The sequence below is a fragment of the Ctenopharyngodon idella genome, chromosome 20 (assembly GCF_019924925.1).
Source record: "Ctenopharyngodon idella isolate HZGC_01 chromosome 20, HZGC01, whole genome shotgun sequence".
NCBI lineage: Eukaryota > Metazoa > Chordata > Actinopteri > Cypriniformes > Xenocyprididae > Ctenopharyngodon > Ctenopharyngodon idella.
The window spans coordinates 24,407,504-24,524,613 of record NC_067239.1 but is presented as its reverse complement, the minus strand read 5'-3'; the positions used below and the strand labels follow the sequence as shown (position 1 = coordinate 24,524,613).

The window sequence follows — 117,110 nt, the reverse complement described above, 5'->3', positions numbered from 1 at the left end:
TCTGTACGGGCAAGGCCCCACGGTTCGGCAAGCATGAGATTTGCAGATTAATTGCTAAGCTTCACTATCAATTCAGCACACCCGAAGTGCGCGTTTCATATAGCGCATGAACAGCTAATTGACTCCTCTTTCACATCGTGCACTTGAATAGACACATACACAAAATTGTGTCAAAATACCAGTCTCGGCAAGTATTCTTGGAAACACAGTCAGTTATGTCTGTAAACATAAACAGTTGAAAAAAAAATCAGATGTGGATCAGTAAATTGGATATATAAACTTAAGGCCTGGTGCTATCACACCATACTTTACCAAAGGTTAATGTGGCTGCTCAAGCTGTGCGAGATCCCATTATTATTGGATGGAAAAGCCAACTCGTTCAATATTAATATTATAAAGCGACGAGAATATTTTTGGTGCGCCAAAAAAAACAAAATAACGACTTACCCTTTAAAAGATTATTCACCCTCAAGCCACCCTAGGTGTAGATGACTTTCTTCTTTCAGACGAATACAATCGGAGTTATATTAATAACCAGGCCAGAAAAGCGTCACTGACGTCGCATAAGTTACGCTTGTTTCGTACGTTTAATACGGAAGGTGGTCTGGTGGAAGCTAGTTATTTTACTTTATAATGTGTTAAATACAGATATTTTTTTTACACAATTGCATCGCTTTGCTTCAGAAGGCCTTTACTAACCCCCCAGAGCCGCGTGGAGTATGTTTATGATGGATGTATGTCCTTTTTTTGAGCTTCAAACAGGTGGTTTCCGTGCACTGTCATTATAAAGTTTGGGAGCATCAGGGTGATTATTAATATAACTCCAATTGTATTCATCAGAAAAAAGTCATATACACCTAGGATGGCTTGAGGGTGTACATCTGTACCTGAATACACTACAGTTAGACCTTACTTTATTTGTAATTTTGTAATATTGTATTTATCTATGCTTGTAATTAGTGTTTTTGATCTTTTTTTTTTTTTTTTACTGACTGTTCAATTGCCTTTAATGTTTGAACTTTATTAGTTAGGCTAGTAGTTTTTGCTGTGGTATCAAAGTACTTAAAGTGTGCTTTAAGTATTAAAGGGAAAGCAAAGTTACAAATTTCAATTGCTAACATAGAACAGTAATAATGTTGGCTTTCCAAAATAAAAAAGATCCATGAATTAAAAACCGCGATATGATCCGAACTGTGAGTTTTGTGAACCGTTGAACCACTACTGTTATGTAACTCCATACACGGAAAGCATATGAATATTTTCACCATCTATGATCACCAATTTCAAAATGGTGAATAAAGTGTGGCAGTCTCCTGACAAATAAAGTTAAAAAAGGATAATACAAACATCAGCAAGAAGGACGAGACAGATGAGAGCTTTCTAGTCAGAGGAGTTTAAACTGTGATCACCCCTGCCACCTTTAAAAGTGATTCATTTGGAAACACTCGGGGAAAGAACAACATCAGTTTTGCTTTGGTGGCTTGTGGAAAAGCTGGAGGCGTGCAGGTACATACAGAGAGGTTACTTTCCATCCATAGACTAAGGCCAAGGAGACAGAGCAGGAGTCTGGCCAAGAGCAGGAGAACCTTTCCATTAATGCAGAACTCTAAATCACTCCACCTACAGCCTCAAAGGCGTCATGTTTTCGCAGGACAGGAGCCAGGAGAGGATGTTTAGCTGTGCTTAATCTTCTCCTGGAAGTTTGACTTTGATCGTATCTTGTACATTATGGACATACGATTCCACACCCGAGCGGAATAGAGACGTATAATGTACAGTGGCAGGGAGGAAGTGATCAGGCAGGCAGGCAGACAAGCAGGCGGGCAGTAGAATAGAAGGGCTAGATGCAAGCCCAGCAAGACCTGCATGGCATATGGTGAAAAATCTGTTCTTCACTGTTATTAAGTGGCTCTCAGGCTGCCTTTAGCCAAGGCATACCCAGTAAGCCATGGCAGACATACTGCTCTTGTGGAGCTGACGCATTTTGAACCAGTTGAGCACTGTAGGGCTGCCCACCCTCTGATAGTCTATTATATTTAGATCGCTTTGTCGTCATCTTGCCGTACACCGATGGTCTCATAAATAGCAAACTGCCAATTGCACTCAGAGTACACACAGTACTAAATATTTAGCATGTTGTTTACATATTTAGTACTGTGTGTTCTTACAGCATATACAAACTGTGCAAACGCACATTAGATGCTTCACAACAACATTTGTTTTAATAGGGTTATCTATGCCAGTAGGAAAAATTCAAACATAATTTCAAATATTCCTTTTACAAATATTGTAATTGAGATTTTTTTGCATCTAATGATTTTAGCACAGTACTGTATGTATAAAATTAGTGGTAAAAAAAAAAAGCAACACACACACACACACACACACACACAAATCTACAGAGGTAAGTCATCAGAAAAAAATGTGCATTTGTAACCATTACTTTCAATGTTTGCCAGAAATTGCCCAATAACTCTTAAAGACCTTTGCCTGAGCCCAATTATCTAAATATAGCCTCAAAATCTTTTCGGTATTTCAAGTCGCACTTGACCAACGTGTGTTTTTCTGGTTGTGTAATTACTGTGTTTTGGCACAAAAATAACATAATTATCATTTGCTTAACCTTTAATTAGTTTTGTTGTCTTATCTAATTCATATGCTCCATAAGTGGTTCTTGGATATATCAGAACAATTAAAATGCTGATGTACAGACAAATAAAAGCATCCATAAACTCTTTAGCAGCATTAGTGCCAGCGGGTATATTAGTATTACTGCACATCATTTTGCAATACACAAAAAAAAATTGGTGTAGAATTTACTTTTCTGAAATTGCTCGTACATTTCATAAATAATTACAAAGAAACAGCAAGTAACACATTGAATTAAATACAAAATTTTGTAGTAGACAGACTGAAATAGTATTTTCTTGTAAAACGTACTCCAGTAATCTTTGTTTTATTTATAACTTCTAAATTTTTTTTATGTCATCATTTACGACCGTCACATCGTTGTAAATGTTTATGACTTAATTTCTTTGTTTAGTTCCCCACACAAAGTTATTGAATGACTTTAAAAGACTTATATATATTGCACAACTATTATGGACTACTGTTATGGTGTTGTTTGCCATTCTTGGAGCTTAACATCCTCTGATAATCATCCACTTTCATTGTACAAAAAAGAAGTGTAACTAAAATCTCTTTTTGTGATCTATGAAAGAAAGTCAGTCATATCTATCCATCCATTCTCTAAACTGCTTTTCTTCTGTAGGGTCACAGGCAGCCGAAGCCTATTCCAGCGTCTCGGGCCAAAGGCAAGTCAGTCTTTTGGTTGAGTAAATTATTAAAGAATCTTCTTCTTCTTCTTTTCTTCTTTTTTTTTTTTAAATAAGAAATGATTAACTTTTAATTACTGAAAGCAAGAGGTTTGGTTAAAACGTAAAACAAAATATTGGCCCCAGGGCTGTAGGGAAATTTACAGAAAAGTTCTAGCAGTTCTTAGTGTAAAGCAGAGGACAAAATCTGTACCTGACAAGCTCTCATGCTACCTGAGATCAAATTGATGGCTGACAGCCTCTCAGCAGCAATAAAAGTCACCTCTGCTCCATTAGCTGTCTGGAACAGTCACCCAACAGGCCCGTGGGGAACAGTCAGCATTCATTCTGTAATCAAAGGTAAAAAGTACGGTTTATAGTAAGAAAGTGTCTCAGATTGATGCATCCGGCTCCCTGGTTTCCTGCTGGGATAATCGGTTATAAGTCACATTTAATTTCCTTGCGTATGTGTGTCTAAGCCCAGCACTTGAATATGAGACAGGATGTGGTGGACCTGTGTTAGCAGGATTTTTTATAATATTACCATGCGCTCGTACATTATGCTTCACTCTGGAAAGAAGAAAGCATTAGCACTTCCTGACCTTTTACAATCTGAGGTATTTTTGTAAATATAACATGGTTTGTGCTGGCAAAAAAAAAAAAAAAAAACCACCTTATCTTAACTTACTTTAAAATCATATTATAAATCATAACTTCTTTCAAAACAGATGTAATGATTCAGAAGAAGTTTTGCTGTGATCTTTTTTAATTAACTCTATACTTTAAAACTGGATAAAACTGAAATTCAAAAATCCAGCACAAAAAAATCAGGATTTATTTTGTAATGCAATAATGGCATTGGCTACTGCTTACTGCCTATTTTTCCAAAATCAATATGCTTTATAAAGTTAATATAAAGCATAACGTAGGCTAATGTTAGCCAGTCATCATCAGAACTTTTTAGGCCTACTTTTCAAAATATGTAGCAACACATTTGCTGTATATGTACACAAATTCAATCAAGAATTAGAAAAATTTAAATAGAAATCGAATTGTGAGGTGCCCACAAATTCTAAGCATTCTAAACAATGCGGACATGAGGGACATTAACCAGTCCTGCTGAGCTTTCCAGCTGATTCATGTAAAACACTGAAGCTCTGACTGACTCTGAAGTGCTGCTTTGAGCGGGAATCTCTCACCTTATTTCGACACACAGGGGGAAAAAGCGCGCCGCAACCATTTCTTATCCACTGTGTGGGCCAATGGGTGAGACATGATTGTCGAGTTAGGAAAGAAGGCTAATTTACTCATCTTCATTTGATTAACGTGTTACCTACCTTTAAAATTGCCTAGAAATGAGATTGTAGTTGAACACTTTGTTTAATTCCCACATCTGAGCACTAGGTGGAGTTATAGCGCACTTTTTTCTGTCGATGATATCACCTTCATTATCCATGCCTGGAATTGATTATGCTAAAACGTAGCCTATATGTAATTTTATAATTTAATTATTATCCACACACACACACACACACACACACACACACACACAGTGGGTTTCCATGTTTTATGGGAACTTTCCATAGACAAAGCCTAATGATTTTTTATACTGTACAAACCATATATTCTATCCGGTAACCCTAACCAAACTCCTAAACAAACAAAAAAAATTGTATGATTTTAAGCTGTTTTCCTCATGGGGACCAAAAAAAAAAAAATTCCCCATAACATAGGGTTTACCAAGACTACACACAAACACACACACACACACACACACACACACACACACACACACACACTCTCCTGAAATGAGTAATTGTTGATTGTTGATTTTAGGAAAAAAAGGACCATCACGACAATCTCAGATACTGCAAATATCACCTCCATCATATAGAAAGCATTTCTTGAGACATCTGGGACATCTCAAGAAATGACAGTGAAGCAGGCAGCCTATTTAATATCTTTTTTTGCATATATTATTAGAGGCTTAAAGGGGGAAGTGCAGCTGGGGGTCAGTGAGAGTAGGGGAGTGTGTAAAAAGCACCTGCACATGAAGCAGATGAAGGGGGCAGGAAACTCCTTTTCAGGAGAAAGAGATAGTCTAGCTTTAAAATTGTCTTCTCTCAATAATCTTTTAATTTTCATTTTAATGTATTTGCTGGTTCCAGGATGGATAATCATGAACAGATTGTATCATTTTAGGCTAGCTTGGCGAGCTAACAATAATTCCGTTGAAAAGCTTACGAAGCTTTCTTTTCGTATAGAGGTCAGTGTTCTGTGAAAACAGAAAAGTTATTGATTTACTGATTGATTTCTTGAGCGATTCCGCTTGCCTTTGTATTTTCATTTGATACTTGGAGCAGTTAGCCATACTATTTATTACTTTAATAAACACTTGTTCAGCACATATACATAGCTACGAAAGACAAAACTATCTTTTATCAAATAAAAATAAAAAGAACTGACATAATGTGATATGAAATGCCATACAAAAGACTGGCACAAAGATTAACTTTTCCTGTCCTTTTCCACCCTGTCATTCTCTTCCAAATACCAAGACTGCAAGTCTTCAATAAAAGAACAAAGAAAGTTAGAATCACATAAAAAAATCTGTTTAACTTATACATAGTGGCACGGTGTCCCATAGTTCACAGTTCAATTCAGGAGCATGAGCATTTTTTCAGACAGTCAGTCAAACTGTTCATTAAGTCTCTCCCACAGCTGAAGGAAGAAGCCGTTTGGAGCTCTGAAGTTCTCCTTCCTTCTCCACAGCACCTCACCTCACAGATCTAATTGCTGTAGCCAGGGGCTCTGTGACCAAATATGTTGTTTTGTGTTGTGCCCAGCCTTTAATTATCTCTCTTGAATGCAAAACTAAGCCTAATCTGGACTAATGAGAAGTCAAAAAGTGAGCTAAATAGAACTAAGGGTGGGAAAAAATAACCCCTGTGGCACTGCATAGAATACATCAGTTTGCCCCCACTGTGATTAAATAACAGGCCCCATTGAGGACCATTCTCAACAACTTTCACGCCACATTTCATATCTCTTCGCTTGTTTGGATGGTGGAGCTCTTGTTTTATAAATTTTCACAAAGTTTGAGATGATTAAAATGAGAGCAAGAACTGTTTTGAACTGAACTGCAGAAAATGTTTAACCAGTTACAGGAACCCTCCACAGTTAATAGAGTCTGGCATGCAGATGCTTATATTGAGATGTTTCAATTGGCTTTTTATTGTTTTAATTAAGATGGAGGTTTACCACAATGGGCTTCCCTTGGTTTGGGGGAAAAAAACATGTCTGTCTAGGTCTAGGCTGTCCACTTTGAAAAATTTGGGTTTCCTCTCCAGGCTGTAGTTTTGACTTTGTTCTTCTAACCTCCATTAGCAGCATCAGGAAGGCAAAAACAAAGAGTGCAAAAAAATTCCCATGAGATGCCAGCTCCCCCAATTTGTCCATACCTCTGACCATGCTGGAAGCACTTGATGAAAACAGACAAAGTTGAGAAACCTTCATTCACAAGTGCTTTCATAGGAGTTAGAGCATCTCCAAAGAAAGAGAACAAGCTCTCCCTTTCTCTCTCTCCCACTGACACTCACATACAATGCATCTTGTCAAACACCTGTCCCCAGCATTGTGAAGAACAACTTGGCAGGCTGATCCAAAGACGGAGATGGGGGGAGGAGGGTGTGGTAGGCTGGAGGTGTCGAGAGAGTGGCAGGAGTTCCTGAGAAACTCCACAACCTGCTCTCTCTCCACACAGCTTTGCTCTCTGAGTGTGGATAGACATCCAGGAGACAGGCTTGCTAATTAAAGTACTGTGCATCATGGATTTTTCCCTCGTATTTGTAATAAGTGCGGTTGTTTTCATATTGGAACAACAAGGTAAATGGCTATCATCTTTCTTATATATATAGTTCTGGCTTTCTGTTCAAATCTTGAACAACTATGTGAATATTTTCCTATCTGAAAAATGTTAATTTAAAGTGCTAATTCAGTTTACATGAGATTTTATCTTCTGCTGTAAAAACATTATCAGATTCTCTCTGGTTTGTTCTTTGCACTTGGAGTGTATTTTCACATCAAATTTTAGAAAAAAAGATTTGTTTAGCAAATTTCTTGTAATTTGAAGAGGTGAACTAATTGCTGTTGTGTATAGAAAAAAGGTTAAAACGATAGTTCACCCAAAAATGAAAATTCTATCATCATATACTAATCTTCATGTCGAGGCATTTTGAGAAATGGTTTGGTTACCAACATTCTTCAAAATATCTACTAAAATATAAGACAAAGTCATACAGGTTTGGAAAAACATGAGTAAATGATGATAGAATTTTTTCTTTTTTGCCCCTGTAATTAACTCACATTGTATAACAGTCAACCACCAATGTAGATTTCCGATATCAAATGTCTTTGCTTTTATAACATGTCACAATATGCAGTTAGTCATGCAAAAGTAGATTGAACTGGTGAATTAGGGTTAAATGTGGCGTAAAATGCTTCTTAATCTGTCTGGTTTGAGCATGTAAGGGTGTAAACTCCCCATGTGTAGGCCATCTCCTACCACTTCTATGGACCACAGAACATGTAACTTCCCTCATGGTGGAGCAAAAGCAGAGACAGTTGCCTCAGAATGGTCTAGCTGGAGGAAATAAGGCTTTTGCACTGTGGGTAGGCTTCGTTTTAATAGCCTGCAGAGTTCATAGCCAGTGCAAGTTATCTCTGTAAACATTAGTTTAAGCAATGATACATTTCAGTCATAATTTTTTGTTTTACAAGGGACAAATCGATTAACATGGTTGTATGTTGGCTCACATTTTTGTCCATAACCAGGTTTGTTGTTGAGCTCTTTAGTTTCAGCATTGGATGTATGTAGTACAAAATTCTAGGATAGACTAGGATAATATACTAGCACTAGCAATGAATATTATTGCGGTTAATTGCTGGAACTACAGTACCATGCTCCTCCGAAGTTTTGAGTTTCAAGGCCAGTCTCCCACAGGACGGAAATTATCGCAGCTTTTCATTTTAATAACAGCAGTCAAACTATTTGGGATTAGTAAGGATTTATTGCTTACATCTTAATGCTAACAACAGAAAACCTTTTGCTTCATCATAGGTGAGATGGTCTGGTTTAACGTTGGTGGTTATGGATTTATGTAATCCCTTGCCTGTCCTTTACAATTCTACGCTGATCCACCTTGGCAGTCCTCTCTCTCTTCAGGGCATGGGTCACAAAATTAAATTTTTCTTGGGAAAACAAACTGTGCTGAGGAGTACAGAGCATGCCATAGGTTTCATACAGTCTCATGCCAGTATCGAGTTAGAAATGTCTAGTCTGATAAAATATTACAGGGATAAAGAAAACGTTTCCTGATTGTCTTTCTCATGATTTAGGGTACAAAGTTAGTTGTATGTGAATTATGTGAGGCATTTTAAGTAGACATTCCAATGGATTTGTAATAAATTCCAAGCTCTAAATCTGAGCTACTTGTTGTGATTCATTATCCTTGCCTGATATATGAAAACTAGACCCGGGAAACCTCAACCGACGCCTTGAGGACATGGATGACAACTGATTTCCACCATCAAAACAAAAGTCAGACCATTTGTTGTGTATTCCACATCAAACTTATATAGTTAGACCCCCACAGCTTTGTGATAATGATGGATTACTGTGATCACTCCCAGATCACTTTCCACAGGACCAGGGCATGCAATTTCATCCGTTTCTATAAGGCCTTAAAGCCTCAGGCTCTGTTCGCTTGATTGAGCACCTTAGAAGTCATTCCGGTTGCTGGGGGTCCAACTTAAACCCCTCTTCCAAGTATCCTGAACAAAACTCGGACAAGACTCACCACTGCTGATCCTTCAAGAGAGCAAGACCTCCTGCAGCCTTAGTTCCTACTTTATCAATCTTACCTCATTAAAGAATTTACTTTTCCAACAATCAAATGTACCATGGCATTCTTTAAAGTACCTTGGTGTGTAATGTAAATACCATCATATTTGTTCTTTTGTATTTACTCTGTTTTTCTGTTAAAGAGTTGCCATGTTGCAGATGAGCAAGAGATCTGTCTTTGATTCAACTTTTAAAACCCCAACCATCGGAAGCTGTAGTGGTGGTTTGCTTTGTACCATCTACATGCGCTGCTGGAATCCTAGAGGCATAAAATGTGGTTGGCCACAGATTCGAATTTTCTGTCTTCTTTAAACATGGTCCACATGGCTTTTCATTTCCCTCAACCTTAATGAAGCTCATGCAACCTAAGCCATTTTGTTTTTAGATTTCCTTCATATGGCCTATGATTTTATTATTTTTGCTGTGGTTGAATTGCAACTCACTTTCTGAACTGATAACCTATTAGATCATAGTTACATGAAAACTTGGTCTGTATGAGAATCCTCAGGATTAATGGTCTAAAACAAAGAGGACTTCGCAGACACAACATTGCTGAAATGTTTAGACAGCAGCAAGAGCTTAGACAAGTTTTGTCTTACATCGTCAAGTGAAGATCCCACACTGACTAATATTTTGACAACTTTTGAGGTTTTGTCTCAGGTGTAACACATCAAAGCAAAAAGTCTTAGGTTTGGGGAAATAGGAAAATATATGCTAGAAATCATCAGATTCAGCATTTTGAAGGCTGTATTTGATAGTTTTACCACATTTGTTTTTTTACTGCAACTATCAAGATTATTATTTCATAAAAGTACAGTAAAACCAGTGATATTGTAAATATATATATTTGATATGAATATATTTTAAAATGTAATTTATTTCTGCGATGTCTTCGGTGCCCTTCAGAAATCATTCTAATATGCTGATTTGCTGCTCAAGAAATATTTCTTATTATTATCAATGTTAAAAACAGTTAATATTTTTGTGGAAACCGAATAGAAAGTTCAAAACAACAGAATTTATTTGAAATAGAAGTATTTTATAACATTTCTGATTTTGATAGTTTCTTTTGTTACCTGTTGTTTAAACTTCTTTTCTTTGTATTTTTTCAGTCCCAGGGTCCCATGCAAACAGAAGTCCATCTGTGAATGCTACTCCAGAAATTCACCACCGCGAGAGACGCTGCTCCTGTGAAAACTTGAAGGACAAAGAATGTGTGTACTTTTGCCACATAGGAATCGTCTGGGTCGATACACCCAGGTACATCATCCAAACATTTGTCTGTTTTCCTACAGAGATCTCTTTGAGCAATACAAAAAAGAGAGAGAAGTGGAGGTTGAGATCTGTGGGGGACTGATGCTGGTAACCTGTAACCACGCTGAAAGCACGTGTCTGGTTGTATTTAAGTGTGTGGTCTCATTAATGTGGCCCACGCATGGAGACCTGAGGACAGGCAGACTGCCTTTGGTGAAAAACAACCTAGAAACCAAAGATTGAGGGTCTGGCTCTCGGGAAGTGAAACAAGAGTGAAGTCTTTTATATCCAGAAACAAACAGGAATCTGAACACCTGGTCAAATTGAAAATTCAAAGAAGCACAAGGCTTTCAGTTCAGTGTATGAATTTGAAAATAGTTCTACATTGTGCACAAAAACAAAATATGTATCAAAAAATCATATTTTTAAATATGTTCAAATGATCAAAACCAAGCATTTATAAATGTTAAAAACAAAGCTAATTACAAACAAGGAGTAAACGCACTGAACAGGATAAAATTAACGGTTACACTTTATTTTGATGGTCCCCTTTAGACATTATGTTGACTAAGTAGTGATGCACCTACATTAGAGTATTAGTAGAGTAGTAGTAGAAGTAGTAGCAGTTAGGGGTAGGGTAAGGGTTAGTAGAATAAGTTGACATGTATTTGCAGAATTACTTGTAGTAAAGGGTTAGTTCACTTCAGAATGAAAATTTCCTGATTATTTACTCACCCCCATGTCATCCAAGATGGTAATGTCTTTCTTACTTCATTTGAAAAAAAATTAAGGTTTTTGAGGAAAACATTCCAGGATTTTTCCAATAGCTACCAACGGGTTGAAGGTCCAAATTGCAGTTTAAATGCAGCTTTCAAGGGTTCTACACGATCCCAGCCGAGGAATAAGAGTCTTATCTAGCAAAATGATCTGCCATTTTCTTAAAAAAAAAAAAAAAAAAAAAAATGTATATACTTTTTAAACCACAAATGCTCATCTTGCACTAGCTCTGCAATGTGATGCGATCACGTTGAAAATTTTTAGAAAATGCCCGATAGTTTCGCTAGATATGACCCTTATTCCTCATCTGGGATTGTGTAGAGCCCGTTGAAGTGGCATTTAAATTGCAATTTGGACCTTCAACCCATCGAAGTCCACTATATGGAGAAAAATCCTGGAATGTTTTCCTCAAAAACCTTAATTTCTTTTCAACTGAAGAAAGAAAGACATAAACATCTTGGATGACATGAGGGTGAGTAAATTACCAGAAAATTTTAATTCTGAAGTGAACTAATCCTTTAATAGAATGTCTGTTAGGGGACCATCAAAATAAAGTGTTACCAAATTAACCAATGAATCAGTTTACTGTATACGAGTGCAGCTCCACCTTTCAACATTGAAAGATAGCATCAAAATTTCTATTCAGCCATTTCAGATTTTAATTATTTCTATGCTCCCAATTAGTGGCAAATTTATGTTTGAAATGTTTATATTGCTATTATATGTTTATTATTCAATGATTTATTACATTTGATTTAAAAAATCATATGTTAAATATTGATATGTTTGAAATGCACTTTAAAATATCAGCTGTTCTCTTTCAGTCAGGTCATTCCCTATGGTGTAGGTTCACTCCAAATGCGTCTAAGACGAGATGTGGAACGATGCCATTGCGCACACAGGAGAGACACAAAATGTGTTCGGTTTTGCTCTTACTTGGATCTCCAGCAAGAGTGAGTGTCATTATTAGATTCACACATTGTGTCAGTTGCATTGTATTTTACTGATGCCCAACTTGGTATCTTTTTCAGAGATAAAAACGCCTCAGTCAAAAGTTACCATCCCAGAAACTACAAAGAACGATACAAGTCTAGATTCCCCCAGAGACAGAGGAGGCACAATCCAATACAAACCTGAGAGGGATGGAAAAAAGCTACATAGTAATTTACTGTATATTATTACTATTTGGGCAGCAAGCCTGGCCATGTGTCTGAATATGTGTGCTGTGAATGGTTTACAAAGTACAGTATTAGACATCATTTCTATTGGGCTTGTCATGAAATGCTAGCATCTCAATAGTGACAGTATATGAAGCAAATAGGAGTGATATATTATCTAACTGTCAGTATTTTGTGGAATACTGTAAAACCGTATTGCTTCTAATTGATGTGTAATATATATATCATTTGATGTTTCCAATTTTGTTTCCTTATAGTGAATACATTTGACTATTTATTAAGGACAATAGTGGTTTGTGGGCACTTTATGTTTGACATTAAACATATTAGTTGGCCTCGGGTAAAGATCATTCTGGCATCCAGTTTATTCTTAGAGTTAAGACATTGTCAATGAATGATACAAATAATAATAAATGCCTGCACAAAACTAGAACAAGCAGTTTACATTTATCAATATACAGTAGTTTGATTTTTCAGACAGTTGAAACTTGCAATCAATTTCTAATCTAATGAACGAACTGAATATTTATTGTTATGTAAAAAGGCAAATAATAAAAACCTACATTTTCCACATAGACCATCTTTCTTGAGGGAATATGGCTGGTTTTTGTCACTACTTTCTGGTTTTTAAACTTGCAATGACAGAAAAATTGCTTACAAGCTTACTGTACCTACAATGAAAGTGAGGTTAAATTTGTACAGAAAAAGTGGAAGACAGGTACAGTTAAGCAGAAAATAACTTCAGAGACGAATAGTGTGAGAGAATCCGATAAAACTGTCACCGTGCCCGGAGATCAAACAGGAGTCTCATCATGGAGAGGGTAATGGCAAAGCTAAATGTTTCCACAGTGCTAGAGGCTAGCAATTTTCTGAATAACTGCACTCGCTCTTTCTTTTGCTGTTGTTGTTGTTTTCCATGAGGTGATGTGTAAAGCCTTTCTGGTTTAAACCAATATTGTTGGTTGCTCTGATCGCTGAGTGTTCACATATTGAAGGATCGACCATGTAGTTAAGGTGAATGGCCTAGTAGTGCCTTAATCTTTATATAAGGCTGGCTATTTACCTCCATTCATTTTTGGCATCATCAGGAATGCTGGTTTACCTCACAGGAAGGCTTTCACAAGAAACTTCTGGAAGGAATTTGTGGTGCTCTCATTTACTACCGGGACAAAGGAACAAACACTCTCTATTCCTGTCCCCCTGTTACAGTCAAACGCATTGAGCCAGCCACTAACCACATTGTTAGGTTCTGGGAAACACCCTGACAAAACCCAACAAATGATTAAAAGTGAGCTAAAAACAGATGATTAACAGCATTTATAAGACAGTTAATGACAGATTTTGTTGCTGATTTGAAATATGTTATCTAATTTTGAGTTCAGCAAGCAGTTTTTGAGGATTCCCCCATTCAAGTAAATAGGACTTGGTCTTGGATGCCCGAAATAGCTGCCTGGAGGTGTTGCAAATATGGCCGCCAAGCCTAAGTGAACATACTTTCATTGAAAAGGACTTTGGATGTAGGCCTATCACATAAAGCTGAAACAATGTTAAATCAATGTCTTTACTAATTAACCTTAATTTGTGCATAAATGTGAAGAAAAAAAAAAAAAGTCCTATTCTTTTTGCATATATGTTCTGTATATACTATTTGTAAAATACATTTAAACAGCTTTTTAGCAACCAACTGCGCTAAACACATGCTCTCAAAGTCGCGTTTACCAGGGAGGTTAGCAACAGTAAAGCTGCTTTGTTGTACAACCTACGGTCATTACTTAGCTCTTTATTTTAGATTTAGACATCACAAACATAACAAAAACATATTGTTTAAATTGGCTTTAAAATACTCGACTGTTAGGGTTAGGGGTTAGGGTTAGGTTATGTGTTAGGCATTTAAAAAATACACTAGTGTACAGAGCCGCACGCATGACATGCTTTGAAATGTAAGGTGGGACAAGTTACATTCCTGGTGGGCCAGAGTTTTAACTTTTTTTCCCCCCCTAACAGATTTTGTAATTTTATTTTATAACAAAATGGGCAGGTCTTAAAATGGACTCTATTTATAAACAGGGCTCAACACTAAGGAGTTTACTGGTTACTTGCCCTGCCAAAATTTTCACTGGCCCCACCACAAACAAAAATGATAATAATAAATATAAATAAAAAATAGTATTTTAATAAAAAAGGTTAAATAAGGACAAGTAAACAGCAATCAAATAAGAAGGAATGAACAAATTAAAAGCAATAAATACAATAGAACAAAAATACAAATGAAATAAACAGATTTCAGGTAGTATGCAGGTACAAAATACTAGAATGTATTAATTAAATATATATATTAAAGCTAAAGAAGTTAGTCAAGAGCAGCTTTGAGCTTCATAAATGACACAAAACAGCAGCAGGTATTTATGCTACTGTCACTTTAAGACCAACTGCACAGGTCTTACACACATCAGATTTTTTTCCCCAACTGTTTACATTCATTGACTCAGTTTAAAACTGTGCTTACAAGGATACTCACCAAAACGGGCATGTCATTTTTTGTGTATTCTTCCATTTAAGTGCGATAAGACACAAAAGAGAACTCAGTTCGGTAATAGAGCGTTTTCTGAGACACAGCTTTCTGTGTGCGCGCTTTGTGTGTATGAGCACAGAAAACAGCGTGCGGGTACAGAGTTTCTTTCACGTCTTCTTGAGCTTGAACGGTTTAAAATTGTTTGAATATTTATGAAGACTGCGGACATGTTCTAATACTACTTTCTAGTTTCTAAATACCATGCAGGGTTTTGATACCAAGCAGCTGAAAGGCATGATCTCCCCCAAAATCTGGAGCTGAATTGAACATCGCACCAATTTTGCAGTTGGTCGTTATTTTGTGTATGGCCAGGGTGGGCCAAGCTCCTCATTAATTTGTTCCTTGGTTTAGGTCAATTATGTCACGTTGGAGTAATTTTAAACGAAGAAATGTATTACTACTGCGCCACAATTGACCTAAAATGAAAGAAAGAATTAAACAAATGTGGCCAGGAATTAATAATTTGTGTAAACAAATTCTTAATTTGTGGCCACAATACAGTATATTTTTCTGCATGTCATTTGCGGTGATCCGTACAATTGCATACCTAAAAGTACAGACAGAAAAATTTGACCAACCAGAAAGTCAATGAATTCAATTAATCCCCATGAAAAACATTAACCAGGCTTTTTAAGGCATCTCTAATATAAGCAGAAAATTGTTACTGTTCAAACAAATAAGACAGACAAGATCTGGTTTAAGTGCATTTAATATGCAAGATGTCACATTTTCACAAAGCATCCATAACCGCTATACTAATGATGATCTACACTGATGACCAGAGCAAACTGAACAGCCCTTGGTAAGCGTTTCCTGCTGCTGACATTTTCTTCACTGAAGCATAGAAATCTCTTAAAAGCGTTTAAAATAAATACCAAGTCAAAACAACAATGTCATTAAACTACAGCAATAGGAAGATCTGAACATGTTAGATTTGGTGTATAGCTGTTGTTTTCCATTCCGTTATCAAACAGCAGAAGACTGATCTCGGTGTCCTGCCCTTCTGTTAGAGCAGTTTTATGAAACTGTATGCACTGAAACAACTGAACAATGTTCACACTGTAAAAAAACAACATTTTCTGTAACATGTTAATCAGTAGTAGATCATGTAAAGACTGAAATAGAGAGCATTTAAATAATGACAAAACAAAGGTATTAAAGCTTCACTAATTTACAGTGAAAATTTACTTTATCTGCTTACGGTAACGAAAGCTAAACCAAGGCAAAATTCACAAGTGTGAAAATTCAAGCTCCAACCATTCGTGTTCTTTCAGTCCCGAACAGAGGAACTAACTACTCCTCATGTTCGTCAGTCTTTGGTTGTGAAATGGTCCCATTTTTCTGCTGTAGCAAGCATTGATGTATTTATATATACAAAATACTTGAACAAAAAAACAAAGTAATGTGCAAAAAAAGAAAATATGCAAAACAGAAATTAGAAAAAGCACAAATAGTAAAATATATTATGATTATTTACAGATCACATAGTCAGTATAAGCTGAATATCACAGTATGTAAAATCCACACTTTCATAGCTTGCCCTCTCTACAGGGTTATGTGTTTCTCTACTCCAGTCGGGGAGGGTTAACTCAATATGTACTGTAGCGTATAAACATGGTCCCGCCTTTCCGCACAAGGTAAGTCTGGGACACAGGAAGGCTCCATCTCAGCCTCCTCTCCCTAGAATTTAGTGCTATTGCTAAAGCTGTCTGACATGATGATGTTTTTGTAGAAGTTGTCCGAGCGCACGGAGCAGTAGCCCTTTACCTTGTCCAAGACCTGGTGCACGGGGAGGATGGACGAGGAAGCCTCTCCGTCGGAAGGGCTGCATTTGGGACTGCTCTGATTGGAGAAACTTTTACCTGCAAATATGCCACAATGGTTGACTGAAGGACTGCGTGAATATATTTTTATAATAGCTGCAATTAGTGAGCCATCGAGTATTGATGCCAAAGTATCCATACATACAATATGAAGATGACAACTGGCACCCAATGTAAAGTATGTTCAAACATGTTGGCTGCTTCAAAAGAAGGCAGAACTGGGTGTTGTCAATACTTCGACAGTTTGATCATATTAGTTTCCAATTCATTCAACTAATGGTCATTAAAAGGGGTGAGTCGTTAATTGTCCATGCCATTCTGTTGATATTCCATGCCTTTGTGCATTCTTGGGCAAAAACATTCCAATACACACATGCATCTTCAGTCCCCTTCTGTAGTACTTTTGCCAGAACAATATTGCTCAAGTTTTCCTGTTCAATGATTCCTTTTTAATGTGCAACAAATTGAACAGCTTCTGTCCTATTATGAGGGAAATTGGGGCTCCAGGAAGTTATTGACCTACAGGTCTAAATACAGAATAGCAAAAACTGGAGCACAGTTTTGGCATCTCAGCCAGAGTATATTATGCTCCTATGTACTATGCTAGAAAAGTCATTTATAATATTCAATATAATAGCAAAGATTATTTCACAATTCACATATTGAGTCATACTGGCAAAACAAACAAGCAAAACAACAACAAAAAATCAGTCAAATAAATCTGTATTCAAATTAACACAGTGTCACAATTTGTGTTGTAATTGGTCTTCACAACTAGAACTAGAACTAGTCCTTCCTTCGCTTAATGGGATTTTTACTTTGCTAGAAGCTGCAAAAATATAATAGCAAAAAATGAAAATTAGAAATTTGGAAAATTGGAAATAAAAATGTTATTCTTTAATATATTTTAAAGGTACACTATGTAACTTTTTTTTGTTCAAAATTAATACAATTTAAATACATCATCAATCCTTTTTCCAAAACGTGTTTTTGTTTTACCATGATTCACTATTGTAAGCCTTTTATAAGTGTTTATATTTTAGACATGACGGGATGGTTTTCACGAGAAAACTGCACACACGCCCTAGAGACTGTGGTCTTTAGCCTCCTTGTTAGAGTGCCCGACTCCCATGCCGGCAGACCCGGGTTCGAGTCCCGCTTAGAGCGGGCGGTTCGAACAGGAGGGGTTACACATAGCCAACATTGGCTTGGCTTTTCGGAGATAGTGAGAACTGAGGGATTTGAAATGTTTTTGTTAGTCAACAGGTGAGTAAGATATTTGAATGAACCGATAAATTGCCATATGTAGCTCTATAACAGAGTTCATTGTAAAGCATTATCTATTGTGAAAGGTCATTTCATTATGGTTGTTGTAACGTTGTGCTGGAATTTATTTTTAAGGAAGTACCGTGTCTATTAATGGGTATAGCTACAGTAATGTCTTCAGCTAGTCGTCTTGAGATCCTTTCCACTTTCCATCTAAACTGGTTATATCCTACTTAAGCCTAGTAGTGAATGTTTTATGAGCAGTAGGATAACCATATTCATCCGCACAGTCACGCAGAGCCAAAGCACAACCAAAACAATGTTCTTCCACAAAATACGTGCAGTTTTGTTTTTGAACCACTAGAGGGCCAAAAGTTACATAGTGTACCTTTAATTAAATAGAAAGAAAGAATGGTCAATTATAAATATTGTTGATTAAGGAAAAATCTATACAGTGTACATTACAATAACTTAAAATACATAATTACACAGTGAGCTTTACTAGGTGAACTTTTGATGCAATTGCAGTGACAACCAGCACAGCATTCCTTTCATCTTAGCATATATGCAAACATAGCAAGTCTACACCGTCTAAATCCTAAATGTCTCAATATTTTACAATGACATAAACTCTACTGTGCATAACAGTACAATTACTTGAGCCAAAGTAACGTTCACAAAGTAAAAATTGTATCTATAGTGTTGAAATCTCTGATGTTAAGCGCATTATTAGTGCTATACAGCAAGTGCATATAATCTATCCTCTGCATGGCCAGCATGTAGAGTGATCCTGCTGTGGGGATGGTGTTTTACTGTGTATAATTTTTGTAAATTTTAGCATCAGCAGTCAGTGCAAGCTGGGTGTTTTCTCCTGTGGGGACATTAACACTGCCAAACGAAAAGAAAATAACAAAACAATGGAGATAAATAAAAACAGCCCACAGTGAGAAAAATTAGTGTCAAACAGAGTGCAAATGACATTCAGAACTCCTAAAAGACACTAAAGCTTGTCAATGTCTACCGAAAGGCTCGGTCTATAACCTCTTTATAATTATTTTTTCAGCACTGAGGTGTTTCCTTGTATTGCACTACTGTGCTAGCAACTTTATTTGCTATACTAATGACAATAACAACCAGCAGCAGTGTGCTTTCTAGTTCTTGAATGTCACTCCACAACTTGGATTCAATCCAACAGGCAATTGTTCCACCATAAAACATCACAGCAGATGCCTAAAGTTTTTAAAAATGTAATGTCTTATGAAGGACTATTTTGGAGGGTCAAAAAGAAGCATTTATGTGTTAGGAGTGAGTTAGACTAGGTATTATGTCTAGGGCCGCTGGATTGAATTCAGTCTATCCCAACAGGGGAAGCTGATCACATGAACAGAGAGAAGCAGTGTGAACTCAAGCTGGCTTGCGTGGTTTTACCTCAGGAAGTCTCTCCATGGCATTATTGCAGGGTACTATCTATACCACAAACATAAATACAGACACACAGCACCACTGAGTCCAGGCATACAGTCACACAAAAAGTAACACAGTAAAGCACAAAGTAACACAAGGCATGTAGGGGAAATAGTCAACCATTACACATCTTAGCAATATATTACTGAGAGCATGCTTACAAAACGTTTTCAAGTCCTATCTTTGGAATTAAATGCCAGTTTTATTCCATCTTAATGCAACACCAACTGTGGCCTAAGCAATCCACATCATTATTTTTTATGCTCACCTGCATTACTGTGCCTGGCAAAGGGGTTTAGTGTAGCTTTGGCTTTAGACGTCCAGTTGGCTGTAGTGGAGCCAAAAGAACTGGAGGAGAGGGACTTTCCCAGGTTATCAGAGCTCACTTTCTTGGTATTATTAGTGGCAGTCTTGCTCCAGTCTGCAAAGTATGGTTAAATGTTATCTATAACTACCAAGTTAACTTTCGCCAGACAGGTGCATCCCATGCATAAAGATACAGCACAAGAAAACGCAGTTAATTCAGATAATATACTGCAATTCCATCATCATAAATGCAGGACAGACAACTTTCTAAAGGAAAGTTGTGTGGGACTGGCATCTATATATAAAAAAAACACTCTTTAACTTCCCATCTAATTTTATCAGATTTAACTGGAAGTAAAGCCCAGCTAAGTTCTCTCTGGTCCTAAATTTTTTATTAACAATATATCTGCGAAAGAAAGTCTTAGAAGCTGGGCTTTACTGAAACACACATTCTAAGTGCAACAAAAGTCTCAGGAATTCAGCACCTAAAGATGTAATCACAGCACAGGTTATATCCAATACGCCTATGAAAAACAAAATATAAGTTACTGGCCAATAATGCATGCTTTTAAAAAGAAAAAGAAAAAAGTATAAGCACAAATGCAATGTGCTGTGATGCATAAGGAGAGCTACACAATGTTAAACTAACCAATAGAGCATCATGTAATCTCCCTCGGTATTGGATTCTGGCATATGGTAAATGGGAAAATCCTCTGAAAAAAAAAACTATTAATTTTAAATATCATAGTAGCCTACTAACTAAATTTACCTGAATTATCTGCCAAGCGGAACTTTCCACAGCACAAATATCTTCTCCATTGCTTCTGTACATTTTCTTTCAGGGCACAGTGGAACACAAATATGAATAATCCTGTTGAAAAAAATAATGAACAATCTTCTTAATCTTTACAAACCTACAAGCTATTTTCAAATTTGTCGCATTTCACATTTAATAGCGACCTCTAGCGGATCACATAGATTTTTATAGACAGCAACGCCTATAGGCCGAAATAGCTCAGTTGGGAGAGCGTTAGACTGAAGATCTAAAGGTCCCTGGTTCGATCCCGGGTTTCGGCAGAACATTTGTTTGGAATAGCCTTTTAATGCCAATAACATCAAGAGCGAAATTTGGGATAATTTTAACTCCATTAGCATTTAAAAAAGTAAATAATACACAAAAACACAATTTTTTTTATATTTTCAGAAATCTCAAAAATATGTTTAAGAAAAAGGTAAGGAGCCCATGAAATCAAAGAGTTTTGGGGTTCTAAATGTTTTAAAAGGTTATAGAAATCGACACAATTCACTTTTGACAGATCATATGCATTAAAAAATGATCTTGGGTAAATGACTCATGTTGCATTACACAGATTTTTGTCATTTAAAAAAGTAGCAAACCATGGTTCATGGCTGTGGTGTAACTAAAGCCTATCAGATTAAGGGGAAAAGGGTAAAAATCATATGGTATGTATAAATAGAAAACATGTCAACACATGAAAGATTTCAAGCCCAGCATCAAGCGATTCCATGGGGTTTTTTATACAGGATAGTGAAAATGGTATAAGTATAAACCAACCCTGTAAGGAGTTGAAAATGGAGAAGAGGTACATGAAGGCCAGGCTGACCGGACCCCAGGCGAAAAAAGCAAAGCCCCAGGTCATGCCCAGCAAGAAAGTCAGGCTGACCACACTTCGCAGGTTACGTAAGATCTCCTCTCGGAGTGTTCGGTTGCTGCGCTTGCCGTTACGCCCGCAGATCTGGATCATGACCACGATGAACATGGCAACATTCATCAGGAAGATCATGGAAAAGTAGCCCACGCACGTCACGTAGAATACCACCGGACTATTAATCCAACAACTACAGAAAGAAAGACCGGGAAAACCAAAGGAATAAGGAAGTAAAAGACCATTCTAAAAGAAATTCATTCTTTATTCAAGAATGTGAACTACACAGATCTGTAGCATTCAACTTTCACAGAAGACATCAAACATAAATAAATTGTCAGTTTAAATTTCTTGGGCCAAACTTACAATTCTGATGTGCCCTGTCCATTCTCTGCTTTTCCATAATATTTTTTTCCATAAGAATTTTTGCTCACAGCCAACACAATTCCAACAATTGCAGCAGGGACACCTGAAAACACAGTCAGATCTTCTCACTGCTTAATATGTTCAATGCTCCTTCATACAATATCGAACATTAGCAAACAAAGCAAAAGTTTATGAAGGAGAAAATCCTTGCTGCAGAACTTACCCCATCCCACGATGCAAAACTTGAGGATGTATCGCCGGATGTAGGTGTTGAAGACCTTGACCAGGGCAATGTACATGTGGATGGACTCCAAGCCCATCCAGGTGAAGGAAGTGAGAAGAAAAAAGTGCAGAAAAACAGCAACTGTCACACACAATCCCTCAATGTCGTACGAAGCCAACCAGCCATCCAGAAGAAACACCATGTTGAGGAAGAGCAGTGACGTGCTGAGATTCATCAGGATCTTGGAAGGATAGTCTCGCCGCAACTTCCTACAGATTTAATTCAAAGAAAACAATGAGTCTTTGCAAATCCATTGCACCTTTAGCCATTTACACTACCATCTCAAAGTTTGGGGTCTAGAAGATTTGTTTAAGTCTCTTATGCTCACCAAGGCTACATTTAATTGATCAAAAATACAGTAAAAACAGCAATATTCTGAAATATTTTTATGATTTAAAATAACTGTTATCTATTTTAAAATATTTTAAAATGTAATTTATACTTTTAATGACAAAGCTGAATTTTCAGCATCATTACTCCAGTCTTCAATGTGACATGACCCTTCAGAAATCATTCTAATGCTGATTTGCTGCTTAAGAAACATTTCTTATTATTATCAATGTTGAAAACAGTTGAGCTGCTTAATATTTTTTTGGAAATTGTGATACCTTTTTTCAGGAATCTTTGATGAATAGCACAGCATTTATTTGAAATAGAAATTTTTGTAACAATGTAAAAGTTTTTACTGTTACTTATGATTAATTTAATACTTCCTTACTGAATAAATGAATGTGTTTCTTTCTAATTGATTTTAAATATCAGCAACATTAAATACTAGCAACAAGCAGTCTAATTTTATGGTATATAATTAGGGCTTGAAGAGGAGGGTGTAGCCTAAACTGGGTAAAACACAATCCTGGATATTGTGCAGAGCTGATGAAGACATTCTTTGAGAAAACATCAGAATTTGAATAGCTGTTACTGGAAAGCAAAATGTAAGATTTCACAATATGTTTACATAGATGAGTCATTATAAACGCAGTGTTTAAAAGTCAAACGCTGTCAGGACACTCACTCAAAAGCGATGTATGTGAGCAGTGTTGCTGCTGAAAAAATGGCTGAGATGCCACAGCCGATGTAGGTAATGAAGGTAAGAACCCTGTTGTTCTTCTCATCTATCTGCGCAGAAGCTCCAGAGATGTCCTAAAAGACAAAAGCGAGGCAAAATTAATAATGACATTCATCGAAGATGTGTCTCATTAGTGTTTAATTATCAGTGACAGTTGCTGGTCACGAATTAGAAGTCTAAAACAAGAAGTTTTAAAGAAAAATGTCGGATGAGTTCGATATAAGAGAAGAGGTTACGTCATTCGCTACGTCATTCGTCGGGTCAGAGGTCACCCTTCTGCCGCAACTTGACTCTCTCGTGAACATACGTACAGACGTTGCCGGAAGCCAATGATTACTGTTTATAAAGTTTTAAATATGGATATTTTTCTTACAAAAACCCATCACCTTGCTTCAGAAGGCATTTATTAACCCACTGGAGCCATATGAAGCACTTTTATGATCGATGGATGCGCTTTTTGGAGCTTCAAAAAACTCTGGGAAAAGCTGGGATATTATTTAATATAAGTCAGTTTGTGTTTGGCTGAAAGAAGAAAGCCTTAGGAAGGCTTGAGGGTGAGTAAATTATGGGATAATTTTCATTTTTGGGTGAACTATTCCTTTAATAGTACAAAAAAGCTTTTTTTTTTTTCCTTCCACTTAACTTTTGCTCATGAAATAAATAAATCATGACAACTTGTGAATAATGAATTTTTTACAATGCCATTGGTAACGTTTACATAATCCTACATTAACACGACTGCCATATACTGTATACCAGCCTAATATAAAGTGCACCTTTAATATTACATGCGTATAGTGCCAAACTACATCAAGTTCCCTGATTAGCTGTTTGCCAAGTATTTGGCCCTGTCTGTTTCAGGCGTGGTTAGCCACTCTGGATGACACATAAGACACATCGACGTTGGCTCAGTTTGTCATACTGGCTTAATACAAGAAACCACTGTATTGGGTCATTTTGTTGCCAATCCCACAAATCTCACCATTAGAATGCCAAAGTGTGTGAGGTGATTACACAAGCAGACGGTCCTGTTGCTGTTGGACTCCGGACTGACCAGACAGCCTTCACTATTCCAGCCCCCTGTGCGATCTAATGGAGACAAATGGATATTATACAATTACTGTAAGTCTATATGTACAGCTTCCTATGGGACTGTTTTAATGCTTAAAAAGCGGCCAAATAAATCATTTATTTTACCCTCACTTTTAAGGTTGAAATCCCAAAACACACAAAGAGGCTTTGGATCTCTCTGGAGGAAAGATAGACACATTAAGAGTGTTAGACACAATTGTTCTAGTTGGCTTGGACAAATAATTATTTTGGAAGAAAATGACTGCTTTGAAATTTCATTGATGGGAAGGTTAAACTAATCAAATGAATAGTTACTGTAATTACCCATAGAAAAATGTATCACCAAAATCCTAGTTTATGCAAAAACGGCAGTTACCAAAACTAGTATTACAATAAACTTTGGTGTTAGCCACCCCTGCTGAGTACCTTGTACTCCAAATGTGCAATCTCTATCTTGACGGGATCCTGCAGGTTTTTGATTGTGAAGTTGCCAACACTGCTAGCCACCACATAGCTGTTCAAGGACTTGCCATTACTTTGCTGATCCTGAAAAGAAATGAAATGTACTGTCAGGACAAAACTGCTCGGCTTAGTTTTAGGGCGAGTCAGGCACAAAAAATTACACCCAATTTTTGTCTATATAAATATATATTAGTTTTGTAAGTATGGACAGAGATTATCACTTCTGTTAGCTATTAGTAAGTGATAAACGTTGCATTCAGATAAGAAACATATCATTAGATATACAGTATATGTTAATCAAATTAATGACAAAAGTAAGTTTTTCTCATAAGTGACTTCAGTAAGTCTCTTATGCTCACCAAGGTTGCATTTATTTGATCAAAAATACAGTAAAACAGTAATACTTCGAAATATTATTGCAAATTAATATACCAGTTTTCAATTTTAATATATTTTAAAATGTAATTTATTTCTGTGACGGCAAAGCTGAAATTTTAGCAGCTATTACTCCATTCTTCAAGGGATAGTTTACCTCAAAATACAATTCTGCCATTATTTACTCACACTCATGTTGTTCCAAACCTTTATGAGTTTCTTTCTTCAGTTGAACACAGAAGAAGATATTTTGAAGAATGCTGGCAACCAGACGGTAGCCACTGACTTCCATATTAGGAAAAAAATGCTATGGAAATCAATGGCTACCGTCAACTGTCTGGTTGCCAACATTCTTCAAAATATCTTCTTTTTGTGTTTTGGCAGAATTTTATTTTGGGGCGAACTATCCCTTTAAGTGTTCATTTTTTTTCAGGATGCTTTTGATGAACAGAAAGTTCAAAACAACAGCATTTATTTAAAATAGACTTTACTGTCACTTTCGATCAATTTAATGCATCCTTGCTGAATAAACCCTAAACAAGTTTTAAAGGTAGTGTATGTTACACAATTTAATGCAGAGTTTATTCTGAGTTAGTTCACTCAGAACTGAGAGAAAATGTTCAGAGATTCATTACCGTACCATTAATGATCCAAATTGCTATTGACAGAAATATCAATGGGAATTGTCAATATTACATTGTTCTTCAGCTCTTTAAATCAAGCCTTACTTTAATATGTGAATGGACTATAGAATACCAGAATACTTTTTTATAGAAAAATGTACAGTACAACGAAGGAAAAAAAGCTAATTTGGTTCATGCTAACCTGAAAGAGCCCTGTCTTGGTGAAGAACATAAAGTTTATTCTGGACACTCTCTCCATTAGTGAATTACTCAGGTTGTGCAGCAGTGTTGGAGGTAGAGTGACCACAGCCAAAGCGTTCTGGGCCTCAGACTCAAAATCGATCTGTGGAGAAAAAGTTACTCATCGCAGGTCTGCATGATAATATTAGTCAAAATATTTAATAAATGGATACGCAAGGAACGGGGGATCTGCTCATGAGCACCCAGATGTCTTGTGTTACTGTACCAAAGATCAAATTCTCCATGTTGTGTGATCCCAAATTAGTATTCTTAAATTATAAAAGCTACAATGTATGTAATAAGGGTGAGAGGGAGTCAAATGCGTTTAAAGAGTTTACTACACCATCTGCCAGAATAAAGCAGTAATTAATTCATTACAGGATCTCAAGTAAAAATAGACTGAACAGACATCTGGTTGTAAAACCTATTATGTAGTATAAATGGGGCCTTCAGGCGATAATATAAACTTTTGTTTGGCTAATTTGTATTTTTAATTCATTAAAATCCCTTAAATAGTTTCAGTGAACCTCAACTATATACATACTGTACAAAATGGCACAAAAACAACAATTTAAAGCTGTGAGCATACTAAAAATACAGAAAATCCACTTAAATACTTGCAAAAATATACATTCTGACACTCATGCACTGAAAAGAGAGAAAATGTGTCATTTTCTGAGTCAGACTCTACAATGTTGCTTTTTCCTCCCACAACTTTCCAGGAACCGTTGGCTCCTAATCAATGGGTGCAACCTCTGGGCATGGTCCATACACGTCACCTCTCATTACACTGCTTTAATTGCTAAAGATTACTTTAAAACTTTACTGCTAAAGTGTTTGGGCAGCACAAAATACAGCTTAAATGTTTGGACATCCCACTGTAGGAAGCCTTAAGCAAATTTTATGTGCAGTACATATTCAAATATACATGCATAACCAGATATAAACCACATCAAGCAGAAACACACTCACATACTTATATAAAGACTTTTCAAATGTCACATCAAACGACATTTAACACCTGAAGCAGAGATGTGCCGTGACATTTACCTGAGGGTCTGTCGTGTTTGTGGCTATAAACGCACTGAAAGTGGTCCCATTAAAATTGCTGGTGTTGAGGGCAGAAACTCCCACAGCCAGATATTTGGATGTGATGGTCAGTGAGGGTCCATCAAATTCAATCTTATGCACCATGTCATCCACTGCTTTGAGAGCTCTGAACCAAGACACATGATACAACAATAAGAAGGCATAGATGAGAAGATTAAAAACTTCTGGACTGAAGATTCAAGAAGACCCCCTCCACACACTTGAAACTAGAAGCATTGGGATGAATAAGACCAGACATTTCTGAGAGATTCAGAAAACAGTGTAACAAATATATTCTTAAATCCAGTAAATAATGCTGAAAAATAACCAAAGAATCACACAAATAAGCCCTAACAACTTATAACTTTCAAAAAAGCAAGTAATGAATCTCTGTACCAATTTTCTATTACAACATACACCAATGTTTTAAGTTGCACCAACAACAATAGCAAGTCATTCAAATTAAACAGCGAGTGCTGCTCTCAAATGACATGTATTGAGACGAAGAATGTAATATTGAACAATATACAACCATTTAAAACCATAAAACAGTAAACAAACGAAATCATTTGCATAGTTCATACAGCATAAGAAATCTAAAACTTGCTTAATCTACATAGACAGTTATTACAATGATGCCAGATTTTAAGTCATGACAACTAGAAAATCGATGTTTAGTGAAGACATTTAAAGGGTTAGTTCACCCAAAAATGAAATTTCTGTCATTAGGTATTCACCCTCATGTCGTCCCACACCCATAAGACCTTCGTTCATCTCCGGAACACAAATTAAGATATTTTTGATGAAATCCGAGGGTTAAATAAATAAAATTGTTAAATAAAGTCTTTTTTTTTTTCTGCACAAAAAGTATTCTCGTCACTTCATAACATTAAGGTTGTAGTCACATGGACTATTTTAACAATGTCTTCAATACCTTTCTGGACCTCAAAAGGTGCAATGACGTTGCTGCCTATACAATATGTGTGGTTCAGAAACCTTCAGATTTCATCAAAAATATCTTAATCTGTGTTCCGAAATGAACAAAGGTCTTACGAGTTTGGGACGACATGAGGGTGAGTACCTAATGATAGAAATTACATTTTTGGGTGAACTAACCCTCTAATCAAATGTGTTTAACTCCAAAAAAATCATGCAATTTGTTGCCTTCATTTTTAAGTTCAACAAACTTAAATTTTCTACAGTGTATGTAAGAACACATACGTCTCTGAGGCGTCCTTTTGAGCGTCATCTGAGCTGACCATGACGTTGGAGATGATAGTGACCACAGTGCTGGCCAGGGTGGCGTTGATTTTGGCTATGTTCACAAGCTCTTTCAACTTGGAGACAATCTGTGCCACCTCCTCCTTAGAGAGCTCATTATTAGTGATGTCAGCAAGCTGCACGGCCACTTCCATTGCATTCTCTGTTGAATTGACAGTAAGAGTTATTAAAGCTAGTTTTGATTTCACAGTAATGTGTGCAGTGTGGATCAGAACCTACCTTGTGAAACTGAAATGCTTGTTATATTAGTGCAGTTTCCACGGTCAGGGAGAGCCCAAAATGATGTGTAATTATACTGGCTAATCATGCTGAAGAGCAGAAAAAACAAATGCACATTTTTTAATTGACTTGCTAAAACATGATTACTGCTTCAATTAGTAGTTTATTCCTATTTGCATCTAGAGCAGAAGGTATAAGTGTCTACTCACCAAGTCCTGGATGCGTTTTGCTCTTTGTAAGGGAAGCAGGGGATATACTGGGTGACTGTGGGTCTGCTCTCTGGCCATCTGTAGTGGAATGGGAACTCCTCTGGCTGGCAGTTTTCTGAGGCAAAGCAACCAAACAGGGACAGGATTAAAAGGATTCAATTACAAACCTTTCTTTAAAGAGGAGCCACATATTCTGAAATTTTCCAGACTATGTGCTTCCTTAAAGGTGCACTCAGTACTTTTTTCTCATTAAAAGGATTTACTCCTAAGACATGAAAATGTTTAAAATGATATTATGGCTTTGATAACTACAAACTTTTGCTGTGGCGTGATGCTACTTCCACGTCGCTAGCTAACGTGTAAGTTCAAGATGAATACTATATCAGCCATATTTTAGGAGGAGATCTTAATAATAATGTTTTTTTAAACAATATGCAAATGCAAAGGCTACTGAATTATTGAACACTATGGATCATGCCATACCCATTAAATTCACGAACACACTGTCCAATATTAAGCCATTTCCAATTACAGGGGCATTTCTCAGCCTGTTCTCAATCTCTGCCTCGGTCAGACTTGCATCAGTGGTATTCTTATACACCAGCAGGGCCATGTAGGTTTGTCTAAGTAGAATGCAACACCACAACATTTTTTTTAGACATCAAAACACTGAAAACAAAATATTGTAAAACATGGTTACCATTACATTAGTAAAACTAGATAAAAAAAATAGATATGAACTGCTGAATTGTTTTACCGAATCGTTGCGGCCCTTGAGAGAACAGTGTCAGGTTGGAGACTGAAAAGGGGATGAGAGCAAGATTGCTAACAGTCATCATTAGATAAAAGAAAGAGATGTTCATTTTCAATTAAAAAAGAACCCTACCTGACACTATTAACATAAACTCTGTAGATCCAGTTCTGAAACGTTTGATTAAGCTGTAAAAATCACAGAAATGGATTAGTAAGCAGCAACATGTTCAGAAAGAGATATAATTGAGAACTAATGCAGAAGAAGAAAACGTGTTATATCGGTGCAATTTCAGAATTCATAAAATTATCAGTTATCATAATATCCATTAATCGAGACTTAAAATGTATTTGAAAGTGAAACAAAACAAATATATAGATATACCCATTGAGATATCATCATCTTAACATCGCTGGGGGTGTTTGCTTGTTCATCAATAACCACAAGGGATATTCTGTAGAAAATTTCCTCTGTAAAAGGAGAATACAGTATTTTTTATCAATCAAAACACAATTTATTAATTCACTTTTCTCCTGTGTTGCATAGCAGTAGTCCAAAAAATATTGGTAATTAACAATTTTGAAACAAATGTGGTCTCTTTGACTTTTTAAATCAAATCTATCCAAAGTGTTGTAAAAAAAAAAAATTCAGTATAGATGATTTGACAGTAAAAGAAAATCCTGGTTCATCATGCCAAGTTTTTTTTGAGATCTACTGCTATGCTTCACTTCTATCACAAGATGGCTCTCATGTATCTTGAGTTGTTAGTGCTGGACTACTTTATAATGCATAACTACACCATGCCAAAACTTTCTTAGGAGACTCCAGATATAATAAAAATTAAATAAATAATTATTTCCACAAATTGAAAATGTGAGAGAGCTTTCTAAGATAGCACACTTCTCTCGTAAAATCATTCTTCTTGAAAGTAAAGCTGAACTGTTCAATGTAAAAAAAAAACAACAAAAAAACAAAACAAAAAAACTTCAGGTAGTCTCCTAAGAAGGAAGAATGATACAAATCTGGATAATTACAAGAGACCTATGCACTCAATTTGAGTGAGCGAGTAACAGCCAGTACATGAAGAGAACTGAAACTCAATGATTCTCAGAACTGGCTATGGTTAATATCTTACTACTTCTAGTAAATCACATGGAATCAAAAATGAAAATTTGCACACCGAGAAGACAGAGTGATTTTCCCCCCTCAATTGAACAACCCATCATTCTACGATCACTTGCTCAGAAAGTCAGGATTCAGTAATAAAAGAAGCTATCTTTCTTTCTAAGTTCTAGATTGTTATTGGAAAACATACTGTTCCCGGTTGAAAGTCCACACAGACATGTAATATGAAAGGGAGCTTTACATGGACATGGGGCCAGTTCTGTAGTAGTTCCATTGGTGGCACCAGTGTGCACAGAGCCAAAACCTGCGCTGACTCCTTTGGTCGGGGTGTCGACTGTGCCATTTGAGGGGACAAAAGACTGGTCGTCAATAGCTGGAGACGGATGCGTCTCGCTATCTGTGGTGGCGGGCTGAACAACGAGCACATTGTGGTTGTGGCTGGAGGGGTTTGCTGATTCATTCTTGGCCCAAAATGGCTGCTTTGTTGTTGAGGAGTGGACATGTTTAGTGTCCAGCAGGTCTTGACTGTAACTGCTTGAGATGTCTATTGATTTGGAGGGTTGAAGGACTGGAATGGAAGCACTCCTTTCAAGTTCTGATTGCATGCTGCTTATAAAGGTGGAGAATTGATGAAAAGCAGGGTTTGGTCGGGTACGAGATGACAGATCTGCATAAGTCATAGTCATTTGCAAAGGAGGAGGAGTGTGTGGCAAGTTCACTGACAATGATTCAAATGTGTGTATATCTGTTCTAAACAATTCAAAAGCTAAAATGGTGTTTGAATGGCTCACAATCTGCTCAGTGGTCATGTTTGTGAAGTTACTATGTTGATCAATAGAGTCATGTGTGCTGTTTTGGTTAAATGACTTAGAGACTTCTGATATATTTAGAGAAGAAGTTGTATTGAGAGACCATGTGGTAGTGGTGGCTTCAGCATATGTGTGGGTTGGACTGCTTATTCGACTATATGCACCAGAAATAACAAATCCATCCTGATAAATCTCTCCTTCAGACTGAGAAGGAAGGACATCAGCAGGCTTTACGAAGTTAGAAATGTCCATTGTCTCTGAATGATGTCTGAATTTGGTTTCATAAGGTGAGGCCTCATCTGGTCCATTCTTACTTATCAAATTGAACAAAAGGGAGGGAAATATTTCAGATGATGAAATTTGGGAGCTCTCCCCGGAATAGCCCAACCACGTCGTAGTGACCATGCCATGTTCTGAGCCAGAGTCCAAAATGTTTTGGGAGGGCAAATTGAATGTGGGTGATACATCTATCCTTTCCACTTTCATTTGAGAGTCTGAATTAAGGGGTGAAGACTGAGAACCTCTCCATTCGTCTGTCAGGGCCACCACAGAACCGTATGGTAATTCTGAACTAGTGCTGACAGAAATATGAGGCATATGCGACAAGTCCCTCAGATCAGCCTCTGAAGGATTAACATCGCCTTGCCTGCTTAAGCCTCTGAAAAGGGTCTCTGGCAATCTGTTTACACGCGACGGCTCCAGCACCAGAGGTGAATCTAAATTGGACCCGCTGCTCACTATTGATGTAGAAATGCCGCTTTCGATGCCCGAAAACAAAGTGAGAACTCTGGAAGTTGGGAATTGGCTGGAGTCAACAGCTTGTGGGTTTTCAGAGAGGATAAACTGATTGTTCATTGAGGGTAAAACCAGGTCAGTGTTGTTTTTGGCATCAGAGATAAAGAGACTTTGGTTTGAGCCAGGTGTCAGAGATGGGAACACATCAGCGTGCGGCGAAGAAGACAACAGACTCGGTCTGATGGCCTCTGTCATTAAAGAGTCACTTTGAACCCCTGCAGTAGGCAATGAACTCAGAGGCTCAATAAGAGTGGCAGCACTGCGGTTTGAATCCATAAGCAGTCCAGTCACCGGCTCGACACTAAAAGAGGGAGAGAGAGAGGAGATAACAAGTGTCTCTGTTGTGAGAGGATAGCTGCCTTGAGGAGCGAGAGGGCTCACTGCCAAAGGCGCTACGAGTAAAATAGTTTGATCAGGGAGATAGTCGAAAGAGCTCAATTGGGAGGTTGATGAAGAAAAATAAGGGGTGGTATCGGTAAGACTATACTCATGTTCTGTCAGGCTTGTCCTGGCATAACCCTCTGCTAAAGTTTCTATCTGGTCATGTGTAACTGTTGTGGGCACGATGGTGGACTTTTTCTGACCGTGTTGAACATCTTTAAAAGTGTCCTTGGTGGCAGTTGCCTCAGAGAGGCCCCAGGGCACAGTGCTTGTTAGCTTTATATCCACAAGGTGTGTGGGCGACCACTCTGGCCATGCTGCTGTTTGGCCAGAGAGACTCTTGAGCTCAGGCTGGATCATTTGCACACCTGTTCCTCCCGGACTCATGACGGGAGAAGGGATAAGTGTCCAGTTGCTGTCTGTCTCGAGCTGCTCTGAGACCTGTGCCAACTCTGACATAGCCCAGGGTAAACTAAGGTCTGACTGACTGTGTAAGTGTTCGTGTTTGCTAACAGCCTGTCTCACAGGTCCAAAAGTCGTGGTGTTGACAGTAGGTACACTTTCTACTTCTAAGAAAGACATGTTATGGGGGATGGCAGTGGCCGAGCTTTCATCCAGGGAGTAGGTGGAATCAAAGTCAAACAGGCTGAAGACATCATCATCCAAGTCAATGTCGTAAAAAAATGCCTCTGGGCCAAAACCAGATGGGTAATCAAGTATCTCTGTGCTGTTCTTGTCACTATCACTCAGGACCAGTTGGGGAGCTAGCGGCTTATTCTTACGATTACTGAGTGACGCCACCTGGAAAGACTCAAAGTCTTCACTCTGATTGTGAGCATCTGGTTGCCATGGAGGCTTCACCTGGGAATAGGCTGGCCTCATGCTTGTAGAGTCTGTTTTCTTGGCAACAGAGGCCATAGTGGATGTTTTCAGCCAGTGGGATTCATTCGTCATGCTTATTGTCGGTTGGGCAGGCGGCTTGGTCAGATGGATGACGGGACGTTTGTGTGGCCGAGTGACGGCAGTCTCAACTTTCTTCCTCACGGGCCAGATGAGGGGTGTGGAGATGAAGCCGAGTGATGTTTTGGGGCCCCGGGGAGCAGGAGCAACAAGAGGCCTAGCAGGGGGAGAGCTAGTGGACAGAGTCTCAGCGCGAGGAGTAAACCGCAGTAGTGACCACAAAAATGCAGCCCTCTCTTTTTCTGCTCCAATTATTTAGCAGAGGATCCAGGATTTGGTAAAAATGAAGAGGTCAGAGCAGACTATTATTTATCTTTGCAGATATACAGTACACCATATAACAGAACAAAACAATATACTAGAAAACATTCTGAAAAAAATCCCATTCAAAAAACAATATAGAGGTTAGCATAAGGACTGTTTGAAACAAATAAAGCACATAATCCAGGGGTCAATACCTAAATGAGGACTGTAAAGAAAGCAAAAATGAAGTTATACAGCAGAAACACAGCTCAAGGATTTCAGGAAAACTGTCAGGAAGGCAATGCTAATGTTAGCACAGAAGGAATGCTAGAAAGATAGTATTAGCATCATAAATAAGCCAATAATTAGTTCTAAATGACTTGACAGTTAATATAAGGGACTAACAAATATAAAATAGATTATATTAAAGTACACAGGGTGCTGAAAGAATAGTAGTTGAAATGTATTTTGAATATGTAACTTTGCTAAAGAGTAAGAGAACAGTAGAGAACTGTAATAGCTGCCAGGAAAGGTTTTAGCTGAACACATTTAGGGAATTTAAAAATATGCAATGAAAGAGAAGAGGGAAGATAAGTGTTTAAAGACTGCTATGACCTGAAAAAAAAAAAAAAAAAAAATACAAAAAGCTTTCAAGATTTTGATAGATCCATACAGGAATTAGAAGACTAAAAAAAACCCCCAAAAAACAAATTCACATATTTAAGCTAAGCTAAACACAGCAGACACTTGACAAAATGGAGTTAAAAAGGTGTTTATTAATCCAAATATATATTAATTAAGGTAATATTAGATAAATATATAAAAAAGAAGAGGTATGAAGCCTTTAATCTGCACCCAGACAATTTTCAGAGCAATAAACCAATCTTTTATTTCCCGTTTCTATTTAGACAAGCTAGCCGCTCCCATTTTGCCCATACAAATGAAAGTTTAGCAGTGACATCCCCTGGTAAGCACAAGCAAGCCATGTATGATGTGAGATAACAGGTTTGGCTTACCATTGGTTTTGCTGTTGACAGAGGTGAGTTAGTAGCAGCAGCTGCAGATGAAGGAATGGATTAAGTGACTGATGAATGCTTTAGGTAAATGAACAAATAGCTATGCATGAGGACATGAGACAAGGGTCCTTATACTGACATGCATTTTCTTTATACTGATTGGTCATTTTTGTTTATTTTTCATTTTTTACAGTTAAAGGTATTTGCCAAAACTTGTGCCATTATTTTATCCAATTAAAAACACATTAATTGTTGAAATGCTAATTTTATTTTTTACATATATCTAGTCTTACAGTATATTAAATAAAGGTAAATCCTGTTAAACTAATCAGGAATACTTAGAAACACTGGCAAATACAATCAAATAGATCCAAAAGCAGAGTCTAGGCAATATTAAACATTTGGGGTAATATAATTGGTATTTGATCATATATCTTTTGCAGAAGTAATATCTTACCAGGGTTGATGAGTGGTGGGTTAGATTGGATTAAAGGTGATGTAGTTGGTACTAATGATGGCACACATAGACACGACAATGTTAAAAGTTTGGTTAGTATGGCAATATGAAACAGCATAAATGTATATTAATGGCTGAAAAGGTGAATGAAAATGAAAAGAAATCGGTTATTCAGTAACTGTTAGCTTACCAGTAGTTGTAGTTGTTGTTTTAGCACTAGTGGTGGGTATGAGTAGAACTAGTGTTGGTATAAAGAGGCAGAGCCACGCACATGTATTAGTGAGGGTATTTATCATACCTCATTAAACAGAATATAAAACAATAGGAAACCTAGATATTTGCTTACCAGAAGTTGTGGTTAGAGGCATGCTAGAAGTAGTTGTGTATGAAAGAGTAGTAGTAATAGCTAAAGAAGAAAATAGAGAGATAATGAGCTCTACTGACATGCATCCATATTTAAAGTTCAATAACGAATAAATCTACTGGGTCATTCGCTTCAGTACATTAATTTAAAAATGCAGATATATATTTAACTTGGAATATGCGGTTAAAAAAATTATGAATTATTTGACAGATGCCATATGCCAAAATTTCTGTCATCATTTAAACATTATATGGATGAATAATTATGACAAAATTGTCCATTTTTGGGTAAACTACACCTTGTTATACAAAATAATCTGCCCCATTTGGCATCTATTTAAATGTAGACAATCAACTGCATTGTTACTACATTATTTGATGCCAGAACAAAAGAAAAAAAAGATGAAATGAGAGGGAATAAAGTACATTTAAACAGGAATTAATACTGCTTACAAACGTTTAAATCACCTGTAAACTACAATGATGTGACAGATATTAGCATTTCAACCAGACAGATTTACTTTAAAACAATCCTGCAGGATTAAATAAAAAACATTATCTGCCATATAAAGCAACCATTCTCTTTGGCATTATTTCAAATCTACTTTCAAACATTTTAAAAGTCATTAAATATTCTGGAACAAGTCCACTGGCATTAATAAAACATCCTCTATTTCTAAATGGAACATTACTTTTGCAGCTAATAAGGATATTCTCCAAATGAGTTGACCACCACCTGTTCTGCATTAGGCAAAAGACATTACCCTCATGAAACAAAAGGACACAGGCACAAAATGATGAGAAGGCAGAGGTGAATGCTTACCGTGGGTTGTTGCATTAGTAGGAATCATGTTAGTGGTGGCAATGGATGCGGTGGTAACAGTTAATGTTGCTGGTGGCAGGGATGGAAGAAGGGCACACTGGCATTAAATGGAGGTTAGAACGAAACCAAAAAAGCAAGAACAACTTGTGGAGCAAATGAACAGTTGTGTGAATCACAAGCATAGCGTGAGATGAATATGGAAAAAAGAGATTAACCAGAAATGAAAAATCTGACATTTTCTAAATATATTTAATGGCAAGAAAAATCGGGCAACGCTTGCTAAGTTCAGCATCCCCTAAAAACTAGCACAATGAATTATGAGAGCTTGAAAGTTTCATTGCCTTTATCATATTCTAACATTGTGCTGAAAAGGGAGATGTTCTCCTGCTAGTTCCTATGTTTTGTAACACCCAGGACATTGAATACTAGATTGCGTATCCTTAGAAATACACAGGTCATTCTGTCTTTTTTCACCTATGCTTTTTTCCCCTCAGGTACGACAGCCAGTTAAGTGTAATTAATCATCATGGAATTTCGAGGAGGCAATTACCTGTGATTCCCTAACCCCCAAAAAGAGATATGTGCAGAAACTTCATACTTTATATACACTAATAAACTAATATAGATTTCTCTGCATAGGTGTTTTAGCTCCATGATATACTGTAGGCATATCATTAATGGAAAAAAAAAAAACAACAACAACAAAAACTATGATGAAGTATAGTTCAATGGTGAGAAGAAAAGGTTAACAAGACATTTCTAAACCTAGAAGACTAAATTTATTGAAAGAAGACCAATCTCCAGGCATGAATGTGCCATTTTTGTACTACATGGGAATAAATATGATGCAAAGAAATTTTAGTAGACCGGTGGGAAAGAAGCAAAATGGTTAAAATAGGACAATGACCTTTAATGGAAATTACTTGAGAACATTAAGCCTGAGGATTCTCATGGCTCCCTGATGATGATGGACGTTTACTGGCCACCAGTTCAGTTTAGGGGAGTCTTAATGAGCGGAAGTCAAGCTGTTTTTGTTTGGCATGCTTAATTAAGTATTATACTTCGTTTTTCAGGAAAAGTTTTTTTTTAATGCATTAGTTTAAAAAATAATAAATGAAATCAATAAGAGACAAAGGAATATTTTTAATTAGCAAAGTCGTATAGATGCAATAAAAAAGTTAGTCTTTGATGAGAACTGTTTATAATGGGTCAACTAATTATCCAGGAAGAAAATACATGTTTTGAAGAATGTGTTCAGCATTAAAAGTTAATAAGGATATTTCTCTTCCTACCTGGGCAGCCAAGTCCGGGGGAGGCACAACCTGGGGTTTCCGGGGAAAGAGTTGCTATGGCAGTGCCTGTGAAAGATTTGAAAATGAACATTTGACATTTTATAAATAAATACATGTTTGAAAAACAAACAAAATTCTCAAAACTAAAACTAAATGTATAAAAATATCTATAATATATATAAAATCTACTGACATACTGTACAAAGACACAAAAATATATCAAAAATGAATCAAGTTGGCAGACTTAAAACACTGTCAAAAATATTAATTCTTTCTCTTATACGTCCATGAATAGAATTTCACGTCTAACTTAGGACAAAAATTGAATTGAAAAAGTGTCATAGATTTCCCAGCACTCCTCTGGGCTTTGACAATGGAATGTGACCTCAAAATGTCCAAGCTGAAACTTGAACATCAGCGACTCAAAGGTGGAATTTAATAATTCGCCACAGTTGAATGACAGAAATGTTCTACTGGCTGGTTTGATCCAGGCCCAGGAGTGCCACCTTTTCTCAACACAAATCCATTAGGGATGTGTGAAATACCAAATTGTATCTTGTTTTGCTTTTCAGATCTTTCCAATTCATTCGCTAGTTTCTGAATGTCTAAACAACCAAATCTTGAACATAATTTAAAAGCCAAGCAATCTGCAAAAGGAAAAACTTAACTTGCAATGCAAATCTATTGGTTAAGCTTTAGTCAATGCAATCTTCATCAGAGCATGTCTGAGCATACCGCACTGACCAAAAGTTCAGTCAATAAACCATTTGCACAGACCAAGATTTTAAAGGTTTTAATTTTTTTTTTCTTCACATTTTTTCAGTGTCTTGATGACTGAAGATTTTCAGTTTTGAAATGTAAATCAAAACACTATTGGTTCCAACAAAAGCTGATTATTTTGACATTTTCTAATACAATATAAATCTTACTTAAGCTCTGAGGACAAGTCATTCGTGGAAAGACTCCTAAATGATTTGATTCAGGTGTCAAACTACACAGAGGAACTAATCCATAGCAACTCATAGGAATGAAGTAGCAGGATAACTTTAAGAGCTCTTAAATATATTAACAGAGACGTCACATTGCGGCGGCTGTCTAGCATTATAGCACTGAGTCTCTGATCATCTTGAAGTTCTGCGTTAAAAGGCAGGTTGAGGGAAAAAAACACAGAGCTGTTCTAAGGATGGGCTCCTCCAGCGTTTCCATGCAAGGTGGGATCGCCGTCCCCCACTGGTCTTGTCAAAGGATGAGAGGGAACCACATGAGTAGCCAATGGAAAGAGAGGGGAGGGTAGCGTCTTAAAAGCATGCTTATTAGTGACAGCATTAGTTTTGCTCCAGGCTCAACTTCACGGGCCTCTTGACTTCATGCCAACATCACAAGCACAGCTGGTTGTAACTGAGCAAAGGAAATAGTTATGTGTCATAGGCTCCAGCGTCTAACTGTCTGCAGTTTGCTAAGGTGGTCTTACACTGCTCCTGTCAAGGTCAAGAAATGCTAGCTAAAAGCAAAAATGCCCTGGAACAGGTCTACCAAAATTTTTCCAAAAAAAAAAAAAAAAAAAATTCTACCAAAATGGCAAAATTTTTAAATTAATGAATTTACATTTTCATTGACCCTCAGTCATTCCAAACATGACTTTCTTTAGTGAAGAACCAAAAAGGTGAATTTCTAAAAAATATTCTGCACAATGACAAAGAAGCACCTTTAAAATATCATAGGGGCATCTTATTTGTGAAGGACTCATTTAGATCTTCTCAATGAAGAACATCTCAGTTCACAAAACCAGGCAAAATGATTCATTCAAGAAATAGACAGATCCAGTTCTCAAGTTCAACCTAGTGACTAAAGGCCCGTTCACACCAAGAACGATAACTATAAAGATAATGATAAAGATATAGTTCTAAAAATCATTCTAAATATAAAAGAATAGCACTGTCCACACCACAGCAATAACGATAACTATATAGAGAAACAATATCGTTGGGATCACTTTCAGAATGAATTTTTTTTCCAGCTGTTGAACGATAAAACACTGACGGCCAATCAGAATCCATTCTAATTTAAGGGCTTGCGCATTTAAAATGGCAGGCGACATTGCGGAGAATTTAATCGCTGAGGTCCAGAAAAACCCACCGTTTGACAAGTCAACCCCCCTTTTCAAGTATACTTTAAAGAAAATGGATTATATATGGAAAACAATCGGTCATACCCTCGGAATAAATGGTGAGAAGTATTAACGAAATATGCCAGGCTAGTAAACAGTGTAAAATAAAATTACCTCAGGTATCCAGCGCTAGTTTCGACAACATTGTCTTGCTTCCTTTGAATTTGCAGTGAAAAAGACTAGGCGTTGTTTTTATTCCACTATGTTAACTTTGTCAGATTAGATATTATTAGTTTTGTATATTAGATTTGTTAGATTAGATCGATTACACTAGCTATTTACTCGAAACATAGCATGCTGAGGACATCTGCTGGTTAAAGCTGTGTAAATGCAACAAGAACAACAAAAACATGTTGTACACACTTTGAAACCGCAGCGCGTGAGCTTAGAATAAACAGACCGTTATTGTTCATTGTGTGGACACAAATAAAGTTATCGTTATAATTATCGTTCTTGGTGTGAACGGGCCTTTAATCCAGTCAAAATATTTAACAGCTCACTGGAGGAGATGATTATCAGTAAAAAAAAGACTTAAAATTTGGACTATTCATCGGAACAACAGCCTTGTGGGCAGCGCTCCGACATATGGCGCATCTGTGCTTCAAGTGTCCCATACTCGGAATTTGTGCTTGCATTTCACCCATCCAAGTGCACACACACACTGTGAACACACACCCTGAACAGCGGGCAGACGTTTTTGCTGCGGCGCCCGGGGAGCGATTGGGGGTTAGGTGCCTTGCTCAAGGGCACCTCAGTTGTGGGTAATGAGAGTGGGAGAGAGCGCTGTTCATTCACTCATTTCCTGTCGGTACCGAGACTTGAACCCACGACCTTCGGGTTACAAGTCCCCATTGCTTCCTGACTCATCTACACTATCCTATCTAATAGAGGAATAAAAGGCCAAAAATAGGCTATAACTTAAAAAAGTGGACTATTCATCACACAAAGCTTAACATACTGACTTCAGATGTGCTGATGTTAGAAGACCTGAACTGTGAATTTGAATCATATGGACTGCTATTATGATAATTCTTATGGAGCATTTCCATCCTTTATGAAGCTTGAGGCTTCAGTCTCAGTTCAGTTCACAGCCCTATTCAAAATTCACCTTTTGCGTTCTTCAAAAGCAAGTAGCCACAGAAAGTCATCGCAGTTTGGAATGACATTACAGTTAATAAAGCAAAAAACATCTTCAGGTACAGAAAAACGTTGAAGCTTTGACATTCACAGTTAAAAGCAAGCAAATTACACACATATTAGGCATGTTAGCAGTACACTCACCACTAGTTGAAGCTGTTAAGTGAATGCAATTTGGGTAACAGACTGCAAAAGAAGACGAGAAATTAGTTGCTTTTCCAAACTACAGTTAGCATAAGCAGTTCATTCAATTCAAGTGAAATGGCAGTGACATTTCAGTAAGTTGCATACAATATCTAGGAAAGGAAAACACTTCTCTTTGAAATGGAGTGATGTGGAGTGACACCTTTGAAAACATGAAATATATATACAGTGGAAGTCCACATTGAAAATCTTGGATTCAAAATTCAATTTAAATCATGAACCATATAGATTATCAAAAACATCAAACAAAGGAGTTTTATGACAAAAAAAATAAAGAAGTATTTAAGATTGTTCACCATAGTTTTAAAAAATTGCTTAAAAAAGCAAATTTGTGATGAAAGATGATCATTCAAGATCATTCTCAAATCATGCTGATCTCCAGGTTTTTACACAGAGCAAAAGGGGGACATGCTTATTTTTCAATACAACTTTTCACTCAAATTGTTATGCTAAAAAAATTGGTAATGAAAAAAAACAAGCATTTTCACATGGACTCAGACCTTTGAAGCCCACTGTATATGAACATAAAAAGACATTGTGTTGCTAATGATTTGCATATGATCTGTTATCTAAAGGAACTCTGAAGAGGAATCAGTGTTCTCTCTGTTCTTATATGCTCCTGACTGGAATCTCTATATAGGCGATTCAGCAGGTTATCCAGAGAAAATACTTCCAAGACTAACACAGACCAAATGTTCACACAGGACATATGGCTTTATCTTTCTTAAAGAACAGAAGTTTGTGACCTAATGCTTTTGACCTGAGGCGCCATAGTTTAAAGCGACACTTTTTTCCATGGGCTGCTGACCCAAGCTGTGCTGGGCATCTAGAGTTTCAGGAACCAAACTAAGTGGAAGAAAGCAGTCCCTGGTGAAGCTTGTTATGCATGTGAGTCATGCCTGCCTTTGCTATTCCACCCAAAGCTCATTCCTCTACGCTGGGAGTTAGAGGGCATTTGAAGGACTTTAAAAGTGCTGTCTTGGGTAGTGGGATGAGATTTGGTTCTCAAGATTCTTTCTGCATTTTTTGATCAGAAAATGCACCGGGAATGGTCAAACTAAGGCCCCTTCAAACCTGGCATTAACACCCATTTGTATCTAGAAAGTCTGGATATCCTTTGCCTGTATTGCATTTACACCTTGCATGCCAATGTGTTTCCAGTGTGATATACTGGATGAAAAACAGCAGAAAGCAGTCCATGCAAGGTGAATATCAGCGCTTAGATATTATTTGCATGGTTATGTGCACATAACGAAACAACATTAACATGCACAAGTCTTTGACCGCCAATGAATGTGGTTTTATTGAATCCTGGGTGCATTCATATGTTCACTGTGATCACAGGACAGGCAAAGCTTTCTGTTAGTGTAAAACATCTCTAATAAATAAATAAATGCATTTTCCCTTTCTTTCTTATGTATCTGTATTTGATTATGTTTTTTTCAAATGCTTTCTACCACTGAATTTTATCTATTAGGCACTTTTACTTCTCAAATTCTTAATCTGAAATTACTACAAAAGATGAATCTAATTTGATATTGTCAGATTCATCAGACAAATAAATCGTTCTACTTATACTTTGTTGATGTGCACAGTTAATGTCATGTTTAAACAGTGTTGGGGAAAGTTATAGTAAAGTTATAGGAATGTTAAAGTAACGTTAGAATAACGTTATACAAACCAAAAACTAATGTTCAGGGAACATTAGATTAACGTTACAATAACGTTCTGGGAACCAAATATTAATGTTCTGGGAACATTAGATTAACGTTACAATAACGTTCTGGGAACCAAATATTAATGTTCTGGGAACGTTAGAATAACTTTCTGGGAACCAAAAACTAACATTCTGGAAACCTTATAATTACGTTATGAGAATGTTAGAATAACGTTATACAAACCAAAAACTAATGTTTTTGGAACGTTAGATTAATGTTACAATAACGTTCTGGGAACCAAATACTAATGTTCTGGGAATGTTAGATTAACGTTAGAATAATGTCCTGGGAACCAAAACCTAATGTTCTGGAAATGTTATAATTACGTTATGAGAACATTAGAATAACATACAAACGAAAAACGAACGTTCTGGGAATGTTAGATTAACGTTAGGATAATGTTCTGGAAACCAAAAAAACTAACGTTCTAGGGACGTTAAAAAAAAAAAAATTCTTGGCTAAACAAAAACAAACCATAAAAAAAAATCACATTCTGGGAACCAAAAACGAACATTCTGGAAATGTTATAATAACGTTATGAGAATGTTAGAATAATTTTAGACAAACCAAAAACTAATGTTCTGGGAACGTTAGATTAACGTTAGAATAACGTTCTGGGAACCAAAAACTAATGTTCTGGGAACGTTAAGAAAAAGTTCCTGTCTAACCAAAAACAAACCATAAAAAGTAATGTTCTGGGAACCAAAAACTAACATTCTGTAAATGTTATAATAATGTTATGAGAACGTTAGAATAAATTATACAAACCAAAAACTAACGCTCTGGGAACATTAAGAAAACTTTCCTGGCTAAAAAAACAAACAAACCATAAAAACTAACGTTCTGGATACTTTATAATTACATTTTGAGAACATTAGAATAACATTATACAAACAAAAAACGAACTTTCTAGGAACATCCTGGGAACGTTTTGGGAACCAAAAATTGTCAGTTGGGAACCATGTAATAATGTTTTCTAATTTGAGTGGTTTGGGTCGGTTTCTGTGGGAAATACGAGTTTGCCGGCGTTCGTCTTTGCGTCATTACGTCACGTCTGTATACATAAAGAAGGAGTCCCAGCTAGTAGGCTATATCGTGTGTGTGGATGCTGCAGGTGGCAGATCATTTGTAGCCTCTTACAGCAGCTGGAATAATTAAACTTGTCATTTTGATGGCGGCTTGTAATCAAGAGAGTTCAAAATGACAATCGTCATTGACAACAGGTGAATCACCAGTAGTAAAAAGCAAAAGACTTCGGACTGCAGAGTGACTGAAATTAGATTATATTCCAGTTTTAAATGTGCATCTGATTACAGATACGTGGGATTACACTGTATTTATAAAAGATTTGTATTTCAAAGAGAATGAGTTCTAAAGAACATTAAATTGCTTTTTGAGGTTAAGAACAATTTCTTTAGATGAACTTTTTTTTTTTAATTTCTAAGACGAAGCATCTGTAATTCCGAAGTACAGTGAATATCCACACTGGTGCATTGACTGACACATACACCACAAAAAATAAAATTAATCCACGCTGAGGAGCCGTGCCGATGCACAACTCACGTACAGTAAAGATGATAATTCTGCAAATAACTGCAGTTGCAGGTTTTAAACAGAGATGGCGACAAAGAGGCAAAACTTACAGACTGCAGCTTTAAATTTTTATATTGATATTGTTTTGAAGTTTTATTATAGATTATTATTTAATTTATTTCAAATATTTATGAGAAAATGGTACTGGTGGACAAACCAATACCTCCTGATTATTAATCTATCATAAACCAGCATCCACAGAATATAGCTAAAACAGTATACTCACTACAGCTGAGTGTGCTGTCAGTCTGCGTGTAACTGCCCGGGATAGTCCAGAAGCGATGATCCCAGTCAACGACATTACCCACAACATCACAGGTGAGGGCAGACAGCTCAGATAAGAGCATGGCGTAATCCCACAATCGGAAATTATAAATGAAGCCATCCAAATTCTGATCATCCACACTGACTGAGCTTGACCCTTTTCCTGCAAGCTGGAGGATATCCCCACCCCGCAGGGTGTAAACCTGAGAGGTTGAGCAGGTGTTGGCTTTATAGCGGCCTCCAAAGTACACTGCCACATGGCCAGAAGACTTGGTCCAGGTGAGGCAGATGGGCGTCATGCTGGATGTGATATCTGAGCTAGTGAGTATGTCGTTCACAGAACAGTAGGAACCGCCTATGAACAGCTCCATGCCTCTCGTTGTTTTTTCAAATGCCAATATGGATGTCCCAGCAGCATCAGACAAGGTAAAGATGGTCTCTGTGCTCTTCTGGGCTGTGCGGGCGATCTCAAAGCACACAGTAAACGCAGTGAGAACAGGAATGGAGACTGAATTGGACACTCTCACTATACTCTTGCTGCTCTTTGGCATTGTGACCTTCTGGCTCCTCAGTGCCACTGCCACTGCAAGAATGAAAAACCATTAGATCTTAAAACATGACACAAATGAAACTACTTAGTTATTGTGGAATAGAAAACCATTAATTCAAACCACTTTATGATCTCCAAATGGTCTACATTCAAATGTGAATCAACTAATACAGAGTAACTGTTTTATAATACGTTTCATCACATGAGAAAAGAAGAGAAATATTAATGCCTGAAATCATCCAAGATTGTCAGGAACATTATATTAAGAAATCATTCTAAGACAAGCATATTAAACTTCTTCCAAACTGGACAGTCATATTCTTTTGGCCATGTTAAAACACCTCTTTTAAGTCCTATTTGCTGACACATTTCATTTAAATTGGCCGAAGTTTGTGTCTGTTGGCCGGCTCAGTATAAAAACCATGACCAATTCGGAATGGAAAAATACATCTCTTCTTGTACTATTAGATCCCTGCGCTCTATATTGGTGATGCTTTCTGACATAACCAGATGTCTAATGCCATCGAAGGATGAAACACTAAACATTAATGAGCTTAATCTCAAAGGTGCTTCATTTTCAAACTGGGAAGATAATAGAAAATACAGACTCTGTAAAAGCTACTCGGTATTAATGGGTACTTTCACAGCTGTCTGACATCATTACAAAGGTTATTTATTGATGGTTGTTATTTCTTTTGGAGGAGTTTGTGCTGTTTGATTGCAACAAGAGAACAAACTTCTACCTGTCAATTTATGCAGGCACCCTTGTTGCTGGATAATGAGCTACACCTAGAAAAAAGTGTATAGATATCAATTTTATTTTAGTTTTTGCCACAAAAAGATTTATCGCCCTCTATGAACTGAATTGATTCTGTGCTGAAAAAAATACAATGTGTGACTTCACAAACTCTTTCTTTGCTTCAGAAAGTCATGTTAAAGGGTTAGTTCACCCAAAAATGAAAATTCTGTCATTTATTACTCACCCTCATGTCGTTCCACACCCGTAAGACCTTCGTTTATCTTTGGAACACAAATTAAGATATTTTCGAAGAAATCCGTCGGCTCAGTGAGGCCTCCACTGCCAGCAAGTTAACCAATCCGAACCACTGATTCGAAACAAAAGATTCGTAAAGCTTTGAAGCAGTGTTTTGAATAGATATTGTTGAAAAGTTGTTATTTTGCTTTTTTTGGCGCACAAAAAGTATTCTCGTCGCTTTATAACATTAATGTTGAACCACTGTACTCCCATTGGATTTTATCAAAAAAATCTTCATTTGTGTTCCAAAGATGAATGAAGGTCTTACAGGTGTGTAACGACCTGGAACGAATGACAAAATTACATAATTTTCATTTTTGGGTGAACTAACCCTTTAAAATATATATTTTTTTACTTTATACCTCAAATAAATTATTACTGTTATTAAGTAAGCATGCATTAAATTAAACAAAAGTGAACAAAAAAAATCAAATAACTTGTTCTTTTGGAACGTTCTATCACTATATTTTAAGATATATTAAAATAGAAAAGAGTTATTTTAAAATGCAATAATATTTCACAATATTACTGTTTCTACTGCATTTTTGATCAAATAATTGCAGCCTTTGTAAGCATAAGAGACTTCTTTCAAAAACATTCAAAAATTTTACCAAGCCCAAAGGTTGCAACTGTTGAATGGTACTGTACACGTTTTACTATTAACTCTGAGGTGAAAACAGGCTTCCATATGTTTATGAAGAAGAAAAAACCTATTTGCCAACGGGCATGAAATATAAAAGTAGCATTTAATATACATACATATATATATATATATATATATATATATATATATATATAATCTGAAAACAAGCCTTATCATCTTACACAATCAAATGAATAAATTAATCTCTTTTTTTCCCCCTGAAAAACAAGACAAAAAGTTTGATTAAGAAAATGATTTTGAAGGCTGAAAACTCAGACTGAGAGAATGTGAGAAGTGCTGAATAAAAATAATTTAATATGATTAAATGTTTGTGACTGTGGTCATAAGAACACAATGAGATGATACTGACAGAGTGAAAGGCAAAGCAATATGCTGCAGCAGCTGTGATATGAAACAGAGTGGTAAAGTTTAACAATGTAATCTTGATAATGCTGCTGTCTATGAAGTCTGATGTTTATTCACTACATTAAAACATTGTGCTCCAGCTGTCACGCTCGTCTGGAATGATTATCTGGATTTTTTTTTCTTTTTTGAAGCCACAAAACATAATTAATGGCATGCCATAAACCATAACAGGACACAAAGCATAAATTAATACAAATTAATTAACAAAAAGAGTATTTTAATTATAAATTATTACAAAAATATTAAATATTAATCATTTAAATTATCATAAATTATAAACAAATATCTTATAATAAAACAATAGATAAATAAACATGCTGTGCAGAGCTCGCCATGTAATAAACATACCTTGCTTGTAACTGATATGGAAGCCTTTCTTTTGGACACTAAAGTCTGAGTTAAAGGAAACCTCCATCACATTGCCACTGGAGTTGAGAGTTAGTCCATTGGGTGTTAAGCCGCAAAATTTGGCATCACTCGTGCCAGTGCTGATGACGATGCGGTCATAGATGCAGCCGTGTGCTTCCTCGAGTTCAAAATCTAGGAAGGTGATCTGCACTATAAAGCCGGCCGGGGCCTGTATGGTCCACTTGCAGGCCTGACTGGGTGGGTAGTCATTGGGGTAGCAGGGGGAGGTAAAAGAGCCCTGGGAGTCGGTGAGCACCACATTGCAGCTGACGCTACTCTGGCAGCTCTGAGCTACTGCAAGCAAACAGGTCACATGTCACTTTACCTTTCATGGCCGAAGGACAGAGGTATTAGCAGAAGCCAAGGACAGGAGGGAAATCAGATGACAGGAAGATGCGTTTAGACAGTCGACGGGTTAGTGCATCGACAGGACGAGAGGGAAAGAGATATCAGGCCTTGTTGAGATATGCTGAATTACTTTTGGAATCCCGAAGCCATTTTCCCATAAAGACAACATTTGGTAGCCACATGAACGACAACCAAATCCTTTAATGGTTTAGTTCACTCAAAAATGGAAATTCTGTCACCCAGTTTACTCACCCTCATGTCGTTCCAAACCCATAAGACTTTCGTTCATCTTGGAAACACAAATAAAGACATTTTAATGAAATCTGAGAGGTTTCTGTCCCTCCATTGACAGTCTACGCAACTACCACTTTGACGCTTCAAAGCGTTCATAAGGAGATCATAAAAGTAATCCATACAAATTGAGCAGTTTAGTCCAAATTTTCTGAAGAGACACGATCACTTTATATGATGAACAATCTGAATTTATGCTTTTATTCACATATAAACATTTATCAACTCACATGTCAGCTTTGGTAAACGACAGTTCTTGCATGTTTGCTTTACATGTGCGAGAACCAATGAGGTTCATTCTCGTGTGTTACGCAGCATGTTTGAGCTTCTGCAAGAACCAATGAGGTTTGTTCTCACGCATCAAGCAAGTACAGTTGAGCTTCTGTTTATGTTCGCCGATCAATGTTTATATGTGAAAAAAAGCGCCTAAATTCAATCTGTTCGTAATATAAAGCGATCATGTCTCTTCAGAAAATTTGGACTAAACTGCTCAATTCATATAGATTAGTTTTCTCTCTTTATGAAATTTTTAAAGCGTCAAAGTGGTAGTTGCATAGCTGTCAATGGAGGGACAGAAATCTCTCAGATTTCATTAAAAATATCTGTATTTGTGTTTTGAAGATGAACGAAAGTCTTATGGGTTTGGAACGACATGAGGCTGAGTAAATGATGACATTTTTCTTTTTTTTGAGTGAATTAACCCTTTCAACTCTCGGACATAAACACTTCAACACACTGGAAAAAAGACTTGACTCAGAGACAATGGCCTCTGTTCATGCTGTCCTGAACAGCACACAAGCAAAAACCGCAACACTTTTTGGCAAATTGAGCAGGGCTGAGCGATTAAGCTTTCTCAAGATGCAGTGGCTTCCTCAGGACAAGTCTGATGTACGTAAACAAACATTACTGAGGGTTAACCAAAACAAACTAATTTAATTGGTTTACAATGTGTTCTCCAAGTTAATATTTCACAAGATTTTTCCTCTCTGCTGAAAAAACAAGTTTTCCCTTCCAGTAATGATACTGTTGAGAACCAATTGAATTTTCATGCATGAAATTGCAAAAACTCTTTGCATAAAGAAAATTATTCAAGCACAGGCCATAAAAAAGAGTATCCATAGTAGTTGGCTTTAAACTCACAGGTATAGTAATCAAACCTCTGGAGATTTGATGGTTTATACAGATTCCAGGTGGGGAACAATAAAGTTGAAGTATACTTTAATCCTGAGAATTGCTTTCTAACAGAAGAATAAAGGACATCCACCCAAGAAAGGGAAATGATCTTCTGTTTAAGGGGATACAAACTAAACCACAGATTGAGCTATCTTCAGAGACCTGAGTCATTACATGCCTTGTGTTCAGCAGAGTGGACAGTTGATACAGAGGCTGGATTGCAGACCACTTACAATTCAATCCAAACTGCCAAGATGCCAAAACCACACAATTTTCTCCTTTCTGATTCTGTCAGAAGTGGTCAGACTGACTCAAAGCATTCACAGAATCAAAAAATGCCCATTATCAACTACTTTTGCAAATTACGAAATTTGGTATACATTTTTTGGCACAAATGTCATGGCTCTTTCAGTTGTTTGTGATTTACTGGATACGAATTAAGGATAAGGGTTTTTAAAAATATTTTTTTACTTACAATTTCAACATAAAATATTTTAGAGCTTGGCAAAACTAGAAAATGCATATTCATAAAATATATTAAAATGCCCATGGAATTAGAAGAATTTACATGACTTTTCTGCCTCAGATCCAAGTTTTTCAAGACATTGGGAACCCTGGTTCTTCAAAGGAAGCAAAACAGTTGTTAATGTTGTTGTTTTAGCTTATTTTAAAGCTTATTTTAAACCATCTTAAGTATTCTTACGCCTTATTAAGTCGGGCCCAAAACTAAAACGCTCAACAGACTACACTGCAGAAAGTTAAACATTACTGAACTCTAAAAAAGCCATCAGGATACAAATTCCTGATATACACAACTAAATTGGACAAACAATTCTTGCAAAAGTGTTATATGTGCCTCGGGTTGAGTTTTCTGATTGAATAAAACTAACGGATAACTTTTTAATGAAAAAAAAAAAAAAAAACTAGAAAAGACTAGTGCTTGCTTCCCATAGCTCTGTGCCAGCATTCAAGACAAATTTAAATGAAACTAAATAAGTCAAATAAAGGGAAAATATGTAATAAAAATGATTTTTGGAGAGTGACTCTGAATTAAATAAAGTATAACACATTATGTGTTAGGGCTCCAAGGCAAAATTATCCTTGGCTATATCGTTGCTAGTTGTAAAGCATAAAACAATTAAACTAAATAGATTTAAATACATTTTATAACTACCTCATTTTTTATTTCATTTCTCGTGAAAAGCCAGCAGACATTGTACATGCAAACAACACTTTGTAAATGTATAGCAGACCCATTTTATTGAAGTGTAAGCTAAGGTTTCTACACATTTGCATTCTTCTGGTCCCTTCTGGGGGATCAAATACACCACACAAATCAAAATGTCAAACCAGTCTGAAATGGGGTCACTACAAAACCCGCTACAAACAAGGCCCCATCGACACACCTGGGACAGAAAACAGTGGAAAATTCATAATGGTTGTCCAGCAAAAACAAGGAAAAAGGTGAGGGAAAAAAAAAATCATTCTTTCCGCCATCATGCCTGGGGTTTGAACAAGCAAGGAAGGGGATCAGCATTTGACAAGTGGCCTGTGAGTGTTTTGCAGAAAGAGGCTGAAATCACTATTGGATGGAATCACGCTACTGGAATATCCTGCTGTTTTATAGATGTGTGCAAAGCTGTCGGAGTGGGCCACAGTAAAAAGAGGCCCGACCAACTGTGCTACAGAAGCCACAGATCTAACCTGGCAAAGCATGGTGTGCTGCTCAGATCCTGGTTCCCACCCAGGACGGGTTCATCTCAATACTACGTCAGAGGGACCAAAAACGTCACCTGCCTTTTTTAATGATCTTATTCGCACAAACTGTACAAAACAAGACATGGATCACTCCACTCAAATGTCATTTACTTACTAGTGAGCCGGTCATTCTACAATACAGGTACCATTTGTCTCTTTCATATGTAAAAAATGTCTTAAAAACGAATAGCTGGTAACAGCTTTCACTATGTATTGATTATAGATTTTTTTCTAAACATTTCAATGAAATGAATGGAACTTAACTTGTAATGTCAAATGAAACTGTAAAATTGTCAACCCTGTTATCTTTGAATTATATCACACCAGGGCCATATCCACCATAGACATTGAGGTCCCCCTCAATAATTAGAAATGGCCAAATTGTCCCCCCCCATATTTGAAATTCTTGCACTCCAATCAGCAGTGCTCTATGTTGTTAGGGTGATAACATGGTTTAAAAGTTACATTTGTAGTCTGGTCTACCTCAGCTGTCTAACATCTCAAAATGATTGAGATGGCCAATCAAATCAAAGTAGGTGGGGTTTACTGTTCACAGAAGCAGAGCGTGCATTCCAACGCGAAATGTCAGTTTAACGTTGAAAGAGAGTGAGGTAAGATGTAAGTAGCGAAACATTTTATACATGTCAACTGTTTTACGATAGAAATGTTAAACGACAGTAACATCCAGTGATGCAAACTACTCGACTTTTTTCCTCAAATATGGCCATTTTGAATTAAAAATATGCATTAATGTGAGTCATGTAATTCCTAACTGAGTGTGACGAGACAAAAACTTTTTACATTTTTGACATATTAGGCATACAAATAAAAGTACATGTGTACATATTTTAATGCAAATTTTATCAAAATGACTATTTCCCAACTAGAATTAGAACTAGAATTTCCTTCACTGTTATATTTCTTTATGCTTTATAAAAAAAAATTGGTTCTACACATGGTTACGGCCTTGTATCACACATATATTCAAATATATTAATTTAACCTGTGATGTCACAATGCAATTTATTTACATTATTTTTTCTCAAACACTTTAAAGTCGGCATGAAATTTAAAATCGACCCTATTTACTTTGTTAGTGCGCATTACTAGTCTTGTGGTGGCAATTCATCCGTGCAAGTTGATTCACCAAAACAAACAAACAAAAAAAAAGCCCACTTTTCTAGATCCAATCAATTCCCAGCAGGAAAAACAAGCCACGCCCTCTATATTTCTAATTCAATATTCTGTTTCACTTGCGTTAAAAATACGTCACAATACTGAAGTAAAGTTGGTCACAACTTCTGTTTCATGATGAATTTTATAAAAGTAATACTTAAAATCACTTTGTCAAATTGGAAAAGGCACCGGTTTCATTTAATTATTTTCTTGCACTATAGCGATACCCAAAAATAAACTCTTGCAGAGAAATAAATAATAACAACACTTAAGGAAAGTAATAATATGTTACAACAGCAAAGTATAGACTATTTATGTCCTAAATTTTAGTATTTTTCATCATCAGCACTTTGGAAATACAGTTGTAAACTTATTCATGACAGGGCAAAACTAACTAAACAAACAAACAAACAAATAAGCTGCTCATATGATGGGATTTGAGCAGTGTTGTGAAGCGACTGCTGATGAAGTGAAGGTCAATGAAAGAATGCCTGATTATACAGGAGAAAAGAAGAGCTTTGATCTCAAAATGTCCTTTTAGAAGAAGGCCGCTTAGGAAAGATGCCAAAAGATGGAATGTCATATACACGGATCTCAGGCTAAAAAAGACCCGGGAGATTAAAAATAGCCCTTTCAGCAGCGTCACATTTTGTGAAAGCTTTAATCCTGAAGTGTCTCATTTCTCTCACTCTCCTGGCAGTTTACCTGCTGTCTTTGTACCTCAGGTGTGCTGCATTTATCTGCCAAGAGTCAATTAACAGCTCACCCAAAAAATGAAAATCCTGTCATCATTTACTCACCTCTTTGGTGAGTAAATGATGCCTGTATTATTTTCTTTCTTTCTTTCATGAAAAAGAAAAATTAGATGCAAGGCAGAATGTCTAAGCTGTTCTTTTTCAAAATAAATAAATAAATAAATAAACTAAAAAGTATTTAAAGGACAAAATGAAGCATCCTAAATGTATCATGTACAAGTTGTATTCTTATTCATGACAGGGAAAAATAAAATAAAATAAAATAAAAGCACTGTTGTGAAGTGACTTTGTATGGGAAAAAAAACAGCTCGGTCATTCTTCCCAGCATCTCATTTTGTGTTTTATGGAAGGAAGAAAAAAGCAATATAGGTTTGGAATGACATGACAGAGGGTGCTTAAGATCATTTTAGTTTTTGGGGGAACTATTCCTTAATTGAGTCCTTCATTTAAACACGCTGCTCTTGATCAACACCGAGCATCTGTTTTACAAAGAGATTAAACTCTATAAACACACCCATGGCTCCTTGGCTTATGAAGCATAGCAGAAAAATAAAGGTATCCTAGAACAAACACGTGACATGTTGTCTGTGTACATTTGCGGTTTCGGTATGAAAACAAACAACAAAAGCATATTGTGAACTTATGCACAACGGGGTTGTTCCCTCCACGGGCCATAATCACATCTGGTTTTAATGACAAGCTCTTGCACTACTAGGACAGTAAAGATCCTCTGTCTGGAATCTAGAGTCTGTGCGCGTTGTTTACAGAACGAGACAAATCAGATCTAATCAACAAGTTATTTCATCAAGAATTTTCCAAGTTTGAGCAACATTTGATTTAGGCGTGATTTAAATGAGGCCTAGAATGCCTACGAGAGGCGTACCGTCCTCAAATGATGTTCGAAATTGCTCTTGGCCTTCTCCGCACAACATTATTCCGTTATTTGTTTATGCCATGGCTCAAATTAATTGAATTTCGTTGTTTCGAAAGAGTATTAGCTGTCTGTTCTCTTAAAGCGCTTTAGAAATTTCCCAGCATTAAATCTGATCTTTGCTCTAAACCATTTCTGACAGGCATCCAACGACCGTAAACGTTCCTACTTGGACCAATATAACAGTACGGACAAATCAGGCGAGCTGCGGTATGCGACTAATATTAAAAAGACACATGCTTTTCATATGCAGCTCACAAGGAACTTAAATTCAGCAACAGCAGACCGATTAAGGATTCGAGCTGCCAGTTAAGAGCAAATCCATGTTTACTTTGGTGCTGAAATCATTAATAACACGTCCGAATAATAACTCCATCTCAGGGGAAACTGTCGTAGCAGAGATTATGTCAGCTTCACAAAAACAACTACAAATGTTGTGCGTAATGGCTGGCCTACAAACAGAAGCAGGCACGGTACACAGTTTAACCATCCAATGCACACTGAGAGACCACTGCCAGAGCTGGCAATCAGATCTCATGTTTTATTTATAGATTTAGGATTATATGGAGGATCTTTGTTCAACACTAAACTGATTGTGACATTATACACTTTGAGATGTTTTTCATGTATAACGGTTGTGATTTCTAAGCCTACAGATTCAGAATGCAAGGACAAAGACAATAAAAGCATGTTAAAGGTGATTTTAAAAAGCATGATAAAGGTAAAGAGCAAGAAATGTGACAAAATCCAAATGTAAGGAAGCTGAGAGAAAGTTTAAAACATGTACATATATAAAATGAAAAGAGAATTACTGAAATAAGCCAGAAAGCAATTGAAAATATTAAATCATTAAAGAGAGGGGAAAAAAGGTGAATTAATGAGATGGAAGCAATGTTGATTAGCATGATGAGCAATATACATATAAAATCAGTTCAGAATATAACTATGGATTACATTTCTAGATAACACAGTATGTGCATTATAAAATTTTACTTTTATAACTGTAGAGCTCCTTTACCTGTGGTCGAAAAGCAGATCAGCAGCACGAAAACTGTGAGAGCTTTCTGGAACTTCCATCTCCACCACCGACCGCTGATGAGCGAAATCCTGCCAATCAGATTTAACAAATTAAATTTTGAAACAAAACCATAATTTAATTTATTACTTATATGTAATTTTAGTATAGTGTAAATACACAAAAACCACAATTGCATTAGAGGTTTCATTAAATGGCCAGGATCAACTTTTGACGTAACGCATTCGATTTTATTGGCACAAAAAAATGCAAACAGCACCATGAACTGCTGTTGCTTTTTTGGTTTTCTTAGTCACTGACTCTAAACACTTGGCATAAACTTCATGCATAAGCTTTTCTCACTTTCTCTCACACACAGGAGCACAATATCTTTATTCATGCTTCTATAATTTGGGAGAACTTTGAAGGTTTAAATTATGTATTTGTGGCATGGAAACCATTTATTTCTTGTCAGAACAGTGACCGCAGCCATGCAAAAACTGCCCCGTTACATAATGACTAATCACTCTCCCACGTCAGCCATAATAAGTTTGCTGAAAAAGATCACGGACGGTGAGGTTTTCAAAGAGGTACACCACTATTTACAACGCATATCTTGAAATGACAGGAAACTAGATACTGAAAAAAAACCAAAAAAAAACATAAGGGAGCCTTTTATATTCAGTGTGTTATCTATTGAAGTGGACTGTTGCTCTGAAGGAGTTAGAGCAAAGTTCATGCATATAAAATAAAATATCTTAGCTGCTAAAATAAACAGAAGTATAGGCCCTACATTGTAGATATACAAAGCAGTATCCAAAATAAAGAATATGCCAATGCTTAAAACTGCTCTCATTGCTAGAGCAGTTTTCGGAACTTAAATGGATAGTTCACCCAAAAAAGAACACAAATTGAAACACTCATTGAGCTCCAGTGACTTTCTTTGACATTTTTCAAAATATTTTCTTTTGTGTTCCACAAAGTGATAAAGTCAAGAAGAAATAAAGTCATACCGGTTTGGAAGAACATGGGGGTGACTGAATCGCCAAACGATTTTTAACCCTACAATACACAAACTCCAATGTACTTCCATGTTCAAAGAGAGGTAAGGATACTGACATATACGATAAAACCTACAATACATCACATTAAAAGCAACTACTGCACTCTAAAACCTGTTCAGAATGGGTCACTATGTTGGTGCTTGAGATCCACAATAATGGACTTTATGGATTAATGCCCAGGTATCCCTGCTCTCATTCCTTCATACAAAAAGACTGTTCTAGCAGAAGCTACTGTAGTGAAACTATCAGCATCAGTCTTCAACTTTAAAATGGTGCTTCTGAGAACTTTTTATCTCAGACTGATAGCTGCCAAAACAGCAATCCAATGTTTAGGGCTTTACTGGAAAGAGAAGTTGATAAACAACATTCTTAAAAGTAAAGGTTCTTTAATGGTTCTTTGTAGTATAGATTCAGAAAAGAACCCTCTTTTATCTAGAACATGATTTGTTTTATTGGCTGTGGTTCTTTAGAGATAAAAAAAAACAAAAAAAAAAAAAACATTCTTGATGTTTCATCTATGAAAAATATCTCAGAATATTGGTTTCTGAGTTCTGAAGCATCAGAACATAGATGGTTTTCTAAAGAACTAACGAATAAAAAGTTCTTAAAACAGTTCTCCTTCTGCATCAAGCTGTAAAACCTTTTCTGGTTCTAACTAGAAACTTTGGTTTACAAAGAATGTCACACTAATCCATAAAATCAATCTCAGATGAATCAACTACACATATCTGTTGCTTTTCACTATAAAACACATTAAAAATTTTAAACTGGACATCAATAAACAACCCCTGGTCTGACATCTGCTTCCAAGAAGGCGAGTTCTAATGAGCCATTATCCGAAGTTCATGGAAAAAGATGATTCCAGCGGGAGATGATAGCCACTAAAGACCTCATAAGTTATTCTGATGAAGACATTATTTGTTTAATTGACCATCGTTCGTCAGCATTAGGATTAAGGTGATAAATGTCTTCATTATAACAAATGGATGGAAAATTCCCTCCATCTGAGACTGAGTATGTTATAATGAGATTATCGCAATGCTTCATTTGATACTATGGTTAATAACACCTAAGTCTGTAAGCCTTTGTTGCCAAGACTTGGAAGTGTGTGAAGTTACAAGATCCTGTGTGAGGTCCCGAGATCTTGTTTCATTTCAACAACCATTGTCGAAAGATAATGGAGATCTCTATTTGCAGCCCACAGTGCAGTTTGGTGAAGGCAGAATCAGCCAGTAGAACAATGGATAGGGCCCTGAATTCATATTTTATTAAACAACCACAACATGCCATCATTTGCATTCTCTAGTATGCCACAATGGTGGAATAATATCATTAAAAGGGACATGATCCCTTTAAATGAGAAGGAAATCTTATCTAAGAGGAATGTAAGTCAGTCAACACCCTGAAATAAATCATTGTTACAAATCAGAATGTTACTACATTTTTTTCAGCCCTAAATAAACAGTCTCACACCATCTGTGTAAGTTGGAGCAGTTGTCGTCATAGTGATCAGAATTGGGACATTTATTTAGACCATTATATAAAATTCATGTAATACATGACATTATAGAACATATGAATAATGCCCAGAGCGCATATGTAAATACACATGAATGGGGTCAGCGACTCAGGGGACCCTGCAAACAGCATAAAGAACTTGATTCATCATGGCAAAAATGAGTTGGAAAACCAGAAACAGTGCCTTCTGGTATTCTTAAGTCTAAGACTCCAGAAAATCATAATGCAAAATAATAGTAATAATAATAGACATTAATTTACACTTTGGGAATTCTTAAATATAAAACTGTAAAATGAATTACAACATTAAACCTTTAGAAATAACTGAAAGTCATCAAGACTTCAACAGATTTAAATTACCTCACTAACTTCAGAAACGCCACAGCTGTCAGCACTACAGGTAAATTAAATATTCATCATCCACTCATTTTTCTCTGACATGAGCTCATCTCATCTAATGACATAAGAAATTCCACATGAACCTACTTCATTGGTTGTGCCTTAAAATCAAGTAGACAGTCGGGCATCAAATGTCTATGATGCCCAAAAACGCTATATGTGTAGGCAGGCAGCTTACTATAGTTGAGAGACGCAGACTATGAGTGGAAGCTATAATTTAGACGTAGACATTTTAAATACTGTTCAGTTGTTTACAGTTTTATTTGCGGTCATCTAAAAGTCCAATAAGCAATTCATCTGCCCACCAACATTGTAATGCGACACCCATTCTTTTGGGCCATGGATATTTCACGGTTCTAAGTAAAAGCAGTAAGTAAAATGCAAAAATAATATGCACAATACACCAATTACACAAACAAAGGAGATTATGTGAGCTTTCCATTTTAAGTTGATCAACGTTGTCCAAAATAAAAATATAAATAAAACACGCAGCGGTCTCACAGTTTCTAAATTATTATTACGATTATTTTTAGACGACATTTTGAAAATGTCAATCTCTTTTGGTCAAATTCTATTATCACATAAACTATTCAGAGACCTTTATTCCCAGCGAAAGTTAGACAGTGAAAACCAAAATAAGTATTTATTTTAGTTATAGTCCGAATATCCCATTTCACAAAGAAACATGGTAAGTTAAAAAAGTTACTTACATTATTTCATTGAAGCTCGTCTCGTTGAAGAACCATTATATCTCTTCTCCTGTTTGAACAACTTCAGAGAACTTTGAGAGGCAGCCCACCATCAACTTTCACGCGCCACGCCAATGCTTAACAAAGACATATCATCATCGGAGATATTCTTAAACCAAGTGCAATTTCTATTTTTGATAGATGAACCTGTTCTCCGAGCAGACAGATGCTGGGTAAAGCGTTAACAAGAGTTTACTAGACAAAAATGTGCTTGTCCAACCGCTGGAGGCAGTTCTCAAAAGAGCCCCACCCTTCAGTGAGAGAAATCCCGAGGAGACCCCCAAAATAATAAATAAATAAAGAAAACATGAATACTTTGCATTAGTGTTTAAGCATTGTACATGGGATTAAATACGATAATAGCAGCAAATAACAATGTCTAATTAAAAGTAACACATATTTACACACACACACACACACACACACACTTATATTTATACATTTGTATGTGAAGAGAACACACAATTTATAGAGAATATTTTCTATTTTCGAGTGAATATATATAAATATATGTGTGTGTGTGTGTGTGTATATATATATATTGCATATATAGACCTACTTTTGTATATTATGCATAATTTTAAATTTAACCAAACCTAAATTATGTAAATGTTACATTATATACAATTAATCACCATTATATTCAACACTAAGATATGTATAATTACTTATATCTGCAAATAAATATATGCAGTAATAAAGTAAACACTTTAAAACATTTGATTTTTTGTGCTTAAAAAAATACAACTAATTCTGTAATTATATTTCCATCAACAAATGATTATCTTAATAATTTGTTAGAGACCTTATAAAACGACTGTATAAAAGATTTTGTCCTCAGTCACCCATGCTAGCTACTTTGTTTTCAACGTCAGAGAAGATCTGCCAGTTAGATAGTTCCTACAAGTCGGATAACTGTATTTGCATGTACCTCAGATACTTACATTTTAGCATTCAGGTCAAATATCATGCTCTACATAAATTTCAGGTTATGTAGTTATAACCAATTCTTGCTTACCACAAGCCTATGAGCTGATGTACGAATGATAATACTAGACATTTTGTCATAGTTTATTTGGATGATTTCTTTGAATCAGATAACGTGTCTCTGTAGGGGACTGTTAGGTTTTGATCTATTACGGGTGTGAGAACCCATACACAATAACATGGACATTTATTATAGGCTAGCTACATTTATGTTTTGTTTAGTATTGAGATTTACAGCCACAATGACGTTTTATCACCATAACACAGGAACTTGGCTGAAGATTTTAAATGTAAAACAACTAAAGAGCCAGAAATTAGATGTGTATGTTCCTTCCAAATGCTTTGCTGTTCACAAATTACTCATTTATTCTTCTCAATGGCCAATGCAAAACATAGTGAATTTTAATTACAACGCTGAAAAGAGAAAAGAAAGATGAACAGGTTTCTCGATTCCCACAGCACCGATAGCGATCAAGTAATAAACTTTATCTGTGCGCGTCAATGTCAATACCCTTAAACACACTTTAAACAATAAAGAGAGATTACAAAGTCACGAAATCTGAAGAATGTAGTCACTCAGAATTGACAAAATGGTATTGTCAGATGCATTATGGTTTAACCCTCTGTAGTGTCAAATGGATATGCAGTCCTAGATGGATTTTTTTTTTTTTTTCCAGAAGCAATACATTACTTTGTAAATCAGCCAATTAAACCAGAGTACAAAGGAATAAGACAGGTAGGATGGAAAATCCCAGGTGATGTTCATTTGCATCCGCAATGAGGCAGGAAAGGATTCAGGCAAATGCAGATGCATGCAGTGATAGCTCATTCTACTTCCAGATAAGTGCAATGCCCTTTCTATTACACTTCAGGCTAAATAGTGGAGAGAGAGGAAAACAGTGACACTGCTAATTCAACCGCAAGAATCGCAAGTTGGGCAGAAAACAACAGGAACTATCTATTGTAATTAATTGCTTCCTGAATATGCACACTGAACTGACCAAATTCATTCATGCATACGGCTGAACGGGTTTTGCCTAATAATAATAATAAAAAAAATACCCATCACCTTCAGTGCCTTTGAAATGTGCTATCACACACACATTTTAATCTGTGGGAATACTTACTGTGACAGATTCTTACTGTAACTGGCATCTGGAATAATTTGAATATGAACAAAGCATTAATAACAGTGAAGGAGAAAATGACAGTCTTTCTAATTTAATTTAGTCAAACTGTGCAAATGGGTCCAATTGCTTTGGCTTTTTAATTGGCTGATTTAAGGCTGTCTGTACAGAGGCCAGTTAACACTATTATAATCCTCATTAATTTTCTAATTGGATGTGTGCAGTGCTCACTGTTTACATGATGCAATGCATACACCTTATTAAGCAGCATATAAGGACTACATTTAATACTCCAGCGCCAAAAAGTAAAATAAGGAATACTTACGAATGCTCATTTTTCATGAGGATTATTATAAAAAGGAAAAAAAAAAAAAAAAAAAAAAAAAAAAAAAAACAGTCAAATAAGAGTCAAAAAAAGATTTATTGTTGATCATAAGAACACTTTACTAATGGCAGAAAACTGTTAAGTAAACTAACTGCAGAATCCTTCCACCTTAAGCATATACATAGAAGCAAACGGAAAGTAGTAAAGGTAGTTAAAGGGATAGTTCAGCCAAAAATGAAAATTCTGTCATCATTTACTCACCCTCAAGTTGTTCCAAGCCTGTATGAATTTCTTTCTTCTGCTGAACACAAAAGAAGATATTTTGAAGAATGTTGTTAACAAAACAGTTGACGGTAGGCATTGACTTCCATAGCAGGAAAAAAATACTATGGAAGTTAATGGCTACCGTAACTGTCTGGTTACTGACATTCTATAAAATATCTTTGTTTTTAGAAGAAAGAAACTCAAACAGGTTTGGAACAACCTGAGGGTGAGTAAATGACAGAATTTTCATTTTTGGGTGAACTATCCCTTTAAGGGCAAAGTGACTCTAATGCTCATGTTTCAGAGAGCCTGAGGTAAAGATGAGAGTTCTTGTTTAATAGATATCTTGAGACATGCTGTCATGTCCATGCATATCTAACTAAATTGTTGTTAAGCCAGAAAACTCCAAACCATGAATAATGTATTAACTCCTCAGAATTTGAAAAGATCTTTCACATGCACCTGATTTTTTTTTTTTAGTGTCGCATCTTTGTCCCATGAGTCTAGTAATGAAAAGCTATTGACATCCAATATGACTGAAACAGATGTTGTATTGAGTGATGTGGGGGTGTCCTGTGGAGAGTCTCTTTTTGATACAGATGGGGCTGGGGAAATGGCCCTTTTTCAGTTCATCTGGGCCAGATCTCTGATAAAGTGGTTTTAAGGGGGACAGCACAATGGTTTCATTCTTTGCCAGTGGTTAGAAGCTTCAGGGCCTTCTGCAGATTCTGGACGGCAGTGCCCACATCCTCATATTGCAGTGCACTGCCTGCATATTTACAGTACTTCTGAGCCCGAGTAAAGTCTTCTGGTGTGAGCCGCAAGTCTCCTGTAAAGAGCACAAGAAATTATTAGTTTTATTTACTAAGGATGCATTAAATTTCTCAAATGTCAGTAAATACAATTATAATTTTACAAAATATTTATATTTCAAATAAATGTAGTTTGTTTGAACTTTCTATTCATCAAAGAATCCTGGAAAAAAATATATCAGTTTCCAAAAAAATATTAAGCAGCACAATTGTTTTCAACATAGTAGGGCTGTGCGATTTATCATAATTGATATTTCAAATTCGATTTTGGCTTCCAACGATTACGAAAACAGGATAATCAACATAAAACGATTATTGTGCAGCTGCCGCATTCCATCCAGAGCACCTTCCTTTCCTTCACAGTGGTGCGCTTTCGTTCCTCCCTAAGCCAAACGGACGTGTTTGATATTAAAGTGTCATTAAAAGCAAATTATGCCGTGAAAGAGACAATGTTCCCCAGGCATCTTTCTGAGCACGCTCCGAGACGGAGCCAAACACGCATAAGCAAAGTATACTGTGGGCTTCAGTCTCATGCCTCAACGATCAAATAGCCAACACAAAAAAAAAAAAATGCCAAAATGCAGTTTTGGTAGTGTCCTCGTAAACACAGTCGGTTATGTCTTAAGTTAATGTAAAAAGTGACAGCAGCCTAATAAACCTGCAAGCAGTCATTATTGTTAATCAAACAACAAAAGACAAATATAAAAATCACTCACTGCTCTTGAATGAATAACTTTTGTAGTTTTAATAAGGATTAGCCTATATTTAAAAGTATACAGCAGTGATATTTTACATTTGATTACTTTATTCAATTTCTATTGTAGGCTATTACTTATATGAATATCACTGTTAGTACATGTTCCTGAAAAAACCTAAAGCACTGTTTATTTCATTTGTATTTTTGTTCTGTTGTATTTTTATCAGTTTTGTTTGTAATTAGTTTCTTTGTTCTTATTGTATTGCTGACTGTTTGCTTGTCTTCTGTAACTGTTTTGAGGACTTTTTACTTACATTAATTAACCTAGTATTCGTTTTTCCTGAAGTATCGATAATTGTGAAATTTCACTGACATTTTAAATTACTCATATCATGAAATAAGACTTTGATCACTCACCCACCAATAATTGTGTTAAATGTGATTTCAATACTGACCAAAATAATCGTGATTGTGATTTTTGCCATAATCGATCAGGCCTTCTTGAGCACCAAATGAGCATATTAAAATGATTTCTGAAGGATCATGTGACACTGATGACTGGATTAATGATACTGAAAATTCAGCTTTGCCATCACATGAATAAATTACATTTTAAAATATGTTAAAATAGAAAACAGTTATTTTAAATTGTAATATTTCACTTTATTACTGTTTTTATTGTTTTTCGATCAAATAAATGCAGCCATGGCGAGCATAAGAAAATGTTAGAATTTTAGTGTACATTAGTAGTAGTAAAATAATAGTGAATATACAAACGATATAAATATAATATGAGACATACAGATATTACCAGATATTTCCCAGGGGAAAATTCTGCAATGCACCCATTTCACACATGCATGTCTCTCCAGTGCCCAACAGCACATTAAATTATAGGGTGAGTTGAGGTTGGGCTAGTTTATGAATACTTAACTTCAGGCATTTGCCAGTGGGCATTTGAAATATTATAGTCATGGTGCACGAATGCCTTTACCACAATGTAAACTATGCTGGCTCTCACAATGACACTCTGAGTGACAGTTTGAGCTGAATCCATAATGTGGGAACCAAATAATGAACTGGACAGAGACGACCACCATAGCACTTGTGAGCTTTCAAAACAGTTTTAGGTACAGCATTTCTGGGAACCTAAAAAAGATCTCTAGATCCTGTCTCCTCTCCAGTATTAATATTTAACCATAATACATTTTTGTCTCATTCGAAAGCATTGCTTGCACCTCGATTACTAAAGTATACACACAGACTGGGAAGACTATAACCACAGATCTGTCTCAATTCAGATGCTCGATTTCAAGAACATTTCAACAAGTTACTATACTGGTAATGTTAAGACCTTGGTCGACTTTTATTTTGGCTGTAGATGGGGTGAAATGTGGAACAGAAGTTTCTATGGGACACACACTGGTTCATCCTTGTGTCATACATTTACAAATATGATTCTACGTATATGCTGATCAATTAAAAAGAATGCATTATTCATAACCAAAGATGAATTAGAATGAACATTTGAGGACTTGCTTAGAATGTTACTGAAGACTTGATTAGGACTTTAGACTGGTAAGTACAGGTCCTGTTCCGTCAGGATTTGTTTTTTAACTAAGACGCATTTCCCAGTTACACTGTAATGACATGATCCACCTTGGGATTTGTTGTAATTGGTAATAGGTTTGTTATTGTTGGTGCAGGTAGAGCGGTTGTCTCGAGGGCATGTCGGTGTATCAGCTTGTTTGCAGTCTTCTTAATCACTGCCCTGCAAGTATTGATCACTATTAACTACTCTGAGAAATAGGGATTGGATTAGCGTGGGTTGAGAAAAAGGATTAAGTTCATTAAGTTAAGTCTTTTAATTGATTTATAAAAACATAATAAAGCATAAGGTTTCAGAATGATAAAATATCATACACTTAAATCATAGAGCATTAAGGAAAAAGACCTAATCTAACATATACAGTATAGTTAGTTACATATTATCCTATGTTAGTTATCTTATTGACTTAACCAATGTTTACAACCAAATCAGATTTGGTGGTGTTATCGCTAACTAAAATAAAAAATTAGTAATTGAAATAAAACTGAAATAAAATATAAATATTAGATGAAAAAATGTTGCCTTGGCGACTAAATTAAATAAGTTTAAAGTGTCACAGTGTCAGTGAAACTGGATTAAAATAAGTAATCGAAGTTACATGTTTCCAACAAGTGTAGCGCCATCTTGTCCTAGCATAGAATGTGACGTTGGCTTGGATGTCCTACATTAGTTTACATTAGCTACATAGTGATAACACTGACAAATTCTGTCATCATTATTAAAATTATGTATGAAATCAAGTATTAAAATGACTAAAACTATACAAAAATAAACTAAAGCTAAAGAGAAATATAAAAAAAATTACTAAATTACTAAATTACACAATTACTAAAATGCTGACTAAAATTAAAATTAAAAAAATGAAAAAAAAAAAAAAAAAAAAAGAGAAATGGCTCGGTGGTTCTATGCTCAGATAAAACCTAAAATATTAATATTTTGAACTAGATTTTTATAAGTACTATTTATTAAAATGATTTAGTAATAAATAATACTAAATTCCCCCCATTTTCTCTCGTTCTGCAAAAAAAAAAGTTTTTGTTTCTTGAAAAGTTTCTAATCCCTGGTTTCAAGAATGATCTCCGACTCTTGGAGGACGACCCCTACAAAAAACACCTCACCTTCAGAGCCATTTTTCAAATCCCCAATTACTGTCTTATGAGGCACAGACTTTCCCTTCAAACCAATTAGACAATGTCATGGTCGATCTGTTGTCACGGAAAGACCTTGACGGTTGAGAGAGGACGAGAAATGCAATTTGCGGTATGACATTGCAAACTTTTCATATTGATGTTGTAGATTTTTTTTGGAATGTGGTTATGCAATATTAATAATGACTAATATTTATGTGTTGTCTTCCTTGTTTGTCCCTGTCTGTGCACCGGTTTTGATAGCAGACATACTTAAATTAGCCAAAACAATATCAAATGATACTCTGTTGTCAATGTATACATGACTGGTTGGGCTAGAAAAGCACCTTTTGTTGTCTCAAATTTGTTACTGGACAAATTGTGTCTTGCACTGCAAATCTCTCAATCTGCTCTATTTCTGGCAATTGCAACAATAAAGCCCAGTCATGGTATATGAATGACCTCACTCATTAGCCAAATTATTTAATTGGCAGACTGAATACCAACACTAGCTTTGGACACAATCAGCATTAATTCTTATTAAAGGCGCATTCCAGTGACGCAGTGGATGGTAGTGAGGGAAAGTCATTTTGAGCTTCGTCTGTGGCCGCTCCCACCTACCATGGAAAGCCAAAACCGTGAATCTGCTTTCCATAAAGCCTTAATTTATTTAGAAAAGCCAGTGCAATGTCTGATTTTTCCTCTGGCATTATGAGCAGAAAATGAAATCCATCATTTCGGTGAAATGACATTCTATCCTTTCTGTCACGATTATTTGCTGGGTTCAGTGAGATTGGATTTTCAGTAAAGAGTCGTCGTCGTCTTCACACAAAAAGCTTACCTTCCTGGGTCTTGTTTAGAAGTGAAGGATCAACCACCGGCATAGCACGTGGAACAGGCACTGGTTTGACAGGCTGTGCTGCTCCAAAAGAAGAGAAAAAGTCCATTAGATCATAAACAAATGCACTTTTGCATTTGCAATCATGGCTGATAGGATGTTGAAAAACTGCAATGGATGAATTAACTAGTCCACCACTGTAATTGATTTAGAGCTAACAGCTATGGCTGAGCATGATCTTTCCTAGCAAAAAAAAGAACAAAAGCTACATTTTATTTGAAAAAAAAGTTCAATTCCGTTTCATCTAAAGAGTCCGAGGGCTGACATGAAGTCAAACACACAAGCAAGGTAATGCATGATCACATTAAGTGGCTGCACTTCTGGGGTGCCATGTTGCAGATTAGTCATTTCCGTGTCTGGAATCTGAGGTACTAATCACAGTTACCAGGGGAAAAATGCCCCTCATGAGGACCCTCAGCCTGCCTTTTTACTCTTTAAAAGGAAAACAGGAAACCTGAATGGGAAATATAAAAGCAAACTACAGCTCTGTCCCAACCCTCTAAGTAGTACTAATGAACCTGTATATTTGAGTCAAGGGATTAGAGTTGTTATTGAATGACAATCAGTGTTACAGTGATTCATTCTGTCATCTTCTGCTGCTTTGCTCACACAAATACACTAGTCAACATTTGAAGTGGATCAAAACCTTTCATCAAAGTTGTCCTAAAACCTTTTTCTTAGGACAACTTTTATGAACTTTTTTGATCCACTCAAATATTAAATACTGTATTTTAAAGTTAGTTATCAAATGCATGGCTATCCATAAACAAGTTACAGCCCTTGAAATAAAAACATAATTTCTACAATAAGTGCACTACTGTTTAAAAGTTTGGGGTTGATATGACTTTGTTTTTTTAGAAGAATTTTCTTGCATTAATTTGATCAATAATCCAGTAAAAACAGTCATATTGTGAAATATTATTACAGTTTAAAATAACTTTTCCATTTTAATGATTGTAATTTATTCATGTGATGACACAGCTGGATTTTCAGCATCATTACTCCATTCTTCAGTCACATGATTCTTCAGAAATAGTTCTTATATATTGATTTGGTGCTCAAGAAATATTTCTTCTTATTATAACTGTTGAAAACAGATGTGTTGCTTAATATTTGTTGTGGCAATTTTTTTCCAGGATTTTTTGATGAATAGAAAGTTCAAAAGAACAGCTAATTCTTTTGTAAGAAATCAATTTAATGCATCTATTGTGAATAAAAGTATTAATTTCTTCAAAAAAAAAAAAAAAAAAAAAAAAAAAGGTTACCCCCAAACTTTTGAACAGTAGTGTACACTGGAATCTTGTCAGATGGTTGTAAAGTACTAATTCCACTGAAGCTCAGCTTGCTTACCTTCTGGATGGGGAATATCTGCAGGTGTATTGGCTGGGGCGTGTGACCCAGGAGGTATCTGAATATTACTGAAATTGGATGCTGGGGGTTGGTTTGATGGATGGCCGTGGAAAGAAGGCTGGGATTGGGGTGGATCGTAAGGTGCTTGTGAAGGACCACCACCCTCAGCGCCAAATTCATCATCTAAAGTAAACAGAAAAAAACAAGCGAATATGTTCATGCAAACAGCACTGCGATCTGTCAACATTAAGCTTGTTGTGAAAGTGCCCATAAAGTTTGACTTTAAAAAAAAAAAAAAAAACATTGTACTGATAAAACGAATGAAGTTTTCCTTCCTAGAGTCATTTTTCCACAACTAATGGAGCTCTGAACAGTCTGCTGCCAGTACTAATCAGGCTTTTCTGTTTTCTCACATTATCCCATTCAGTGCTGAAAAGATGCCTGTGTTCACAGCATTGTCTTGCATAATTTTACCATGAATACAAATCGTGGAACAAATGAGTCTCATTGCCAGTCAAACCTTTGATGAAGTGGTTTCAATCTGAAAGAACCAAGACAATTTCCTGTAACTAAGGAAATATTTGGCAGCACAGTGAAATAAACACTACTTAAAACTACATGAAATTCGGACATGTGGAATTTTATCATACAAGTGAACTTTTAATGTGATCTGATTTGAGTTTGACACTTTTTCCCCCTCAAAACCTTGGAATAAGTTGATGAGAACAGTCATGACACAGAATAAATTTCAATCAACTGCGAGCTGAACCCTAAGACACCCCAAAATGAGTGATGAATATAAATAAATAGAACAAGAAAAAAGCAAGAAATTTCAATAAACTGTGGCAGGTTCTTCCATTTGAAATTTAACATCAATCCCACATTCATAATGTTTCTACAGCCCCTGGGCAGATTCAATTTCGCAAAAATATTATATAACAGTAAAACACAGTTTAGAGGTTAGCACGATATATATTTGCCTGCATCAGCAACATTTAATAACAAGGTAAAACTTCAATATAACATTTCATCACTAGGAACAAGTAAATAAAGCATATGAAAAACACATGTCCAAATTTGGTTGATTTAAACATGCTTTTTTGATGACTTTCCTTTCCCCAGACACGTGTCAGGGGGTTTATTTTCATAATATTTGGTGAAATAATAAGGGTGGGGCAAGTCAAATAAACATTATGCTCTTATGAAAATATGGCCTTCATATGGTTTCTGTGCAGTGGGCCTTGATCAGACACAGATCAGGGGGATTCCTGGTCAATCCTGGAGAAGAGTTTTGTTCTCTGAGCGATGCTGCAGGCAGAAGAGGAATTGTGAATAAGGCCATAAGCTGGCAGACTATGACCGTGAAAGTCTATACTCAAGATAGCTTTGTACTGCTATAGTGAAAAGAGAGGTTGTGATTACAGAATGATAGCACCACAAAAAAGCCATCCCTTCTGTTCTCAAGAGCAATAATCCACAGAGGGGCTGGATGAAGAGCTGAGCTATGCATAAACAAGATGTAGCTCTGCAGAGTATTCTGAACACCTGAATATATATCATGCTTTCCCTAAGAGCAATGGGGGAAATAAATACCATGTATAACATAAACTGCACAGCACATAGAAAATTAATGTTCAATTTGTCTATGTGAGTAATCCACATATAACTCAACCAAGCACCTGATCTTCTCTAAAAAGATTGTTGAGCCCTATGGACCTGGACTAAAGGTCAACTGCGGTCTAACAAATCAGCACGGAAAGAAAAGGCTACTTTAACAAAAATGATACAGTAAATAAGCTGATTTATTTTGCTAGTAGTTGTTGCTGAACTTTGATCAATGTGACTGGTTTTGGAAGGCTACTTGAGTACTTTAAAGGATTAGTTCACTTTCAAATTAAATTTTCCTGATAATTTACTCACCCCCATGTCATCCAAGATGTCCATGTCCTTCTTTCTTCAGTCGAAAAGAAATTAATTTTTTTCCTATTCAAATTACGGAACGAACGCGGCGGCCAGTTCCGTTTTTTACGTAAGTTGAATAGGGAAGGTGTAGGACATACAGCGTAAGCTTTTTGAAGAATACGGAAGGCGGTCTGGCAGAAGCACTTGTAAGGCGATCATTTGTTTATAAAGCATATACATTTTTTTTTTTTTTTTGGAAAATGACTGATCGTTTCGCTAGATAAGATCCTTATTCCTCGTCTGGTATCGTTTAAAGCCCTTTGAAGCTGCACTGAAACTGCAATTTTGATCTTTAACCATTTGTGGTCTATTGAAGTCTACTATAAGGAGAATAATCCTGGAATGTTTTCATCGAAAACCTTAATTTCTTTTCGACTGAAGAAAGAAGGACACGGACATCTTGGATGACATGGGGGTGAGTAAATTATCAGAAAATTTTAATTTAAATTAAATTTTAATTTAAACGCCAATCGATAACATAGAACCTACCTTTCACTACCCAAAAAGATCGATCCGTTAAACTTATTTTAAAACTCTATTAAAGTTCTCAATAATGAAGACACTGCGAACTCCAAAAGGCCTTTGTTTATACTGCAAGTAGGGAGGTGATGGAGTGGGAACCAACATTGGCTTTAGCACACTATGGATTCGTAAAAAGTCAACATGAGGCTTAAGGGAAGCTCTCTCTGCCAATAGGTCTCTTTATTTATTATTGATCTGCGCTAATAGCTGATTTATGAAAAATTTTAAAGGGTGTGCTCAACCAAACTCTACTGCTGCTGGCCAAAAATTGTGACCTACATTACACTTAAGAAAAATGTATTCTGTGCTAATTAGTGATAGGGAGGGAATGGATAAATTGTGAACAGATGGTATTGTTTAAGAAAAAAATCTTTTGTAGAATTGTAACATGCATGTAACATTTGAGTAAATACTGCAATGGGGGAGATGTTGTAATAATAAAAACTAGCAGCAATCAGAACTGTTATGGGTGATTTCATTTTAGCAAGACAAAAATGGGTTCATTATAAGGAATAATTAAATTTGCAGCATGTCCAAATCACGTTTTGCAATCAGTCATGCTACGTAAAATTAAAACATTATACATAATCATACTGTACATGCATACATATGGTCATGCCTGCTATATTTGTCTCAATTTAGGCTAAACTTGGTTATATAATCTACTTAATGCAAACCAATTCAAATAGAGCAATCCACAGATTCACATGAAAACTACAAGAGAGACATGTAGACAATGATTTCAGCATGTCTACAGCATGTTGTTCACTGACTTTTTAAACGTCTCATTTTTTCCAAGCTGTACTTGTCCTGACACCGGAGCCCATTTCTGTTTGACCTTAATTTCTCAACGGGCTAAAGTAAAGAGACCTTTACTTTCCATGGAGTCATGGCACGGGTGCAAAGTCTGCTCCAGGAAACGAACAGCTACTGGTGTAAACACTGTAGATGAGTCTTAGGAATAGTATACTAATTGAGAAAGTTGTTACAGATCAGTTTTCTTTCCTTCAAATAAGCCTTTTTCCCATGCCCCGGGGCGCGCTTGCCGTGCATATATTCCCGTAAGTTGGAAAGGCAAACTCGGCGAGGAGACAATACCACTAGTATGGTTCTCAAAGGAATATTCCAAGTTAAGTTCAAGCGGCAGATGTGGCAAAATTTTGATAACCACAAAAATTAATTTTCACTCGTCCATCCTTTATATATATATAAAATTTTACTTAAAGCTTGTATGCATAATACATTATAAAAGTATTTTTAATTGCATGGTCTCATGAATAATTGTAACAGCTATAATACATTATAATACTTCTCTATTCATTGTCACACCAGTAACACTTTACAATAAGGTCTCAATTGTTAACATTAGTTATTGTATTAACTAACATTATGTTAGTTAACTAATGGATAATTTCATTAGTCAACATTAGTTAACTAATGAAATGATCCATTAGTTAACTAACATTAATTTTTCAACATTATTGAAACCTTATTATAAAGTGTTACAAACATGACAAACCACCAATTTGCAAATTTGCAAAGTACTATAATGCATTTTAACTTTGGTTTAAATTATTTATGAGAAGATACACAATGCATTATAACATACAATATGAATCCCTTTATAATGCTTTATACATAAAGGCTTTAATTGTTACCTGTAAACCCAAATTATCCCTTTAACAGCAAAACTGAACAAATTAAATGTTAATATAAAACATCAAAACAACCTAATTGTAAACCACAATTAACTACATTAGTTAACATGGACTAAAAATGAACAATACTTATACAGGATTTATTAATCTTCTTAGTTCATGTTAATTTCAATATTTAGTAACACATTATTAAATCAAAAGTTGTATTTGTTAACATTAGTTACTGAGAACTAACAATGAACAGTTTTATTTTTATTAACTAAAGTTAAGAAAGATTAATAAATACTGTAACAAATGTACAGCTCATTGTTAGTTAATGTTAGTTACTACATTAATGTTAACAAATGAGACCTTAATGTACAGTGTTAGCATCATAATCATAAACACACTGGTTTGTAGCACAAATACTTTTACCGCTTACTGCACTTTATTATTCTTCTAGTTATTTACCTATTGCAGCGATATGAATTGGAATTCTTGCACATTCAAAGAAAACAGTTTAGTTCTGCTTTGCAAAATAAGGTGGATCACATGCCCCGAAAGTGCTAGTTGTCATACTGGGATCCCACATGCACAGGAAGAACTTGATTAACTGCTGAGGACAATAGCAAACGAACAGTTAATCAGCTGACCCAATGCAGGTCTGACCTCAAACAAGGTGTGGTGTTTGTTATACAGCACATAAACATCTTGGCATATAGTTACAATAGATTTTCTAGTTGACCTCCTTGGAAAAGACAATTTGACAGACACATGGAATGAGATACTGTGATAAGGTGCTTAAACTCAGCAAGGCAAAAAGCATGCTATCATTTCCCTTTTGGCAATGCTGCACATTAGTGGGAATAACCAAGCATGAGGTCACTACTTAACAGGGGCCCAGCTGCTAGAGGTAAAGCTTAAGAAATACAATTTAAATACCATTATAACATGAAGAAAACACTTGTTATAGGAGCTTTAACAACAGTTAAAAATAAAACAGCGCAGAATAAAAATCCGTGCTGATACATTATATGACAGTATGTCACATACTACAGAAACATACTGTGCATGCATGTGTATGTCCCAACGGCTCAGTCTACAGATGACTTCATCTCTGACATGAGCAGGTCAGGTCAAAAGCAGCACGCCCAGCAGATGTGGAGAGAAAAGTGATCTAACTAAACCCCACCGCCAAGCACTACTTTGACCTGCACATGAAGGAGAAAAATTATTTTCAAACAACCATCTTAAATACATTATCTTGCAGTCAAACGTTCACATCTTTCACATCATCTCTAAACAAGATGCGCTTTTACCATGATACCGCAACCATATAGTTGGTGATAATATTACACCGGTTTAAACTAAGAGACAACCAAAGGCAAACCAAGAGGCATCAGATGGACTCTCCTCTCAACACAGGAAGATCTTGATTTTGCTGACGACCTGGTGCTGCTTTCACATACTCACCAGCACATGCAGGAGAAAACATCTCGTCTTAGCACCTACGCACACTGAACAACCCCCAAGCCCTCACCAGTCCAAGTAGAAGGAACATATCTACCCACAACTGGGGAGTTTATTTACCTGGGCAGCACCGTTTGACACACGGAGGAGCAGGCAGTGACGTCAAGAACCGTCTCAGCAAAGCCAGAAACACATTTAGTATGTTGAACAATGTGTGAAAGTCCTCACATTATAGAACCCACACTTAACTGAGACTGCACCAGAGCTGCATCCTTTCCACCCTACTTTATGGCTCTGAATGTTAGAGAATGACAGAGAACGACTTTGGAAACCATCATCATGAGAAGGCGATGGATCCATTGGACACGTCATCCAGAGGGAACAAGATGTCATCGCCTGGGACACCCTCTTCTGGACACCAGAGGGTAAACGAAAGAGAGGAAGACCCAAGTTCCCACTGGGAAGTTCAATAGGAAGACCCAATGAACAGTGGAAGCAGAACTGAAGGCACTGAACTACACCTGGGATATCATTCAGAAGCTGGCCCAAAACAGACAGCAGTGGCAAACCTTTGTTGTTGCCCTACATGCCACTGAGCATAAGGGGGAAACTAAACTGAAGAGGTTCAAAATTTTGTTAAATAACTGCAAAAGGTGTTCACAAATGTCTGGACTCATATTTCAATTTGCATATTCTAATTATAAATATGCTAGTATATTCCAGGCCTATTTAACTTGAATTCAACCTGCTTAAAAAAAAAAAAAAAAAAAAAAAAAAAAAAAAGAAAGTTCAGTGGCCCGTTTGAGATTGCTAGTTTTTTCGCTTCACTACATTTCTCCACAACTTCTTTCCTTGCTGTGAAAATGTGTCACTGCATGAACACTGTGGAGAACGTGTGTCAGCTGTCAATCATTCAGTTCTAAAACCAGTGGAGCATTTTTTACAGTCTCCTGGAATCATTCAAACTGAAAAAAGACAAAAACCACCAGTTCCAAGTAGAATGAAAAATACTTGTTCCAACCTGTGAGTTTATTATGCAATCAAAACTATAGCAAAACAGAAAGAGCACAATGTGAAGAGGCACTATTAAATAGACGCACAGAACTTGTATCCGTCTGATTTCTTCTCTCTATTATGGACAAATTTTGAAAACCAGTTTACTGTATTTTTTCTGAATTTCCTCCTAGGTGGGAATCTTTCTCATGAATAATACAAAATGTTATAAAAGAAACTAAGAAAGCGATAAAATGTTTTATTTTTATAACATAACTGTTCTGCTGATTTCATTCACAAAATATTCTAGCTCGGGCTTGCCCCAATGATTGTTTCATTTGGCCCACTTCTTGATGAAGTTGAATAGCCCTGCTATATGCTATTGGCACAGCCGTGGTGTTCTACGTCTGGTGATCATTTATTTAAATAAAGTTTCAAGAGGAAATGGGTTTGGTATTGCTATTGTGTAAACACTTTCTTTAAGAGGATAGAATGACCTTTCCTTTCCAAATGTCCAAATCCAAACCTTTGGCTTGTGTAACTCAATACAAAATGAATGAATTAACCATTCCAATTGTTTTTTTTATAGTGGAACATAAGCGACATATTAAACAATAATCAATCTATTTGTGTTCTGTGAATTTATTAAATTACTATAACATCCTTTTTTCTTTTTTTGGTTGAATGTAATGTCCTAAACACTGGCTACAGGTCATCCACAATTAAATTAAGAGATGCACAATTATGCTGAAAGGTCAGAAAAAGAGAAATAAAATATTTAGATGTCTTACACACAAATGTATTGAGAAATGAATTGCTGCCACCACAATGAAACTTCCTATTACTGTTTGACATTCTTTTCTTAGTCCTCCTATAAACCCATTTAGGTACTTCTGACATACTTTATCTTTTTTTATTTATTTATTTATTTTTTTAAATCAATTTAATCAACAACGTTTTGTTTACAAGGTACTATATTACATTTATTTTCTATAACATTTTTAAAGAGACATTTCAATTCTGACTCTGTGTAACCCTAACTTGACATAATGCTTCAGCCCTTTCCTTCCTAATGACTATCCTTGACTGTGAAATAGTTAGGCTACTCAACAGTGAATAATTTTCACACTATTAAAAGGGGTGGCAACCCTGATCCACTCTGTGATTGTTAAAATAATGACTACATAAATAGAAGCCTGTGCTGACTCGCAGGGGGAGGGTCACTGGGCAGGTCGTCATCTCCTGTGTTCTTCAGGACTTTGATAAGGCACACAATGTGCTAACATTTACTGACTCCGAAACAACAGACTAGCATGGAGAAAGCCACTCAGTAATCCTGAAGGAAAGCCCCCCAGCTGGTTTGTATTTTGTTAAGGGGAGTCACAGGATCATTCTGGGGGAGCAGATATAATATCAGCACTTACCATATGCTTCCCCCTCCATTCCAATAGGACCGGGCTGCGGAGTCTCACCATTCTTCAGGCAGTTGTGGATATAGGCTGCCTTCCACTTTGCATACTTCCTGTGTTGGATGTTCTGGAAAGTAGAGAAAAGGGGAGAGTCAATCAGTGAATTATTAAGATAAGAAATGTTCAATTAATGAACTTTCTCTGCAAAACAATAGGTGATAAAAGGAGCAGATCTGATTTATTAGGATTTTGGCTGGATGTGACCCGGATAACACTTGAGTGATGAATGATTCACTCATGACTATGATTACGGTACATTCACTTATAAATGTCAGTTTAATGACTGATGTTCTGCATTGTTGTCAAATAAAGCAATAAAACATGAGAAGCTCAAGCTGTGCATTAAAACTAATTTGATGTCAGTTAAGGGCTGCAAAATTCCTTGAATGGCTTATGCAATACATTAAAAGACACCAATATTTATTAAATAACCAAATCTGGGGTTTTCAAACTTTTTGTCAAGTACCCCCAAATATGATGACACCCCCTTGTAAAGTCAAGTCTCCTTTATTTATATAGATTAAAACAATACAGATTGTTTCAAAGCAACTTTACAGTGATAACCAGAAAAATAACAGAATCGGTGATGCAAATTAAATTAAATTCAGCTGTAAAGCAGCTCTAAAAAAAGACATTAGTGTCATTATTCAGCTGAAGTCAGTTCATTTTATGAAACAAATTATGAAAAAGTCAAATCAGCAGTTTTGTTCTCATCCAATAGTGTCAGTGCAGTCAAATCAATATTACTGAATTAAGTAAATTGTTTTCTTTTTTAATAAATTTAAAAATGTAATTTATTCCTGTGATGACAAAGCTGAATTTTCAGCATCACTCCAGTCTCAGTGTCACATGATCCTTCAGAAATCATTTTTGATTATTATTATCAATAGTAATGTATCTGTCACACCACGTTAAAGACCGCCAAAACAGTATTTATTGTTTGAATTTCATAAAAAAAAATAAAAAAAAAAGCCCAAAGAATTTGACTTTGTTTATATCAAAAGTAAAGCACAAAACTTATAGTGATTTAATGAGTGGGATACGCTCTACAATGCTCAGCAAGATCGTTTCTCGGGATTTAAGAATCGATATTGATTCATAAAAATGATTGGCGATTAAAATCGATAGAAATCCATATTTTTACCTAGCCCTAATAACAGCTATTTTTACATAAGGACCATTCTTTCACAAAGTGAAAAACGAATGCAATGCATTCAGCATATTATTCATATAAGAGCTGTAATTATTGAATTTGTACAGTAAAATGTGTTTTTTTGTTGTTGTTTTTTAAAAAGATGATGACTTTAGAGTGTATCGACTTTATTTTCAATGCTCTGAAGTGTGCTCAAACATGTAATTACACCACCAACTCACATCCATTAAAAGGGTTTTGCAGACTCTTGAAGCACTTTCACATCTCAACTTCTACTTTTACATACATCAGTACTGGGTCCTCTTAAGTCTAGCACTAAAAAGTTCCCTTTCCTCATGTAATTTAATATAGCACACAACTCCTTGTGGCATTGTCAGACAGAAACAGCACAGTAATGGAGGGCGATTCTGAGAGCTCATTGTTGAAACAGTCAGTCCACTCTACAGTAAGGAAAATGTCTGGCCCTTAGGGAGCAAAGAACACTCAATGAAACATTGTCCATCTTCGGACACAGGCCACTTCCCCTCTGTATAAAAGAGACATCTGCGGCCATGGCGACCAGTAGGGATGGTCTAATAGGCACACTGGAAATACACAGATTCAACTGGTGGATTAGCAACACTTTCCAGGCCCAATTTTGCCAAGAATTGGCCTCTCAAAACCTCTGTGTACATTGAGACTGGTGAGGCGTTGTCAGTCCTTGGGCTCACTTTTATAGTTTCCCATTAATTTCCACGTTTTCATGTTTTTGTAGCCGTTTTCAGATTTGAACACGAGAACATGGCTCTAATGACGTATTTGATTCCATTAGACGTTTTCACGTTCCACTAAATTAGGCGAGCTTGTGTCTGTGCCATCAAAAACGGGGACTGTGTCAAGAAACACATCTCAGGCCCATATTTATGTCCCTTCAACACAAAACTTTGTCATACTAGCCTTGGCGTCAAAATATAGACCTACTCGGTTGAAAATGTAGGGGACAAAAAGTGACTCACCTCTTCTGATAATTCGCCAAAGACAGTCAACACATCAAACAGAAGACTTGAGGTGTAGAAGGACTTGATCATATTTCTGTGATCAAAAACAAATTAAACTGTTAACACAGCAATGCAGTCATTTAGTTTCTCAGAGTACTTCTTTTCACTAAAATTAAGCCAGTTGTAGGTCTCATAAAGCAGATGTGTAAAACAAAGATCTTACACACACACTACCATTCAAAAGTTTGGGGTCTGACCCCAAAGTTGCTTTCTAGCTTAAATGTCAATTACCAAAGACATATTTAGTTAGGCGTTTTTTAATTTCCTATGAACACTTATGCAATGACCCCATATGTCAATCTCCCTATCACCATCCTGGGACAGATTAATCATAGTCGCACTTCTGCTGTAGTGAAACATGCCGCCGTCCAAACTTCCTAGAACATTGGTTCTCAACTGGTTTGGCCATGAGACCCACATTTTTCCATGGTCATTAAGCCGCAACCTAATTTTATTTATTTATTTTTTGGGGGGGGGGAATTTACCATAATTTCTAATATAATATATAATTTGGCAATAAGAATGATAATAAATTTGCTTTTTCACAAAAATGGTTGACACACACACATAAATACCGTCCCACTTTACTTAACATACACATAAATTGTAAGAATATGATGAATAAACAGTAGGCCTATAAGGTGAGGCTTATTGAAATTGCAATTGAAGAGTACGCACTACGATCACAGTATAATGGCTGACAGAACAAGATGGTTCTTTTTTCTAAGGTGAGAAACTTTTTATTTCGTAACAAGTTACTTAAGGCATGCCGCTCTGGTCACTGTGAGAAAAATCTCATTCCCTCTTTAGAATAAAACCTTTAGGGTTAGGATTATACATTCATGTTCAAGAAAACTTAAAGGAACTTGCTGACAATACCGGCATTGTTTTTCCAGAATGAGAATAAATGTCGTGAACTACAGTACCTTTTATAAGTAAAACCATAAAGTACACAATGATTCACCTTTTGCACTGTTTGAACAAACCCCAAGTATGAATACATCCTGAAAAGTGGCCTCTGGACAGGGAGTGTATGCAGGTCTGACAGCTTCCTATGGTAAGACTGATCTTCACTCTAAACCTCATCAGCAGGATGAGGACAAAGAGCATAAGGGCAAATGTGGCACGAAATGCCAAAGTTGATCCATTTCAGAATGTATTTTGAGACCTTAGAGGGAATGTTGTATCAGCATAAGACTTTGTTAGCAATCCACATAGAGGTATTTCCTGTGCGATTGCATCGCGTACAAAGTTCCTACGTCTACGACAACATCCTGAAGCTTATTTCTGAGTTTTTTTTTCTTCTAGGTGAACATTTTACAGAAGTGTACTCAGGTTTATCTACCTACAACAAAACTAACAATCACTTTAAATACCTTGGGTAGTGCCAGTCGGTATGACCTGAGGCCTGAGTCACTGCCAGGTATTCAGCTCCTGGACCCTTTACCAGCATTGCACTGCCTATGACGTCACTGTCCACAACAGCTTCATTATACTGCTGTGACCTGTAACGCAACACCTGGCTAATCCATGCCGTCTCACTCCCAGGCAACCACCTTGTACAGAGCCAGCTTTGTTGCTAATTTTAGCCTGCTACTCACTCGCTATATGTGCATTAGTGACAGTGGGATTATTTTGTGTCATGGTTCGGTGAAAGGAAACTTCAATTAAGGTGTGCCCATTTAAAATCCTATGTCTAAACATTAAGGGGATGAAAAGGCCAACTAATCCAACCTGCACCTTGACTTACTTGTGGAAACGTCCTGATCGATCTTCATTGTCTGCATAGAGGAACATTTTTATAGCGTAATTCTCAACATGGGCATTGCCAACTATTTCCTGCGAGATGGATTCATTGTCGCTGAGCTCCTTCTTCATCTGAAACACAAAGAACCACTCAAAAGTTAGTTTTTCATGGGCAGCACTGATGCCAATGCTAATACAATCTAAAGTGCTATGCAAATGTGGTCATATTAGCATGTTTTAGCATGAGCAATACTGTAAAGAGTGTTTACGGCACCATTTATGACAGACTTTAGATGATTACTCTCTAAAGCTCTGGTTTCCATAGCATGACTTGTTAATTCCTGAGACGCATCAGCCACTTTGATTCCACTCCAGAAGGCTCGTGTAATTAATATTTTGTTGCAAAAGAGGGTCCCTCTGGAGAGTTGCCCACGCGCAATTAGTGGACTCATTCACCCAGCTATTATTATGATCCTTTCAGCGACACCAGGCTAATGAATTTGTAGCCTCACAATTCACAGAAAACAGTTAAAATGTAACAGACAATGACATTGCGTGGACTAATGTAGGCTCATGCTGTCCTCACTTCTAATAATACTGAGACAGAAACCGAATCCAAAAATATCCATTTGTTTTCCTGGCCTGAGTTTTCAACAAGACTTGTCTTCATGGACTTCATCCTTCTCCATGTTGGTACATTGACAATAAATGTGCTGTAGCTTCATTTAAAATAAATTTTATACTGTGATTACATAAAGACTGTTCTAAAGGTGGTCCTCTAAATTTCGACATCAAATGGAATTGCAGGTTTTAAGCACATTTTTTTAGCCTTAATCCTGATCTCGGCAAACCGTGTAGCACATAGACGCCGGTGACCCGGTCTTTTACTTTGGCGTTTGGGTGCTAGCCATTCCAAACCTCTAAGCTTCAGCCAGTCAGGCTCTGCCTTCCTCTCTGTGATGTTACAGTCTGCTAGAGAGCGTCAGGTTTCCTTGTAAAATCAGTAAAGCAAATACGACTGGTTACATTTCAACAGGTGGAACCTGGGCGCCTGAATGGACTCACTGTTCACATTTTAATGAAATTTTTACCTATTCCGTGAAAAAGCACCGTGAAGGCACAGTACATCACTTGTACTGTATCACAGAAGAATATAAAAACAGAAGTCGGAAGGAAACGTGCAAAAACAGTACAGAGAGAGAAAGCGAGATTGGATGCTGTTTTGCACACTAAATCAAAGCCTCGAAACTAGATCTTGTCTCTGCACACCGATTCCGTGGGGTTTACTCAAAATCCCCTTGGAAAAAAAAGGAACACTGGAGTCATTTTAACAGTTACTAAAAGAAAGCTTGTTCTGTTAAGAAAAACGTAGAAGGTTCTATGTGTTTTTTGGCCAAGAGACTTGCTGATATTGAGAACGAGAGCAAGATATAGGTGAAGTGAACCTTATTACGCAGCTTGTCTATGAGACAAAAAGCAAGCTGCGAAAAGCTATAGATCCTACTTCTCACACTAAAAAAAAAATAGCTGACATATGAGTAATTTAAATAAGTGGTTCAGAACAATTTCCAGTTTAGGCATTTTAGTTTAGATCATGTTTACCTCTGTCACAAGTGCACCCATATTTATTGTAGTCTGGGTCATGTTTTCTTTTAGCTTGTGTAGTTTTGTTAATTGTTTTTCAAGGATGAGGGCATATTACAACCTGTCCATTTTATCATTTACCAAATTTGTCTAGAAGTAGCTTCTACTAGCTGACAGATGAATTTGACCTTGAGTTTGACTGGATGTTGCATAAACAAAATATATGAGATTTAACTTCCTTTTTTAACATTATATAAGCCTACTTATCTTGCTATTCAACTATGAACAATTATATATTTAGCTAGATTTTATTATATGCATTTAGCATTGTTTTTTTGTTTTGTTTTTCAGGATAGGCCTGTGAACCATTTTAGGGTTGAGAACCACTGATATAAATAAAAGTTAAGCTACTTGAACCAGTCTAATTTTATAAAAGCACTGCAAAACATTTTCTCTACAAACAAAAAGAATGAGGTTGCTTAAGCTCACAACTTATACATAATCTATAAACAGATAATAAAAAAAAAAGTTGTAAGTTTAATGGATACATGGATTTCTCTCTTTATGAAGTACATTTTGTGCACATAATCCCCTAAATGACAGATGGATGATTCAGACCATAATTAAAGAGCAGAGCTTCATCTTTTCATTGTATGGTGTTAAAAGAGAGTTCACTATAAAGTACTCTTCATGCTTTAGACCTTTTGACCGGATGTGCCCACCAGGATCTGGGTCTCCACAGGTTGTTGTTTCCCGTTTCTGTGACATTTAATGAACTGAGCCAAGGCGATAGTAAAAGCGAGCACTGGAGACTGCAGGGTCTCCACGCTTGTCTAATTGGTTCCTGAAATGGCTATAATAGTACCTAGGCATTTTTTTCCTCAGCTTCCTGCTCCCCTTTTGAGGAGAACTATAAATTCAGCCTTTTGAACAGGGATGAGAACACAGTGGCCTTAGTACAAAAGGTCACTCAACACTTTTTGCTAAAGCCACACAAACAAAAACAAAACACAAAACCAGTCAAAGCATGAGTGTAGAATCAAAGTGATCTGTCAATATCAACATATTGCAAGATGCATAAGGCAATACATTTGTTTTTTTGATTTTAAATAAAGATCACGTTAGGATTGAGATCAGATCAGTTGAATAGCATGCTTAATGAGTTTGAGGTAAGCTGTTTATTAAAAAAAAAAAAAAAAAAAACTCTTTAGGACTTACCATTTCCAATTGATCCATTAGTTTCACAAGAAACTTTCGGCACTCTGGAGTTTTGCTATCTAGTTTCATTCCTGTCTGCATGGCGTAAAGTCGACCTAGAACACATTAAAAATGAAGAGCATTTTACTTCAAATGTTTAACACCTAAACTGATGTCATGCTGGCATGGCATTTAGTATGCAGTACTAGGGTTGTCACAGCACCAAAATTTCAGTAGTCGATACTAATACCATTAAAATTTCACAGTTCTCGGTACTAATTTCAGTACCATAGCATTAAGTACTTTAAAAATTTGTCCCATTTTGTCTCACCTGTTATCACTGTCAATCATTGCAGTTTCAGATTCAATTGTATCATTTATATATGGTTGCCAATCCAAGAACTTTGCAGCATGACAAACAGAACTTGTATTCAGATTGTGAATGGGTAATAAACAGAAAGAGAAGAGCCCTTCCTTTATAATCACTAAGGCTGTCAATCTCTGAAGCACACAAGCTCACTGAATTCTGCACTCTTGTGAAAACTCCCTTTATAATAAAAAAAGCTATCTTTTTGTACATTAAATGTCTCATTTACATTGTGTTTACACTTTGTTGGTTATAAAGAAAGGACTTGAACAAAACAAAATCCGAGTTTTCAGTGATGTTAAGCGGATTCTGACTAACTTACTGGCTACCAGCTCTGATAGGCCATTATGCTCATGTGCTCAACAGATATGATTGTGATTGGCTACAATGCTCAACACTTGTAAAAACATGTAGGTAGAAACCTTTGATGCTCAGAGAGCCCTCAAACAAACGTGAATGAGAGCGCTTAAAAGCAGCGTCTATCGGCAGGTACCAAATATACCTGGTACTTGGTACTATCGGTTCCACAGAAAGTTGTTTTTTTTTTTGTTTTTTTTTGACACACTGGTATGTCTAAAATATAGACACACCTAACTGAATATGTGTTTCTCATGACCTTAAGGCTTAGGCTAAATTTACTGAAATTTTGTAGAATGCTTCTGTATGAGTTTCTTTACAAAATAATAATAATAATAATAATAATTTTTAGTTGGACCATGAAGACTAAAGTGAAGAAAAAGGCAGCCAACATGCGTCCAGTATATGAGAATTTTTCATCACAGTCCAAGACTGGAAGAGCATTCCAGACTAGCTCATGAATTTGGTTGAGAGAATGCCAAGAGTGTGCAAAGCTGTTATCAATGGAAATGGGGGGAAAAAAAAGGGAAAATAAAGCATGAGTAGAAGTTTTCAAATGTTTGTCTATACTGTAAGGACAAAATATATTACTGATGCATTTTAAATATTTAAAATAAGTTAAAACAGATAAGATAAACAAATAAATACAAATACTTTGCATTTTAACGTAAAGGATTTTGTTACATTTCTGACTGTTAATTTTTAAACACATTCTCCGCTATCTTCTAATTCCCTTTTCTTGCCAGTAAACTGCATCCTTTGCTGTTATGTATCTTTGGACCACTGGAGTCCAGTTGTCAGTAGTTGTGGTTACAAAAAATAGTCAAGCCCACACATCTGGCAAAAGTTTTCAATGTATTTTACAGGCCATATGTGATGAGTACAACAGAATTTTTACAGGCTCTTGCTCTTTTAGTATAATATAAAATAGTGGCACATGGTACTACTGTGTGTGAAAGGTTGAAAAATGTCCCATGAGCCTTTGATGCACACTGTATGTGTCATTTCTGGATGCACACTTTAAATACCAGAGCTACAACTGCCAGGCAAACAACTCCAAAGATGCAGATGTCGCTGGTGTAAGAGCAAAAAAGCTACAATTAAATGCAGAGTGAAGTGAATTACCTTCATCTCACACATGAATAAGGAACATTAACCCGAGGGTCTACTGTAATATTAATGAATGAAATTACAATTCTTGATCAATCAATAGACATTAATAGAAGAAAAGAAAATGTGTCTACAATGTATTCAGCAGAGGTGCAGAATGAAACAAGCAGAGTTCATTCATTAGAATTCATGAAGGATCGCAAACAAGGTATTCATTATGGGGTGCCTGGAAGAAGACAACAATCAATTGCTATTGCACAAGTTCAAAGCCATTAAGTTAAAAGGGAGTGTTAAGAGGGACATTTTAAAAAAAAGGCAGTAAGCTCAGAGCCTTAGGGATATGCTCCACTAATGAAGATAATATCTGGTCCCACCCACACTTTCACCAATTTAAAATCTCACCTAGGTGAACCTATGCTGTCCCAAAGGAAATTAAAAAGATGAGGGCTTACAAAGTAATCCGCAGCTTGCTATCGCATTTATGTGATGAAGAGGGATGAAACGATCCCCTCGCGGCCAAACATGAGCCAAAATCTTCTTGCACTAAATATTAAGATACATCTGTGTGGACCTCTTACTTAATGTGACAAAACTAAATGTCACTAGTCAGAAAACTAATGGATTTAACTTTCCAATTTGTCCTGAAAATGGTATATATTTTCGAAAAAAACTTTTAAAATGGAAATACTAAGGTAAAAGAGAAATATAAAAATGGAGAAAAATGCATATAAATAAATGTTGCCTAATATTATACTTGTACAACATTTTATATATTTATAAAAAAGCTGACCTAGAACACATTAAAAATGAGAAGAGCGTTTTACTTTAAATGTTTAACGCCTAAACTGATGTCATATTGGCATGGCATTTAGTATGCAGTACTAGGGTTTTCATGGTACCAAAATTTCAGTAGTCAGTACTAATACCAGTAAAATTTCATGTTTTTTTGGTACCAATTTCAGCAAACACACACTGCACAAATGTTTCTAATTTTTACAGAAAAATACTGTAAAAAATGCGACAGTAAAAACATGTTAATTGGTAAACTAAGTTAACTTACGGTCCTTTACATATGCAGTGAAAAACTGTAAATGGTTTAACATCACATTATGTAATTTTATTTAGAAAATTTTACTGTAATTTATGTTTTTTTTAAAGTAAAAACTACAAATTAGCATATTTACAGTAAAAAACAAAACAAAAAAAACAACAACAACAGTAAAAGGACTCTCAAAAGTCCGTCCTATACATAGCACATATGCTTACATTTTTTTTTTTAATGAATAATTTTGTTTCAATATGTATATTATTGTGTTTTGTGTTGCACTTTATGTTATTTAGTTAATATTTATTGCATTATTTTAGTGTCATGTATGTTACCTTGATGGTGTTTTGTCTGTGTGTATGACCCTGTGCACCGTTTATATACGAGTATTGACCATGTTTTACAAACAGGCTGCTTATAATATAATTCATCTTGTGGCTTTTTTATTGTGCCAACTGTATTATTGTGGTGGTTATTATCAGTACATTTTAAGGTAAAAATGGTAGTTAAAGTAGATATATTATTAGACATTATAACTTAATGAAACGCAGATATAAATTGTAAAATATACAGGCATCCTGTAACTGGAACATTGACAGTAAATTTTACCAGTGTAAAAAAGGATATTTTTTAGATTGTAAGGAAGTGAATCAAATTCAGTGAAATACTTTAGACTTATAGACTTTTGTTGTAAACACACTGTGGAAAAGGTTGGAAACATTTTCTCTATACTACTGCGTTTCAGCAATACAAAAATATCCAAACAAAATAACCAATTCCACATGCTTCGCTGAAGTGACATTCGTCAAGTCGAGACGGGACTTTGAATGACACTTTGAATGACACTTTGTGTGCTAGGCAAACCTTGAAATCAGTCATCTAATTCCGATTTTAAACACATTAGCCAGTAAAACACAGTGAACTGGCAATTACAACTTCCCGAGGAAACAAGGAAAAGCAAATACACCCAAGCTGTGAGTGCTCAGGCCAGGCCAAATACATGTTAGTCCTTATAAAAGGTGTCTGTATGCTGCTGGCTAGATTTGTGCTCTCTGCCGAGAGATTCAAATTTAAGTATGCTTTTTCAAGTGATAAAGGAAATGTTTTTCTTGAGAGAGAAAGATACTATGCATACCATACCTGAAACTGAAATAAGTTTAAATGGCTTAGACTGCTATTAAATGCTAATATTTAGTTTCAAACAAGAGGCCTATTAGCATCTAATGAGTCATGTAGGATACTTTAGATAAAATAAGTATAGTTAAGTTAGCAAGCATAGTAAGTTTGAATAAGTTTGGTTAAATAAACAGAGAAATGGAGAGAGAAAGCAACATTTAAGACAAAATACAAGAAAAACCAATAGACTTGTGTTGTGAATATGGAAAGGCCACCGGAGACACATGAAATACCAGCACAAATATATCAGCCATTTCACCAAAATACATCCAAATAACAAAGTAAAATGAAACTATAAAAACATATAGGGTAAGGTCATTGACTTATAAGCTAAGAATCTGGAGAAACATAATATTTCATCCTTGTTGTAGTATCATTAAGTACAAAAACCATAGAAAGTCATAGCAACATTATTATAGTTTATTTTTGTCTTGTTTTGTGATACCAAAAATCAAACTTTGTTACTTTCTCATAATCTCAACTAAATTTCTCATAAGAAACAAACGGCATGTCTCATCATTAGTGCTATTTCAGCTTGAGCGAGTCTCTGATTAAAGTCAAAGTGAATTTGCTCATTCATTATGCAGCAGTAAATATACTGTGCTTAGGAATGGATTTTGTAAAAAAAAAAAAGAGAAAACAACTTTTAAGTTGACAAATTAATTTTTGTTAAATTGCAATCTACAAAAAAAACAATGTCTGGTTTCTGTAAACAGGACATTTAGAATCACACTAAAATGTTATGCAAGGCTTCTTTATTCCACTTTGTCCTCAAAAATGCCACTCCATTTTGGGATTTGGGAGAAGAAAGGTTCAAATGGTTATCAGTTCGATAACCCTGAGTGAACAAAATAACTGGGGGTTCAGTAGACTGATAGCAGCTGAAAAAAAAGCTCATACAGTATTTAATATATTTTTGTCAAGTACTTCCCATCTTTGTTTCTTTAAGAATAGTCCATTTCCTTTTCCATGAGGCCCAATTTGCAGAGATCTGATGTCTATCGGAATAGATCATAGCATACGGTCACAAAGTCCTCCTTTGTAACTGTATTACGCCCATACTGCGCAACACTGAGGCCATTCACAGTTTTAAAACAAGAAAATTAAAAAAAACTATCTATTATTTGCCACTCCTTATTTCACGTACTTTTTAATGAAATAAGGAGTGTGAACTATATGTTAGAAGAGTGTTTTTATTGAAAGATGTCACAAAGCATCAAGTGACTTAAAACAACTCTGGAGATGTTAAGTCATTTAAACCTAATTCAGAAGACATTTTTAAGTGGCCTAAATGTAAATTCATACAGAAATACGCATTTTTTTCTTCTTAATGGTCATATGATTAGACTACTTGCATGTGCCTGTGCTAAACACCAGATTGCACCCATTGAATGAGCACTGCACAACAAAGCATACTACAATATCTCAGATGCTCATTATGGCCGAGTAAGCATCAACGCAAGCTTGACGTTTGACAGACGAAAGACAGCGTGACTCCTCAGTCGAGGACATGCCCGAGTATTTCACTGACATCTGCAGTAGGAACTGAATTGTATATTCAGGAATGTCAGCCCGCGCACTCTGCTTTCCCTACTACAAGGATGTTATTATGTAGCTGCTGCTCAGTATGAAGACTGGATAAGGTCCAGCAAGAAGGAAGGAAAACAATGTCAAAGAGGGCCTTTTCCATAGGTTTACAGCATGGTGCCAATCAGAGAACTGGAGCTCTGTCAAAGAGACAGAAGCCAGAGCAGAACCGCATCAGAAGAGCATTCTGCTTCAAAAAACACACACAACTGAAGACTGCCTCACATTAATCTGGCAACGAGCACATCGCTGTTGCACATTTTGATGCCTTCACAGAAAATATCAATCCTTATAATAAAAAAAAAAAAAAAGTTTTTAATGTGTTATAAAAGAACAGGAAAAAAAAAAATAAAAAAATAAAAAAATCACTAATTGTGATTCACTTCCAAGCCAAGAATATTAAACTTTTAGGATAAAGAAGAAAAATAAGATAACCAAGACTGCTAGATCATCAGCATCTAGTTATTTAACAGACCATGATCATCTGCTATTTTAAAACTCTGAGTATAAGCAAACAACAGATAAAGTCTCAAGTAAAAGGGTCCAGTAAGCTAATAACAGAAACAATTCCAGCAAGGCCTGATTCCCTCACTTAAATGTCAATGCTGACCTCCAGTGGCACACTGAATTCACCCTCTCAAGAAAATGCTTATTTAGAATTAATAGGAAAATCTCTAAGTACAACTTGACTTTAAACAACTTTCAGAATCAGAAACCTCGTTGTATATTCTGAAACACTACATTAGCCATTCACAAATGGAAACTGACTACAATGTAAAAAAGAATGGTTGTTTTAACTTAAAGTAAGTTGCCTGGTTGCCTTAAAATTTTGAGTTCATTGAAATTAAAAATTTGAGTTAATACAATGAAGGCGATTGGTTTAATCAACAGAAACTCAAAATATGATGTTATCTGAACCACATTAATTAAATTGATTTGACAAAAGAAAAAATGTTGTGATAAATCATGAATAATTTTTTACAGTGTAAATATAAAATAAAGAGTTTAAAAATACACTGACATACATTGTTTTAACATTTATACTTAACTGTCAACAGTGTTTTACACTATGAACTGGTAAAAACAACAAAATTACACACAACGCAACTGATCTGCTCAGAATAAATACACAGCCTAAACCATTATATGAAAACATATGAATTGAGATGATGAAAAGGCTCAAAATCTCCCAAAAGATGTGTGATTAAAAAAAACTCTTAATAAAAAGGTGCTAAGCTGTGCGACTGGGTGTTGACTTTGCTAAACTGTGCAGATATTCACGTGATGTTTAGTAGGTACTTCATACCCAGAGCAACAGACAGGTGTTCAAAGCCATAACTTTCAGAAGTGATAATTCACAGATCATTCCCATGGATTGTACCTACAAACATTGGGTTATGAGATCTTTAAAAAGATAGATCTGGCACACTTTTCTATAATTTCTCCATCAGTAGTCTTATACATACCATTCAAAAGTTTGGAGTCATTAAGATTATTTTTTGTTTTTGAAATTAGTCTCTTATGCTCACAGAGGCCTAATCGTTTGATCAAAAATACAGTGATATTAAAGGGTTAGTTGACCCAAAAACGAAAATTCTGTCATCATTTACTCACTCTCATGTTGTTCCAAACCTGAGTTTCCTTTTGCTGTTGAACTAAAAAGATGATATTTTGAAGAATGTTCGTAACCAGACAGTTGACTGCAGCCGTTAACATCTATAGTAGGAAAAAATACTATGGAAGTCAATGGCTATCATCAACTGTCTAGATACCAACATTCTTCTAAATATCTTCTTTTGTGTTCAACAGAAGAAAGAAACTCATACAGGTTTGGAACAACATGAGGGTGAGTAAGTGATGACAAAAATTTCATTTTTGGGTGAACTATCCCTTTAATATTAATAATATCAGTAATATTACAGAAAAAGTATTACAATTTAAAATAAAATGTTTTCGACTGACATATGTGTTAAAATGTAATGTATTCCTGTGATGGTGAAGCTGAATGTTCAGCATCATCACTCCATTCTTCAGTGTCACATGATCCTTTAGAAATTATTTTAATACGCTGATTTGGTGCTCAAAAAACATTTATTATTATTAACAATGTTAAAAACAGCTGTGCTGCTTAATGTTAATGTAAAATTGGATACATTTTGTCAGGATTGTTTGATTCATATATAGAAAGTTTAAAAAAAAAAAACAGCATTTTTTTTTTTAAATAGAAATCTTCTGCAACATTATACATGTCTTTGCTGTAACTCTTGATCAATTTAATGCATCCTAGCTGAATAAAAGAATAACTGAATAACTTTTGAATGGTAGTGAACCTGCAGAAAGAATCAGACTCATCTTTCAACAAGTATCACTCATTTCAAAGAGCTAGATAGATGTCATCTATAACATAGAAACTAAAGTCAAAAAATTGTGACAAAGCAGTTCCAAAACAGATTTATATTGAACTTCTCTACAGTATTTGCCCCTGAAACATCAAGATGGCATTAATCTGGAGCCTTAAACGTAGTCTTTGTGAGAGTAATTGGACTGCCTTTCTCCTTCAGAGTTCAGAAACAGCCCAACAAAGAAGAGAGATTACGTCTAACATTTTCTTAAAGTTGCCCCTTTGCCTTCATGGATTGCTCAGGTCATAAAACAAATATGAAGTTTGACATTTAGACTCAGCAAGAAAGGACCTAATATCTCACTACACAGAAATGGAAAATTGTAGGAGCAGTGGGAGGTCTGCCATTGATGAGGTTAGACTCCAAGATTGCAGTATACCTGAAAATGGTTGCCATGACAGTAAGAAAGCAAGGCAAAAAAAAGTATAAGGTATAGCGTGTAACTATTATCTTGGTCATGCAAACATTTGGTAACCTTCCAGGAGCATCCAGTCAACTTATTAAATGTTAACGAATTCTTAACTCTCAGGCTAATTGGCATACACATAACAATGTCTTCCTTTCAGTCATAAGATACGTCTGTGAACATCAAATAACACTACTATTCATGACCAAAGACTTTCCCTTAGTAGGATGCCAATAAAAAAAAAAATGTGAGGAAGGTTGTGTGAAGGGTTGGGTATTGTTTGAACATTAACTATTCCGATTAGGCTTATTGATTCTTATCGATTCCTAATTTTGATTCCAATAAGGTTAAAAAAAAAAAAAAAAAAAAAAACTTAGATATTCACATTTATTCTAAGTCTTATTGCAAAACATTTCATTGTAGCTGAATACCATGAACAAAAATCAACAGGCTAAAGAACACTTACACAAGGAACTTTTGCCTATGGTTTAAAAATGCCATTGCAAAAACAACTAACTAATATAAATTCCAAGCATTATAGACAAGTAAACACTTAAAAAAGAACAAATTAGCAAATCGCACAACTGAAAAAAGATACGATTTAAATAAACAGTATTTTAAGATTTTCAGGTATTCAGGTACAGAAACTGTAATCAAATGTAAAATAAAACTGCACTTTATAAATAAAATATACATTACAAATAGCAAAAGTTATTCAGTCAAGAACAGCAACTGAATTTTCTCTTTGTCTTTTGTTGTGTGATTAACGTTATTATAGAGACGGCAGCAGGAATATCAGGCTGCTGTCACTTTAAGAGCTGCTTGGATCCAATATACTATGCATTTTCTTTATCAACTGTTTACGTTCACTTTAGACATAACCAATTGTGTTTACGAGGATATTTTGAAATATTTTTTGTGTGTACGCAGTTGAGTATCGCACACTATTCAGTATGAGAAGCGACTTTCTGTGCGCACATTTTAGATGTGTCCGCACACACAGAAGAAGACGTGAGTCTTCTTGTACTTGAATGGTTTAAAGTCATATTAAAATGCACACAAAGGAATCGATAAAAGGAATTGAAATTTTAATTTTATAGCAAGTATCCGATTCCTGACCTTATCCTATTCCAGAATTGGAATTGATTTTCGATTCCCAACCCTAGTTGTGTGTGCCTCAGAGATAAAATACTGAACAATCTGTCTTGATACCATTAACAAACTATACAAAAGTTTAACAGATCATTAGTTAAAATCCAAAAAATGGTTGTCATGAATGTTTGATTGATATATATATATATATATTTACATTTGAACATTTGCAAGGTACTTATCTGTTCATCATTGTGTTGTAATTATCAAAGTTACATAATAAATACTTGTGTATAAAATATATACATGTGCCACAGATGCTTTTCATAACTGGTAAACATAACTGGGGACAAATAATACAAACAATTAAAACCTGGAATATCAGCAAAGACCACCAGATAACCATTTTATAATTCATTCAACACAAGCTGACGGTAAAACACAGAGCCTATACGTTGTGCCATGACGTAAAATAAAACGAGTAATGTCAAATCTACCTCACACCACACTCTGCAACCATCAGGCTAAATGTATGCTATTGTTGTAAAACATCTGATTCTGTGAGCATTATCAAACATGTTACAATGTCCCTTGAGTACTAATTATCATTTTTAGTTTATTAATTTTTTAGGAAGCATACAAAACACGCACACTAATTAATAGCTGTTCAATTATAACAGTATTATCGAAGTTGTCCAGTATTCCCCAGAACTTCACATTCTGTTGAAATGCAATCTGGCTTCTTTCAACTGCAACGGCACTGTCTTTCCATATCGCAGTTACCATCACATTGATTTGCAATAGCTACATCCAACAGAACTACTTCACTGCAGAGTTTTATGACATCACTAGAAGCATATGGCTACAAAATATGCATGTGTCATGCACCACATGACATGAGCCCAGCCCCAAACCTAACTGACTTACGGGATAATGGGAAAGAGGGGACCATCTAGAGGCTCAAGGCCTGCAGATGGTCCCTGGGGGCCCTTGAGTGTCCGGGCTGGTCACCTTTCTGTGACGTAAAGGGTCACAATTCATCTCAGTCTATGTCACACTAAATAGTCTGTACAAAACTATTACAGTAAATCTACATGCAAAGTCTGACACACCTAGACGATGATTCATCTCTTCCGCTGTACCAAAGTCCTTCAAAAGCCCTTAAAAAAAGCCTTTACGACACTGATACCCTCCCTATGCAGAATGAAAAGATTGTGTCATAATAATGACAACAATTACAAGTTCTGAGCAAAATACATTCAGAAATATACTGTAAGTGGGGTTGTAGAAAATTTTCCCTAGCCAGTTCACATTCCATCCCAACACACCTCAATATGGACGGACAAGGAACTTGTTTTTCCAGCACTGCGTGGTGAGAATGGCAGCAACTGTCAGTGTCCCTTAGGCTACATGATTCAGCACATATCTGACTGCTTTTTGACTTGCCACAAAAAAACAAACTGAATAGCATGCTTAATGAATGACTACCTCTCAACTACACATATCAGAACAGCATTAAATTAAATCTAGCACATAAAAGTCTGTGATGTACTCGTGATGCAGTGAAGTTTCAGCCAAACCTCTAAAAACCAGTTAGCCAGTCCTGCTACATTTGTAGCTAAATTTCCATCGCTAAGACTGCGTTTGTGGAGAACTACAACTATCCAGCTGGGAAATCTTATAAATATTCTATACTATTGGGCGGTTTAAAATAAATGTTTGCTCAAGAAAGCATATGTTAGTTAGCTTAGCAAAGAAACTTAAGCTAACTTCCACAACAGACTATTTTAAATACATTTCGAACTACTACATGTAAAAAAAAATATGAGTGATTAAAAGCATTTTATTCGAATTATACTGGGATAATCTAAAAAATGACACATTTAATAAACCAGTGAGAGGGGAGGGGCTGCTATGTGACAAGCTAACAAAACAAAGCGATATTTTTACAAGCTTACAGTAATAAGCGACCACCGGTTCTCTTTTCTCGTGTTCCTGTGCTGTTCTTAAATGGTGCTGGATCGCTTTCAGCTGCGGTGGGAGAGCCATCCTGAAGAGAAGTCACTGTTACAAACTTCTACAACAGCCGAAAAATGGCTAATAACAACAAAGATGACAAGCGCTCGCGAAGGAGCTGCTTCCGCGTCTTCGCGTGAACGCGCAACCACGCCTTTACTGACCTCCATAGGCGAGGAGTAGGAAGTGACCGACACGAATTAGCCATTATTTTTATTCTGCATAAAAGACATATTGACTAATATACAGATAAATCTTTAAAAAGTTTTATTTAGTATTCATATATCTTAAGATGTCATTTGTAATTTATTTGTTTATTAATTTATTATTTGTTTTAATTAATTATAGGCTATATATTACATGAATCGCATGCTTTTCTATTTTGTTCTTCTGTCCTTGTGCTATATACATTAATAAAGAGTTATAATAATCAACAGTTTTCTTTTTTTTTTAAATGTTGTACAATGCTTGGAGAACCTATAGGTTAGGTATACTGATATGGTATGGTCGGTGTAAACAAAAAAGAGTGACAACTCTTTTAAACATTTTTACTTGATTGAAACATTTTGAAAGCATTGTATCAGACAGAGTGCCGTGGATTCACAAGCAGTTCTGTTTATTCTGACTATGAGTTACTTAACACTAAATATTTCCCTAGACTGATAATACATTATGGCAGTCATAATATATGCACCAATTATGTTACCCATATGAAGATCTTCATGCATAATCATACCATAAATCCCATAGACACTGGTGATCAAATAAATAAATAAATAAATAAATAAAATAAAAACAATATAAATGATGAACTCTCTAAACATAATACAAAAGCTATTACTCCAACAGCTGTGGTGTTGAAACAGTGGGAAGGCAACTGTGAGAAGATGTGCAGGCCAGACCTGCTGTCAGATGTTTCTGTAATGCATAAATCATGTTCTTATAATAAATAGTTACCTGCTGACACAAAATAAGAGTTCACAGTATGCCATTTTGTACCTGAGATGAAACACTTAGCTGAGAATAATAACAAAAGTTGGATGGATGCCTGATGAAATGTACAGATACAAATACTACAAACACACAAGATAATTCTCAAATGGACTCAAAACTATATGGAAATCAACACCATGATTAATATACTATCAATGTGTGTAATTGTGACTAAGTTGTGCAGTACCAGTGACCAATTAAAAATGCTTTTAGAAATTGATGCTATGTTGCATGTACTTATTCTTCCTTATTCCCTTTTAAGAAGAATGAATCATTGTTGAAATTTAAATATTTGTCAAAAAAGTACTCGCAATTTGTGTAGTACTTCAATATAAAGTATAAAACTAAATATGAAAATAATATTAGAGAGAGAATAATTACTTACTAAATACTTATGTGGGTTTAGATTAGCTTACATAAGTTAATATATGAAAAATATATATATTTAAGATTCCCCTGCTAGAGAGGTGACTTATTTAGGCTTAAATATGTTAGGCTTATAACTAAAAATATTAATGAGTCCCTTGTCATTATTAATTAGGCTTGTTTTGTGTTTTCCAGAAAAGGAATAATAAATTGTCCAGTTAAAAACATGTCTTTCTGTGTCTACCATCAGAAAGTCCAGAGGTATGTGGGTTTATGTCCTGTCTGTCATTCAGAGACCCATAGAAGACATAAAAACAAACAATGTTTTCTAAATTCTCAAGACACTGGCTGGTTTAAATAGCCAAGTCTTCGGAACAGAATCTCAAAAATCTCAGCGATACAGAGGAGTATGGTGATGATGGTAAAGGTGTACATCGCACTGAGGAAGATAGTCTTCTCGAAGTGTTCAGGGACCATACACTTCGAGATGCTGAAGATCTTCGCGAGGGCACTGGCATCGCACATATAAATAGGATCAACCAGGAACCCAAAGAGGTGGCTCTGAAGCCAAAATGCTAAGACTTCCAGAATTATTCTCAACAGGACAGAGATGATGTAGAAGACTGTGGACATCGGCCGCTGAAGGATCTCCTCCTGGTCTATATTTTTACAGGCAGCATAAAGATGGAATACAGCTCCAGGTACCAAGACAGAGACTAGCTGCAACGCCCAGAATACCTACACACACAAAAAAAAAAAAACATTTTATGTTACTTTGCTGTCTTTAAAACATCATGAAACGGAAGTTGCAATAGTCTTTTGTATATCTGATGATGTATATCTGAATGAAGCAGCTTCTCGAACAAGAAAATGTAGGGTGGGGCTTAATATTTTCCATCAGGAATTGATTGGATTGTTATGGTTTGCTATTGCTGTGATGTCATGTGAGTGACAGGTTGTCCTGTCCTCGTGCCAGTAAACATCATCAGAGAAGAGAAAGGATGTCGCTGCGAGAGTGAGGGGAAGTTATTTTAATTAAACACTGCAACTGAATTAAAGAAAAAAAATAATGATGTGCACAAATAAATTATTTATAATAAATACTGCAATATATTCCATAAAAAAAAATAAAAATAAGAATTGTCCATTTTGATTTCATGGTGACTTTAAGATTGTTTTTGTTTTTTCAATTTGTCATTTTTGCCCTCTAATATGGTTTTTAATTCAAGTTTCCACCAAAAAATTAAAAGATATTATAGGCCATTATACATCTTCAAAATCAGCTTCTCATATTCACTGAAATACAGTTGAATTTTACATCCAGGTTTTGATTATCTGCTTTCTGAAAGTTTTAAGACAGTAGAAAAAAGTAGTAAACTTCATGCAGTGGAAATGACAGATTAAGTTAAATAAGCTCCAAATCTTACAGTTAAATGGCTTGATCAGCAAAAGCTGTTAGAGTTTCCCAGAATTCATCTTTTTTCTTACTACTTCCATACATCCATGGTCACTTTTGGCTCTCATTTCACACATATTTTGATTTAGGTTATTAGATTACTAATGCATATACTTTCATGCACTTTTACCTGAGGTGTTATAGGCCTGAACTGGTTGTAACAGTAAAGGTTTAATTCCCTTTTGTCCGGATCACAGCTGAAGTGGAGGGCCTCATTTCCATAGACGGCGAATCCAAGGACTCCAAGGAAAAACGTACGCACAGAGCCGAAAAACAGCGTGTGGAACTGGCCTATCACCGTCGGAGGCCTGAGCTGAAACATGTAATGAAGAGATCTTAACACACATTCACTAAAAGCATTTTCAACCACAATATATCTCTAAATTGGCATACAAGTTAAAACTTTTTAGACTGCATACTTACACATCCTTCATAAAAGTTTTTGATGTAGTTTAAAGACATAATTTGGCTTCACAGCTCTTCAGCATTCTATGGTTGCTTGTCAGCATCATTGCCAGTCTTCTGGCCTCGGGCAGAGGCAGATAGCAATTCTGAACCTCAAAATGACCTTTCGCTTTAGAAACCCCTTGTCAGTGCAGTCTCTTTTACCCACAGTGCCTTCATCAATTTACTCACTCAGTGCAAAAAAAAACAAACAAAAAAAAAGGAAAATGACAAAGGCCACAGGACATGTGGTCAGCCCATAGGCTAATCCCTATTCAACTATGTCAGCGAAAAAACAACTCTTGTATCTCACAATAGAGCAGGGCAAACCTGACAATTGCAACAAAATGCAATTGTATCACTGAGCAGATCACATAATGGAAAACAACAATTAACAGGTTAACAAATGTATTCATAATTCATTAAACAGGCAATTGAATTCAAGCCTTTTGTAAAACAATTTGAAAACTGGTTAAGCAGTGATATCCTGAGATTTTGAGGTCCTTAGAAGGGTTTCCAGACACCTATAACTTATAGTTACGTATATAATTGTTTAAATAAAAACTGTTTTTCTTTCTAACATATATCTGTACTACATTATCTACCTCTGACAACAGCTAACGTAACAGGCCTACTGAAAGTTTCTCTAGACTTCCCAGTAGTGTTTCCTCTAAAACAGCTCAAGAAACGTTCACACGGTAAGAAACGTTTCACAAACGTTAAATCGTCTATTAAAAGTCCACACACCAACCGTAATCCAGGCGGAGTGTTGTTCATCCCCCTTCTTAATCAGAACCGAGGTCCTGCTCTCATGTCACTGCGTCCCGAGGGAAAGACAGACCTGCTGGAAAAGCAGCATGTTGGGGGCGCCTTTCTGACGGCGAGCTTTTTCGAGTCATAAACCAAAGAGAAAACAGACAGGCAAGACATCAAAGAAACGTAGCAAAGAATAGTTCATTATGGCCACAGAGATGCTAATTACCGAAATAAGAGTACTGGGGTCTGGCGGTCATACGGTCATTGCGCACGTGGTGCACACGCAAGCATAGCTGTCAATCAAATATGACCGAGCTTGATTGTTTGTTAGCTCATAGAGATCAATGGCATGATGGAGGACTCCATTATATGAGTTTATATTATTGGTATGATGCCGTTCAATAGATGTTCAGATGTTTGTAATGGGTTTGTCTATTTACATCGTTACATGCATTATATCTGAGAACAAAAAGTCATTGAAATAAAAACGCAATTTTCCCATTTCTTTTAAAATAAAAGTACACTGATTTTCCCACGACATCTGATTCAATAAATAAATAAATAAAAATAAAATGCAATTAAAAAACTTGAATAGCCTACAAATCTAATGAAAAAGTTTTCTAATTCTGAATTATGTCATTTTCCATCTTTGGAAAGGGTAAAAAAATGTCTCATTAAAAGGAACCTTGAATACTTGAAAAAAAGAAATTTAGCACAAAGACCTTTTCATTAAAACGTGATAGACATGTTTCGGTGCTGATTTTAGATAATGGTGAAGGAAAGCCATAAGGTCACCTGTTAACTTACTGCAGAAAATAGTTCAATAGCCTACATTCTTCTGTAATTAATTTTTTCAAGAGCGTCATAAATGCCAGCAGATGTCACTGACTCAACATGACATTACCTCATGCAACCCAAGTCAGTGGCGAATTATATTCATTTAGCCTATTACCAGAAGCCACATTTACATCAGACAACATGTGTTGTGGTAAACACACACACACACACACTTAAATAATTAAAATAACACATTCTATTAGATAATAGAAATTTTGCTCCCAAGGTGTGAGTCAATGTGAGAACAATGCGAGTCAAGAAGATGAATAGAGACAGAGTGGGGCAGTGACTTGTGCTGCTTTTCAATGGTAGTCTGAAACTCATCCAGGTATATCTTGGCTGATCTTTAAGCAGAGCAGAACCAGTAAAAATCGTCAAAATACTCCATCATTCCTGAATAAATTGCTGGAAGTTTGAATTCAGCCTTTTAAAATGACGCTACTGAGGGTTCTATTCAGCATTATGGCGCAATAACAGCTTGCACAGACCTAAAGCAAGAACCAAGACAGGACCATGATAAATTGGTTCTTCTGAGACCAAGGCCAAATGAAAATCCGATTTCAAGATCTGTCTGGACAAGCAACTTTTGTCATCATCACTTGACGCATAAATGTCTGTTTGCTGTGTCTGTTTATAACAAGGATGAGAAAGCAAACCTAAAATGGAGGTTTGAATAAAAAAATCTCCTTATGTAATTCTTTGGTTAAAATGTCCAGTGACACGTGACACAAGCAAATAAAGTCTTCCCCACAGGCTTTGCGCCAGATTTTTTGCAAGGGACTGGAGAACTTTTCTCTCTCTCTTTTTCAAATACCTGTTTTTCTACTCTAGTTGTTCAGACCCAGTTGGTTTTTCTGATTACGTATTTATTGCAATTCTTCCCCCGGTAAATCCCCCTGCGAGTCACAGAATGAGCATGAAAGAGCTCCAGCTGAACTCCGATAAGGGAGCGCGCGCGGACAAAAGCTTCACCTGACGAGTCCAGAAAGCACAATTCCAGTTTGCGCTACTGATGAGCGACTTCGTCTCATGACCAACATCATTCTTTCAGATATGAGGATTCGACGTTTTCAGTTTTTATTTATTTATTTATTTTGTTATGAAAGAAATATACTTTAAAAACCAGAAGGGTGAATGTAGTGTGGAAGATGGGCATTATTAAATTAACACAGATAGATAGATAGATAGATAGATAGATAGATAGATAGACTGGTGCTGTGCTCTGCAACGCTGTACGCAGTGGAGTGGTGCCTCTTATGGCAAGCCAATTTTACATTTATTCCATTAATAATATATATTATGTTTCCAGTACTAGTTTTCAAATGAATCCAAGAGGTAATAGTAAAACTGGAGTTACCAGAATCAACTCGAATATACACTAGTAGGAAGTAAGTGTATCATATTAATGACTAGTGGCAAAGAATGAATGAACACTTTACAATAAGGTTCATTAGTTAACATTAGTTAACTACATTAGTTAACATGAACTAATAATGAGCTGCACTTCTACAGCATTTATTAATCTTTGTTAATGTTTATTTTACCATTAACTAATACATTATTAACATTAAGAGTTGTATTTGTTAACATTAGTTAATGCAATGTGAGCAAACAATGAACACCTGGATTTTTAGATTAACAAGATTAACAAATACAGTAACAAATGTATTGCTCATGGTTAGTGCATGTTAGTTAATACATTAACTAATGTTAACAAATGGACCTTATTATAAAGTGTTACCAAATTAACTAGTTAAATGAGACATTGAAAACAATACTAGTCACTATTAGATTTCTTACTAGTAATTTGAAATATGTATTAAATCGTTGGGTACATAATAGTTAGTTTAAATGATTAAATGTTAAGATGGCTTGCCATAGGCTCCCCCTTTACTTGTTCCTGTCTGTCAAAGAAGCCAGTCAACTTTTAGGGACGTGGCTGAAGACATCGCTCATTTCAGCACTAAGTTTTGCGGACAGCACCTCTCTCTCTCTCCTACCAAGCAGGGCAACTTTTTACAGCCATTTATTCATTTTAACTCATTTGTTTTCTAACTACTAAACCGAAATATGGATCACACTTTCTCTGAGAATACCTCAGCCCATGAGAACTTCACAGATGACTGGACATCAGATGGAGGGGAAACGGTACATTTTATCATTCGATGCGTTATCCCGTCGGTCTATATACTTATCATAACGGTTGGTTTACTGGGCAACATCACTCTTGTGAAAATATTCATCACTACCAGCGCGATGCGAAGTGTACCAAACATTTTCATCTCCAGCCTGGCTGTGGGAGATGTTTTGCTTTTGGTCACTTGTGTACCAGTGGACGCGTTTAGGTATTTCTATGAAGAGTGGATTTTTGGAACTGTGGCTTGTAAGATGATCCCGGTGATCCAGCTCACCTCGGTTGGAGTCTCCGTGTTCACTCTCACGGCACTCAGCGCAGACAGGTAAGGGGGGGAAAAAGAAAAAGAAATCCTGAATGAACTGCAATCACTGCCACATTCACTACTGTGAAGATGATGACAATCTTTAACCACTGAAACAAACAAGAGAAATGAGCAATAAACAACGTGTATTATATATGTGTGTACATATATATATATATCACTCCTCGTGTTTGTAAACACATTTATATATTAAATTATATATACGTAAATTATATATATATATATATATATGCAAACCCAATACATTTAGTCTGTAGTTACTATTTTAGCTCATTAAGTAGTATAGAATTCCTCATTAAGCATCTGTAGCTGAAAGCAAATGCAAACTACTTTGATTTACAGAGGAATTAATCTTGATGCTGTAGATATCATATACCATTTGGCAAACAGCCTGAAGGGATTCTGTATTACATTTGATTCATGACTCAAGATATATTTCTCAACAACAAAGATGCAGTTCATTTCTCTGACATTACACAGAGTGATGGGGTTAGGTGTGCTCAGAGCACAGATTTGGACAGATAATGAAAGATTTATTAGGCAGTTTGTTTTCATACTTTCTGTATACATAAATATTGTTTTGAAGGCTGGAAGTCATCTGTACAGCCTACCCCTGACATCATTATTCTGATTTACTCACACCGCATGAATTTTATTATAGAAACGCAGTGTTTTCATAGCCAAATTGGACCAAGGATGCTGTAAATAACAGAGACATCATTACAACCAAAAGAGGTGGGTTTGGGATAAATTCAAGAAACTCCTCATATACATTGGGACCCAAATATTCCTTTGCATAAACTTCAACTGAAAGGAGTATCTGCAGAATTTGCTTCAAATCCTAAATAATGACTTACAACTTCATATTATAGTTTTATTAATTGACAAGCTAATTTCTAATTAGTCTGTGAAAGAGCATTAAAAATGTGGCTAAGGATCTGTGGTGAAGATGACAAATGTCCGCTGTTTCATTCAGTCTTATCCTTCATTTTTGTCTCAGTGCTTGAGGGTCCCAGCTAAAGGTGATGACCTTTCCTAGCCTTATTTGTTGCCCTGTCTGTTTGTTGTTTGGAGCACCTGAAAGTTCATTTGTGCCACAGTGATTATGCCACCACCCTGGGGTCCAAGCAGTGCTCATTTATTGCTATCGATTTGTAGGCTGCATTAACAGTCCCATTCCCCAAAACGACAATTGTAATGCAAAATGTAGTCAATGTTCAGCTACTTGTGATAATGAATCTCCTGGCCAAAGGAATCAAGTCTAAAAAGATAGAATTGAGGAGCTTCTTCCAGAGGAAGGAGGACAAGTGCATTGGCTAGCTTGCCATGATAAAAAAGCAACAAAAACAGACTATTTGCATCATCAATCAGATGAGTGTTTTGAAGACTGATTTGCACTTAACATAGCACTTACTTCACAGTCATGCGTGAAATACAATCAAGTTCATTTGCATGTTAGTCGGTTTATACTGTACGTTCACTTGTTTACTCAGGGAGAAATCAAGCTGTGATTGCGGCACTCCCCAGCTAACCCATGCCTCAGGCAGGGCAGTCTGTGCTCATTGAGAAAGGAAAAAGCAAGCCCGGGGCAGTGAAACCTGGTGAAGGAGAGAAGTCAGGGCGAGGATGCTGTCATATGAGATTTCCATTTACCTCAGAGATGATGGCAGTAGAATGTCTAAAAGATACTGTCGAATAGATCAAACCGTGCCGGTTTGTCAATAGGAGAAAATAGACAATTTCCTTGGAACAAAAGCAACCAATTTTCCACCATGAATTTTCTATATTGGTTTTTATGTACTTTACTTTTGTGTACTTTCTTTGCAGCTGCAGCAGAATATCGGAAAGATGTGCACAGGAAATATCGTATTTCCTATAGGACAGCTTTTCTTTTGGGAGAAAAACAGAGATGAATCATTTATGACTTTGATCATGTACTTTTACACTTTGTATTGCTAATCCAGTGTAAAGGTTTTTTTAGGTTCAAGCAAAATATATACATATACATATATATATATATATATATATATATATATATATACACACACATATAAAATGAAGATATATATACCTTTTAATGGCTTGAAAAGGACCAACCTTTGGAAGTATTACCATGTTTTAATTACACACACACACACACATATATACACACACACACACACAAATTCAGTGTTTAATTTCCGATTATGACTGTGTTGAGCTTATCGAATAAGAGAAATGTATCCCTATATGACAACATGCAGCAATTTTATTAACATGGAACAGTCATGGAACGTAAAGCCCAAAGTATACTTCACTTTTTATGCATACGCGAGGGTCAGCGAACAGCGCGCGTGACGCAAATTTCGTCATCAGAAGAGTACACGCGTACTGTATGTGCACCGACAGATTTTTGTTACTGAGCGTACTTTGTGCGGAGATCGCACATGAGTATTTTATTTTTTTTGCAGTAATTAGTTTATCCACAAGGTGGCAACCGTGCCCTGGGGGCGTCGATTCACAAGGTATTTGATGAAAAACTGCATAAACAGAACAGAGCGGAACGCATGCAAGCTACAGCGACAATGGAGGTCTATATAGACGAGAGATTGTGCGAAGAGGTTAGAAAGTACCGTCATTTGTACAACTCTAACATGAAAGAATACAAATATATTTACATGGGTTGTAACTCGTGGCGAGAGATTGCTCAAAACTGCGCATGCATCGAATGCCTGTGTATGCGTACGAGTCAAGTGAAGTATACTTTGCAAGGCTGTGCGTTTGACAGTGTATGCGTAAAAAAAATGAAGTATACCCAGGGCTTAACTGCATAGAAAATTGAGATGTAACAGTTGAGACACCCATCTCAAACTGTTGTTTCAATAATAACAGGTCTAGTATAAACAGGCGCACATCCTGGTGTGGAATAACCATAAACCTCAGCACACAATCAAATCTGACAGATAAGAACACAGTGTTTTCCCTCAAGCTATGATAAATTGATGATAAACAAGGCAATTTTCTCTTTCATCCATCCTCAACCTGGATGAAAGGCACAGCAGTCTGTGTGCTGACAATTCTTCACATATGTTTCTTTTAGACACAAAGCTATTGTGAATCCCATGGACATCCAGACCTCCAGCGCAGTGTTCTGGACCTGTTTGAAGGCCATCACTATATGGGTTGTCTCTGTACTGCTGGCTATCCCTGAGGCGGTGTTTTCACAGGTGGTTCATATGCCAGACAAGAACACGACGTTCACCGCTTGTGTGCCGTATCCACTCTCCAACGAGATGCATCCCAAGATTCACTCGATTATGATATTCCTCGTCTACTTCCTCATCCCTCTGAGCATTATCTCTGTTTACTACTACCACATCGCGAAGACGCTTATCAAGAGTGCTCATGATATGCCAGGTGAGATTAGTGAGCACTCCAAAAGACAGGTAAGAGGTTCCAGGGGAAGAGCGTAAAGCTCACACGGTTGAATGCCAATATTCTGTGTTTGTCAAAACAAGTTCTTATTCAGGCATAGCAGATTGTTGTGCATTTTCCATCAATCATGATTTAAATATCACAGTTGAGATAAGAGCACAGATCTTTCGGATTTGTCAATGTAAGCACACTGAAAAACAGGTTAACCTGAAATGTGCTTCATGGGGTAATTGGTTGGGTTGTGCAAATTTCAAAATTTAAGAATAAGCATGAATTTCGGTTCAGTTGGCCAGACCTCATAGGAAGATGTAATGAAATTTGGAACAACAGGAATCAATCAATCAATCAATCTGTCTATCTATAAACTAAGATTTTTTAATCCATTTTTAAACTGTCAAACAAGTTGTCAACCCAAGATTACTCTTATACACTTATACAAAAAATGTAAGATTTAATTTAAAACATTTTCACTTAGAAATAATTACAAATAAATGAAGTAACTCATTGAATGACAGGTAAAATTTTGAAGAGACTAAAACGCACAACCCACATAAAGATGATAATTCTGCAAATAACTGCAATTGCAGGTTTCAAACAGAGATGGCGACAGAGGTAAAACTTACAAACTGCAGCTTTAATACAAATTCCATTCAAATTCAGGAATTGAATCTGCATGTGGCTTACAACCCATACTCATTATTTACAATTAAATGTCTATTTGCAGTAACAGCTGTTCTAAATGGAATTAGGCCTTTTATGATGATCTAAGATAAGATTTCTTCCCCAAGAGCCAAACCATAAACATTTTAAGAGAAAGTATAAAATGAGCCTTTGCTGAACTGAGGGACACCCTTCACAAAATGCTCCCTTGACAGTTTTTTGAGACAGGGCACTTTATCTTTTGCTGGACTGTGAATCATCAGTTAAGCATTGTGCCAAGGGTCCTTAAGGATGACAGATATTCTTGTTAATATTCTCTTTCAGCAGCTGTTTCAAGGCAGCTATTCTCTGCTCCCTCTTGCCCTTGATAATACAGTATATCATCCTAGTTAACGTTTACCATTGGTCTCATCTCTTTTGGTTATGAGTAATTATTCATTTCAAGAGACAAATCAGTCTTGTTCATCCATCTATCATTCTTTTCTCTGAACGCATGAATGGCTTATTGGGATATATTCTCTTGTATTGCACTGTATGTACTTCATTGAACAGTGGAAATTATGCATTATCAGTACTGCAGAATCTCAGAATCTCATTCATACATCTGTATGACATCTGTGGAAAACAAAGGATCTATTCTTCTGTAAGAATAAGATGAATTTAAAGTGCAAACCAACACACACTACCAGTTAATTATGATATTTTTATGTTTTTGAAATAAGTCTCAATATTTGATCAAAAATACAGTAAAACATGAATATTGTAAAATATTATTACAGTTTAAAATAACTGTTTTCTATTTTAATATATTTTAAAATTTAATGTATTCCTGTGATGGCAAAGCTGAATATTCAGCATCATTACTCCAGCCTTCAGTGTCACATGATCCTTCAGAAATAATTCTAATATGCTGATTTGGTGCTCAAGAAACATTTCTTATTATTATCATCAATGTTGAAAACAGTTTTGCTTCTTAAAGGTAGGGTAGGCAATTTCGGAGAGGCTAGCAATAGCAAGCTAGCTTTGAAAGCATAAGACCTCACGCTCCCTTCAGAGCGTCTCCAAAGCCACGCCTCCTTCAAAACACATGAACGCACACAGAATAGTTTGCAAAGTGTCACGAGATGAGAGACGGTGTTAAATTACTTCATGTCTCAAAGCATATAACATTACAATAATAATGAACGTAAACAACTTAGAGCTCTAACCTGTACCACCTGAAAGATGGCTGTTTGTTTGTGGTGCTCGGTGACTGTCTGTCTACAACCGAATGCAATTGGACGAATATTTTTTGGTCCTGAGACTTCCACAGAAGATACATGTACATTTTTAATATTTAAACCACTTCTATTATTGATTGCTATCAGGATGTGAAGAGAGTTTTAACCAGTATACCAAAAAATTAGGGGTGTAACGGTACATGTATTCGTCCCGAACTGTCACGGTACGGACGTCACGGTTCGGTTCATTGATGATAATAAGAAATGTTTCCTGAGCGCCAAATCAGCATATTAGAATGATTTCTGAAGGATCATGTGACACTCAAGAATGGAGTAATGATGCTGAAAATTCAAGTTATTTTCACTTAGTTTTACAGTTATTTTAAATTGTAATAACATTTTAGAATATTAATGTTTTTACTGTATATTTGATCAAATAAATGCAGCCTTGCTGAGCACAACAGACATCTTTCAAAACCATTAAAAAAAACCTTAAAGGGTTAATTCACCCACAAATGAAAATAATGTCATTTATTACTCACCTTCATGTCGATCCAAACCCGTAAGACCTTCGTTCATCTTTGGAACACAAATTAAGATATTTTTGATGAAATCCGAGGATATCTGAACCACACATAGGCAACACTGTCATTGCACCTTTTGAGGTCTAGAAAAGTAGTAAAAACATGGTTAAAATAAACAACGTGACTAAAGTGGTTCAACCTTAATGTTATGAAGCGATGAGAATACTTTTTGTGTGCAAAAACAAAACAAAAATAACTTTATTCAACAATTTGAACCGTTGTCATACGTAGTGAACTCAGTGCAGGCTTCCGTGTTTACGTCCGAACGCCAACTCAGTATTGTCCGAAGCTGAACACGTGAGCACTGACGCATGCATGTGATGCTGACGCAAGAGCCAGCCAATAATGAGTGGGTTTTCGGACGTAAACAAGGAAGTCTGCACAGCAGTTCACTATGTATGACAACGGTTCAAATTGTTGAATAAAGTTATTTTTGTTTTTGTTTTTTTTGCGCACAAAAAGTATTCTCGTCGCTTCATAACATTTAGGTTGAACCACTTTAGTCATGTTGTTTATTTTAACCATGTTTTTAATACTTTTCTAGACCTCAAAAGGTGCAATGACGTTGCTGCCTATGTGTGGTTCAGATACCCTCGGATTTCATCAAAAATATCTTAATTTGTGTTCCGAAGATGAACAAAGGTCTTACGGGTGTGGAACGACATGAGGGTGAGTAATTAATGACAGAAATTTAATTTTTGGGTGAACTAACCCCCTTAATGATTCCAAACTTTTGACCAATAAAACATACACTGCTGAAATATAAACTGCTAACCAGAACACCTGCTAGAACTAAACTCAATTCCAGCAAACGACAATCAATTACTGGGTTCAGAATCAGGCTAGAGGATGTACTACTGAACTTGCATGCATTTTTATTGACCTTTTCCTCATCTAAAATGCGCCTCATGCTTTATTGAGTGGTCTTATCTGTCAACTTTTCTCCTTCTCTCTTCTGAGACGGAGACGAGGAAGCGTCTAGCCAAGATCGTTCTGGTGTTCGTGGGCCTCTTCGCGCTGTGCTGGTTTCCCAACCACGTTCTCTACATGTACCGCTCCTTCAACTATCGGCAGATCGACTCTTCGCTGTCACACCTCATCATCACGCTTGTGGCACGAGTGTTGAGTTTCTCCAGCTCCTGCATGAACCCATTTGCCCTGTACTTGCTGAGCGAGAGCTTCCGAAGGCATTTCAACAACCAGCTGCTGTGCAGGCAGCGCAAATACCAAGAGCGCAACACCAGCTACCTCCAGAGCACTTCTGCTATCCGCATGACCTCCATCAGGAAGAGCACACCTGCCGTGGCCAACGGGCATGGCCAAAAACCAGGAGTCTGCATTTAGCATCTGTTCTCTGAACAGATCAAAACCTGATCTTAAGGGTTGGTGACTCACATTTAGGTTCGACTGAAGTGTTTGGTGACCCAGCTGGGTAAATGGGCAGTTATTGAAGCAGAGAATACAGAATTACTGTTGTAAATATTGCATGTATGTTTTTTTTCCAACGGTTGCAGCGTCGCTTGAGCCCCAGAATGAAATTTGCTTTGAAACATTATTCTTATTGCAAACAGAAAGGAATGGATATCCCACTGATAACTGAAGACTAATTCTATTTCTCCTCAAGCAAAATACAATTTCTGGCTGTATAAAATATCAGATCTGTACAAAAGATTGGACTAAAGTTATTATTCCATTATTGTATAATGGCAAGTTTGCTTTTCAGCTCAATCAATTTTCCTTTTTCATCCAGACGAATGATGAAAATTCGACTGTAATCGATGGAAAGTGCACTTAATACAGTAAATGAATGTTTGGTAAAGCAGTTTTGATTTCACCAGGAGGACAACCGTATTACAAAGATATCACTGAAATCATTTACATTGCCTATGATCACATTCTATTTCTCATACATAGACAATATATTCACAATATATTCAATTTAGGAGTAACGGGAGCATAGACATGGCTCTTTCCAGTGAATGTTAATGTCTACTATGATAGATCAGACAGGTCACACACTCAAGGGTAAACTGTGGTGATTAGATTAATATATGCATAACCAGATTAGGATTCAACATGAATATAAATTTCTCAGACACGTTCCCCTGTACCTTCCGATATATGAGTCATAGGAACGCCAAGATCATTATGGCAGACTAATGTCAATAACGCATGCTGTGTATCATTCTTAGATTCACCAGCAAATGTTATCCTCTTAATCACTGCATTGCAGTATATCATCTTTAAATCATTTTTGTTTGGAGTGATTTGTGTCCACATCTAATGGAGTAGAACAATCATACAGGTGGAAATATTACCTATAATCTGTAGTGACTGTCATCAGGAATCCGGACTGAAAAAGGCAGTCACGTTTAAGCCTTTGATGAGGTCCCAAACCTGCAAAAATGTGTTCAGTGAGCTTTTTGTGATCTTGTGCCACTTACACACACACATTTTACTGCTCACAATTTCATTCAAACCTTCAAATTATATATCATTGTTCATCATAATAGGCCTACATTTTGGTCTCTCTTACTGAACAAGTCAAATGACATTTTAAAGAATTTTAATTAACTTTTCTTCAAAACGATGAAATCCATTTTAATGGAAAATGTAATTAGTGATAACTAATTACAATAATTTGTCCTCTCTTCAGTCCTCTCAACACAGAATCTTTGACCTAAAGCAATGCGTTTTAATTATGCTGAAAATTAACGTGACTTGCCCGAGACTTGACTTATGTCAAATAAAAGTAAAGACATAAAAAAAGATGAAAAAGTTTGATTTGCTCAGTTTGAGCATTAAAGTTAGGCTACTTTAATGAGAAAATGTCCACTGAATCCACAGGTCTGTTTTAAATTTATTATTAACATACAGAGAACAATTAAATGTGGAAACTTTTCATTTAAGTGTTTGTGGATAGAGTACAATTTCAACTTTTTTCACCCTGCATAGTATAAATATAATAAAACAGCAGCACAAAACACAGTAAATAGCATAATTACAGCATCATGAAGTGGAGTGAAAGGACCTCCTCAGGAATTGATTGCGACTGTTCCAAAGCAGCAGGATCTAAATGTAATTCGGAAAGATTGATTAAACAGGCACACTACCCATTTCCCATCTACTTTATTGGGATTTCACTCTGAGAGTAAATTAAACACATGGATTAAATTAAACAGTGCTCTTATATTGGATCAAGAAAAGTTCAACCAAATTGGTTAATTATATCTTTAAGGACACATGTAAAAAAAAAAAACAGTAAAAGGATGAGGATAATCCATGAATTAAGCATTTCTATATCACTACTGAGCTACAGTAGTCTGCTTCTTACTGTACATTCATTACTTTGCCGTTTTCTGCTTACATAGATTAATGTGATTGTTATTCATTTGGAATTCAACATTAAAAAACAATTAGTATTAAACTTATAGTACTAACAGTACTATTCGCAGTAATTAATTTGTATCACAATCATTAACTCAAAACAGAAAAACAATGTATGTTATTGTAATACTTACAATACCTCAGTTATCATATGAATTACTCAACATGGAACCACAAGGCATCCTCTGCTCCTGAACTGAAACACAAGTGTTTCATGTTATATAGATTAACGCACAGATATGTCTTGTACAAGTCTAGCTGATCTAACGCAGTAATGAAAATTTAGACATGCAAGGCACCCTAACAAGGTCATCGATTCATAATCAAGAACATCAGTAGCCAAAACTCGACTCAATCAAGCTGGGATATAATGATTGATCACACATTGAATTAACAAAAATGTCTTTACTTTAGTACTTTAAAACTGTAAATTTGATTAAGCAGTTAATTTTTGAATCAAGAGTTTATATTTTAATCAGAGATGTCCAGTATGATGATTACAATGTGCATGTACATTTCCACATTAAAAAAAGATTCCACAATATTTTACAAACATTTTCATCATGGGAACATACTTGAATTTAAAAATATGAATGAATTTACCATGTAACAGTTTTATGTGTTGAAATATAACTAGTCAGTTTTAAGTAAATTGTATGTTTTCATTGCAATGATGTATTTTAGTGTTTACTTGAGATTATTTCAACATATTTGTGAGATTTTTTACTGTATTATTTGTGACAAATTGTTCAATAATGTCAGTCAAGATGTGTTTAAATACTGCTAAGTTATTAAAGAATTAATTAAACTGATTTTTGGACTTAAGTCTACAAATGTTTTATGAACCCAGAAGACTGGAAGATGCAAAACAAGTAGAATTTATTTATTTATAGGCTCTATTAAGTTCCCTAAGCAACTGCAGTGCAAATTCTGTCTATTTTTAAAGACCATAATCTGTTTATTCAGATAAAGTTAACCTTATTATCATCATAACATTGCTGGATGAGTCATGGGCAAAACATTTGAAAGTCAGATGTAGCTAAAGAATTTTTTTTGACGTTTTATCGCTGTCTCCCAGATTGCTTTTGCATTTTTATTTTATTTGTCACAGAGCAATTGGAAAGAAAATAACTGTCAATAATTATAAATCAGTAAAAACACATAAAAGGGGAACGTTATGCTGGACCAGACTGGTGTTGAAAACCCTGATAAGGCTGTAAGAAGTGCAGGTTTTCCATATAATATTGCGGATCATCATTCAAAGCTGAGAAAAATGCTACATTTTAGCATAAATGATTATAATAAATTATCAGTCCTGACAAGGATTTTCTGTCACATATATTTGTAAACATAATTCCCATAAAATACTGACTGGACTAAAGTTTTAGGTATTGCTCATACATAATAGAAAATGTCCTTTATGAAATAGTAATGAAAGTGTATGAAAAGCCTCATTCTATATGTATACAGTAAAAAGAACAAGGTTCATCCATGGAAACAAGATAATCTGTTGTGTGTTTTTCACGACCCTAGATGCTTTTCCTCTTCTTTTTCGTTAGTGAGCTTCTGAGTTCATATGAAAAGCTTACATTTCTTTTGCATTGTGACAGGAAGAGCATCAGATCAGTCACTGAGGAGCAGTGAGAAAGGCTTTGTGAGTCTCATCATTGTGCTAGCAAAAAGCACTAAAGCACAATTTTCCCAACAACCCTCAGTGAAATGCTGAACAGTATAAATGGTTATAATTCCGCTTTTCTTTTGATTGTCGCAGAGCCAAGTTCCAATTGTCGTGCTGGCTGGTGCTCCCAATTGAACACCATGTAACTTGTTTGCTATTATTCCCTCTATGCTGAACTGGGATTCTGGGAAAAGTCTTCTATTGAGCCTTAATAAATGCAGTAAAGTTTAATTAGTGGCTTTAAAAATGGCTTTAAGGTCGACATTAAACGAAAGTTGCAGTGGTCTTTTCTTCCCTATTGTGACATATCCACGAAGAGCTCATTTGCAAAAACCGATAAATGGCACTTTTTTTAAAAAATGAACTGACTGCCTGTGCGTTATTCTCCACATATAGCACATTCTGAACCCTAAATACGTTTTGTCAAAAAAAAAAGCCGGTATTGTCCACTGTCAAGGCATCGGGAGTTCACGTTTTACAGCAGAAATTGACAAGCACCCTTGTTTGTGTACACAACGCGATAAGTCCGTTTTAGCAAATCAGCGTGCAGTATTCAGGTCAGGTGACAAGGCTGCTAGTTACTTCGAAAAGACGCGCTAGCCGAGGGGAGTTTCGTCAAAGCTGACTAAAATTTATAGAGGATTTATAATTTCGACTCCTGCAACTCCTTGTACACCATACACGTCTTACAGTAAATGCTGAAACCTTGTTTGTCCTTTTGTGAGTGTGTGTGTGTGTGTGTGTGTGTACACGTGTGTTTGAGTGTTTTAAATGCAATTACAAAGCAATTGCTTGGAGTTATCTGCTTTTGCTAAAAAAAAACCTAACTTTTAATATATAAAAAACATACTTTCAATGAACTTTAATTTAGTAAGTTACCTGTATTGTTTTTTTAGTTATTATTACTTAATCAAAACAACCCAACTGCAGTTTGTTTGATATTACTTGGAATGCACAATAAAAAAAAACATGATTCATGAGAATTAATAAAAACTGAGTTATCTGTTTTTGCAAATTAACTCTTCAAGTGAAACAGCTTCTCAAACAAGAAAAAATGTTGGGCGGGACTTTATTGTATCCATCGGGAATTGATTGGATGGTTGTGGTTTGCTATTGCTGTGATGTCATGTGAGTGACAGTGACGGGAAGTTATTTTGATTAAAGATTATATGGGCATGTGAGTGTATAAAAAAAAAAAAGAAAAAAAGAAGATGTGCAAGGATAAATCATTATAACTGAAATAACTGATAACTGATATGGGTGCACATTCTAATTCTCTACCAATCATCTGCCATAGTTGATGAATTGTGAGCCAAGAGTAACTTTTTTACTTCTACCTTTGCATTATCATATACCATTAAATGGCAAAGCCTCAAATGTCATTTACATCTAGCAATGCACCTGAATTGCGTTGTTAAAAGTGATTCAAAATATTTCATTATCAGTTTTTTGCAAAAGTGCATGTTAAAATGTCATTCGTGCATATACCCTCAAGTAAATAGCCATGGTTAAATGTATTTTTATAACTCCCCCATGTTCTGCTGAACCTTGTCTGTTAATGAATATGGAGGCCATTCTTCTGCCGTCGTTCTGATAAGGCCGATGCTCAATCAAGGAAAATAATTGGCAGTCAACCCATCATTGTGTATGATAATTCCAATTGACACGGCCATGTCTTTTGTTTGCCCCCATGCTGTCACTTTTCACACATTTATTAGCTCACTTCTGAAAAGTGGACAAATGCTGATGGCACTGATCAGTTTTAGACAGGGCACAAGCCCTTACACCTTCCACAGAATTAATGGCACATTTCATTAACCAAGAACTGACCTAAAAGATACAATGGCATCAATTAATCTCATCTTAAAGGAATAGTGCACCCAAAAAATGAAAGTTCTCTCTCTATATTGTTTCTTTTTGTCATTTTGTGTCCTTTAACTGTTATTATATAGGAATAATATGAGAATTGTCATTTTTCGATGAACAGTTCCTTTAAAGTCTGCAATACACTCATGAATATTACACGGAAACTATATATTTATCACAAAAACACATATTTACCATCTGTAAATGTCAAAAACAGCAATACTGAAACAGTCGTGTGAAGTCTCCAAAAGAATACACAAACCTTTAAGCATAAACAGTATCAAAGTGACCAAAAGGATTTTAGGTTAATACTTACTGACTGAACTCTTGTCTCTCTTATTATCTAGAAACATAACCTTTCTGTTTAGATCAGGGTTCTTCAACGGGGGGCTGTAATGGTACTGTAGGGGTCCACCAATTATTTTTTGGATCTCAAAATAATTTTTCTGAAAAGAAAAAAAAAGTGTGAAATTAAAAATGTGATTATTTAAAAAGTTACATTAAAAATGCATTTAGAAATAAAAACAAAAACTTAAAGTTGGCTGAACTTGTTTGCCCTTCCCACATTAAAATGTTAAAGAGAAACAAATCTGCAAATTAAAAAAAAAAAATAAATTACTAAAAATTAAATAACTCTGTACAATGATTATTTTAATGACTCTGCAATATCAGGATCATAACACAGTATCTTAATATGGTATAAGCCTTACCATATGTCACTGAATAATGTACTATCAACCAAGAGGTTGAAGCCCCCCTGGTTAAGATCTATCTGTCTGTCCCTTTGTATTAGCACTTACAGGACAAATGTTGCCCTTCAGATTATTTATGGGTAACTAAATTCACCTCCCCTGCAGCACGACTTCATGTTTGCGAAACACATACAGACACACGTGTGCTAACATGCACACAGACACGCTTTCAGATTCCACATGTATATATTTTTTCACCCCTAACAGCTCACGAGTGGCCTTGCTGTTTTATTTCAATATGACAGGTTGGTCTTGGTAGGGGATTCGCCAGAAGTCTTCTGTTACTAACAATGCAGTAAAGTGATGACAGTTCTGCAGGCCCATTTCACATATTACGACAGGTGCTAACGAAGGAGAGCTGACAAGTTATGATTATCATCTTCTCAGCTCTGGCAATAATTTTATCTGAATGGTTTTGTGACAATCAGATTAATATAAGGTAATTGAAACATTAACTTTGAGGGTGTGTGAATTTTTAGACCAGTCTTTCTTAATTCATCAGGACATATTAAGGCACATTAGCAAAATGAGTTCTCAGAATATATTGCTATTCCCTATCAGCAATGTAAAAATTAAACTCTGATCTCATAGTAAAGAAATAATTTTGTACCATGACATGATGTTAATAATGACCAGTGTTGAGGAAAGTTACTTTTAAAAGTAATGCATTACAACAGCGTTACTTCCTAAAAAAATTTAATTGTGGTACTTAGTTACTTTTTGTGTGAAGTAACGTGTTATGTTATTTTTGCATTACTTTTTCTCACCTGGCCTTGCTTTTTATTTAATAACAAAAAAAGTTATAATTTTGGCAAACGTAAAGGCCCTTTCACACCAAAAGTGAAATAAATAAACGCATTTACCTCAGCACACAGCATTGTTTTGAATGTTCAGTAAGTTCCGTCTCAAAGTAGGCAATATAGGCTACGTCATAAAATCCGACCAATCAGGTTGTGAACGTATCCCTATGCCTTTAGATTCGGTGATTAAATTACCAATCTGAACGCTAATTGGAACAGGACTATTTTTTTTTGTTTTGTTTTTTGGTGCGGACCAAACTTCAACACTTACTTCAGCAATAAAAACCAAAAAAAAATGAAACACAAATGTGATGTTCATCTAAAGTCATTTTTGCTTATTATCATGGTTGAATTGGACCATCGGAAGTCAGCAGCAAAGACACTGATTAATAAATACATACCCCTGGTTTCACAGACATGTCTTAAGCCTAGTCCCAGACTAAAATGCATGTTTGAGCTGATTTAACTGAAAACAATTTGCACTGACATATCTTAAAATATGTCAATGCCATTCTTTTATCTTAAGATGCACACCAGTAATGTTTTTTTCATTTTTTTTTTTTTTTCTCTACAACACGTTTATAAAAGCTACTTAAATGTCCTAATTGAACTAAGGTCTAATCCTGGCTTAATCTAAACCAGGCCACGTCTGTGAAACCAGGCCATAATGTATTTGTGTTATATAACATATTTAATTATTGCAGATTTGCGTAATATTCTGAGTTTGCATTTCACTGATTTTATCCATTTTGAGGAACACTGAATC

At 36.0% G+C, this 117,110-nt stretch overlaps 4 protein-coding genes and 1 non-coding gene across 25 annotated transcripts; 2 read left to right on the top strand and 3 right to left on the bottom strand.

Moving 5' to 3' along the window:
• Positions 1-15,688: 15,688 nt before the first annotated feature.
• Positions 15,689-59,370, bottom strand: adgrg6 (adhesion G protein-coupled receptor G6). 21 transcript variants are annotated; one of them, XM_051876555.1, is made up of 30 exons: positions 59,110-59,370; positions 55,422-55,510; positions 47,912-48,265; positions 44,871-45,491; positions 41,274-41,315; positions 37,826-37,891; positions 36,534-36,602; positions 35,694-35,753; positions 35,538-35,585; positions 29,946-30,031; positions 29,697-29,749; positions 29,568-29,609; positions 29,294-29,433; positions 28,811-28,925; positions 28,602-28,690; positions 28,323-28,524; positions 27,063-27,228; positions 25,975-26,115; positions 25,790-25,807; positions 24,739-24,858; positions 24,439-24,490; positions 24,224-24,330; positions 23,188-23,315; positions 22,113-22,381; positions 21,890-21,992; positions 21,433-21,716; positions 20,626-20,727; positions 19,819-19,971; positions 19,515-19,553; positions 15,689-17,649 (listed from the first exon to the last, which is right to left on the bottom strand). In XM_051876555.1, coding segments are annotated over exons 1-29 (3,738 nt in total). In that variant the 5' UTR covers positions 59,112-59,370; the 3' UTR covers positions 15,689-17,649; positions 19,515-19,536. The 21 variants fall into 21 exon arrangements, with proteins under 21 accessions (XP_051732515.1, XP_051732514.1, XP_051732498.1 ...); XM_051876554.1 differs by having other exon boundaries at positions 15,689-16,859; XM_051876538.1 differs by lacking the exon at positions 19,515-19,553 and having other exon boundaries at positions 15,689-16,859.
• On the top strand, positions 20,861-20,933 carry trnaf-gaa (transfer RNA phenylalanine (anticodon GAA)). Its single transcript has one exon. It is a non-coding gene; the product is annotated as a tRNA-Phe (tRNA).
• A 2,294-nt stretch (positions 59,371-61,664) lies between the features above and the next one.
• Positions 61,665-94,837, bottom strand: vta1 (vesicle (multivesicular body) trafficking 1). The gene is made up of 8 exons (XM_051876562.1): positions 94,615-94,837; positions 83,136-83,230; positions 80,338-80,465; positions 78,546-78,621; positions 76,353-76,464; positions 68,345-68,527; positions 66,938-67,015; positions 61,665-62,680 (listed from the first exon to the last, which is right to left on the bottom strand). Exons 1-8 carry the CDS (start codon positions 94,703-94,705, stop codon positions 62,535-62,537), a joined length of 909 nt encoding a protein of 302 aa, XP_051732522.1. The 5' UTR covers positions 94,706-94,837; the 3' UTR covers positions 61,665-62,534.
• A 926-nt stretch (positions 94,838-95,763) lies between these two features.
• On the bottom strand, positions 95,764-99,002 carry gje1a (gap junction protein epsilon 1a). The gene is made up of 4 exons (XM_051875280.1): positions 98,914-99,002; positions 98,679-98,816; positions 97,618-97,800; positions 95,764-96,769 (listed from the first exon to the last, which is right to left on the bottom strand). Exons 2-4 carry the CDS (start codon positions 98,706-98,708, stop codon positions 96,368-96,370), a joined length of 615 nt encoding a protein of 204 aa, XP_051731240.1. The 5' UTR covers positions 98,709-98,816; positions 98,914-99,002; the 3' UTR covers positions 95,764-96,367.
• A 2,466-nt stretch (positions 99,003-101,468) lies between these two features.
• Positions 101,469-112,060, top strand: nmbr (neuromedin B receptor). The gene is made up of 3 exons (XM_051876379.1): positions 101,469-101,983; positions 105,063-105,408; positions 108,822-112,060. The coding sequence occupies exons 1-3, from the start codon at positions 101,595-101,597 to the stop codon at positions 109,203-109,205; spliced, it is 1,119 nt and encodes a 372-aa protein (XP_051732339.1). The 5' UTR covers positions 101,469-101,594; the 3' UTR covers positions 109,206-112,060.
• Positions 112,061-117,110: the final 5,050 nt, after the last annotated feature.

Bases quoted from the DNA above. Each gene is read 5' to 3' on its own strand.
- gje1a (XM_051875280.1), bottom strand. From the start codon at position 98,708: ATGAACAACACTCCGCCTGGATTACGGTTG. The intron at 97,801-98,678 runs GTGTGTGGACTT...TACATGTTTCAG, and splicing joins CTCCGCCTGGATTACGGTTG to CTCAGGCCTCCGACGGTGAT. The intron at 96,770-97,617 runs GTAAAAGTGCAT...TTGTGTGTGTAG, and splicing joins TCAGGCCTATAACACCTCAG to GTATTCTGGGCGTTGCAGCT.
- nmbr (XM_051876379.1), top strand. From the start codon at position 101,595: ATGGATCACACTTTCTCTGAGAATACCTCAGCCCATGAGAACTTCACA. The intron at 101,984-105,062 runs GTAAGGGGGGGA...TGTTTCTTTTAG, and splicing joins ACGGCACTCAGCGCAGACAG to ACACAAAGCTATTGTGAATC. The intron at 105,409-108,821 runs GTAAGAGGTTCC...CTCTCTTCTGAG, and splicing joins GTGAGCACTCCAAAAGACAG to ACGGAGACGAGGAAGCGTCT.
- adgrg6 (XM_051876538.1), bottom strand. The intron at 35,586-35,693 runs GTAAGCAAATAT...TACCAACACTAG, and splicing joins GCCTCTAACCACAACTTCTG to TTCTACTCATACCCACCACT. The intron at 28,691-28,810 runs GTGAGTAGACAC...TCTGCTCTTCAG, and splicing joins CAAAACGCATCCAGGACTTG to CATGATTAGCCAGTATAATT.
- vta1 (XM_051876562.1), bottom strand. From the start codon at position 94,705: ATGGCTCTCCCACCGCAGCTGAAAGCGATCCAGCACCATTTAAGAACA. The intron at 78,622-80,337 runs GTAAGTCAAGGT...TTTTGATCACAG, and splicing joins CGATCAGGACGTTTCCACAA to AAATATGATCAAGTCCTTCT. The intron at 67,016-68,344 runs GTAAGCAAGCTG...CTTTTGGAGCAG, and splicing joins AGATATTCCCCATCCAGAAG to CACAGCCTGTCAAACCAGTG.